Source organism: Rousettus aegyptiacus, unplaced genomic scaffold, assembly GCF_014176215.1.
Source record: "Rousettus aegyptiacus isolate mRouAeg1 unplaced genomic scaffold, mRouAeg1.p scaffold_m13_p_9, whole genome shotgun sequence".
NCBI classification, from domain to species: domain Eukaryota; kingdom Metazoa; phylum Chordata; class Mammalia; order Chiroptera; family Pteropodidae; genus Rousettus; species Rousettus aegyptiacus.
In genome coordinates, this window is record NW_023416312.1 from 10,688,029 (window position 1) to 10,832,207 (window position 144,179).

General features: G+C 36.5%; 3 protein-coding genes and 1 non-coding gene across 9 annotated transcripts in view; 2 read left to right on the forward strand and 2 right to left on the reverse strand.

The window, feature by feature from the left end:
- Nucleotides 1-13,667: 13,667 nt before the first annotated feature.
- Nucleotides 13,668-44,209, reverse strand: KLHL15 (kelch like family member 15). 3 transcript variants are annotated; one of them, XM_016165815.2, is made up of 4 exons: nucleotides 43,776-44,209; nucleotides 43,539-43,595; nucleotides 31,619-32,330; nucleotides 13,668-17,273 (listed from the first exon to the last, which is right to left on the reverse strand). In XM_016165815.2, the coding sequence occupies exons 3-4, from the start codon at nucleotides 32,321-32,323 to the stop codon at nucleotides 16,161-16,163; spliced, it is 1,818 nt and encodes a 605-aa protein (XP_016021301.1). In that variant the 5' UTR covers nucleotides 32,324-32,330; nucleotides 43,539-43,595; nucleotides 43,776-44,209; the 3' UTR covers nucleotides 13,668-16,160. The 3 variants fall into 3 exon arrangements, with proteins under 3 accessions (XP_016021301.1, XP_016021309.1, XP_016021292.1); XM_016165823.2 differs by lacking the exon at nucleotides 43,539-43,595; XM_016165806.2 differs by lacking the exons at nucleotides 43,539-43,595; nucleotides 43,776-44,209 and having other exon boundaries at nucleotides 31,619-38,513.
- Nucleotides 44,210-53,684: 9,475 nt separating this feature from the next.
- EIF2S3 (eukaryotic translation initiation factor 2 subunit gamma) lies at nucleotides 53,685-68,129 on the forward strand. The gene is made up of 12 exons (XM_016165833.2): nucleotides 53,685-53,998; nucleotides 54,537-54,600; nucleotides 55,563-55,690; nucleotides 55,779-55,900; nucleotides 57,769-57,863; nucleotides 59,176-59,334; nucleotides 60,314-60,448; nucleotides 61,881-61,975; nucleotides 62,472-62,616; nucleotides 63,928-64,097; nucleotides 64,515-64,687; nucleotides 67,363-68,129. Exons 1-12 carry the CDS (start codon nucleotides 53,930-53,932, stop codon nucleotides 67,424-67,426), a joined length of 1,419 nt encoding a protein of 472 aa, XP_016021319.1. The 5' UTR covers nucleotides 53,685-53,929; the 3' UTR covers nucleotides 67,427-68,129.
- Nucleotides 68,130-86,201: 18,072 nt separating this feature from the next.
- On the reverse strand, nucleotides 86,202-86,307 carry LOC118608141. Its single transcript, XR_004952937.1, has one exon. It is a non-coding gene; the product is annotated as a U6 spliceosomal RNA (small nuclear RNA).
- A 13,135-nt stretch (nucleotides 86,308-99,442) lies between these two features.
- The window catches only part of ZFX (zinc finger protein X-linked), a 45,893-nt gene continuing 1,156 nt past the window's right edge, over nucleotides 99,443-144,179 (forward strand). The window contains exons 1-9 of one of the 4 annotated variants that reach the window (XM_036226602.1): nucleotides 99,479-99,829; nucleotides 102,475-102,611; nucleotides 117,126-117,214; nucleotides 120,069-120,632; nucleotides 137,319-137,468; nucleotides 137,689-137,832; nucleotides 138,206-138,358; nucleotides 138,891-139,031; nucleotides 139,868-144,179. The exon at nucleotides 139,868-144,179 is cut by the window's right edge and continues 1,156 nt beyond it. In XM_036226602.1, the coding sequence (XP_036082495.1) occupies nucleotides 117,154-117,214; nucleotides 120,069-120,632; nucleotides 137,319-137,468; nucleotides 137,689-137,832; nucleotides 138,206-138,358; nucleotides 138,891-139,031; nucleotides 139,868-141,051 (2,397 nt within the window). In that variant the 5' untranslated portion in view covers nucleotides 99,479-99,829; nucleotides 102,475-102,611; nucleotides 117,126-117,153 and the 3' untranslated portion in view covers nucleotides 141,052-144,179. Of the gene's footprint in view, nucleotides 99,830-100,181; nucleotides 100,203-102,474; nucleotides 102,612-117,125; nucleotides 117,215-118,451; nucleotides 118,507-120,068; nucleotides 120,633-137,318; nucleotides 137,469-137,688; nucleotides 137,833-138,205; nucleotides 138,359-138,890; nucleotides 139,032-139,867 lie in introns of those variants that run through there. The other 3 variants (XM_036226601.1, XM_036226603.1, XM_036226604.1) reach the window with 3 other exon arrangements.

Consider the following 144,179-nt stretch of genomic DNA (forward strand, 5'->3'; position numbering starts at 1 on the left):
ATCTGGCTTCTGTTACTATAAAAGGAAAGGGGAGAGAATTTTAGACATGCAACTAACAGAGCCTACCACAAACAGACCTCTGTAAAATTATTTTGAATAATTGGATATGGATATAACTTACTGAAACAGTCCCCATACTGCTGGACATTTTGTTTGTTTCCAACATTTGGCTAGTATCCATCACACTGCAATCAGCATCCTTGCCTGCCATATCCTCAATTATTTCCTCAAGATGAAATGCAAAGAATGTAATTTCTGGGCTGAGAGGATATATCTTTTTAAGGATTTTGATCCAGATTACCAAGAGGTACCTGAGAAAGATTCTACAAATTTATGTTTCCAGGAACAGTTAATGAAGAGGCCTAGTCCCCCTAGATCCTTACTGACACCGGATATGAACATTCTTATTAATTTTCATCAGACTTATAGTCTAAAAAAAAAAGCATCTTGTTTTAATTTGCATTTTGATTACTTCGTATTTATCATATTTATTTGTTTTTTTTTGAATTGTGGTCCAAAAATAGAGTGTGTTTGGTTTCAGTGTTTTAGAAATTACTGAGATAGGCTTCTTGTTTTGCTATTGTGCTGTAAGCTTAATAATGGCAGGTCTGTGATTAACCTGAGCTGTTTGGTTAAATTAAACTCCTGCCTGACACTGACTCCTGGTCAAAGCATGAAACAGTGATATATAGTGTGTCTGTGTAACCACCAGTCCATAGAGTTTCAGGGGTGTTTGACCCAGTTTGTCAGCATTGTTTATTAATAACAATGAGATTGGAGGGTTGCACCTGGTCTGGGTGTGATGCTCCTCAGCACCCACCCCAGGGTCCTGCTGGGTCTGCAGCGGGGATAAGCTTAGGAGACCAGTAAAATATAAACAACCTCAGCAAAGACTTCATTTCTGTCTCCCTGGTTCCGTAGTATTCTGCGTACACCTCAGGGGTTCCCCCATCCAGGAGACATCTGGCCTGGCCCTGAACAGAAAGAGGACAATAGGAGCCTGCACCTGTCCTCTGCAGACCCCTGCTGTGAGTCATGTGCAGTGATGTATATTCTGACTTTCACGATTTTGCTGTACTGTGTCCTTTCCCCGTAGTAAACTATACATTTGTAAGCTTTGTCATTTTGGATCCCGTGAGTGTTCTTCAGTAATTGAACCCTGTTTAAGTGCCACTGTTCATGCAGCTATACATTCAATTTTTGTTAAGTGTTCTGTAGGCACTAGGAAAAAAGGTATATTGTCTAGTAGACACACTTCTTCCCAGGAAGCAATTAAATAAGGCTCATTAATTGTATTATTAAGTGACTATCCTTATTTCTGTTTTATATATCTCAATGCCATTTCATTCAGCCTTTTGTCTCAAATTCTACTAATTTAAGATTCTTGATCTTTGGTTTGCCTTCATCTGTGTCTGTCTTGTATAGTTTCCCCATTTTCTTACATTGGTCTTCTTGTACCATTGTGCGATTCTTTTAAATATCGTAGAATTGATTTTTTAAAATCCAGTCTGAGAAATTTTATTTTTAAACATAGGATTAGGTTTTGTCTACATTTATCATTATAACTAATACATTTAGTTCATGTTCATTTTTTTAATGCCTCTTTGCCATTCCCTTTGTCTTATGATTTGTTTCTCTCTTTATCAGTATTTTCCTTGGTTTTACCTTCTTCATCACTTTAGAAGGCATATGTACACACCTTTTAGGACTGTAAATATAACCTTTAAGCATTCCGTGGGTCTGGGGAAGGACATACAGAAGGTGTTTGATAGCTTTCAGGTCATGGCCAAAGGACTCAGGAATCAACTTAAAGTTCCCACTACTCACAGTTAGGAACATCTGAGCTTCAGTAAAGATAATTTCATGGATTAAACAAGTCAAATAAGTTTGAATTCGTGAGTTCATATTACCAAAAAAAAACCCCTACTGTTTACCTTTAAAAAACAAACCTTATTTTTCTGTAGGGGAGTTTGTGGTACCAGCTATATTTAGAAAACTGCAAAATAAAATATTCACATAGAACAACAATTTTAAAAGCATTCATTCTGTGGCTTGTATTTCTTATATTATCAGAATTTTTGAAATGAAATGGTAATCATTTAGTTTCTTCTGATTCAGCCAAGTTGAGCTCACTTCTACTTTCCTCCTCTTTGTTAATCTTAGATTTAGATACAGATGAATCATTTAGACTTAAAAACTATCTATAATTTTCACATGATTATCTTATTTTTTGAACTTTTTTTTTTGATCTCTTGTCATTGTGGTGTATATTTTTATTAAATTGTTTTCAAGAAGTTGGCATTGATGATATGCTTTTGAACCCTGGCAGTATGGAAGAGCAATTCATACCATGAGCTCAGACCAGATTACCTCGGCGCCATCCTGTCTCTTAGATAAGTTACCTCTCTGGGCTTCATTTGTCTCAAAATCTGTAAAAGGAGGATAATAAGAATTCCTGAAGTGCATGATTCAATGTATATGAAACACTTAGAACAGTGCCTGTCACACAGTGTGTGTTTAATGTTTGTTAACTGTTATGGAATTTGGCAGAGCTTAAAAATCTTTGGTTATAGTCCTTTTCTCTAAAAAGTCTAGCCATTGCCCCATTTTCTTCTGAAAAGTGATGTTGCAGAGAAGTCTGAAACCAAACTGACTTAGTTGTCTTATTAGCATAGTGGTTGAGAGCTCTGGTCAGACTGCCTGGGTTTGTATTCTGGCTCCTCACCTTATACTGGATGTGTGAGCTTGGGCAAGTTACTTGACCTCTCTTAAAAGATCCTTCTTATGCATCTCTTGGCCAGGAACATCTAGTACCTGTAATCTGGTGTTCATTGTCTGTTCATATCTCTCCTCCCTCTCATCATTTTCTGTCTCTGAATGTTGAGTTCCTGGGGGCGAGGACGTGGGTGATAGTGCTAATACCAACAACTGTTGACTCTCTCCTTGTTCTTCTCCCAACCCTTCTGGGCCAGGGAAGACTCTAAGCCTCTTCCTGCTATAAGTCCAACTCCTTTATGTGGAAGGGTTTCTGAGGGAATGGGATTCTTCCATGTCCCTGCCCCATGTCCCATTTTCTTTCCAGCATGTTGATGCAAACACCAACATTCCACTGGAGCTTGTTGAAAATGCAGACAGACCCTCGGGCCCCATCCTGGCCCCACTGTATCAGAAGGAGTGGTTTCACAACATCCCCAGGGGATTTGTGTGCACAGTAAAGTTTGAGAGGCCCTGCTCCAGAGCTCAGCCTCGCTTTAACCCTTTTTTATTCACAATCCACTTTTTTTTTTTTTTTGGTCTACTCACGAAGCCATTCTTTACAGCAAAAACCTTCCCAAACTCCTCACCAGACCAGACCGTGTAATGCTCTCACACTTTATTACTTGCTCCATTTTCATGTGAATTTTCCTCAATATAATGTTGTTACCACAGATTGGGGGGCTCCATTGCCAGGGCGCCTAGGAGTCATATGCACAATTCGCGTTTTATCGAAACATGTCTACTTGCCCGTCTCACTGTGTCCTCGGTTTGCCTCATCTTTGCAAGAATTCCAAAGTTTGTCATAGTTGTGTCAACAGCTTCTGTTTTGTTCTTCTCTCCATAAAAGCGCAATGATTTGAATACTTTCTCCTGAGTTTAGAAACTTAATTTATTTCCACCCACTAAGCTTGATATATTTTCTTTCTCTAGTATTGGATCAATATTGTCCACCCCAAAATAACAGAATATTAATGGCTAACATTGGTTACCGTGCACAGTTGACATGGTTAATTTCATTTTATTCTCACCAGGACTCCATGAGATCGGTTAGAATATTCCCATTTTTCCGATGAGGAAACTCAGACTAGAGTAATTGGGATCTCTCTCTTTCTCTAGGAGATTTACCGTTCTCATGACAAAATATTATTTGGACTATGACGAGTACATAGATGTTCAGTATGCTATTTCGTCTACTTTTGTGTATCTTTGAATATTTCCATAAAGAAAGGGTGCAGAAGACCCAGATAAATAAGTACTATCTGTAATAGTGGATGACCGTCCAGTTCTGGCCTCTCTTCTGAGCTTCATCCAGGTTTATACACCCAGCGACGTTTTCGACCTCTCCACTCTTGAACACCTCACAAGCTGTTCCCTCGCCCAGTCATTCTTCTACCCATATTTCCAATCATAATTAATGGCATCATCACATGCCCTGTGTTCAAAATGGGCCCAGGAGTTGTTCTGGGCCATCCATTCTCCAGTGCCTTGGCCCCCTCAGTGAGCTCTCCAGTTTCATCCTTACCTCACTTCAGGGACCAGACGATCTCTTGAAGCATAAATCACATCAGCCACCTACTTAGCACCCTTCAATAAGTTCCCATTTCCCTTAGAATAAAATGCAAATTTCTCACACAGCCTTAGGCGGCCTTGTGTGATCTGTCCCTGGTATCTCTCCCGTCACATCTTGCACCACATTCCACATCCTTCTCACCTCAGCCAGATGCCCTGGTCTTCTTTCAGTCTCTGCTGCTCCACATACTTTTCTGCTACAGGGCCACATGCCCCTGCCTATCTTGTATTTTTTAGTTGTCTCTCATCCTTTACATCTCCAGGTACCCGTTCCTTCATTTGAGAGACCTTCCCTAACCACCCAATCAGAACTGGCTTCTACAACACGGACAATCCTTATTAGTGCCAGTTTTTAGTGGCGCGAATCTTCACAATTTGCAGTTATATGTTAATTTGTGTTTCAAGGTTTAATGGCTGCCTCTCATTCTCTGAGGATAGAGAATATGAAAGCCTTTAGAGCCAGCATCTAGCACAGTGACTGGCACATAGTAGGTGTTTGTGAAGCATGTGGTGAGGAACTGAATCTCTGTCATTTTCATCTGCACTCTGGGAAAGCATCTCAAGGGTGTCTTTCACATCAGCAGGTGAATTTTCTACACCGTCTTGTTTATTCTCTGCTGACTGCATACGGATTTTAATTCTGCCGTTGCCATTGGAATGTTCTTACAGTTTTTGAGTCAACTACCTTTTCAGCTTTTGCTCTTCATCTACTTATGACCTTTTGCTTCTTGTACAGTCTTTTGAAGATGCCTAATAGTTTGACTTTTTCTTCTGGCTCCGAAAGCAAATAATTTTCCAGAAATATATTGCCTCTCTCTGAATCTTCCAAGTATTTCTTTTACCCCATAGTATTTGTAGACCCCAATTTGTTTTTTCTCTTAATTTGTACACCAACAAGGGAAGACTCTTCCAGACTCAGTGTGTCAAGGGGGTGGGACCACTACCCACATGGATAGAAGTTAGTCCCAATTCTGGTGGTTATCGTCCTCCTCTCATCATCTCCTTCTCTGGTACTGGAAGCCAATGGCAGTAAGTGAAATTGTCCTATGTCCGTGGTCACCTATAGTGAGTAATGGGGGAGGATATGTTTTATACAGTAGCCAGTCTGCCCTTACTTCCTGCCTAGTTGATTACTGGGGTTGTTCTGTTTCCATGTAAAAATGTAAAAAGACAGTGGGTAGACTGGGCGGTGTGGTGAGGGCTGAGAGGTGAGAGGGAGGTGGGGGATGGGAGCTGAGAGGCTTCCAGGCAAGAAGCAAAACTCAGGAACAAAACTGCCTCCTCACAGTAGAGCTCCTTGGGATCAGGAGAGATGAATACCCAAAACTTTGGCTAGTCAACTGAGTCAGGACACAGTTGGTGGAGCAAAAGCAATACTATACCTTAAAAAAAATCTTTCTCCACTTCCTCTTTCATGAAAGGAAGCCTGAGTATTCCATAAGGTAAAGAAGTGTGGATTTATTTTTTCAAAACTCCATTTCCCTTAAGATTATTTTCAAGGTTGCTTGCAATCGTATATTATGTTGTCTGTCAATCTCTCATTTTAATGCATTTTTATTCTTTTCCTATAAGGTCATGGGATATTTTAGTGAAAAGTTGTGAAGAGTTACATTGGAGGGCTGTAAGATCCAATTTTTCTCTTATCCTCTTTCAACAAAGAAATCTGCAGATCCACAGAATATTCATGAATATAAGTTTTTTTTTTTTTTGCTTAACATCTGCTCCCATAGCTCTGTCAGTGAGGAATTCATCATTCCCAAAGCATTCCATATGCTTTTCCACTCTGCATTTACCCATGCAATTTCCCCTGGCACAAATCCTCTTCATTTTTTGGCCTCTAGCAAGTAAAGAACAGGATGTTTCGATCCTCCTCTTGTTTTGAGCCTGAGGACACTGTGACTCCACGTTTGTGAATAAAAACATTCTAATCAGAATCATGCCAGCATTGATGAAATTTTATGAAGAACATATTTTCCTGAGCAAATTCAAATCAATTTAATTCCTTGATATCAATTTACTATATAATTCAGGTAAAATGTTTCTAGTATTTTTATTTGCTTTTGTTTTACTGAAATTATTTTCATCTGGAAAATGTTTATCCATAAAAATGTCACTAAAAAGATTTGTTTTAAAATTTGTCCAAATAAAAATTTTTTAATTTCAATTTCTTACAAGTGAGTTTACTTTTATGGCAATTATATCTACCAATTTCCTGTGGTGTAAATTTCATGGGACTTAATTTTGTCAAGAAGATGCGATTCTTCCAATAGCTTTGCGTCAATAACAAAGATAGTGGTGGTGGCCTACCCATGTCCCCTTGGCACTCATCCTTCAGTACGCAAGAATGGTGGTTGGCTTCTGAGTACAAACACCTGCAACTCCCCACCTGAGGGCTTTCTCTCAGCCAGATACCAAGGGCCAGAAGTGCTGGGAGTTAATGTGCCAATGACAGATGGCAGATGGCGGATAAATACCCCGGCTTCCTCATCCTCTGGTGAGATGACTCTGAGGTATGTTCTACACCGTTTTTTCCAGTTTCCTGAGGAGTGGGGATTGAACCCATTCACCCCCAGTGGTAAACTGCTCAATGATGTACCCTTTACTGTTCCTGTCTTACTTCCCCCACCCCGCAGGTGCTTTCTGCAATGATCTCTCAAATAAATTACTTACGCTGTCATTGTTGTCTCCAACTAAACTTCCAGGGAGGCCAACCTAAGACTACAAGTTTAATTGCATAAAGTTTTTGCTATTGTCAATTTTACTGTGTTGATTACGTTTACAGAGTCTAAATTTTCCATAGTCAGTGTTTAAATTCTCAGCATTAAAAAAATTTAATGATCCTGGGTGTCAACTCCAGTTGAGGAAGAGGCAGGGGAGGTGGGATTTAATGAGTCAAAATGGGTCTTCAGCCATTTTTTTCATTCCTAACAAATTTTACTAACCGCTATTTTATGTTAGTTATTTCCCCCAGTACTAGAATCCGCGTGAATAGAAGACTGATAGATTGGATCTGGGTGCATGCCTGGATCAGAACCTCCTGCCCCGTGACTTCCTGTGTTTCTCACATCTTTTCCTGAAAAGCTTTTTCTATATTCTCTACCTAGAGAAATCCTACTTAATCTCCATGACCAAGTAGAAATGCCAATTCCTGCATGAACCTTTTTCTGATTCTCATCAACAGTAATTTTAACTCTCTGAGCTCCCACAGCACCCTGCTTCCCCCTCTATCTCTTGCCTTATTTATTCTTAAGTGATTTTTAGCTGCTTGTGTTTCCTCATTAGATTGAGAGCACAGTAGATCTTGTTGTTTTTTTATTCCCATCTAACTTCGTTCCCACTAGTACACATAGCAGATATTCAATAAAAGTTTGAATGCATGTTTTCATTACAGAAGATGGAAGCCTACAAAGAAATTTCTCATACGCCAGATCTCAGGAAACTGCTGTTAACTTTTGAATGGGGCTTCTTTTTGATCTGTAATGTATATGCCATGCCTTTCTTAGTATCTTTATCAGCTTCTCCTATCTCTTAAACATATTTGATTCTTAATCATTTTGCTCTATCAGTATAATATACTCCCATCCCTTTGGTTTTCTCTAAATTGTTTTATTCACTTTCCACATTTAATGAAATTTGATTATACATTTTTTTAATTGCCCTAATGATTAAAGACACCTAATCATCGTTTGGGATACTCAAGTGTGACAAATCATAGTTGATGAGGAATCCTTCCAAATCCATTATGAAACACCAAAATACCATTGAAAATGCATGAATGACATGAACAGGAATTCACAGAACATATGTGGCAAATAGACGTGAAAAATTACCCAACGTTATCATCAAAGAAATGAAAAATTAAAATACAACTTTCACCTATTAGGTTGCTAATGATTTCTTTATTTTAAATATAGGGTGTGATAATAAACTCATTCACTGCTGACATGGTTCTAATATTGCATAATTTTCCTGGAGCTTAATCTAGCAATATGTGTTAAGGACTTTAAATAGCTCATTTATTACTCTATCTTTAGGAAACTACATTCAGGAAATAATCAGAAGTATAGATAATATGATATATATTGATGTGTGTGTGTGTATATCAAAGAACTACTTTAAAAATGTAGTTATGTCACAGTAGGGGCATGGTTAAATAAATTATGGTATAGCCATATTATGGAACACTAAGCAATCACTAAAAATACTATTCTCAAAGAAATTTTAATGACTTCTGAAATCGTTTCTAATAAAATTTTGTGTGAAATACAAGATACAAAACTATATACTGTTCTCCATAACACTGATCCTTTCGAGAGTTTTCTATTGACTAATCTTCCTGGGTATGGGTCACACTTTCCTTTTTTTTTTTTTGTATGTCTCATAATTTTTTGTTGAAAACTTGACATTTTAGATAATATATTGTAGCAACTGTAGATTCTGTATGGTTGCATTTGATGTGTGTGTGTGTGTGTTCTGTGGAATCTGTTCCCCACTCACTTCCTCCCTCCCCCACCCCTGTGTACATTTGGGTTAAAAATTCTTGTTATGTTTAAGCTTGGATTCACAGGGATCACCCAAGTCAGCATAGCTTAGTGGTCAGCTAATGATTGGTCAAAAGTTAAACTTAAACACCTTGAGCCAATAAGGCTTCTACCCTGTCCTGATGAATGTGTGGCCTGAGGAATGCGTTCAAAGTTTGAGCAGTTTCCCAGTCTATTCCAGATTTTATTTTATGTGTTTGCAAGGCACATCGAGCCAGGGGCAAGTTCCTTGCTATGGCCCTCTTAGGTCTCCCCTTAGGCACATATAGGCTTGTCCATGGGCATAGCCCTCTGGACCACCAGGGATGAAGTAGGCTTTCTCATTCCTAAGGTCTCCTGTTAAATTTCTGGCTGGTCTGTTTGCTGGTCCACTGCTACACCCAATCACTATGGCTAGCTGCAGTGTCTGCCACAATGGCATATGGGGTTCTCTACACTGCACTCCAAATATAGGCAGGCCCCTCCAGTGGCCCTTGTAGAACTTCTATGGCACAGAGCTGGGGGGATTTGGGATGGGAGCAATCCCAGGCAAAAATATCATGGTTCTAATTGAGATTCTGTACATTTTCTTGAATAAATGCTTCTCGATTTGTTTGTATGCCTTTGGTCAAGTTCCAGTCTATTTCTTTGACAAATTTGTTCAGTTTTATCATGGCTTTTTAGGGGAGAGGATTTGCTGAGTTCCTTACTTGACCATTCTGGAAGTCCTGCTCCTTAAACTATACAAGATGTACAAATAATTACACAAATTCATTCTACTCCTGGGGAGAGAAGGTGCGACCTTGGGATGTGAAATCCCCAGGGTGATGTCACCTTAGCAAAATGTTAACTTCAGCCTTGAAACTAAGTGGATCTTCAGGACGAAGTCCTGTTTTGTAGAGCAGAGTACCTGGATTAGTGGTGTTCTACACTTGTTTTCTTTCACACATCCCTTAGCCTTTTGCAAGAATACTCAAGGCCGAATGCTTGGCTTACACTGAGCTAAAAATCAGAATGACAACATCACAACTTCTCAGAGCCTTTAATATGCTTTGTTGAGATTCTCTAAGAAAAATAAATTTTATGTTGTGTTTCTCAAGATTGATCACCAAACACTTTTTTTCCACTATAGAGCATTTCATGAGATTAATGATCTGCTGTTAGTCTGTTTCACTTAAAATTTTCAGCCTGGATTAGAAATACGGAGATGTTAAGGGAAGAAGTATCTTTTGACAAGTGTGATTGCTATATGCATCGACCTTCGAGACATGGGGAGCATTGGTAGTGGAAATGGAGAGAAATTCCTCAGGGAGGTCAATTTTGGCAGACAATCAAGCTAGTACAGCTGCCCCTCACCAGGAACATTTCATTGATGACTTTACAAGTTTCTGGGTTCTGTTTTTTAGGACTTATTACATGCCAGATGTTATGTCAGACTTAGAAAATGAAGACACAGTATCTTCCCTAAGAAGTAAAGGGGTGGGATAGAGAAGACAGTTGTGGTCATGTCGGAGGAGAGGGTCTAGGTACCCACAAAGTGCTTTGGTAAGACCAAGGGCACAGTTAGCTTGGCCCAAAGGGTTAGACTTGCAGAGGCCATGATGCCCAGGCTGGTTCTTTAAGGCCAAGAAAGGCTTAGCCAGGAAAGGAAGAAGAGCATGTACCAAGGCTGAGAGGCTGGAGAAAACATGATGTATTCAGGGAACTCAGTAGCTTGCATAGCTAGAATATGGAGTGAGACTGAACAGGTACAAAGGGAGCAAAACAGGAAGGGCCTTGTGTAGATCCTTCTCAAGGTGAAGGGAGATTAGTAAAGGATCAGATTTACCTTTTGAAAGCTCCCTCTGACAGCAGTGTAGAAAATGGATCATGGAGGTAGATCAGAAAGCAAGCTCCAGGAGGCTAGCAAGAATGACAAGGGCTTGAACGAGGACAGTATGGACTGGATGAACCAAGATGCTGGGGTGAGGGGCTGAAAAGCAATGGTAGACAATACCCAGGTTCCTGACTTGAACGAGTCCAGGCAATGGTAAAGCCACATCGTAATACAGGGACTACAGGACAAGGGGCAGGGTTTTTGGAAGGAGATACTATATTCAGGTTTGCACTTGTTCAGTTTGAAATTTCAATAAAACCTGTGTGAGATGTTCAGGAGATGGTTGGAACTCTGGGTTGAGAAATGCAGATTTGACAGGTATCGGAATAAAGGCTGTAGAAGCTATAGGTATGGATGAGATTGCGCAAGGAGTGTGTAGACTGAGAAGAAAGTAGAGAGAAAATGCCTGGGGAAATAATATCTCCCTCTCCTGAATGCCTCTAGCATCTGTCTGAAACTCATGTGGAATTTGTCCTATGCTGCAATAAACATTTAGAGCTCAGTGCCTTTTATGTACAAAATGTATAAGGCTATATATGAGGTTGCAAAGAGGAATGAAAGAAGGTCCTTTCACCCAAAGAGACTATGATCTAGTTGTGGAGAAAGAATTACAACCAACTTTTATACAAAATGAAATAAGAGCTACAAATGTGTTGAGTGTAGAAGAGACAATTCAATGGGAGAGAACAGGTTGCCGGAGGGGAGGATAGCATTTGAGTTGGGCTTTGCAAAATAATTGGATTTTGCAAGCAGAGAAAGGGAAAAGCAAGCAAGTAATTTGAGGCTGGAAATTAACACACGGAGATCACAACAGCATGGAGTGTAGGACGTGATAGCAAGAAAGAGGCTGGAAAGGTGGCTTGAGGCCAGGATCCAGGGAATCCTGCTGAGGTTTCTCAGGAGTCCATTTTAAAGGAGGCACACACGTGCCTCTGTATGTCCAAGTTCTTGCGATGTAGCAGATTCATTCCTGCCTATTCCCTAATTTCAGAATTAGGGAACAATGAATCAAAAAAATGCTAAAGGAAACCTAAAAATCACCAAACTAAGGCCTGAGGCTTATAAATTGCTTTCTCTCAATTCTATATTTCCATTCTGCAAAACTGTTAGTGGAACTTTAATTACTTGGCTTCATTATAAAATTTCCACTGCATGTAAGTGTAAATTCACTCTAATGTACTCATTTGAATCTGTGGCTAAAAGCATCAGTAGAAATTACATTTTTGTGGCACTTCCTTGGCACGCTGAAGGAAAACGAAATGGATACAGCTAATCAAGTCATGAGTGACTTTGAGAGTGGTAGATTATATAAAGATAGTAAATAATAAGAGATAAAGAAGTATATTTTAAAGATTAAAAATATTTTATTTAAACTTTTCTTCATAAACACTTTTAACATTTTTTTCAATTTAAAAACAGAATGGATAGCATAAACATGTTTGAATAGATTATATTCACGGCTTGGGAAAAATTACCTGACAAAAATGTAAAGGCTTTCAAAACAGGTATAAAAGGCAAACCTTAAATTATTCTAAGATTTTTAAATTGGCCCTAGGATTATTTGACTACTGGCCCAAAATGTACCTAAAGATCAAAATATTTTTCTATAGACAAAGTACGCCCAAGAGGTATAGGGCATATACAAGTTAGGTAGAAAATAACCTCTCCAATCACCTCACTGGAACATTCCTTCGGAAAGCAAACTCCTAATCCTTACTGATATACTGATTAATAAGGTTTTTAATGTAGTTGTTCCCAAAGATGTAAAAAGAAAATCCGAGAATATTAAGGGGGAACAAAGATGATGGCATTCTTTCAATGTTACTCATGTAGTATCGAAGTTATACTGGTATACTGAAAGAATAGGACTTCCATGAGTTTACCTATTCCGGTCTATGTCTACTGAATATTTGACTTTATAAACTCTCAATAAATTTTTCAGGACTTTAATTTTTTAAGATAAATCTCTTTTTAGAAGATATTTATTCCCAAACCAACTCTAATCCGATTAAACATATGTATGATCCCTAAAAATGTTCAGAGTACAAAAAAAATCAAAAATGTGTAATAGGCAAACAAGAAAAATGGCACTAGCAGTTTTACTGCCGTATAGCCCTCAATTATATCTAATTTACACTATCATCTATGTTGTGTTTTACTTCAGTCTAAAACCTTAAATTATGTATTCTCAAAAGAGCTAGTCTTTTTTGAGAGATAGCTTATAAACTGAAATAACAATTTATATTATAAACTGAAATGTTATGACCTACAACCACATATACATATATAAAAATAGTCCCACTGAACGTCTGACATGTTTAGATTATGCAGCTCAAATAATTTGTTATAAAATATTTTAAAGCTTAGTTTCATGTAATTAAGACAAAACTCTCAATTTTTACCACTTCTCCCCACACAAATGTATGTGTCCTTTACTATGACTCGAGCAGGCTTCCCAGAATGAGGTGTCCAAAGGTGCTGCTTAGAAAAGATAAGGGCTCAGTCAGTATTTCACAAATTATAGTAACACTCACACAGAGCAGAGTAACGAGGACACAGAGAAAGCTGTCTCAAGAAAAGCTAATAATTCTATTAAGCTTTGCTTTTTAAAACCCAGTAGTATTTCTTCCAATATAAAACCTTCAATGTGAGAACCTTGAATTTTATGAAAAAATTGTAGTGCAAGGATTTTCTTTAAACAGATTAAAATCGAAACTTAGGTCAAAGACATGGGAGAGAACCAATGTTTCTAATTAAGATGCAGTTAGTGAAGATCAGCTACTTTTGTAAAGTGGCATTTAAAATGTAAAGTGAGTACCAACACACGGAAGATCACAACAGTTGGACTGTATAGTTTCAAATTTCTTACTGAACTTTTTGAAAATGACTATTTTGAACACATATAATGTGTATTTAAAAAAATGGTTCCAAATGAAGCACGCAAAAAAACTTGAAAAAATTCTATGAAAAATTTAACAAATTTTTTAGTTTAACAAAAATAAATCTTTCAGCAATTACAGCATAGTTTGAAAAGGGAATGTAAGTTAATCATTAGCGCTACAGAATTTTCTTATACGTTTGTGAAGAACCCAAGCAATAGCAACTATTCTTAAAGCTCAAAAGTGACCACAGCTAACATCAGGTCAGGCATGATTTACATGTGAAGGTGAACCCAGAGTTAGTTCAAGAAATTTTCCAAAACATGAACTTTGACCTTGGCTTGGTGTCTTTAGAATTGAAGACCAAGAATTTCGATTGTTTGCCCAGATCTTACCCTAACAAAGGCTATGAAGTCACATCAAAGCAATTAAAGAGAACCACCACTGGAGTGTAAAAGCCTGATGGGGTACCTGTCTTGGTCTTTGCCAGCAGAAGACAACAATGAGGAAAACGATGAAGACATTATTGTTACTTTCTTTAAAGCAAGACAGCACATATATGAAACACTAAACCAACTAATATATTAGAAAAAAATTAACATAATCCTACTTTCCATATGTAAAATTAGAAATGATTTTTAAAATGTAGAAAAAATTTTTTCACCCATATTACCGAGAAATGGTATCAAATTTCAATTTTAGAAACAAAGTAAATGATAGAATCATTTAATAAAAATTTAAGTCTCATATACAAAAGAACATTATTAACTTGATTTCTAAAACCAATGCCAATGTTTTTCTTTTTCAAAAACTACTCATGTACCTGTTTCCTAAACTCAAACACCTCCAGTTTTGGAGTTTTAAAATCAGGTTTTTTTCTTCTCATAGTTGTCTAATGTAATTGCAAAAAACAAACAAGTCTTCACATTTCCATGACTTCACTTTTCCATTTTATGTTCAGTGGTGCAGCAGCAAAAAAAAAAAAAGTGAAACTAGAAAATTTATACAACAGCCATACAGAAGGCATTGCAATATTGCACCAATATCTTAAGATCTGGCAAGTTCTGCCAGTGTAGGTCTAACATGTATCAGACATAGGCTCTACTTCAGGAAAAAATGGCATCAATTTGAATGAGCCATTCCCTGGTTATTCTTGCTGAATTTTGTCAACTATGCTTGTCCTTCGAGTTCAAAGAGTTGAAAGGTGCGGCTAATCCTAAAACATTTACCAGAAATACTTTTAAACAGTTATTCTCGATCCATTCTGAACTTTGAGATTACTGTCCTTCATGCTAGTAGCTTTCAGTAAATAAAACAAAAGCTGAGGGCTTACATCCCTAGTGCCGCTAAGTATTTTGTACTAAATAAACAAGTAGATATGACCAGTTAAGATAATTCCATTCCTTACCTCTAAGTCAAAACTGAGCTCAAATTTTCCACAAGTCGCTACTTTGCATTCAATAACAGGTGCAGCAGCTTTATTGAATGTAAAGAATGGGAGTTGCACTTACTTTTAAGGGGCCTTTATTTAGGAGTCTGGTATTACCTAAATTCTCTTTAAAAGTGCTTTCACGCTGCAGGGCCAGGGCTTGTCATATACCACTGCAATTCTCACTAAAAACAGGTAACATTAAACAGACTGCAAAGAAAAACATTTTCAACAAGAAGACATACATCAATAAGGAATACTAACGTTTACTTTTGAAAGTAAAATATAAAATGTTAGTTTTCCTAAATCCATACATTTCAGGAATATAAAGAGTTCAAATATTACTGAATCAGTATGGACTGAAGATAGGCTACTCTGATACCAAATGAGGACTCCAGTTATTTTAACTTTCTAAAAATGTTAATACATGAAAAGACATTACATCTAAAATTCAACAAGTATGGCAAACCGTGTGTGCAAGTGCACTAGCTTAAAAATATAGAATCCTAACCACGCATAAAAGGGGATGTGCCTTATATAGTCATAAGATGTATGCAAGTATGGATATGCTTTCACTAACACAATGCAGATAAGAGAAGGCAGCTTAGAAATAGTGTTTTGAATATAAAAAGTTAATTTTGTAGAAAATTTATATTTTTGCATTTCAGCAAAAAGCCATGCAAAAAGGTTGTTTTAAACCTAAACAGTAAAACCAAAAGGTCTAACGGACTGAAATATGCTGAAATAAATGTTCAAAAAGATTTCAGATCGAGATAGAAACTGAAATTACATCAAGTGACACTTATCAGGTCTTCTCTTAGAAGATGCATGACTCCTACACTGACATCTGAAAGAAATATTTAAAGCATAAAGTCAACTTCCCAGATAAGTGGATCGTTCGATTAAACTGCTTCTGGAAGTAGTTTCAAGAGCTAGCACTTTGAATTAACTTATTGCATGAGTTTGAGGCCACTAAAAAGAAAAAAAAGGATGCTAGCACAGGATGAAACTTTTTTATGCTATTAGACCAATGGCTTTGATAGTAAAACTGGTGAGGTTTTGCTTTACGTTTTTTAATTAACTACTTTGTCACAAATTTTATGTTTGGCTTTTCTTGAGGAGGAAGAAAGTCATTGATTGCAACGTCTGACCTCGTCCAGTATATATTCTGGAAAATGTAGGTTGCATACTTGTAAACCATCCAGCTTGCAGGGCATCCGTGGATACTCATCTTCCTTCCACTTGTTTTCGTCAGGATCAAAAGTGAGAATGGAATCGCTGTAATGACCGTTGTAGCAAAGGCCTCCAAGAACCATTATTTGTTTGTCCAGCACAGTCACACCATGGCCACTTCTTCCAATTGGCATGGATGCCAAGATGGTCCACTGATCAGTCTCTGGATTGTACACTTCTGTGGAGGGGCAGCCCTGAGATTCAAAAGAGGCCCTCAAGATCACACAGACACCACCAAAGACATAAAGCTTGCCGTTGTAAGAAATCATCTTGTGAAAGCATCTTGCGTAATTCATTTTGCTCTTATTCTCCCAGCAGTTGGTAACTACTTGAGTTCTCCTGGTCCGTTGTTCTATGGTTCCTTCTTTACTGGGGTCGAACACGCACACTTGTTTGGAGGTGGAAGATGACGTGATTCCACCGGTGATGAACAATTTGTTATTGAGCACTGTCCCTTCATGTCCATATTTGTTAACTGGATAAGGATCCACAAATTCCCATTTATCATTGGTAATATCATATCTCTCTGTTGAATAGAAAGTCTCATCTCTGGTTCTGCCTGCTACAGCGTAAATAAACTTCCCAATAACACCAACTGCAAATTCTGAACGAGGTACAGACATGTCTGCCATCCGTAGCCAAGAGTTTTGTCTTGGGTCATACCTGAACACTTTGGAAGAAGCATGGAATTCGCCATCTGGGCCCAGTTCTTCCCCACCCAACAAGAACACGAAGTTATTGACAATGGCAAGGCAGTCCGGGCGTAGAGGTACTTGGGGCCCCTCCAGCTCCCACCAGACTCTTGGTTTCTTCAGCAGAAGTATTTTACTGTTAACCATGCTATGTCCAATCATGCCTCGGAATACTGTAGTTTGGGGTTTGGCAGAGCGGATGCGGCTTGATTTCATATCTAACAAAGGCTGCTGGTGAACGTTCTGAAAGTAATGCAGTGCTTGGTCAACTTCATAGCGCAGCTGTCGGGAGTATCTATAAAATTCTGATGTCTTAACCTAAGAATATAAGTAAAAGAATTTAATCAAAGAAAGAACATTGACGGCAAACAAAACATCAAAGCCCACTGATTAGTGTAAGATTTTAGGCATACTTTACTAAAACTGCTTTTCCTGTTAAGATCACAAGCTTTATTTTTTAAAAAGCTTTTATCGTATGTTTTTGCAATCTGTATCTTTAATAATCCATGTAGTCTCCAAGCTTTTTAAAGTAAACAAGTTACTTTCCAAGCACAAGCTAAACTCCTCTAACAAAATGTATTAATCACCTATTTTATGTCAGGCCCTGGGCTACAAGTGGTGGCTAAGAGGACAAATAGAGGTTTCACAGTAGAGAAAAGCATGACTATGGTTTTCTTAAAGAACAGCCGTGATTGAATAATTTAGGGAATTAAGTTAGTGAGTTAGTAAAAAAACATACACAAAATTCTCAGGTTTTTGACATAAAGACTTGGTCTGATATCGACTTCTACAGTAACAATTCAATTGACAAGAAAAAGGTCAATTTTTTTTCCTTTTTGTTTTTGGAGCTGGAACTACCTAATCAAGATGATTAGTAAGATCTTATGAAGCACTTTTAAGTGCTGTGCTAATGCTATGGGAGATTTTAAAAAAATAAGTATAAGATGGGGTTTGTTTCCTTAAAGAACTTAGAATATATTTGGGAAAATAAGAATACGCATTTACCAATAAGTAAATGAGTCAGTTGACAGTTAGGTGTGAGGCTCCACAGCGCATCTGTGAGTGCTGTAGAACTTTAGATAAAGAACATATCGAACTGGCCTGAAACACTCAAGGGACACTTTGTGAAAGAGGTAGGAAGTTGAAGACCAAGCAGGACAAGCCTGTATCATAATGAAAAGGATGAGATAAGAGGGTCTTAAAATTGGATGACAGAAATTAGATATTGTAGAGATAAAATCAACAGAAGTACATGACTGATTTGAAGTATGGATAGGGTGAAAAAGTGAGGACTCAAATGTGATTCGAGGATTTAGACTCGAGGTGACAGGGAGGGTGGTGTTAATAACGGAAACAGAAGACGAAATTATTTGGGAGAGGCATTCTAATTCACTAGTGATAAATCTGAATTGCTGGTAAGATGCTGAGGTAGAAAGCCTATTGGAAATCTGAAATGACAGTTTGGGAGGAAGTCAAAACTAGACATATATACTTATGAACTTTTTGTCCTTCCCTTCCTTTTTCTTCCCTCCTTCCTATCCTTCTCATTCACTCCCCATCTTAGCCCCAAAAAAAGTGTTTGAAACAGAAAGCACCACAAATTTTTAAGTATTTTGATAAATGCATTTCAATATAATTGGTTTCCTTTGTAATCCTAAACATTTTATTTTATGCATTTAAAATCATTCTTCTGAGAAGGGATCCTTCCATGGGTTTCACCTGACTAGCAAAGGGGTAAACAGCACAAAAAAGGTTGAGAATTCCTTGCTTAACCAAGTAAAAGAGAGAATACTGACATTACTGCATTGGGTGCTTTAAGTGTAACATCTCATGTTAAATTATTCCTCCCATGAGAGAGCAATAACCATCCCTGTTCTCCTGATGACAAGACCAAGGCTTAGGGTGTTAAGTCAACATGCCCAAACTGTTTGCACGACTAAAACTAGTAGAGCTGCAATCTATTGACCCAGGACAATCCTGCTCCAAAGCTCAATTTCCAACACAGCTTCCATTAACTCTTTTAAATGACATACTCACTTATTAAAACATGATGAATTAACCTAATGACCCCTTTCAAAGAAAAGGTAGCATAATTGTTCTAAATACAAAGAATCTACCATATGGATCATGATGAATGGCCATCCAACCCAATTTTCCCGAGCAAAATAACTGAAAGAAATCCCAGTAAATAATAATGGTAAACAAATAATAAAGACAAATGTAAGATCTAAGGTCTTATTCTTAACTACTTTTACTTCACATATAAAAAGTTAAAGAAAAGGACATCATTGTTTATTAATATAGAATGATGTTCACAATATAATATTTTTGAAAAGCAAAATACTCTGGTATCACAATTAAATAAAATTTTTGGCATGATCGCTTGTGTTAATAGTGATCATTTCTGGAATTTCACAAACATTTTTGCATTTTTTGTTTTTCATATATTGTATTTATAGAGTCTTGCCATTTTAAAAACGGGTCTCCCAAAACCATAAAAAAGATTTGATTAGTAAAAATGACCATGTTTTCATTTTCCATTCATTCTTCTATGAATTGCCTAATGGTGCCCCTCACCCATTTTTCTCATCTTTTTCTTATTGATTTTTAAGAGCTAAAAGGCAATACCCTGGAACAAGAAACAAACCTCAAATATTTAAGTGCCTACTGTGCACAGCCAGTGGCCTGAAAGCTACACAGGTTTTGAAGTAATAGAATCTAGTCCAGCACAGTAATTAAGCACCGTATCAAGCAGCCCAGTATGGTGATTAAGAATCTGTTTTAGGACATATCCGACTTTGTCACTCACAAACTGTGTGCGATCTTGGGCAAGTAACTCAACATTCTTTTAGCCAGTTTCCGCATCTCTATTACTGGGTAACAACAGCACCTATATCTCATAACCCTAAGGTAGGAGACAAGCAAGATAATAATCTACATGAAAAAGACTTAGTATGATGCTATCATGTGGCAGTGTATGAAAAAATAATAGCAATTACTAGTTCTTATTACTGACCAGGGGACATCTGTGGAAGTGTCACTCAGCTTAAGTCAATGCATCTGATGATGTGCTTTCAGTCTCTGTAAAAATTCAGTCTTTCAGAAAGTAGAGGAGAAATTAAATAAATTTATTTTGGACCTAATCCTCACCAGTAAAACATGATTGGCAATAAGCAAGTAAAAGGAAGCTTGAGAGAAAGCTCTGGAGATCAGGAAAGGAAGGAAGGGGAATGCTGCACATATTGGATAGGTAGAATTCAAGTTTTCCAAAAGAAAATTAGAATCAATTCCAAGATCAGAAACTGTAAAGAAGCTCGAGAAGACTTGGAGGCTCTCAAAAGCATAATGCTCACTGCATAACTGCAAACACACTGATAAGGGGACGAAAAGGGGAAAGTATCTAAAAAATCTGATGTGCTGCACAGAGAGCTTTCTGGAATTCAGATGTTAAAAAACCACTTACAACAGATGGTAAAAAGAAAGAAAACAGGCACATAAAACAAGTATTAGTGGAATGGAGCTGTAAGAATATTGTGCATGAGGCTAAAGCCCCAGGATGAACTGTGACTTTACAAAGTGCCAAATATTGAATAGCATTTTAGAGGCTAAAGAGGAAAAACTGAACCACCCCCCCCATACGGTTTAATGTACTATTAACAAAAACAAAGAGAAATAGCCTTACTCCTATTTTATTTCCATTCTCAGCTAAGAATGTTTTATTCTTTCCAATCTGAAGATCAAATACAATGACTAAGAAGAAACTTAAACCCAAGATAGCTAAGAGAAAAAAAAAGAAAAACCAGCTAGATATTCTCACAGAGTTCAAGTCATTTGATCTCACAAATCACATCCTGGGATCCTGAGAGGCTTCACAGATAAGGCTGCGTAATTGCTTCCCGCAATCTGTGTGGAATCATGAAGAATGGGAAAGGACTAGAAGCCAGACAATTTCCCAACTACAAACTGGTTAGCCTGAGGATGAGCCTGGATTGTTAAAAAATAGTTAGCATTTGCCAATAAGAAAGCACTATATACTACGAGGCAGCAGAGATTCACCAAGTAATGCCAAGACTGGCCATTTCTGGTTTGATTTTTGATGATATAATAGCACTGGTAGAGCATGAGAGAGCCTATGACTTCACCAGAGTAATCAACAAAGTCTAATCATAAATGAGAAATGCTGGGGGCCCATGAATCACCTGAAGTTGCAGCAATAATTATGTTAATGCATTTGAGGGGTCACAGTGAGGTGGTGGTAAGTCCACAGCTTTTGCCAGATGCTCCAGGGATCCATGAACTCCAAACGTCAAGCTTTAACTGACTCTATCCTCAATATAAACTAACGATGTGAAATGACAGCCTTAAGAACTAATAAAAATCATGGACTGAATTAAAAGAAGAGACAATCCTATGCTTTCCATTCGGGTGAAACCACAATCAAGACAGCATTCAGTTCTGTCACTACCTTCTAGACATCGACAAAATGGAACATATCTGGAAAAAAGATGGCAACTGTTTTCAGGACCCGTAAGTGGAAGTTGGGAGGAAGATTTTAGGCCAATATAAGGAAAAGCTTTGTAATTAAAGCTGTCAAGATAATGGATGTTCATCGCATTATCTTTAAGAGCACAAAGACTGGGAACTCAAGTATGTATCAATAAGATATCGGTTGAATAAACTCTAGTATATACCGTATGTAGTAGTCGCTAAGAAGAATGAGGTTAATCCATATGCACTAACACAGACATTCAAAATGTCAAATGACAGAAACTGCAGAATAGTATCTCAAAAAATAAAAATGAACTGTTTCAGTTGGCAGTAGATGCAGGCGAAAACGTATACATGGACAACACAGGTTACCAGTGAGCTTCTGGGGGACTTGCCCTTTTTAGGTTCCATAAGGGTCTGTATTTAGCTTTTTTACAGAGACTACAGTATTAAAAAAAGTATAAGTACATATTTTCCCAAGTCAAGGACTGTCTACATCTGGAGTCAGTGAACATTCTATGATGGGAGGTAGTCCAGGTGTGACCATCTATCAGGAGCACTAGAGGGGGATTCCAGCATCATAAGGACTAGGAAAATGACCTGTAATGACCTTCCATCTGCCAACCCCATGCTCTTGCAGATCCCATCCAACAGAGCCAGCTTAACTGCTTATTAAGAGCCATTTTTCTATCTTTCATTTTATACCCAATCTTTGGGTTCCTTTGTCCTCTTCTCCATTCTACTGTGCTCTTTTGAAACCAAGGTTCCAAAGAATTTCCAAAACTCATTTCAATTCTATGTTCAAGTCCAAATCAAAGCTACCTATCTGCATGCAGTCTGTTCAACCTCTAAGCCCCTGACAGTAGAAGCTGTGCCTCTTGAGATCACTAGTTATACCCTAAAAGACCTAACCGAACAAACTGAGCTCCTACTACTCTCTGCCAGGTTCAGAAGTTCAAGATCTACCCTGCCCTTTTCCCAGAGCTATTTACTGCTGCAATTTTCCTTTAAAACCACACAATATCAATAAGCATAACTAGCTTCTTCTTTCATTACAGAAACGGGAAATGAAAACCTCTCTGATAATCCTGGAAAAATTACAGATATACTCTGCTTAAAAACAAAAGGCGGAAGGCTGAAAAACCTATGTAAATGGAATGATTTAAAATGCATTAATGAAAAGAGCTGTCCAAAAATAAATGTGTGGCTCATCTTTTCATAGAGAAGCCATTTCTCTCATCATTCGCTCCTCATGTAACAGTTAAACTATCTATCTGTATATCAGGTGCTCTCAAAAGATAGATATGGGAAGAATGACACTCCTTTCATGTTCTGAACTACTTTCCTTATCTTTTCATACGATTAAAAAAGCTGTCTTGTTTTAAAAACTGTATTACGAAAAGCATTTTGTCTTATTCTGAATATAAAATGAAAGCATGTATTGCCTCTTAAAAAGTCATCTAAAAATTTAAAATTAGCCATTTCCTCCTTTAATCTTTTAATTTAATGTAATTATGTGCATGCACATATGCATGTAAAGAAAATAAGAAAAATTTTGCATGTGGCTCCTGTAAACATATTGAGTCAAAGAAGTAACAGCTAGCCATTACCACTGAGCAAAAGTTCCATGTTTCTCCTTCACTGTCAAAATAGTATATAATCCATTTATTAAATTTTTAACCTTTAATTTGTAAATTTGGAGAATTAAAATGGAACTGGCAATATAATTAAAACAAGCATTTCCACACAGCTCACTACCTTTATTTGATTAAAAATCTGCAATTTTAAATATCTACTAAAATTGGCTACAGTCTAAAATTATTTTAGGCTTTCGGTCAGCCAATTGAAGATATTATCAGCTGTTTCACCTTTCAAAATGATTTGTAAATGCCTAATACACTAAACCAAAAAAAACCAAAATGCCTCTTACTAGTTTATCCATTAGTGGGGGAGGGCTGTACTGGGGGCAGAAATAACCCCAGAACTCAAGATCCCAGATCTTAGGCCATGGACAAGCCTCTAGTTCGGAGATTTCCCTTTATGACAGGAGTCAGTTGCATAAACAAACTTCTCTGGCCCTTCCTACACTCAAAAATGCTAACCTAATTTTTGGAATGATGAGTATAAAGTATCATGAGGAAGAAAAACTGAATCCTGCTGTCAGTTTTATCATCTCTTCTCCATAATCCAATCTTCTCAAAAGAAATATCCAGGAACAAAGCAGTTACTATCATGGGGCTTTAGTGAGAAAACAAATGATATCTTTGGGAACTATAGCTACGTTTGATAAAATTTTGATATTCAGTAAAATGTGGAGCAGTCTTTATATGTTGTATTGCAAAAGCATCTACCCTGGTATGAGAAGTCTATTTATAAAACCATGCTCAGAACTGAAGCTTATATTAATTTATGTGAAACAAAATTATCACAAAAAAAAGCTAGGTGCAAAATGCCTTTAATTAATCCCTTTGTCCTGAAAAACTAAGTTAATGACCAGAGATAAGGCTATTTAAAACATCAGTTCCTGCTAAGCACAAATCCTCTCAGTAATACTCTAATTGCAGTCAAATACCAAACTGGCAAAGACAAATTTTTAATAAGGATTTACCCGTCCTCTCTTCTAGCAGGCCAGAGTTTAAAAACTTCAGAGGTCAAGCAACCAGAGTAAATGGGGGCAAGGGGAAGGCCCCCTTGGGACAATATTCTAATAAGAGTTTTAGCACAATTTGGTTAATCCTCTATCCCTTCAACTTTTCTATAGAGTAAAAAATATTTAATTCAAAAATAAATGTGCTTATTAGAAAATCTAACTTCCTTCTAATTTCGGTGCAACAGTAATAGAGCACCACTGGAAATTAGAGTGCACAAACCTAAAAGGTAAAAAATAATTTTCAAAAAAAACTTAAGAACCATCTCATTATCTGATTATACGAACATTTACACAATACAACTAAATTTTAGAATTCTTTTCTGTTTATGGAAATACTCTCATCTATAAATATGGTAAGGCAGAAAGAAAGCCAAATCAAAGATTTAACCCTAAAACACTTCTGAATGACCAATGCTTACCTATGACACATGTAACATTTTCTGGGTAAATTTTAAATTTGAGAATCAAACTTTAAAGTCTAAAAATCTTAATATTTTCCTTTCTTCCTTTCCTACTTCTACCCTTTTCTCCATTTTCTGACTTCTCTGATCCTTTCCAATTTCCACTTATCATTTGCTTTCTTTACAATTAAAAAGGTTTTCTTCTTTTACAATATAGCTTTCCCCATTCTATATCTTCCTTTCCTTTTACTCCATAGCTAATTTCCAATTCTATGCTTTTGTTTTAATCACCCTTTTATTTAAAAGGAAAAATCAGCAAGTAAGACTAAAATTTCAAACTCCCATTTGCAATAGGTTCCTGCCAGCTTAATATACCCTCTGAGATAATCTTTCTCAGGGATTCTAATAGCAGTCCACACCCTAGATTACCGGCACTCTCCAGGAACCTCTGTGTACCGGGAGCAAACGCAAGTCCAAGGCAAAAAGTAAGAGTACTCTACATCTATACATAAAAGGCAGAAAACTTGAGAGGAGAGAAACACCTTGGGTGATTTTTAAAGAACTGCACATGTGTTAATTATAATCATGCAAGTCCATGGGGCTGGGGAGGCAAAAAAGAGACTGATGCAGAAAAAGACATAAGACATTAACTGAGAAAGGACGCTTACCCCACTGACCTAGTTTCCAACAGAAAACCTGTTAAGCTCTGTGCCTTCATGCCAAGGGGCAAGTGAGCTGATGTTAACTTAAGCAATTTCAAGTTTATAGCTGTACAAGTTCCAGTTAATATATGAAGGAGATTTTAAACCTTTTCAAAAACAACTCAAGCTTATTAGAAATTCTAATCAAATTTCACATTTGAATCCCAAGTTACTGTCCTTATAAAAAATATTTTCATTGTCAAATACAGCACTGCTTATGTTTCTCATGTACTTCTAAAGCTGTGAGAGTTAGGGGGAAATTTCTGATTTTTCTTCTAGATCTGTCTGGTTATAGCTGAAGTTATTAGAAATAAATTTTCCAGTCTGTCACTAAACTGTGGTAACATTTCAGTTAATGGTTAATTCCTAGACAGAAATTTTGGATCAGTCAAGTGCTAAATTAGTTAAAACACATTACAATGCATAAGTGGAGGAATTCTGGAGAGTAAGTGACACCTACATTTTGCACAGAAGCATTGTGGCCAAGGCAACTTCATTAGTGGGTTGTGCCTCAATTAACCAGAATATTACAACACCCAGAATCAATTTCCTTACGGGTCACAGTCATTGTTAATGCTATATAAATCAACAATGCTGAGAAAGTATTTGGAAGACTATCAGTGTTTTGTGAAGACCAGTTCTGAGAGCTACTACGTTCTTAGTAAGATATCCAAGGTATATTTGGATGCTTAATTTGTAATATCTGAATTCTATCAGTTTCAAAGTTAAGTCCAGGACACCTTATCCCCGTTTTAAAAGGTAGCTTTTAAGGCCACAAATTCTGCTCCTTAAGTAAAAGACATTTATTTTTTAAGTGTTAGCTTTTCAGAAGCATTAATTTTTACTCTGATTCTAGGATTTTCACTAGTAATAGTTATCTTTTTTAGACTATCGTTTTTATCTCAAAGTTTTAAAAATACTTTTTTAACCTTAATAAATGCAAAATAAATATTTACTTATTATTAATAAACTTATAAAATGGATATATAATTTATTAAATCCAAGTATGTTATCAGTGAAAGGGAATTAACATTCTTTTCATTTAAACATTAGCTTCGCTCTTTAAAAGTTATATAAATCCAATTTGGGGGGATATGGAGAATTACATTTACCAAATCACACAAGAGAGCTTGAATACCATGAGCTAGCTTATAAAACAAAATATCTGGAATAAAGCAGAAAACATCTGTATAATCTGCTTCCTCACTAAACAGTCAACAAAAATTAACTATAAAATCTTAAATACAAATTGAACAAATGTGTTTTTACCTTTAAAAGATTCAGACTAGATTTTTTTTCCTTTTGAAAAACTGAAAGATGTTATGATTACGAATAATACAATTTCTAAGGGTATAACTGGTACCCTGACTCTTATCTTACGCATATTTATGATACTGAAGATGCCCTGGGTTCAAGTTTTAAAATTCACTGTACTAAAGAATCAACATATGGCTATTTCAATGAATAATTTAACTAAAACTTTTGTGAAAAAGACCTTTTCTGCATAAAAAGTCAAGTATATTATGCATTTTGCCAAATATACATTTACTTCACAAAAAAGTAATTGTTTTTTAAAAACCAAAAGACCAAGAGAGCAAAGTTTAAACTATTTAAATCTTCACATCACTGAAATTCAGAAAGACAAATGTCAGGCCTTATCTCTGTTAACAGAGGCAAAGACCAACAGAGCTAGAAAAAATACATGCCACAGACATTTGCTTAAGTAAAAACTGAAACCAAAGTCTAGTTTTAAAACTGAGAATCCACTATAGATAAAACAAATCCTAAGAACTCTTTAACAACTATGTCAAAAGGGCAAGATCCTTAAATTTTCAGCTTTCTTTGATTATATGGTGAAAATCCTAGAATTGTGCTTTCACATCTTTTTCCCACATCTTACTTTTTTCAGCGCCATTAAATTTCTTAGGCTGTTTAGCTCATGCCAACACCTTAGAATTTTCACAACTCTATAACAACTTCTAAAACAACCCAAGCTGGGCCGCAGGGTTAACTGCATGCTTCCTGCACCTCGGGGTCCTTTCTCTACTCTGGCGGCTATAACAGGAAGCCCTTGGACCGAGAGGCAAACAGACCTGGGTTCCAGTCTGGGCAGTGCCAGTTGTTCTAGGATAAGGTTCCTAACCTCTCTGAGCCTGTTTTCTTATCTATAAAATGGAGGTCGCCTGTAGAGTCTACCTATGTGTAAAGTACTTGGTACATGTCCTGGCATACATAAGGTGTTCAGATAAGTAGAATCACTGCCTCTAAGGAACTCAGTGAGGAAATCTGGAAGTCTCTTTTATGATGGTCCTGCAGAATATTCAGTACAAAAGTTAAGACAGTCTTGTTTTCAGCTGGGGAGAAAATCCAGTAGAGCACTACAGGAAAAGATATTGGGGAAAAAAACTCCAAAGATTTCAGCATGGCTAGAGGCCATAATTCAGGTCCCTGCGATCAGTGGGATCTATTCGTTGGGGAGAGGCAGAATGCCCCCTTCCCGCACTATGAAGTCACTGCTCGCTCAGATCTGACAGTTACTACCAAAGGAAGAATTAAAATCTCCACGGTTCCTTCACCAAGCTTTGTTCATTGGCTTTTCATGAGGCCAGGGAAAGGGTCCTGACAAAGAGATGCTATATATTCAAGTTATCTTCCTCAGCCATTCCACAAGAATAACTAGGTAGGTAAGTTCATTTAACACTAAACTATACAGAACATTTCTAAAGGCTGGGAATCCAGAAGAGGGGTTAAATATGAGAAAGGCTGTTTATTGTATAAATGCTCAGAGTTTCTAAGGAACAACTCACTCCTTGAATTTCTAGAGCAGCGCTGTGCAACAGAAATACAATCTGAGCCACAAATGCGAGCCAAAGATGTCATTTTACACTTTCTAGTAGCCACATTTTAAAAAGTAAAAGAATGAAATTGATTTTAATGTATTTTATTTAACCCGCTATATCCAAAATGTCATTTGAACATGTAATCAATATAAAAATTAGTAATAAGGTAATTTATATCTATTTGGTCCTCATAAGCTTTGAAATCTCAATTCAGACTTGTCACATTTCAAGTATTTGATAACAAGTGGAGACCATATTGAACAGCGCAGTTCTAGAGTCATAGATACACACTAATTTTTGTATAAGAATGAATAATCTTTCTCCTGCCTGAATCAATGCTTCCCTGAATAGCTACTCCTTTTTTGGGTCTCAAATAAATGCTTGTTGCTTCTCAAAAAAAAATGAATAATCTTTTGACACTTTAGTTTTAATCCTAATAAATTGAGTGGAAAGGCCCTAAATATTTTTTTAAAAGGAGGGAAATTTTATAAATATAAAAGAAACAACACAGAATACTATGAATAAAATCATTTTTTGTGAATAAATTCTTGATGATTTTAGTCATAGGACTGGGCTATTTAGCCTTATACAAAAAAACAATGGTAAATTTTAAGTTTGATCAGTTGCTAAATGGTTTTCCAAGACTTTCTCTGGCATTGCAACAATATTTTCCTGTAATTGTTCCTGAAAAAACATGATGCTAAAAAGTGGATGTTAACAGGAAATATAAGGAATAAAGGAACTAAGTTAACACCAACACAAGGAAATAATCTGATAAGTCCAGAATGTGGAATACACTAAAATAATCAGTGATCTGATCTGTCTCAAAAAAAGAAAAAAAGGTGGGGGGCTGTTTTAGATTAAGAAAAATTAGACAGACGTGATTACCAAAAGCAAAGCATAAACCATGACTGGATTCTAGGGCAATTTAGAGACAACTGGAAAAACTTGACTATGAACTAGCTATTAGATGATATTAGGATCTTTTTGTTAATTTTCTTAATGGAATGATATTAGACTTGAGTAGAAAAAAGTCCTTATTCTGAGGAGAAGCATGTCAAGTATTTAGGAATAAGATGTCATCATGTTTCCAACTTATTTTCAAAGGTTCAGGAAAGAAAAAAATCTAAAGCAAATATGATAAAATGCTAACAGTTCTTGAATCAAGGTGACAGCTATATAGGCATTCATTATATTACTCTCAACTTTTTGTATGTTTGAACATCATTATAAACAAGAAATACATAAAGGCATACACACCCCTCTACCTATCCAGCAAGCTAAAGCTAATGTGGCAGAACAATAACAACTATTAACCTACAAGATACGTTTAACGGGTGATCACTTTACCATTCTTTTAGCTTTTTTTTGTATGTTTTGAAAATCTCATAATACAAATCTTTAAAAAAATTAAAGCTAAAAAGTACTTATCAATAGTCCATTTTTCTAAATTTCAGCAAATAGGATAATTATCACAAATCAAAACTACCTACCCTTATGCCCACAGATTCTCATACTAAAAAAGGACCAGCACTGATATAACAGGTCTTAGTTCTGTGCCCTTTCTGGCACCAAGCATATATAATGGATATTAAAATGGCCTTGAGACCTGCAGTGTGCTGAGCACAGGAAAAATAGATGGGCCTCATTTTCAAGGAGCTCAAAATAGTATGGTGTAAAATAGTCCAAATTCTTATTTTTCAAGCAAAATTTCCATTTTAGTTCGGTTTCTGAAGTTTTATTTCTAGAGATCAGGTCTCAAATCTGACTGTTTCTCAACATTTAGAAAGCTGTAGATTCCTTTGATAGACATTAACGTAAAGACAAGAATCACTATTTTCCATTTATCTTATCGGTATTATTAAAATCAAACTGAAAGATTTCTCTGTGGCCAGGGCCTTATCAAGTTTTCCTAAGAAATTAATTCAAGAAGGAAGCCTTAACAACATTTTCATTCTGATGAGATTTACAATACCTGGCCAATGGGTAGTAATCACCTCCTATGCTGTGTATGCAAACAATCCATCAGAAGATACAATCAATGTTTTCGTACCATTTACAAACCTACCCGATGGTATTAACTTTCAGCCCAGCTGCTGTCACTATTGACTACCCTAAACTGATAATTGGAATATAAAAAGGCTCTGCAGATCCGTACTTAAAAGTCACTTACTGCTATCAATTATCCATCTTACTGTCCCACTAGAGGGGAAATTTTATTTTCTATTTTACAAGTACTTCCATCTAGTTGGAGGGTTTTTGTTTGTTTTAGTAATAGAAAAGCATTTACATTCAATGTATAAAGACAAAACAGGATTCCCTGGGGAAATAGAGCAATAAAAACAGTAGAAGGAAAAAAATCAAAACAGACAAATGATTTACATAGTGTGGGGCTGATTATCACTGAACAAAAATAATTAAGAAATGTATTCTTTAGTTTCAATTATTTCTGCCTTATCAGTACATTCTGAGAATAGATAAAAATCCCATAAAATTGAGTTCTCTATTAAATGTATAAGTTAATGGTATTTCACAGTATTTCAGAGGGGAAAAAAACATGTCAGGTTGCTGAGTGTTATTCGAAGGCGCAAATTTGTTTATTTTTCAGATGGTGTAAACACCCCTCCTTTGCAAATATTATATTTTTATCACCAGATCTAGTAACTAAAGGTGAAGAACTATTTAACATGAAGGGTGTCGACCAAAGCTTTAAGTGTGCTTTCTAGAAAGAAAAGATGCAAGAGGTAAACAGAGCCCCAGAGGTAACCATGTGATTAGAAACCAATTAAGTTATGCAATTACTGAAACTGCTTTTTCTCCTTTGGGCAAGAAAGGATCACAAGTGAGACTGATATAAAAATGAAAAATGATTACATGTAAAAAGGCCAAAGCTGTTTTGGAAAAAGACTATTTTAAAGATAGCAGAACTGTCACATGGTAAAATGTTGAGAGATGTTTGATCAACGTAAATAGAGGATTTATAGTCTATTTGTTTAGAAATGCCAAAATGACAGGTTTAGACATAAACAGAGTTTTCATGGTTAAATTTAGTTAGTGTGCTCAAACAGGGGGGGAAACAGAACTAGGTAAGAGCAGGGAAGAAAGTCACCACTTGGGCCTCTTGGTTTTCCAGAGCTATTTTATGTTTCCTTACTACATTTTAGAGGAATATGAAACTATTAATGTTTATCATTCAGAACTATAAAATTACTCAACTCTAATTTCAGAATGTGGTACTTAATTTTTTAAAAAGAGAACCGGCCTGACCCAGTTCAGATTTAATTACTTTGTGAAAAGCTAAACCAAACTTCTAATATTTTAGGCTAAGTAAGTCTGCTTTCACAATTAAAGGTACTTTTAAAATCAAACTATTCCACTACCTACCTGGTTCATCTCTCGCCCAGAAAACGTGTTTTAAAAAAAGCTAAATGAACCTACAACAAATTAGACTTCTTATACATAAACTATTCTTATAAACTATTCATTCTTTTTGGCCCCTTACCCATCCTAACAATCTTATCTACAAAGACATATTGCTTTAAGTCAATGATGAATCCTGTCTATTGCTTTCAAATGCACTAACCTTCTCAAAAACACTGGATGGGGTCATCAAACAAAACCTGATGTTCTGAATGATGGTATCGGTATGTCTCCAGCGTCTTCTATCATGCCGCAGCCAAGACTGCACAGCCTCGTACAGCTCTATCTCTGGGAACCTGTTCAGATGATCATTATCCAAGTAAGACATGAGCTTCTCAAAGCTCAGATAAGACAGGAAGTCGGGCCTGGACATGAGTGGCACAAAATTGTCTAGCAGAAAGGAGTCCAGCTTCTCCCTGACTCCCTCGATGTTTACACCGAAATCATCTAAGAGTCTCATAATTTCTGCACAATTCCCTAAGCAGATTTTCGCTAATAGAAAAGAGCAGCAGAACTTCACCACTTCTATAAGTTGAACATACATGGCAGCCTGAAGAATCTCATGAACAGTATTCATACTCAGTTCTATAGTTCCATAGTACATAAACTGAAGAACGTGGCTGAAACCAGTAGCAGTTAGACCTTTTAAATGAATTTTGTCCTGATCTCGTTCCCTCATGTCTGCAGTAAACATAATTCTGAAGTAATCACTCTGGGTGGCCAAGAGTGCTTTATGGGCCTGGAACTGATGATCTTCAATAACCAGAGTGACATCAAGAAGCAATCCCTCCTCATACAGTGCCCTGAACCCAGCAGAGACACTGGTATCATGAATGGACGAACAGAATCCTTCCATGTCCCCTGCCATGAATCGCCTGGAAAAAAAGTAATCAAAGAAAACTGTGTTAATCATTTCCATGCATTCTGAAGACATTATTAACTTAGAGCTTAAACAATTTTTATAATTATCTCAATTCCACTGCCTAAGTCCTAAATGCACAATCCCCTTGGGAGAAGAGAACCTAAAGATTTGCAAGCTAATGCTTTTGGTTTACCTACCTGGGGGGAAAATCTATTAAATATCTATCAATAAATGGTAAATTGTTAACTTACAAACGTTATGTGCCTATCTCAATGATTTTCCACTGTTCACCAAATATATCTAAACATGTCTCCAAATTATCAACACAAAAAGGATTTTTCAAATACTAAATTATGAAAAACAAAAAAGAAATGAAACCAAAAATACACTGTTGACCTTGAAAATTCCTAGAAATGTACCCAAATGAAAGAATCAGATAAATATGCCAAGTTGTACACACAGGTTTTTCTTTCTAGCCTTATTTATAATAAAAAAAATTAGAAAGTATTCAAAAGCCCAATAATAGATTATTAACTAAATATGGTGCAGTCCTATAATGGATCACTATAACAACTAAAAATGATGGCAGCAATCTACCTATTCTGACAAAGGATACCTATTAGGCATTGTTGTATTTTTTTAAAAAGCAAGCAACTGCACTATATGCAGTTTATTTTCAAAAATTAAATAAACATAAATATGTTTAGATGAGAAAAAGTCTGGAGACATATATACCAAAAAATGATGTCCCTGGGTAGTGGGATTTCAAGAAATTTTGAGGTTTATTGTTCCTATTTTACATAGTAACCTTATTTTAAAAAATGATCATGTACTGCTTACATATTTAAAATATAAGAATGTAATTTTGAAAGAAAATTAAACATTTTTGCATATCTGAGAAATGAAGCCAAGATAGTGATATTATAATTAGATCTCTTAAGTAAAGCACAATAAATTAATTCAGTCCATGAGACTGTTTATGAAGTAATTTTCTCCTTTTCACAAAACTCCATCCTGGGCCATCTATTCTCTCAGTTCTCATCCTCACACAGCTCTAAGCTTCCTCCCCAACAACCCATCCTCCCATCCCTTAATTCTGTCCCAACCCTTTCTACTGTTCCCAGTGGAACCTTGAGCTTCAGTGTAAACAGATTCCCATACAGGCTCATGCTGGTCACAGAAAGTTTTCTCAGCAGTCTGATTTCAATAAGAAAAATATTCTTCTATATTCTTCAGAGAACAAAATACCCTTCTATTGCTTATACACCTACATTCTAAACCTTATCTTTCCATTGTTCTTTTTTTAAAACATGGCCTTTCACACAGATAAAACTCCATCATCTGTTTCTCCTTATTACTTAGGATATACACACATCCTGATCAATCTCCCACATTCCCTGATAACTTCTGGCACCTGGCTAAGTGTCATCTTTTCTACCTCTTCAGTGCTCACCTAAGATCGCTCATCCAAAAAGCAAGAGTCAAAGTTCCCTGACCTCAACCCATATAACCTCCCCCTTTACTCCATTTTCAAACTGTATTTCCAACCCTGTTGGCCTTCGCCACAATCCAGAAGTGGTCTACATTTGAAATCTTAACGGTCACCTTGCCCTCTCTGGCTTAACTTTTTCCTCTTTTCACTTGGTCCATCATTCTCCAAACTTTACCTCTGTCCTTCTCCAGCTTAGACCTTCTGGTATGAGACTCAATTTCCCAAGCTCTTTCCTTTCCTTGACTGGGTGTTTGGATGGACCATGAGCCTTCTGGTAAAGCAACTGGCACCAGTGTCACCTGCCTAACCTCCTTCCTCAAAGAAGCTGTCACTGTCAATCCCACCACTCTATTATCAATGCTTCCTCCTTTAGTGACTAAAAGAAGAGCATCTCTATGTGCCAGGCACTATGTTAGGTATGGAGGTGTGTGCCTTTCAGGAATCTCCTCTGTACCCTGGATTTGGCAGAGCCTTCAGTTGCTGAGAGCGAAAAGGCAGCTTCCACCAACATGCTAAAGGCACCACTTCTCCACTCCTGTGGGTAGGCTATCACTAAATTCTACTACTTTGTTTCATCACTATGCTGTCTATGACATCCTATACTTAATTTCTTGATATATTAATTGATGTAAGTGAGTAGTTATCCCAGTCTGGGGTCATCTTAAAAACAAACAAACAAACAAAAACAATACCTTCATAAATTAAAAAAAAAAAAGGATAATATATCAAAATGTTAAAAACGGTTGCCTTGGGATGGTAGAATATGAGGCAGTATTTTGTTTGTTTGTTTGTATGCTAAACTGTTTTCTCTAATCAATCTAGAATTAAAGTATATTATTTTTTTTAAAGTTTTAAAAAACCTAAAAAAAATTAAAAAAAAAAAACACCCTAACTGCCAAATTCAATGGTTACATCATAGTCCCAATTTCTCAGACCCTTCTTCGTGACATACTCCCTTGGCTCCTCACTCTCTCAGCTTCATGACACTATTTTCCTGATTCTCTTCCTACTCCCGGGCTGCTTATTTCTCATTCTCCTTCCTGGGCTCATTTTTCTCGAGCTACCCTTAAACACTGGTGTTCTCCAGGAATTCTGTTCTTACACCTTTTCTTGTCTCATCTAAATACTGTGTCTCTCTACCTGGTCACTCTCATCTAAATCCATAGTTTTCACTAACACCTACCTTTACCATTACCTTGACAATCTGTCCAGATCGCTGTCCTTACACCAGTACTCTATATAGCGTATTGCCTGTCTGACACTTCTGGGTGCCCCACAGGGATCTCAAAATCATCATCTAAACAGAATTGTAATTTTACCCTCCTCTCCCCCAATCAGTTATTTCTTTTGTGTTTCTCGTCTTATCAAGAGGCATTCTAAGTGCCTCTTTTTCCCAATTTGTCCCTAACTTACCTTTAAGTTTTAATGATTGTACCACATCATATGTTCACTTACCTAAGACAGCAAAGTATGCACTAGATGAAATTAATATCAAATTTTATTAGTACTCCATTAATCCAAAAGCTATATACTTTCATTTTTGGAAAGGCAGAGCACAAGAGAGCTGTCTATAATTTGGAAAACAGATATAACATGTTTTAGACACTGTAATCAATGCTTGGCAGAACTACTTTACTAACACACTCGAGGTTAAAGCAAGTTATCAGGTGTTTTTCTTGCATTATTTTTAAAGGTAAAATTAATGAGCTTAGAGTGATATGAGGCATATGTACACAAACGCATAGTGGGAACAAAAGGAACATCATACAGTGTGGTGTCTGAATAATCAAACATTCTATTTAGTAGAGGGCTATCAACATCACAATAATTATCAATTTCCAAAATAAAAAAAAATGTAACAAATTAAACTGGATGAAAAATCTGATATTTCATTATCTTTCTGAGGATCAATATGGACACCAATTATCCCTCTGACTCGTCAAGATGTACTGGTCACATTTCCTGGAGATTTAATAATAGAAGGCTGCACATATACTTGAGAGTTCATATACTTGAGAGTAGACTGCTTTGTTTCATTAATGTTATTTTAAAGGTGCCTAAAATACTATATATGTCACTTCTTATCAAAGTAACCCTCTCTGTTCAACAATTATCACTATCTGAATAAAGTTTCAAACAGCTAATATTCACTTTTCTTAAAAGATTCCATCTAAAGGAATATTTTTTAAAAAAGAGATACTACGCTTTCTCAAAAAGAAAAAAAAAGCAATCTAGGCTCTAGATACCTACTATGGTGGAAACATCACAGGGCAAAGCGGCAAGAAGAAAAAAGAGGATTAGTAAGCTGTGTCAAAAGACAGCACCACCTCTCCTCTGAGTGCCCACAGCCCACTAAGGGAGATTCCCAGCAAGCAGGCTTCTGCTCTGTAATCCTGTCCCCAGTCACGTATGGTCAGACCCATGTGGGAAACATGAACCAAGATGAACATTCTTTTGTCAAGAATGTAGAGGAGAGAAAGGAAGGGAAAAAGAGAGATATGCACTGACTGTGCATGACTGGACCTGGAACATATCAAAGAGCAACTGTGGGAACCAACTTCTGTCTGCTGAATCAGAGAAAGCCAGTCAACTGAGAAAGAAAAATAAAACCAAGTCAAAAGGACAGGGAGTGCTCCCTAACACCTTCGTTTTTCCAGTTCTTAGGTCCAGCTCTATTTCTGCCCTTGGGTTCTGAGAGAAATCCTTACATTCTTATAATAAAATCTCCTTTTTTTAACTACCTTCAGTGAGTTTTCCCTACATATAACCAAGGTCCCTACCTAACAGTTTTATACCTAGCTATACTTGATTAAATTACCAAAACTTTTTTGGTCTTATCTCTGCATCTGTAAAATGAGAGCATTCAACATGATGATCTCTAAAATTTTTAACTTAATAAAATTCTCATTTATTCTATATTTTACAGATGTGCAATGCACTTGTATAGATATGCAGGGTAAATAAACTATAGCTATTTTTCCAAGTCTTAGCAATGCATTTGCGAAGTTTATCGAGTTTACCTGATGTAAATTGACTTCTAAAACTAATCTGTGCTAGCCAGGACACACACAGTAATAACTTCTACACTAAAGTTTGGTGCAACTGTAAGACTAACAGCTTTAGAGCAACAGCAGTATTTTACACTTTCATGGGAAGAATGTGTAATTAAAAAGTGATAAAATACTCAGTGATTAACTAACCAACATGGTATGTCTGTAAATGGAAATAGTGGGCTAAGAGTACAGGTCTGGAGTTAGGTACCTATATTTGAATCCCAGTTCTATCTCCTATTAGCTCTGTGACCTTGGGGGAAGCTACTTGGCCTATCTGTGTTCTACTGTCCTCATCTGTAAAAAGGGAATAGTAGTATTAATAGAACCGACTTTATAGGTTGCTGTGAGAATTAAATGAGTTAATACATGTAATACAGACTTAGAATAGTATATAGCCCATAAGTACACCATAACATTAGGGCTTATTATTACACCACTTTACTTGGTGCCACTAGAACCAATATAATGAACCTAACCCATTAGCAGTTCAGTTAACTCTGGAGAAACCCTTCTTGCTAGCAATAGCACTTTGAAGCCCAGCCCATCTTCCCAGTAAAGTTTCTAAGGACCCAGGTTGACTATAACTAGATAGATGAAGACACTAAAGTCTACAGGTGAAATTTCTCTTTAAGGTCGTACAACTTTTTAGAAATAAAGACTAGAAACTGACTTGAAAAAAATATATAATAGTATGGTTAGAAAGAGCAAAACCTTTCAAATAAGAGAACTTAACTAGTATTTATCACCTGTGTGACCTGGAGAAATTTAGTTAACTTCCTGACCTGTTTCCATCCACAGGAAAAATAATCATCATCTTATTAAGTTGGGGTGGAAATTAAATGAATTAACGTAAGTTAAATGTCTAGCCCAGAGCAAGGCACCTCACCAGAGGTCGATCAATGCTAGTTTTCCTTGTCCAACTCTTGCTTAATGCTCCTTATAATCCACAAGACCATGGGAACTTGACACCCCTCCAACACCTCTCTATAGGCCCCACACCTGCCTATAGTTTATCATAATGCAAGTCTACAACAGATCAGGAGATGTACTGGTAGTCAAAACATGACCTCATTTTGCAATGACATTGTTTTCCATTTTTTTCTCATCACACAAATATAATTGTCTGGCTTTTCTGGACTCCTTAGGCTTTTCTGCCCTAACCAGAGTAGCTACTCTCCTCTGTATCTGTGCTGTACAATATGGAAGTCACCAGCCTTGGGGCTACTGAGCACTTGAAATGTGGCTAGACCAAATTGAAATGTGCTGTAAGTATAAAATGGACACCAGATTTTGAAGACTTAGAACAATAAAAAAATGTAAAATATCTCATTATTCAAATTTATACTGAATACATCTTGAAACAATATTTTGGATATACTGGGTTATATAAAACATTAAAATTAACCTCACCTGTTTTTTACTTTTTTTAAACTGTGGCTATGATAAAATTTAAAACTACATATGTGGCTTGCATTTTACTCCGTTGAACAGCATGGATCTAGAACATCAATGTTTAAGACATCAAACACCAAACTTATAAAAGAATACATGAAAGAAAAATCAACTTGTTTACTATCCATGCCCTGGAAGCTACAAAGAAAAAAAAAGTGAAGCTTAAAACAACACAACACACACATATAAGCAAATAAAAAACTAGAAAAAGTGTAATACAAAAAAAATATATAAAACCTCATGCATAAAAATTCTCTAAATAATTATAGTAACAAAGAATTAATGATTATAAAAAGTAATCATTGTAAAATGAAAGAAAACCAAAAAAGAACTATAAATCAGTGAGGACTGGGGGGGAAATCCATTAAGGAACTTTGAGAAAAGATATTAAATGACATACAAAATGTTCAAGGTACAGAAATTCTGTATATCTACTTTTCAAAACATCAGATTAAGAAAAATCACGGTTTATAAACTTGTACATGCATACATTCTATATTTGGCCTTCGAAATTTGAAGTGGTAGGTTTTTTCAAAAGGGGAACCAACTCGGACTAAATGACAAGGCATACTTATATTACTAGGAAAGAAATACTGAAGAGTTTGTCTTTTTCATAAACTTGGCACTGACTAAAGAAAAAAAGAGTCTTGCATTTTCTGTGTATAAGAACGATAAATACAGTGATTCTCAAAGTGTGGTCCAGGGACAACTGGGGTTCTCTTCTCCTAAAAGGACTTTGCAAGGTCAAAACTGTTTCCATAGTCATAATTTTACAAGCTATTTATTTATCTTTTTCACTTATTCTCATTTTTTTCCAGAGGCTACATGTGTGATACCTTAACAGACTGAATGCAGAAGCAGATAAGCCCATTGTCTTTCATTAAGCCAGACATTAAAGAGATTTGCAAAAATGTAAAACAATGCCACTCTTCTCACCAAGTTTTTAATTCTTTTGGAAAAGTTATTTTTCAAAAAAAAGATTAACGTGTAATGAGTTTTTTAAAATGAATTACAAATTTTTTTTAATCTCCCAGTTTAAATTTCTATTATGAGAGCTATAAATAGATACAACCTGCATAAACAAAAACTCCTTGGAATATCAATAATTTTTAAGTGTATAACAAGGTCCTGAGACCAAAAGTTTTGAATACCACTGATGGTACAATGATAAGAGATAAATGACAACACACATATACACCGAACTACCTCTGCCCTGGAAGACTATTACTGCTATTTATATCAAGAAATTTCTAACCGTTCAAATTCTTTGGTAACCAGTAAAGAAAGAAATCTGATGGGGGGGGGGGGTAAAATTGGACAGGAAACTAAAGGCAAGGAAATTAAACGCTTCCTTTCAGTTTTAGAAGGCTGCCATTCTGATTTGAAGGCAAAATTCTAGGCAATTAAATAGATGTTTCAAAATTAACTACCCTCTATGTTTATGCCATAAGCAATAATTTAATGCTTTCGCAGTCTCCTACAGCTGCTTGAAAATTCATATAAAACCCTAAATTATTCAGTACAAAATCTAAATTCTCAGAGATTGTTATACTTATCGCCAATGAAAAATTTAAATTATTTCATGATACCTGTATCCTCAAACAGTTAGCCTACTTGAGTTGATGCCTATGCAAAAAATGCCATACTTGCATACTAAAAGAAAATGCAAGGCTTACTATAGATAAAAATAGAATTTTTGAGTCATAAAATTTCTCACAATTTCTATAAGCCATAAAGTAAAGATTTTAAATTCAACAATCTCAAAGCAGCTAATTCCTCAATCTAAAAGGAAAAAAATTTGAAAGCAGACTAACTTTATTAGCTCTATTAGCAGTCATTTTACCCTCAGATACACACACTACTCAACTTCAGAAATAGCTCAGTATGGGAGGAAAGGTTGTGTAAGTTAACTTAAATTTGCTTAATACTGGAAATTCTTCCTTGTCCATCAAAATGTTTTTATAATTCAGTACCAAATTGCAAATGACCATTTAAGCTTTTAGGAAGGCTCTGGGTCCTCCAGCCTCCAGGTTGGCAACTATTACCTAAATTACTTCACTTTTCAGGTATGTTCAGCATTTAGCCGTCCTATAATACACAAATCCTTGTAAGAAAAAAAAAAAGACACTCTTGCTTCAATGCTATTTTTTCATCAGAAAATTTTAATTTAATGCTCCTCTGCTCATTCCTCACTACAAGTAGAAGTAATCCAAGGGTGGTGATGTCATGGAAAACAGCTTCCCTAGCCTTTAGAGATTGGATCCAGTGAGAATTCTAGGAAAAACCTCTATTGGGGAATAAAACCCCAAATCTTCTAAGTTACAACCTAACCTGAAATCATCGAAACTGTAATTTTATCATTTCAGTTCTCCACAAGAATTAAATCTTTTGGAAGGTCTTGATATTATGACATGGATTTCCTGCGAATTTTTAAATGATGCAGAATCATTAACGAAATTCAATAAACCTTATCAGAGACAACGAATAAATTTTCTATCTCTTCTTACTTGCTTCAATGTTTCAGTCAGATGAGCTGTAAAGGTCTTATGTTAAAAAGAAAATCTGAGGAAATAATCTTGCTTTTTCTAGTTTCTTTATTCCAAAATTAAAATTTCTAATTCTGAAAAGGCCTTCCACTTTTGGACCCGCAACTATACAACATATACCCACGGCGAAGATGAACCATGAGGGTCCCTTCGATGATTTCTAAAACATCATTAATAATTATCTCCTCCTTGTTCAACCTGCCCCAGACACACTGGCCTCTTTGCTGTTTCTTGAAAACTAGCCACACGCCCACCTTAAGGCCTCTGCACTTAGTGTTCCCTCTGCCTGGATCGCTCCAACCCCAGAAATATATGGCTTCCTTAAGGTCTTCATTCCAGTGTCATCTCAGTGAAGCCTTCCTCAAACTCCCTCTTTAAAATCGAAAACCCCACACACACCCCATGCACTTTCTTGTTCTGCCTGTATTTTCTCCTTAGTATATTAAATGGAAATATAGGGGTCTTTTCCTTATTTAGTTTATTTTTTTGTTTGGGTTTTTTTGGGAGGGGTGGGGTTCTGTTTCACTGTTGTGAACCTAGAAAAAAATAGCACTTGGCATATAACAAGTGCTTAATAAACACTGTTGGATGACTAGATAAATTTAATCCTCACAACCCTCTTGGTTCTGTAACCATCCCTGATTTAAAGATGAGAAAAATCAAAGCCCAGAGGTTAAGTAAATTGCCCGAGGCTGTGATTCTTAATAAGTGGTAGAGTTAGGGTCTGCCTGACTTCAGAACCTTTGCGTTTAACCAACTATCCTACAATGCTTCACCAAGGCATCTTTCATTTCTCTTCAATAAAAAATCCCACAGGAGGTACAGCATTCCAATTCAGCTGAAATACATGCAAGTAAATTAATCCAACCCCTCATAAGCTAAAGATTCATTCTCCTCCCAGTTAAAAGTTATTCGCTCTCAAAATATTTTCGATGAGAAATGGCAACCTTGATAATAGGCCAGCTATGTAATTTGTGGGGTCCAGAGCAAAATGAAAACGTGGGGCCCCTTGTTCAAAAGCAGGAAAAAAGTGTCATTAAAGGTACTAAAACATAAAGCTTTCTCTTTTCTTCTGAGGTCTCTCTTGACTTGTCATGATGTTTTTTTTATTTACTGTTTAATTGTTCTAAATAAAGAAAAATTTAAATTTAAATTATTAGTATGAATTTTACCACTCACCTTTATGTTATATGATGCCAGTTTTACACGTAGATTATTAAACCAAGTTCAGGGCCCATCTGAACACCTAGGAAGCCCTGGTTCCAAGATATTAGCCCCATATAACCCTAATCGAGGCAGAGAGATCAAACCTTAAAATTCCCAATATAGCAGTGATTTGTTTATTGGGAATTTTACCTTCGGGATAAGCGATAAGTAAAACTTGCCAAAATTTTACCTCAGGACATGTCCAATGTATAAAAGCTAGCATGTTATAGTAGGCTCTTCTTTTGCTAATTTAATCCTGCCCGCCTTATATTATTCTGCCTTTTTACAAAACACAAAAGACTCTGAAAGATAACTGGTATTAGATTATAAATTTAACATCTCAAAAAAAACTCAGAAAACCATTTGTTAGCTAAAAATAATATACTAAAAAAAATGCTTCTCTTTCACTTTTTTGTGGACCATTTTTAAAACCAAACCATATTACATTTTTGATGTGTCGAGTAATGATCCCATACTGATCTGTTACACATATATATAATAAAGTCTACAAGTCCAATTTTCAAACCACAAATATTTACTATCCTATTATCCCTCCAAGTTAATCAGCAATAAAGAGTGCAAACTAACATCCTTTACCACTGAAAAACTGACTCTAAGCAAGTAAATGTGATTTAAAAAAAGAATTACATAAATATTACATTGTCAAAAAGTTGAAATTTTCTATACATTTCTAGATCTATTAAGAATACAGAAATCTGAATGATTTAGAAGCTCTTCAAAAACAATTTCACATTAGTAGAAATACTGAGGCATCCTGTTCCCTAGATATGAAAAACAGGCATTAAAATTAAGGTATCTATCTTAACAGCATTTTCTGAATTACGATTTAATCAGATTAACAAAAGAAAATACAAACTCGGAAAATATAAAAGACTGAACAAATATAAGGTGTTAAATAAATATTGCGAGTAAGAAAAAGGACATACTAGGCCTAGAAAATTGAAAAACAAAGCACTACAGTAACGTTAAATTTGAATTAAACAATACCGTTATTTAAATAAGCAGTTAACATTTTGTAGGAAGAAGGCCAAGCAATGTGACTATTATATAGCTAGTCGATTTTCACAGCACTGCTTCAATATTCCAGACTTATTACTTATACTCGTAATATAGAAATAAAGAGGCAGCAACAGTTAGCCCCTACAACATTAACCACTCTGGCAAAGGTTACTTCAAAAAATTGCCTTGCATTTTTACAACACTTTACAGCTATAGATTATGTTCATATATATGGCTTCATACAATCCTCACTATCCTGTGATGTGGCTATTACTGACTAGATTCCACAGATAAGAAACCAAGGCTCGCTAAGCGATTTTCTCAGTCACCCAGTCGAACCCAGACCTTCTGATTCCACGTTTTATGCCTCGCATTTCGCATAGTTCTATTTCAAGCATAAATAGAAATTTTGAAAGGAAAGGAACGAGTTAGGGAGAAAATAATCATGGTACCTGCGGCTGTGTGCTGCAAAAAATGGCTGAATTATGCTTCTTCCTTTTTTTTTCCTCCTAGAAAAAAATTAAATTTCAAACGATTTAAGTAAACTCAAAGATAAATTAGGTCCCGGCGTCTACTAAATGTTTTTGACTCGGGTCTGTACAGAAAGGGCTACCGAATTGGTGCCGACCGCGGAGCCGCGGCCGAAGCCCGGGCTCCCACAGGCCGGAGGGCCAGGGGCGGCTACGCACCTCGGGGGTCTGTCCAGCCTCTAGTGGACGGCAGTCCGCATCAGGAAGAAGCGGGCCGGCAGCCGGGCGGTGGGCGGTCGGGCGCCGGGACGGCACTCGGCAGGCTTCTCCAACGAGCGTCTAGAAGGGGCCGCTCCCGGGCCGGGCCAGGGCGCTCCGGCGGGGGGCGAGTCTGCGCGCCTGCGATCCCCTCAAAACCAGTCCTGGGAAAGAAGACAGCGCTGAGTCGCGAGTCAAGACAGTCGGGCTCGGCGGGAGGCGGCGCAGCGTCGGGGCCGGACCCGGCCTTGCCAACACCAGGGGCCTCACAGCGCCTGGCGGGGCTTGGCGGGAGGGCCGACTCAAAGCCGCGGGCGGGGAAAGGGGCCGGGGGGCCGCGAGTAGCGGCAGAAAAGCCAGCAGTGGCGACGTCGACGACGGCGTCTCCGGGCTTCTGCCGCGAAGCGCGCCGAGCCTCAGGATCACCCACGCCGGGGGTGGAGGAAGGCGGGAAAGGGGCGGGAGAGGGGCGGGGTCTGCGGGGCCACGAGCCAGGGGCCGCTCCAGGCCGCGCGCCCCCTGTGGGCCGCGGGAGCCGCCCGGGGCCCGCCCAGGGAGGCGGGGCCCGCCGGCAGGAGGCTCTGTGCGCCGTCGTCGCAACGCGGAAGCCTGCCACGCGGGTAGGGAGGTCGAAGGGTGGGTAGCTCTGAGGAGCAGATCAGGCTCTGAGGCGGCCTCAGCCCCCGCCGGCGCCTCAAGGGGGCCCTCGCGCGGGCGGGGGCCCGGAGGGTGTTTACCTTCCCCCTGGTCGAAAGCCAATGCCGCCATCTTTCAACTAGCGCGCGTCACTTCCGGCTCCGCGGGAGCGGGAGCCGGAGCGAGTGTGGGAGTGGAGTGGGGGCAGGGCCGTCCCACGCCCGCGGGGCCCCACGTACCCGCTGGCCATGCCAGCGGGCCCCGCCAAGGGGATTCGGCGGCCCCGCGCTGCTGCGGCGGGCCGGCCCCATGCGGTTTCCCTTGCCGTCGGGGCTGGGAACGCTTGGCCGTGCTAGTCCCCTCGCAAAGATACCTCTTCGTCTGCACGCGCGGTGGGCTTGAGCCACTGCGGTGCGCCCACCCTCGACAAGCTTAGGGTTAGGAAGCCCGGAAAATACCTTTTGGCATCTTGCTCTCGGTGGGGGTGGGGAAATATTGGGGACGGTGCGGAGGGAGCGTTGCTATATCTACCTGTGTTAGAGAAGTGACTACATCTGCGCCAAATGACATCATTTTTGTAAGGCAACTTGCAGGGTGTTTATTGCGTCACAGTGGACTTGGCGTGTTGTACAAGACGTTTCAGAAATATGTTTCCCAGAGGTGGGAAAATTCATAGAAAACGGCATGTCTGCACCACACAGAGAAATGCCAGATCTAAAAACGGTGTTCTCGTTCTATTTGTGTCAAAATAAGATGACAAGAACGAACATTCAGAGGACAGTGATTTGGGGGGGGTTGTTCATTTTTAACAAATCGGCTGTAGAAGTCTAGCTAATGCTTTTTAAATATCGCCTTTTCTCGATTTAGACTATAAAACTACATTATAGGTCTTTTGTAAATTCATTGTTGTGAAATCTCTTTGTGGGAAAAGTGTAGATGACAAATACACAGTTGGAGGCCAGTGGTGCTACAACTAACCTTAAATCATCCATCGCCCATTTCTGAATCTAAACTGAGGAATTTCTTCGACCCCCACCCCCACCCCCACCCCCCGCCGCCATTTTCTCTCTAGACCAATATCCCGATTTACTTTGAGATGCGTGGTTAAAAGCGATCATTATCGCTTTCTAGCAAACTTGAACTTGTCATGTTTCCCAAGAGGCCAAAACAGCACACGGTGTACTATTTTGCTAAAGTAAACTACTTCGTGGGAAAAAATAGAGAAACACCTTAATCTTCTGGAAATAGAGAAATAAGCGTCCCTTTTCCCATTTAAACTATAAAACAAGCTTTAAAAAAGTATCAACCATAAAATAAACTTTAAAATGGCATACATTCAGCTTTGAATATTTGAGTTTTCATACGTTATTCCTGAGCATCTAAAAGCGATGAATTTTGATTTTTGTACATTAACTAACACATTTTGAGCTATACATGACATAGTGTGGCATTAAACTGTAGAGAAACGTCAGTTCTTGATTCGATCAGGAACTGAAATGTGTCTGTCCTGTGTAGCACGAATACATACATACCTACAGTGATGTCATGAGCCACTGTGAACAGTACACCCTTATTGTGACATGGTCTCATATGTGGAATTTCATGATCCAAAATGTACTCTTTTTTGTACTTTACTGATTCTGAAACTGGGCTGTGTCTATATATTTACTATGTAGAGCCCACCCCTGAAAAATAAATTATTTTAAATCACTGATGCCGCTTTCACTCTCATTTAAAAAAAATGTTTTACAGAAGAATCTGGTACAGTAAGAAGCATTCTGCTTCTTCAAAACCAAGCAAAGTAAAACCAGGTCATTTAAATAAATGAACTCTAGGTAATTCCTGTCTTCAATTACTCTTTCCGCCAATTACTGGAATAATGGAAGCTCCTATAACCTTGAGGACATCCTTTCACACTGGTAGAGTCCCTTGGAGCAGATGGAAGCTGTCTTTTCCTAACCCTCTAGCTTAAGTATTTCAGAATACAGTCCTTAAATCCGATATCTAGCAGGCCCAGCTGTCCGGAGGCAAGCTAGAGACTTGGGACTGGGAGTGGTAGTGGAATTGGAAGGAGGTTCCTACCCTGAGTTCTGAGGATTTAGGGTACCGTATACCCTCCCCCCTCCTTTTAAAAAAGAAGTGGAGGCTTTTCAGAAATCCAGAGCCTGTGGTAATTATCCTGATAATCGCTGTTCATGTAATTAGCCCCCACCTCAATCTCTGGGAATTGAAAAGTTATATCATCAGCAAACTCTAATAAAGCTGCATATGCATTCTTTTTTCTCTTGAAAACTATTTTGCCATGCACTCTATAGTTGTTCAGGATTTTTAAGGTATCTTGTGGGGTCCAATCTATCTCTGCCTCAGGGTCCATCGGTATCTCCCAAATGAGTACTAACTTCTGCAGGTACACACCAAGACCTGTACACTGGCACATTCCAAAAAGGATGGTGGCTGTCGTCTTAAGCATTATTTCCTGATCCCTATCCCACATGCAACCTTCAAAATGCAATTTGAGTGTCCCCAAATTTTCCAGGCTTTCAAATTTAACAGGCAAATAGAACAATTGTGAGTGTTGCAAGATTCCTGGCTAATGCTCACACATCTTGGTCATTGCTGGTCACTTGTCACTTGGAATGGCTCCTCTTAGCGTCTCTCCTATTACCGCTGATCTGTCACTGCCTCTCCACTTTTCTCCAGGTCTCTCTCTCTCTCTGCACTTCCCAACTCACAAACTTGACTCTCCCTCCACTTCTGTAGCGAAGCAAAAACCTAAAGCTATCACAAGGAAACATCAAACCCTTTAAACAGATCTTGGCTTCTAGAGATCCCTACACAGGGATGTCCTCTCTGGTCATCTCTAAGGCAGATCTGTAGTCGTTTGGTGAGAACCCTTTCCTAAGCATATCACTCTTTCTCTCATCCCCTCCCTTCCCCAGTCTCATGAGCCCCCAAACCCATTCGCTGGGCCCAGGGGAATACCAAATCCCTAAGCATCATAAAGTGATGCGGGTGCAAAACCAAAAACCCTTCAAAGGGCACTCCCTCCATGAAACAGAGTGTGTCTATTTACATTTGTGTTATTTCACTAATGTGGGAGATACCTCAAGAAAATAAATTGATAACGTAACTTGTATCTATATGGCCAAGAGCAGGGGTTCCCAACCCCCAGGCCACAGACCAATACAGGTCCCTAGCCTGTTAGGAACCAGGCCGCACAGCAGGAGGTGAGCAGCAGGCAAGCAAGCAAAGCTTCATCTGTATTTGCAACCGCTCCCCAGTGCTAGCATCACCACCTCAGCCCCACCTCAGATCATCGGGACTTAGATTCTTATAGGAGCGCTGGCCCCTGGTACCAAAAAGGTTAGGGACTGCTGGCCAAGAGGACTCAACAATGTGATTCTTCCTGGAATCAAACGCTTTTTCCTCATTTCACTTCCACCCTTAAAGCCCTGCTGGCAGTTCTTAGAATAACTGCTTTGTGCCTGGGGCCAGCCAATAAGGGTTCAGAAACATTCAGTTTGGCCTCAGAGTCCCCAACACATTATGACAGTTTTAGACAACATAGGGTGCTATGAGCAAGCACAAAGTGGGGGATGTAATCTGGGCTTGGGAGGGTCAAGCAGGGCTTCTCAGAGGCAGTGATCTCTAAGTTCAGTCCAAAGGGAAGAAGGAAAGAAAAGAGTAAAGGATACCCACAGGGCAGTGTGTTCCAGGCCTGGGGGAGGCAGCAAGGCGCCTTTATTTAGAGAACTGCTGATAATTTAGGAGGGATACAGTATAGGATACAAGAAGGGGAGAGGAAAAAAGCAAAAATCAGGAAGCCTGCCGAGTGTAGTCAGTGGCAGGGCTTTTTCCCTCCTGTGTTGCCTTTCACCCCAAACTTTTTCCACTGTACCATGTTATTATAGTGATTAACATATTAAAGGATCTTCACACTGTCGCATTTTTTTTTACTTCTACTTAATTCCATAAATTGTTCATTTGCAATCTACTATACTAATTTACTTATTCATGTCATAAATATTTATAAGTACCTACTACTATGTACCAAGTCCTGTTCTAAGCAGGAAGGATCTATCAGTGACCAAAACATATAAACATCCTTGCCTTCTTACAGATTACTTAAATTAGGTAATCACATACATAAATAACAAACAAACAAATAAATGCTATGGCCTATTAGAATGTGCAATGGGAAAGAATAGAGCAGGTTAAAGAGATTCGGAGTATGCAGGGGGAAGGGTGTCATTTGAATCTCGACTTGAAGGAGACTAGGAACCAGACCTTGTAAAGCGTTTTAGGCTATTGTAAGATCTCTGGGCTTTGAGGAATTGGGAAGGTTTTGAGAAGAGGAGCAATATGATTAATACTCGAGCTGCTATGTAAATAATTGAATTAGGCATAATGTACAACACAATGACTATAAACACTACTGTAGGGTTTATTTGAAAGTTGCTAAGGAAGTAGATCCTAAAAGCGCTTGTCACAAGGAAAAAAATATTGTTTTATTTTTCTGTATGAGAGATGTTAATAAGACTTATTGTGGTAATCATTTCACTATAAGTCAAATCATTATTCTGCACACTTTAAACTATATAGTACTGTATGTCAATTATATCTCAATAAAACCGAAAGAAAAAAACACTGGAAATATTACACAAAAAAATAAAATGGGCTATTAAAAAAGAACTTAGGCAGACATGGGGACGCAGGGAGCTGGGTAAGACTATTCCACCAATGGGGTGGAATGGGGGCAATGAGAAGTGGCCAGTCTCTGAAAATATTCTGAAGGAAGAGCAAATAGCATTTCCTGGATGTAGGGAGAAAGGAAAGAGGTGTCAAGGATGTCGCCAAGGTTTCTGGCCTGAGCAACTAGAAGGATGGAATTGTCATTTCTTGAGATTTAGAAGACTTCAAACGAAGCAGGTTTGAAGGTGGGAGCAGGGAGGAGAAGATGCAAGGACTAGGCCCCAGGGTGTGCCAAAGGTAGGGAGCCATCCAGGAGAACATAAGGGACTGGTCCAGAAGGCCAGAGTTATGCTGGTATTCTATACACTGGAGAGATATGTCCTATAAGTTGCCAAACATCCACCATCAATAAAAGATGCAGTGAACATTGCCACTTTTAACTGAATATATTTTACCTTGAAATACAGTGCAGATAATGCCCCATTGAAAATTAAAACATTAAAAACGATTTTTGTAAAGTTAATTTTTGTGCTCCTGATAAATCAATGAATAATAATACTGTGCTTCAGAAGCTTCAATATGCAAGCCACATAGTCCTGTGATGAGATTGGCACACCAAAGAGTCAGAAGATAGAGAACAATCAAGGAGACAGAGAGGAGTAACCAGTGAGATAAGAGTAAAACAAAGAGTGTGGTATTTTGCTAAGCTGGATAGAAAAGTACTGTGTGTTAAACATCCCTGTCAAAAAGTGAAATTAATATTACCATTTTAATGGAATATATTTACTTTGAAACACAATGTGGACAATGCCCCCCTTGTAACTGAAAATGTTAAAAAGAACGAATTCCCCCCAAAGTTAATCATTTTTATGTTCTTTATGAACCAATGAAAAGCAACACTATACTTTAGAAGCCTCAAGATACAAGCCACATATTCATAAGTACTGCATTTCAGTAGATGTGCACGCAAACACACACATCCTAAGTGTTAGCGCCAGAGCTGAGGTGAGTGGGAGCAATGAAGAGCTACTATATGGTGTTTGCACGATGAAGGAAGTGAAAAAAAGCCTCCAGTAATTACCGTTGCCAGAAACACAGCTGTAGGGTTTGGGGATTGTGGTTAAGGATAGAGACAGGATTGAATCTAGGCTCCGAAGTTATTTATTAGTTCTAAAACTAAGTTCTTTAAAAAAAAAAAAAAAAACAGTGATCGCATCACTCTCAGGACAAAATGTCTTTGTCCTGATTCAGGGCAGAGAGGGACTTTAGGTAAGTCAGTTTTGGCCGCCTAAGCTCGGGGCTGGGTAGCTGAAGTGGAAGCAGGGGAAGCACACGTGAACAGCAGAGGACCAGGCCTGGCTGCAAGGACCGGTGAGCTTCATGCTGTCCAGAGAACTGGGAAAAGAGCAGCACTGTCTTCTGTGAGTGTTGGAATGCTAAGCATAGGTAAGGCAGAATGGCCCTCTGGGATTGGAAATCTCAACATCAAGTTGGTGATTCTCCTCGAATTGATCTACAGATTCAAAACAACCCCTAGCAAAAACCCAGGAGGCTTTTAGGAAGAAATTGACAAGCTGATCCTAAAATTTGTATGGAAATGAGACTCTAGAAGAGCCGACGCAATTTTGAAAAAGAAAAAATGTAGTTAAAGAATTTACACTTTCCTATTTCAAATATACCATAAAACTACAGAAATCAAGACACTGTGGTACTGACATTAGGATAGAGATATAGATCAATGGAACAGGGTCCCGAAATAAACCCTCTTATGACCAATTTATGGTCAATTTATTTTCAAGAAAGGTGCCAAAGCAATTCAATAGGGAGAGGATTCTTTTCAACAAATACTGGTGAATCAATCAAATGTGCACACGCGAAAGGATGGAGTTAAACTCTTCACACTATACACAAAAATTAACTCAAAATAGATCATAGGCCTAAATGTAAGAGCTAAAACTAGAAACCTCTAAGTAGAAAACAAGAGTAAATCTTTGTGACCTTGGGTTAGACAAAGTGTTCTTAAATATACCAAAACCATGATTCATAAAAGAATAAATAAATTGAACTTCATCAACATTAAATACTTTTGCTTTTCAAAAACACCATCAAGAAAAGGAAAAGACAAGCTACAAACTGGGAGAAAACATTTGCAAATCATGTGTCTGATAGATTTGTGTCCAGAATATTTTAAAACTCTTGCAACTCAATAAAACAACCCAATTTAAATGGGTTTGAATAGATATTTTACCAAAGAAGAAATACGGATGACTAATGCATACATAAAAATATGCTCCATATCATTTGTCATTACAGAAATGCAAATTTAAACCACATCTACTGTAATGTCTATAATTAAAAAAAATCAAGCTGTGATATGGTGATAGTGTGATAGCTAGTTGGTGAAGATGTGGAGAAATGCTGCCAGCCCTTATGCATTGGTGGGAATGTAAAATAGTGCAGCCACTTTGGAAAAGTTTGTTCCTCAAAAGGTTAACATAGGAAGCATTTTCTCAGTCTATTGAGATCTTGCTTCTAGACATATCCTCTGGCTCAAATTTTTATAAAAATTCAATTAAAAAAGCTAAATATAAACATACATTTACCATAGGACTCAGCCACTGCACAACTAGATATTTACCAAAAGAAATGAAAACGTGTGTACAAATGTTCACAGCAGCATTATTCATAAATAACAAAAATGTGTATACAAATGTTTATAGCACTAGTATTCACAATAGCCAAAAAGTGGAAACAATCCAAATATCCATCAACTGGTGAATGGATCAACAAAATGTGGTAAGTCCACACAATGGAATTATATTCAGCAATAGAGGAATGAACAACTACGGATAGAAGCTACAACATGGATAAAACTCAAAACCATTATGCTAAGCAAAAGAAGCCAGAAGCGAAAGACCATGTATGTGAGTCCATTTATATAAAACGTCCAGAAAAGGCAAATCTATAGAGACAGAAAGACCATTAGTGGTTGCCTGGGGACACAGAAAGAAACTGTAAATGGACATCTCGGGATCTCTTTGGGGGAATTTTAGAAATATTCAAAATCTGGATTATAGTGATAATTGCACAACTCTGTAAACTCACTAAAAATCGCTTAATTATACACTTACAATGTGTGAATTTTGTGGCATGCAAATTTTACTTCAATAAAGCCGTTTTTTTTTTTTTTTTTTAAAAAAAAGCATACTCGTTATTGCCCATGAATGAATTCTAGTTGTGCTATTTATTGTGGACATGCTATTCAATTTTTTAGAACTGTTTCCTCACCTGTAAAATGGTAATCATAATATATACCTCATCAGATTGTTGTCAGGATTAAATAGTTAATACTTTTTAAATTGGTGCCAATGTTTATTATTATTATTTCTTGTGATGTTTCTATTGCCAAATGAAGCATATTATGTTCTATTTATTAACAATGACTTTTATATTGAGGTATAATTCACATACCATAAGACCCACACTTTTAAGCTGCACAATTCACGGGTTTTTAGTATATTCACAAAGTTGTGCAACCATCACCACTAATTCCACATTCTTATCACCTCACTGGGTTTTGTGAGTTGACTGGTACAATTATTTACAATGAAAAATAAATTCTAAATTTATAAACTTTAAGTTCCTAAATTTAGAAATGCCTCCACCCAAATATATTGTAGTTTCTACCATCACATAACCAATTAATGCATTTATTGAAACATAACTTCCTATTTTAGGTATACTGTTGTACCTAAAACTTATGATAGAAAACATTAATTTTACTTAAGTATTCAATGAACACAGGTAACCTAAATTCTTATTCGCCTATTCTTAATTTTTTCTGACTAGAAAGGATTACCTGTTCATGACAGAAAATTTGTAAAGCATATAAATGCATGGGGAGAAACAAAACTCCCTCGAATTCTTTTTAACACTCGATGAAAAAGGATAAGAAAGTCTCAACACTTTTAAGTTTTAAAATACCGATTTATTGGTAATGTTTGCATTAAAGAAGCGCGTTTTCTTGGGTCAGCCTTTAAAAAAACCTCTTTGGCCGCTCTTAACGACACCTAGTTTCTATCCTAAGTTAACTCCATTTTGTGTGCACTCTACCGCCACCAAGGATCACCTCCCAGGCTCTAGAAACCTCTCCTCTCCCAGAACAAGTTAGACTTTGCTTTTGCCATTCCTGAACCGCCGAACATCCGCGCGAGGGCGCCCTCCCCGCCGCTCGCCAGGTGGCGCGAGCGTGGCCTGCTCGGGGCGTGGCCCCCTCCCGACCAAGAGCCTCGTCACAGGTGGGCCGGACCCGAGCCGACTTCGGCTTATTAAATTAGAGAACTCGGCAAAGAAGGAGGTTCCCACTGCCGGTTCTCACACTCAGAGTAAAATTCCCAGGTTCCGAAAAACCCTTCCGGCCACCCCCACGAGAAACGGAAATGACCTCTCCTTCGCCAGCGCGCGCGACGTTAGTTTCACCCGCCTAACAAGGGGCCTTTTGCGGGGCTGACCTCAGCGCTGCCTGCGCTAAAATCACCAATATGTCCGCGGCGAACGGATCCCAAAACTTTGCCTCGCGTTTCCCAGTCAGCCTGCTGGCAGGTACTATATGAATCCAAGCGGAAAGAAGTGCAAGCAGCGAGACGCTGTTGCAGCAGTCACCTTACTTTCCCAGGCCTGGGCCCCAGTCGGTCTACCCGCCTTTTCTCCTCCCCGCCTCCCTTGCACTAGAGGGCCTGCGTTCAATCAGGCAGTTGCGGGGGCGACTTCCTTCCTCTCCAGGCAAGATGGCGGGAGGCGAGGCTGGAGTGACTCTGGGGCAACCGCATCTTTCTCGCCAGGATCTTGCCACTTTGGTAAGGTTTCGCTCTGGGAGGATGCGGAGTGAGCTCAGGAGTGGGGATGACAGGGCCTCCCAGGAGGCGTTTAGATGAGACAGTGCCGGGCTGTCGGGAGCATGGTTGGCTCCGGAGCCGGGCGCCCAAAGCCGCGCGGGCGCTGCCGCCGGCACCTCGGCAATGCATGAGCTGGGCAGGGGTGTTTGAGATCGTGAAATCTCGAAATAGTGTTAAATGTCAGTAAGGTTTTCACTTTTCAAGGTCTGGGAAGGGAGTGTTTACACTGTCCCCAGTGCTAATTGCGGTCAAGTTTGGGTGTCCACGGACCTCCACATCTCCAACAGTGAGTGGAGGTGTAGTTTTGTGTAACGATGAAGGACTCTTGGGGCTTGCCTGTCATCAGTATACATACAAGCTTGCTTATACAGGAAAAGCATTTTAGAAGTAGAAGAGAGTTGTTCACATGGTAGCGAGCTGTAGATCAAATGTAAAAGTCCAAGGAAAAGTTGTGATTTGCCTTATGTACAGCGATTTAAAAATAAATGTTTGATTGCAGGATGTTACCAAATTGACCCCACTTTCACACGAAGTTATCAGCAGACAAGCCACAATTAATATAGGTAAGATAAGAGTAACTTCTTGGAGACTTGACTTGCTTGATCTCAAATATTTTTAACATCTTTTGTGTGATTACCTGAATTATATGAGAATGTGAATATTTAAGAAATAGACGTTGAGCCCTTGTGAGCAAAGTACCTGCTGTATTTTGGGAGGGAAGCACGTTGCCCATGTCTACCTTACAGACTAATTGAGAAGAAAAGATAGAGACATGAGGAGGTTAATAGCATAATGTGTAGTCATGTAGCACTTTAAGGAAGAGGTAAAAATGTGGCCGTATTTGCCACACAGAGTTATTGCAAGGGCAGAGTTTTTGAAAGTTTTACTTGCTATAAAAGCTATTATTAAGTAGAAATTTTTTTTTAAATTTAATTGATACCTAGAACCTGAGAGAAGTTATGTTGACTGAATGTCAATTTTGGGTTTTGGAGAGTCTATACAAACAGCACAGTAAAACCTAATTAAAAGCAAAGCTCTACCATCAGGCTATTAAAAAGTTATGATACATGCTACCTTTAAAAGCATTACCGTAATTAAACCTGGATTTTCTCATTTTCATACATTCCTTTTGGTTGTGTCAGGGCTCATCATACCTATTGACTTCACTCTGGAAATGCTGAAAGTTTCTTAATGTACAAGAGATTATGTATTTTTCAGTTGAGCATTTATTTTAAATGAAGGTGGCCTTTTCTGTGATTAAGAACATAAGATGGATAGCGTTTAGTATGCCGAGTATAGTTTTTGAATAAGGTTGTCAGTTACATGGAAAGTTCTCTTCAACCCATCTTAGACTGTTTTAGTAGAAAAGAATATGTAGGAGCAAAAATTGAAGTCACCTTTGGTTTTATGTTGATATTTATAGCAAGTTAGTTTGGGCTTTGAATTTTCTACTCTAACACTACTTGAAAAAATATTTGGTGTAATTGGAATGCACGTGAATTCATTTTTTGTACTTTGTCTGTAGGTACAATTGGTCATGTAGCTCATGGGAAATCCACAGTTGTAAAAGCTATTTCTGGAGTTCACACTGTCAGGTTCAAAAATGAACTAGAGAGAAATATTACAATCAAGCTTGGATATGCTAATGCTAAGGTGAGCTCTGTACTGTAGAACTGGAAACAAAATTTAATTGGAATATGCAGATAACAAGTCCCAATCTTTTTTTCATTGAAATCTTTAGATTTATAAACTTGATGACCCAAGTTGTCCTCGGCCAGAATGTTATAAATCCTGTGGAAGTAGTACACCTGATGAGTTTCCTACAGACATTCCAGGGACCAAAGGGAACTTCAAATTAGTCAGGTGACCTCTTTTGTGCTAAAAAACACTTTATACTTCATATTTTATTGTCTCGTGATTGGTGCTTTTTGAAATACTTAACTGACATATTAAACAATGAACCTAATTGCTGAATGATTTTGTTATTTTTCTATTATTTTATTGTCTATAGTGACAATAATTTGAAAAGTCAAGTATTTAAACTTAAGATACTTACATGCAAGTTCTCTAAAGAGTACCACCACATAAGTAGAATGGAATGGAGGGAAACACAGCTCATTAGATTTAAGGGATCCTTTTTGTCAGGCTTCCTAAATTTCTTTTAAACATTGTTGTTTCTGTTTCTGTCGTTACTCATCTATTTTCTGAATATGATTCATATCTTAGTTCTTCATCAGAGATTACTGACATCCGCCTAGTAATGTTTATGGAGATGCACCACAAGGAAATTTTAAAACAGAAACAGGGCTGGGACTTAAAGAGAGATAAGTGAAGCACTTGCCTTGGGCCAAGAATTTAAGGGAGTGGGGGAGGCTAAAAACAAAAAAAAGAAACCCTCAGTAGTTAAGTAGTATTTTGGGCAGTGTTTTTAGAAATTAATGCAAAAAAGCCATGATAAATAGCATGTCATTGGTTTAAATAAAGATAGGCTCAAAATTATTGATTCCCCCCCCCCCTTCAATATCACTTTTCTTTCTGGCTTGTTTTTGGCTCAGCATGGCATTATTACTGATCCTTCCCCGCCCCCCCCCATTTAAAATTTTGATGTTTATTATGGATTTTTGCGTTAATTTTGGTTTTTTTTTAAATATTAAATTTAGATTTTAGTTATCTTGATTTTTTTTTTTCTTTCATTTTTTGGCACCTCCTTAAATTTCATGCCTGAGGCAAGTGCCTCACTTGTCTCATCCTAGTTTTGGCCCTGATCAGAGATCAGCAAACTTTTTCTATAAAGGGCCAGATAGTAAATATTTATGGCTTTGCAGGCCATGAGTTTTCTATTTTAGCTGCTCAGCTCTGCTCTTGTCTTCTGAAAGCAGGCATAGACTTTGTGCATGGGTGGGTATGGCAGTGGGCCAGATTTGGCCTAAGGGCCATAGTTTGCTGACTCCTATTTTAGATCATGACAGTGTGAGCACACACTTTTTAAAAATAATGATTCTCATTGAATAGCATAGTTTTGTTAAAGCAGTGCTGCCATCTCCACCACAGGTTGGCAATTCAGCTTTTCCTGGTGTTAGAGAAATTTTTGGCACTTTATTTTTTCTTATGGCAATGCCCATTTTGTTAACACTTATTTTAGCTTTGAAATAGATGCCATTCTCAATATACACTCTATACTAGGGGTCCCCAAATCCTGGGCCGTGGACCGGTACCGGTCTGTGGTATGTTAGGAACCGGGCCGCCCAGTAAGAGGTGAGGGGTGGGCGAGCAAGCGAAGCTTCATTTGTATTTGCAGCCACTCCCCAGCGCTAGCATCACCGCCTCAGCTCCATCTCAGGTCATCAGGCATTAGATTCTCATAGGAGCACTGGTCCCTGGTGCCAGAAAGGTAGGGGACTGCTGCTCTATACTGTATTCATTTTCATTGGATTTGAGAGTTTCTGGCTCTTCAGTTATTTGTACACGTAGCTAATTTTATTTGTTTTATAATGTTGTGCAGTGTTCACTCTCAGCCAGTAGGTAATCTTATTTCCAGGGTCTAGAAACACCAAGTCCTGTAACCATTTGGCTATATTGCAATAAGAATTATTTCCATATTTTTATTCCAAAATTTTGTATATATTATATTCACATTCTATATTTAAAGTGATTTGATTTTAGGAAATCTATAAATTACATCTTAAAGTATTGATTGATCTTAGCGCTGATTGTTATTTCTCCATTATTAGACATGTTTCCTTTGTTGACTGTCCTGGCCATGATATTTTGATGGCTACTATGCTGAACGGTGCAGCCGTGATGGATGCAGCTCTCTTGTTGATAGGTAAATACATCAGAATTGGTTTGGACAATGTAGAACAAATCCAAGATGGAATATTTAAAGGGGAACTAAGAGCTATATCCATTAACTAAGTGTGACACAAATGGAAACCCACATGTCATCCAGGATGACATCACTGCCAACCAGCGATCACAAAATATTAAACAAGATAGACCCGAGGCTTATGTTTAGTGAGAATTCTTATGGTAATGTATATTTTAAAAAGTAAATAGTGCGTTTTTCCCACTTAGATCACATGAAATAATTTAATTCTAAATTTACATGTAAAAGTATATGTAGTTTTGTCTCACTTTCGACTGCAACAGTGGTATATGATGTTTTTGCAAATCTCATAATTTAAGTGCTGAAGTCTAGACCTGAATTGGGGTTTTCAAGGCTAGGGTTGTGCTACCTTCCTTATGTGAGCTGTCGAGAGATTTTGTTGGTGTGGGATATAATTTTAAAAAATATGCCAAATAAACATAGTACAGAACATCTGAACATCACTGCTGGGGGAGGATCATCATATCTCTAATACTAGCTAGAACATCTCTAATACTAGATATAGAGCGTTATGCCTGAGCAGAAGCTGAGGGCAGACCCCGAGATGCCAAACTTGCTGATTCCAAGCTTCTTGCTTAGGACCAGTAATGAAAGCCAAATGATTGAGAGGCTTCAGTGAATGCACACACACAGGGGAAGCAGGGGCAAAAGTTGGACACTCGGCAGTAATATCTAAGACTTTTTCCTTGAGTGGGGCTAAGATGTTCAAACAATTCTTTTATTAGATACCAGCTTTTTTTTTTTTTGTAGTAAAATAAACATAATGTGAAATTTAACCATTTTAGCTATTGAAAGTGTAAAATTTCAGTGACATTAAGTACATTGACTGTGTTATACAAGCATCACCACTATCTAGTTCCAGAGTATCTTCATTATCTCAAAAGGAAATGCTATTCTTATTAAGGGGTCTCCAACCCCTGGACCACAGACCAGTAGCGGTCTGTGGCCTGAGGAACTGGGCCACACAGTAGGAGTGAACAGTGGGAGAACGAAGCTTCATCTGTATTTGCAGCTACTCCCCAGCGCTAGTATGACCACCTCAACCCCACCTTAGGTCATCAGGCATTAAATTCTCATAGGAGCACTGGTCCCTGGTGCCAAGAAGATTGGGGACCGCTGTATTAAGCAGTCACTGTTTCACCCTTTCGAAGCCCCTGGCAGCCTTAATCTGCTTTTTGTGTCATGGATTTGCCTTTCCTGGAAAATATTTTTAGCTGATGCTCATACATCTTTTTTATTCTTCCTTATCTAGCTGGTAATGAGTCTTGTCCTCAGCCTCAGACATCTGAACACCTGGCTGCTATAGAAATCATGAAACTGAAGCATATTTTGATTTTACAAAATAAAATTGATTTGGTAAAAGAAAGCCAGGCTAAAGAACAATATGAACAGATCCTTGCATTTGTACAAGGTAAGAAACCATAATATTTAATGTTTCTATGAATCACTTTGAGAGGCAATCCAGATACCAGATGTTAAATTAACTCCTATCTAAATTTATAGGTCTTAAGCCTTATTTTTCTCTACCTTCTACTTGTTAGCTACTTGATGTAATGAGTGAAATCTGTGTTTCTGAATTTGATAAGACTAAAGTATATTTTTGCTGGCTGAAAGGTAGAACTGAAGTTGTATTCTAGAAACATCAGATTAAAAAAAAAAATTCAGTGATAGTAAAATGTTTTTTTAAAAAAACAAGTCTTACACTGTTCTTACTAAATAGCTACTTTGAGAATTGGAACTGACATTCATTCATTTAATCTTTATAGTCCATTTCTGACAGTGTAGTGTTTTTCATTTCAGGCAAGACATGATGAATCTTATTGTTGATGTTCAATTCTCTCTGCCTTGTTTTTCTTGTTAGGTTGACTTCCGATGGACCCAGTTCTATCATAATGAGAAAGAATAAGTCATATTGATTAAAATCTAATTACATTTGTTCCATTTCTTCGGCCAGCCTATTTGATATATAATTAATAAAGAGCAAACATTGTATATGCAGCAATCTTTGATTAGCAAAGAGTCTGTAATTTTATCTTGACATTTATTGGGAGGTTAATTACATGTTATTAGAAATCTTCCAACTAGTAAAGTGCTCTTTCCCAGGAGTATTTGTATTTTATTTCTTAAGCAGTTTTATTATTTTAGTATGTTAAGTATATCTTATTAATGTATTTTAACATTTTTCCCTTAATGGGAATAATATTCATTTTCAGGAGTAAAAACAAACAATACAGCCATGTTTCAAAACAGGATTATCACTTTCTACCTGTTGCTGGCATTTGTGTGGGGATATTTAGGCATATATTTTAGTAATCTTGTTTCGTGTAACATGTATAGAACAAGTTTTATGAAACTGAAGAATTTTGATTATTCTGAATTTTGTCATATAGGTACAGTAGCAGAAGGAGCTCCTATTATTCCAATTTCTGCTCAGCTGAAATACAATATTGAAGTTGTCTGTGAGTACATAGTAAAGAAAATTCCAGTACCCCCAAGAGACTTTACTTCAGAACCCCGACTCATTGGTAAGTGATAGGATTTGTCTTTAACTCTTTTTAAATAATATTATAAAAGCATTTTTTTCATATCTTGATTTCTTGGGGTTTTAACTCTTCATTGGACCTTTTCCACATTGATGGTTCACCTTTAAGGCTATTTATTACTATTTCCTCTTTCTCCAGAGGTGTTAATAAATTACACAATCTCCATAAAATTTTTTTGTAATCGATGAATTCTGAGATTGTGTTGGTAGTACTAGATTTCATTACTGGATGAGAAACAGGGTCCTGAATGCAGAAGTATCTTTTAACCTTACGCTCAGTATATGGTATGTGATTAAGAAGGAGTAATACAGTATTCTCTACGGAATTATAATATTTTGGTAAGGAACAGGATATGAGAACTTCCATTCAATTGATTTCCTTGTACCATGAATGAAGATTTTCATGTTCTTTCACTTTTAAGTTTATAGTGCCAATATTGGTATAATTTGATCATCTGAGCTTGTGATTCCTACACAGAGATGTAGGAGCCTTTTCAAAACAGACTCATTTGAGCCCCTCTGGGCCTTCTCCTGGGGTCCCCCTAATTGTTGTGGAAAATGTTCTCTTAGGTGATTGTGATGGCATACCTCTCGTTAAGGGTCACTGCTCTCAGGACCTAAGTGCAGGTCACGTAGTCCTAGAGTTGTTAAGTAGTTTTAAAACTAAATTTTTATTATAGAAGTCATATAAAGCAGGGGACCCTAACCCCCAGTAGTGGTCCATGGCCTGTTAGGAGCTGGGCCGCACAGCAAGTGAGCGGGAGGCGACCAGTGGGCGAGTAAGCAAGCTTTATTTGTATTTGCAGCCACTCCCCAGTGCTAGCATCACTGCCTCAGCTCTACCTCAGATTATCAGGCATTAGATACTCAATAGGAGCACCGGTCCCTGGTACCAAAAAGTTTGAGGACCCTGATAAAGGCATATAAAGAGGTGCCTCCCACTTCTCTCCCTTAGCCCTCAAGTAACCAAAGTTAACAGTTGTTACTATTCCCTTACCTCTCTTTGTTCATATCATCATGTGTAAACATGTTTTTTGTTTTAGTTTTTTCTGGTGTGGAAGTGGGGTCATACTATGTATGTTATTTTTGTAACTAGTTTTTTATTCTTAATAGTCTATGAGGGTTATCATTCCAAATTATCACAGATAGCTCTAATATTCTTTTTTAGTAGCTGCATGATACTGCAGTAGTCTCGATGTACCATAATGTGCCTCGTATCAATGAACTTTGAAGTTATTTCCACTTTTCCATCATAAGTAAGGCTGCAGTGCAGTAAGTTAGATTTTGTCACAAAGTCATCCCTTTGGTGTAAATCTTATGTGTCTACTATTTGAGGAAAGTTAACTTAGAAAATAATATTTCTTCAAAAGTTAAAATGAACAGGATTGGCTTTAATTTGTTTTGCTTTCTTTTAGTTATTAGGTCCTTTGATGTCAACAAACCTGGCTGTGAAGTTGATGACCTTAAGGGGGGTGTAGCTGGTGGTAGTATTCTCAAAGGAGTGTTAAAGGTAAACTGGATTTTGGTTGTTTTGTTTTTCTTATTTTAATTGAGATAACATTAGTTAATAACATAAATTTCAGGTTTACAACTTCATAATACAACAACAGTATACTCCACTGTATGTTCACCATCCAGTCTAGTGGTGCATTCTTGTTTTCCTCTTGTCTTAATCAGGAAAATAGTATGGATACTCCATATTGAAAAAAAAATTTTTTTATAGTGTCTAGTGCTTGACATAGATGTCTGTGTACTGTTATGTTTTTTAAGTATCTGACATCTATGGGTTCCTCATAAGTATGGAGCACATTTTATATGGGGATAGGTTTGTGTGTTAGGTGATTAGAAACAGTTGGACAGCCAGATGGTTTTGAAGATCTCTTTCACATCTCTCTTTTTTTTTTTTTAAATAGTGGTCTTCGAAATAGAGAAAGGATTGCCTTTTCAATTTTGTGGTCTTCCTGTTGTCCCACAGTAATTCTGATGATTAATTTATATTTTTACAGGTGGGCCAGGAGATAGAAGTCAGACCTGGTATTGTTTCCAAAGATAGTGAAGGAAAACTCATGTGTAAACCAATCTTTTCCAAAATTGTATCATTGTTTGCGGAACATAATGATCTTCAGTATGCTGCTCCAGGAGGTCTTATCGGTAAGGATTTCCCCCTCATCTCTGCACTTTTCATTTGCGGATATTCTTGGAAAATGGATTACCCAAAAAGATAGAGATTTTTAATTGGATATTTTAATAGTTGAATGGGATGGGGGAATATATATATGGTTAAGCTGTTGATTTCAGGTCATGAGTTGGTTTCATGTGTTTGTAAAAATAATTTATAAGCATAAAGAAAAATTTTGATTTAGTATATAAAATAGCTCCTTTTTAGTAATAACAAAATAAGTTTTATGACCCAGTGTTTAAAATACTTAACTGTACCTTTTTGTTGTTGTTCTACACAGTTTTGGGGTTAGAGAGGTTGATTTTTATATATGTTTTACAAATGGAAAGTTACCCACACAAATGTAAGTTGAATCATGTCTTCATATTTATGCTGAGGTGGAAATAAAAGAAGATAACTTCCATTGTGTAGTAGTTAGATAATTTATGGATTTTCTGGGCCCTTACAACTTAGTGTATTGTTGGATATCCATAAAAAGGCAAGATTCAGTGAGATTTAGTCAGAGGTATTAAGCTTTGGATTAAAGAAGAAAATGTTTGATGAAGAAGGATTTTGTCTTTTGATTCTCTAGTTCTTGGCTATAGAATTCATTTTTCTACTTTATCCTATGATCAGGAATTTATTGTATATGATTTTTTTCTTAATAAATAAGGACACTCCAGAAAAGTTTTTAAAAATTTAACTTAATGGAACTTTTCAAACATAAAAGTAGAAAATGGTGTAATGATAACTTTTGTGTAGCCACCACCCAGCTTCAACAATTACCCATACTTTGCCAGTTGTACTTCATCTTTATTTCTTCTTCTTGTTGTCCTTGAAAGACACACTGCTAAAGTATTTTTGAAGTGAATCCCAAGAGTCAGATATGAAATCTTTAAATTGTCTTTTTAATCAGCTTTCTAGAGGAGAAATAGCAAGCAAATATTCTGCAGACTACTCATGAATTTTGTATTTTTTCAACCTTCATTAAGGATATTCAGACGCATTTTTGAGTTAGACTATTATCTCTGTTTGCTCTTTGGTTAGAATTTAAATCAAGAGTCTGTTCTCAATGTCCAACTAACCTGTGAGTTTATAGTTCTGTTTCTTCAGATAAAAACAGGTATTTTTTCACTTCTATGTAGCTGTTACATGACTATGAAAATATGTGTGTATTTAAAATGTGTAGATATATGCTATACTTGTTTGACTAAGTTTTGGGGTAAACAGCTTTATGGGGGAAAAAGCTGAAAAAAAAAAAATATATATATATATATATATAATTATATCTTATTTTATATCAGGAGTTGGAACAAAAATTGACCCCACTTTGTGCCGAGCCGACAGAATGGTGGGGCAGGTACTCGGTGCAGTTGGAGCTTTACCTGAGATCTTCACAGAATTGGAAATCTCCTATTTCTTGCTTAGACGGCTTCTAGGTGTACGCACTGAAGGAGATAAGAAAGCAGCAAAAGTAAGTACTTTCTGTAATTTCTCTTTCAAAAAAAGTGACAGTGATGTTAAGACCAGTTTCGAGGTTCATTTTACAGTTAATATGAGATTAAGAAAAAAAAAGGTGGAAAAGAAAAGAAATACTTTATTGCTGAAAAACGCTAAGAAAAAAAAAAAAGGTGAATAAATTTGACTTCCTGAAAATTGAGAACCAAATGGCAATAAAGTGAAACGAAACAGAAAAGTATGTCAACGTATGATGATGACATGGTATTTTTATTATCCACATGATTTTTTTTAAAAGTCAGTAAGATTGGGTTAACAGAGATGGAAAATTGCTGACTTCTGTTGTTGGCAAGGAGGAAGGAAAATAAGCAGTCATTTTTGGAACACATTTTCTCAATTTGAGGGTTTATTTTTCCCCAATTTATTTCCTTAGGTGCAAAAGTTGTCTAAGAATGAAGTGCTCATGGTGAACATAGGATCCCTGTCGACAGGAGGAAGAGTTAGTGCAGTCAAGGCTGATCTGGGTAAAATCGTTTTGACTAATCCTGTGTGCACAGAAGTAGGAGAAAAAATTGCCCTTAGCCGAAGAGTTGAAAAACACTGGCGGTAAGTTTATTAGCCTTTGTCACTGTCTAATAAGATACAGTCGATTTTCTTAAGTTCTTGGTGGTATACACACACACTTTTCCTTGAATGCAACAGTTATTGTGGCTTTAACTCTCAGCTATTTGGATAACTGAAATCTGTATTTCTAGCCCTGATTTGTAATAGACACAACTTATGCAAAACCTAGTGAATTTGGTTCAGTATTTCTCTTGTCTTTGATTTTTTTAAACTTTTTACTTGGAAATAATTTCAAACTTAACAGGAAAGTTACAAGAATACACACAGAACTCCTATCTTCCCTTTTCCTAGATACACAATTTATTTGTATATGTATATATTTTTATATGTATATGAACTTTTTTGGTATATATTTTTATATGTATATGAACTTTTTTGAACCATTCGAAGAGTAGGTTGTATAAATCATGTTCCTTGATCTCTTAATATTCAGTATATATTTCCTAAAACAAGGATATTCTCTTATAAAACCACTTAAGTTTAACATTGATAATATACTGAAATATACAGTCCACATTCCAGTTTCATTTCTTGTCCCAATGTCCTCTGTTTCCCTCCAGTCTGAGATCATGCATTCCATTTGATTTTCATGTTTCCGATCTCTAATCTGGAACTTCCCTGCCTTTCTTTTGTCTTAACATTGATGACTTTGAAAGATAGAAGCTAGTTACTTTATAGATTGTTTCTCAGTTTGGGTTTTTATCTGATGTTTCCTAAGATTAGATTTAGGTATGTATTCTTGGCTGTGGTACTCATATAGGTGGTGATGTCTCCTCAGGGAATCACAGCCAGAGGCACATGATATCTGACAACGCCTCCTTGTTGAAGTTAGTTTTGATCATGCATTCCAGGTGTTGTCCAGTTTCTCCACTATATAATTAATCTTTTCACCCTTGCAATTCATAAGAATTCTATGGGGAAACTCTGAGACTATGCCAATAGTCTGCTCCTCATTAAATCCCACCCCCCTCGATTTAGCATCCACAGATGATTCTTGTCTGAATTGAGCGTGATTATAGTGATTTTAAAATAGTAATCACCCGCCTCCAACCCCACCACTCCTTTTATCAGTTGACATTTTTCCCCCCATTGTTTATTTATCTAGTTATAATATGGACTCTTGGAGTACTATTTTATTTAGTAGGTTATGATTTGTTACTGTTCATATTATTTTGATGCCCAGATTGTCCAGGATTTGTTCAGTAGAGACCTTTCAAACTGGCTCCTGTGTCCTTTTGACATGTCCCCATCAGTTTTGTTTGTTTGTTTGTTTGTTTGTTTGTTTATTTGTTTTGGAAGAGTTCCTTACTTTCTGACACAAGATGTTCCAGAGTCATCTTGTACCTCCCTCGCTCCATATTATCATCACTTTACCCTTAAAGGTATTGCAAAGGATTCCTAGTTTGCCTCTTTGTTAAGAGCTGAGTCAAACATTTTTATCATGCTGTGCTTGACAATTTTTAGGACTGTCTCACTACTTTCTGATATTTAGGACCTTTCTGAAAACCTGTTTCAATGCATTTTACTTTTCTTCCTGCTTTGACATTTCCTCCTGCTTTGTCTGTATAAACCCTTTAATTGATTGCACCCAGAATTATTCAAATCACCATTGGCTCTTTTTTTCCTCACTACCGATTTCTCTTGTCAAGGCTTCTCTGGTACTGTGCCCCGTGATGGACTTTTATCACTTGAGTAAATAATCCTGCTTTGTGGTGACTTATGCTCACTTGATTTTATTTTTTTTTTTTGTATGATTATACTATTTGTCATTATAGATGTACTGATCTTCAGTATCTTTTAAAATAGGCTTAAGTAATAAACTTTCAGAACTCTCAGCATGGCATGTATTATTCTCACTTAATTAGAATGCTGCATTTCCTAGATAAGAACAGATTTTAAACCAAGATATCTTTTTGTGTCTTTACACTATTATAAGAGGATTCTATCCAAACGAAATTTTAGACTTTGCTTAAAAATTAGCAAGTATGTTAAAATTGTTAAAAGAAACGAGAGCATCAGAATGATCCTTACATCTTTTAGAATTGTGGTTTAATGTATGTTTAGGTGGGTTTTGTTTTAGAAGCTCAGTTGGGGTAGCAATCCAACCTGGTGGTCACTCATAGAGCAGACATCGGAAGTATGAGCAGAGAGGTCTCTTAGCCGTTAGGGGTAATCTGCCTATAGACTATCTAGTCCTTTAGTTCTCTTAATTTCCTTTACCAGCTAAGGTCATGCTAAAGCCATTTTGATATTTTGAGGTGCTCCAAGTGGTAAAAAAAACATTTTTCAAGGAGAAAAGGATAAAGATTTTTTTAAAACCAGACTCTGAGTGGTTTTGTATCGGCATAGTTCTGTAGGTGGATGGGAAGACTCTCCTTTGGTGCTTCTGAAGGGATAGACATATTTTGATAGTATGAAGATGAGCATATTTATATAGCAACTTTTTTTTTTTTTTTTTTTTTTGCTTTTCCTGTTATTCATTCTGGCTAGAGCCCATCTCTGAGTCTAAGAAGATAGTATGAGCTTTTTTTTTTATGGAGGAGCAGGTTTTGGAAGCAAATTCAAATTAAGCAGATAAGCAATATGTCAAATGACTGTGTGGTAATGATAATGAAATGGACATAAAATTCACAGTTTCTTTTATTTTCGTTTTGCAGTTTAATTGGTTGGGGTCAAATAAGAAGAGGCGTGACAATCAAGCCAACAGTAGATGATGACTGAAGAATTCCAGTTAAATAATACATTTGGATGAAATCAGATTTTCTCTTAACAACCTAGGGGTATCTTTTTAAAGCAGAACTGGGGAATGAATATCACAGCCCACTGCCTCAGTGGTAACTGTCATTGTCATTTTTTAGTACTAAAATAGAGTCTACAATAAGTGTATAAACTGGTATAATGTTGGATTTAATCAAAATTTACCAGAAATTAATCATTATCAAATAATGTCTAATTTATATATCAACACAGGTTTGAAATGAAATGATTTGCTACAACCAGCCTTTGCTGTAGCACATGTACCACCGAACCTGTTTGAAATAAAGTTTTTTTTTTCCTCCCCCATGATTCACCTTTAGTAGCTCCAGGCTCGAAGAGATTGTTATACCAGTAAAAACTTGGACACAAATTCCTGAAGACCAGCTTCCCTTTGCCTTATATTTTATGTTGCTTTATCTTTGCAATTATGAGTGAAAAGAAATTATCTTTTAGAGCACGAGTACTTATTCCCATTGACACACCTTTCCTTTCCTTCCCCTCCCCCCTTTTCTGGACTGGAACATAGGAAACTAGAGCTGGAAATTCTCCTTGCCCTCTTACTATCATGCTGTGCACTTGTTTCTGCATTTTCACCTGAAATCCAGCAGCTTTCCCCCTTTGGAAAATAATGTTAAACCAGATGAATAAAGATCTTTCCCAGGCCTTATTTTATGTCTTGGTTGCTTAATTGATAAAGATGTGATGTCAATTCTAATATTAGTAATCTTTGGACCTTTTAAAGGGTAGAAGATGTTAGAAAGCAAAGAGTGAGTCCTTTGATTTCTAACTTGTTCATGTTCCTGCACTTTTACTATGCTTTTTTATTTTTACTTATTTTTTGTTTCATAAGATTGTTAGAGTAGTGATTCTCAACTCTGGCTGACATTAGAATTGCCAGAGAAGCTTTAAAAAAAAAGATAAGATGCCCCACAGAGATTATGATTTAATTGGCTTGGGGTGGAGCCCAGGTATTGATATTTAAAAATTTCCCAGTGTTGAGAAACAAGAATTGAGAAGGAGGTATATGAGAAAACACAATGTTACTGAGTCTTGGTAATCTGTTAATACCCTCTAGTTTGCTTTTCTTAAATTTGCATTTAATGTGGAACTTAATGTCATAGTCCAGTGGTCCTCAACCTATTTGGCATCAGGCACTGGCGCTCCTTTGTGAATCTAATGCCTGATGATCTGAGGTGGAGTTGAGGCAGTGATGCTAGCGCTGGGAAGCAGCTGCAAATATAGATGTATCAGCTCACTTGCCTACTGCTCACTTCCTGCTGTGTGACCCAGCTCCTAACAGGCCACAGACAGGTACTGGTCCATAGCCCAGGGGTTGGGGGCCCCTGCTGTAGTCATATAGTCATAATAGTGTGCTGTTTTGGGCATTGAAGCTGCTGCTTTGTAGAAGTTTAAAAGCTATGGCCGTGAGTTGTTATATAAGTTTATAAGTTTTGAGGAAGCATATTAATGTTACATACTTGATTGACTTTGAAGGGTTGTGTTATAGCATGTGGAGCACGTTCAAATAAAGCAAGGTTCTAATCTAAACAATTTTATATCTGACATGTCCCCATGTGTTTTGTAACCTATCAGAAATTCTGGAATAACTTAAAATCCAGACCTTTGCAATAGATGACTAATTTATTGTAATGTCAGAACTGAAACCAGAAGTCTCATCTATTTCAAACATCCACATGAAATTCAACAATTTTGCAAAGCACCTTGTAAATAGAAATCCACAAAACTGAGGACCTTATTTTCATAGAACAAAATCAGTGCAGTGATTCTCAGCAAAAGATGTACCTGGTTGAGAATCTGCCTGTAATGCAATGTTGCTGATGAAAACATGTTGCATATGTAAATCTTATTGGCACTCTGGTCAAAATGTTCAGAATCCGACCAATTCTCACCACCTCCACTCCTACTATCCTAATTAAAGCCACCAGAGGTAATAACCCTGCCACTCTGCTTCCACCCTATCAGCACTGCAGCTCATTTTCAGCAAAGCCAGAGTTACCCTTTTTGTAAGAATGCTGTGTGTAACTCTTGTTAGTCTCACAGAAATGGGAAGCATTAGAGCAGTTTAGCTGTGACATCCAAATGATGTCCAGGCTGACCTAGAAAAGTCAAATATTTCTTTGTAACATACAAAGATGATGTGTGTCTGGTTTTTGCAGAGGAAAAAGAACTAATTAGAGTGCAAATAGCTGCACTCTGAAAACTGAAATGAGTAAAAATCTCATTTCTAGAAAAACAACATGGTGAAACTCGCAGTGAAATGGATGCTTTTCTGGAAATATATTTTTTAAAAATTTAATTACCAAAAATGAAGATACCCTTAAGAAGATATTGATAAGAAGCAGGTTAAAAAATTACCTCTGCTAGAGTTTTTACAAACTTATGATAAACATTCTGCCAAATTTCAAGGAATAGGTAATTCCGATATTTAAATTGTTCCCAAAAATAGGAAACCAAAGGAGATGAAAAAGACATCCTAACTTGTTCAAAATTATATCCCTGCTGCCCACACTAGAGACCATTCTCATAAAGTGATAAAATTTTTACTAAAATATTAGTAAATTAAATCCAGTAATATATTAGAAGAATGCATTCTTGTGTACACTTGGATGTTTTTCAGATTGAAAAAAAAAAGTGTACCTTGAAGATGTATTTGATAGTGATAATTAAAAACAGAAGGAAACATACTGAACTATGAGAATGTTAGTTTTTAATGATAAAACATTGGAGCACAATAGTATCCATAATGCCACAGGTGGGGTAAAAAGTTTCAGTTGGTTAAAATGGGAGAGGTTAATGACATACCTAGGGTAAATTCAGAGGATGGGAAGTAGTCATCTATTGCATTGCGACAGAATCTTGTTTTTGTTTGGTTTCCATATTTTTATTAAGGTCTGGTATGAGTCAAGAATGTCAGCTATTGCTTCAGTTCTACAACATGGTTCTATGGGGCTTAGCAAGTGGGATATAAATATTGGGAATGGAAGTGACAGAACATTATTTACAATATACAAAATTGTCTACTTAAAAATACAATCCAGAAACTGAAAAACTAACTGCTAGGAGTGTTCCGTGGAGTGACAAGAGTTCATGATAAACATGCAAAAATTACTAGTTTATTAATTTGCTAATCAGTTTACAACCCACAAATACACAAATCAGGAAATACAATAGATATAAACATTAAATTTAACAAGAATATGTGAGGTACATGTGAATAAAACTAACATTTGCTGAAGGGCAAAAAAGGAGATACTGAATAATGAGAAAATAGGCAATATTCTTGGGTGGGAATATTCAATATTATATAGATGACTGCCATTTTTTTCTATAAATTCAGTGCAACGTGAATAAAAACTTCAGTAAGACTTTAAAGAACTTGTCCAGCTGATATTAAAGATTTGGAAAAGTAAATTCACAAGAATAGTAAACTTTTGGAAAAATATTGGGAGAGTTGACATACATTTTAGAACATAAAGCCACGATATAAAGAAGTATAGTATTAATGCAGAAATAGAGCAATCATTGGAACAAACTACAACCAGATATAAAATTTTAATAATACATACTATCTGTAGCACTTTATGTCAGTAAAAAAAAAAAGACTATTTTTTAGACCAAATGGCTAGCCAGTTGGGGATAAAAGGTCTTTTATTTAAAATCTTATTTAAGATTTCATTTCATCGAGACAAAATTATGAACAAAGAAAACATAGGAGATTATTTTAATAATTTAGATGAGGAAGGCAAAACAAATCCAAAAGGCATAAAGGAGAAGTTGACAAATCTGATACATAAAATTTCAACACTTAGAGCGAAAGATAGTATAGATTTAAAAGATGGTAGGTTGCAAGAAAATACTAAAACATGGCATGTGAAAAATTAATATTCCTAGTAAAATTAGTAAGACAAAAAATAGAATAGAAATGGGACAAAATGTATATTGCATCACTTTAGGTGGCTCAAGACTAGCAGGAAGAGCACATCAAATGCTAGTGGTTCGATTTGGGCAAAGATAGAAGTGGCAGTGAAGTGGTATCACAGGCAGGAGCAAGTACGGCATCTCATCTCCATGGAATTTTCTTGTACTTCAGACTCCACAACAGGGAAGGGCTGTGTTGCTGCCAGTGAATTTCTTATAAGGTAGAGTCTTATTGATTGAGAAAATGAGTTTTGTGCTGGGCCATTGTACTTTTATACTCTGGTCATATCACCATTCAGGAAGAACTTAGACAAACACTTCTCTTAATGGTTGCATTTAAGGGAATATTTACAAACATTTGGCATCAGGGTAATCACATTGTATTCTGAAGGATAAGGCACCGTTATTGAACGATATGTCTAATTTAGTTTATTGGCAGCAGAGAAAATCCATCTCACAAATAGCCTATAGGCTATTTATAGAAACACAAATACCACGTACACATTTGTGAAGTGCTCAGCCTATCTAGCAATAGGAAAGGGAAAACTACCAATACGATTAATTTACACTCATTAAAATCAGCAGAAATTAACATGATTTATAGCGGTCGGTGTTGGTGAGGACATATTGTTCGTAAGAAGTATAAACAGATACATTCTTTTATTTTTCAACTAAGTCGGCATTCAATATTATATACAAAATAGTTTCAGGTGTACGACATAGTGATTAGACTTTTATATAACTTACAAACTGATCCCCCCAGTAAGTCTAGTACAACCCCTGACACCATATATAGTTAGTACAATATTATTGACTAAATTCCCTATGCTGTACTTTACATCCCCATGACTGTTTTGTAACTGACAATTTGTACTTCTTAATCTTTTCACCTTTTTCATCCAGCCCTGCAGCCCCCCTCCCATCCGGCAACCATCAGTTTCTTCTCTATATGAATCTGTTTCTGTTTTGTTTGTTCTTTTATTTTGTTTTTTAGATTCCACTTATGAGAGAAATCATATGGTATTTGTCTTTCTCTGTCTGACTTATTTTACTTAATACTCTTTAGGTCCACATGTCGCAAATATTTAAACTGGTACATTCTTTAAAGAGGACTATTTATGTCTATCAAGATTTAAAATATCTCAACCTTTGGCCTAGAAATCCACATCTGGGAATGTATTATGAAGAAATATTTGCTCATGTTCACAAAGACCCACATAGAAAGATGTTTGTTCCAACATTGTTTACTGTAGCAAAAACTGTAAGACACCTAAACGTTATTCAAAAGGGAATGATTAAGTACATTTTGTGGTACAATCTATTATGATATAAAACTATAAGCCACTTTTGAGTCAGCCCAGTTAAATTAAAGGTGAAAATATTGGTCCTGAAAGTATTTTATGAAAATCCCTGAGAGGAAATAATCTCTTTGACTTAAAGTGCTTTGAGAATTCATAATACAGTATTAGTTGTTGCTCACCTCAGCAAAAAGAATAAAAGAATAAAATGAATGTCAAATGAACAAGCTCCGTGTCAGGGGTAGCTTTGAAGCTGTTAGAATCACAAGTTTATTTTCTCAAACAAGTTTATAGGAAGAAAGCCAAGACCAGCAAGTGAATTCATGCCATTTACGTAGTAGTGGAATTATACATTAAAGTTTATCTCTATTGGGCTGTTATATCCATTACGATTGGTATATTCCTGCAATAAATACTTTCAAATATAATTTCCTATTAGAAACATACAGTGAGTGATATATTTCCTATAACAAACATAAAAAGAATTAGCAGGAATCACAATTTTAGGTATTATACTCCAAAGAGTTAACAATAAATCCTTTATAAGTAATATGCATGTCAATAATATTAAAGTAGGAGCTTCAACTAACTAGGAATGCATTCTAGTGATGGCAAGATACAGACCGTGTATTGCGCAAACTTAAACAAGACCTTTACCTCTTGTGAGTTCTCTTAAGTCTTAGGGACCTTACGATTTGTAACTCATCAACTCTTAAATCTTAAGGACCTTATGATTTGTAAATCATCAACCTTCTCCAAAGGATTGTAAAAATACAATAAAACCCACTGGTCTACTGGTTTGCATCCTCAAAAGTAGTAATTTAACAATCTTTTGTTTGTCTCAAAGTTTCACATCAACTACTATTATGACTCATGACCATTTTTTCCAAAATTTTATTAGTCTTTTCAAAAGACCAATTTTAGGCTTTGTTGAGTCTCTATTGTACTTTATTACACAGATTTCTTTTCTTACCTTTATTATTTCCTTCTACTTTTCCTTGGGTTTATTGTGCTAATTTTTACTAAGTACTTAACTCATTAATTTTCTTTTAGCCTTTCTTCTTTCTAATGGAAACATTGAAGGCTAAGCATTTCCCACATAGGACTTTTATAGCAGAATCAAACAAGGTTTTATTTTATTTATTTAGGTATAATCTATATTCAATAAATGAATAAATTACGAGTGTTCGGTTTGACAAGTTTTGATTATTTTATACAACCATTTATCCATCAGCTCAAACAAGATACGGAACGTTTCCATCATCCCAGAAAATTCTCCCATGCTCCTACAATATGTAGTCTTTTGGCATCTGAATTCTTTCACATATGATGTTTTTGAGATTCGTCCATATTGTAACATGTATCAATAGTTTGTTTCTTTGTATTGCTGAATAGTATTCCACTGTAAAGATATACCACATTTTATTAATCTGTTCATCAATTGATGAACATTTGGAGTGTTTGTACTTTTTTGGCTATTAAAAGTACTGCTGCGATGAACATTTGCGTTCAAGTCTGTGTAGACATATGTTTTCATTTCTCTTGAGCGGATTCCTATAAGTGGAATGTTACATTGTATGGTAAGTCTATGTTCTACTCTTTAAGAAACTGCTAACCTGTTTTGGTACCTTTGTCAAAAATCAATTGATATAGATATAAAAGTTGATTTCTTGAATTCTTTTTTATTGATTTATAAGCCACTGTTGTCTTGATTCCTGTGGATTTAAAGTAAGATTTTAAATTGGGTACCATAAATCTTCTAGCTTTGTTATTCTTTTTTTTTTCAAAATTGTTTCAATTATTCTAAGTCCTTCGAATTTCCATATAAATTGTAGGTTTGGCTTGTCTATTTCTCCAAAAAAAAGCCTGCTGGAATCTTAATAGGGATTGCATTAAATTTACAGATTTAGTTTTAGGGGAGTTACTATCTTGAAAATATTGTTTCTTCCAATTCATAAATATGGACTGTCTTTTCATTTAGGTTTTTAAAAATTTCTCAGTAATGTTTTGTTAGTTTTTACTGTCCAGGTCTTCCACTTCTTTTGTTAAATTTATTCCTATTCAGTTATTTTTGGTGCTATTTTGAATAAAATTATTTTCTTAATTTCAGTTTTGGATTGTTTGTTTCTCACGCACAAAAATATAGTTGATTTTCATATATTGATTTTATATCCTGTGGCCTTGATTGACTCATTTATTGGTTCCAGTCTTTTTTTTTGTGCGAATTCCTTGGTGAAGTTCAACTTATTCATTTCTCCCTTTATGGTGCTTTTGGTGTTAAGTCTAAGAACAATTTGCCTGGCCCTAGGTCCTGAAGATTTTCTATGTTTTTTTCCTAAAAGTTTTATAGCTTAATGTTTTAGATTTAAGTCCACGATCCATTTTAAGTTAATTTTTGTATAAGATGTGAGGTTTAGGTTGAGGTTCATTTTTTTTTTTTTTTGTATTATGGATGTTCAATTTATCCAGCACCATTTGTTGAAAATACTCTCTTTTCTCCATTAAATTACTTTTTGCACCTTTGTCATATATGCGTGGATCTATTTCTAGGTTCTCTATTCTGTTCATTGATCTATGTCTATACCTCTGTGAATATCACACAATCTGAATTACTGTAGCTATACAATAAATCATGAAATCAGAGAGACCAATTCTTCCACTTTATTATTCTTTTTTCAAAATTAATTTAGCTATTATAGTTCCTTTTCCTTTCTATGTAAATTTTAGGATACGCTTGTCTATATCTATAAAAATATTGCTGATATTTTTATAAGAATTGCATTAAACCAGTGTAGGAATTTGGGGGAGAACTGACATCTTTTCCATGTTGAGTCTTCCAATCTGTGAACACAGAAAGTCTCTCTGCTAACTTAAATCTTCTTTAATCAGAGTTTTATAGTTTTCAGCATACAAGTCCTATACATGTTTTGCTATATTTATATCTAAGTATTTCATTTTTTATTGACTGATTATAAATGGTACTATATATAAAATTTTGGTGTCCATGTGTTCATTGCTATTATATAGAAATATAGTTGATTTTATATGTTTATCTTATATCCTATGACTTTGCTGAATTTACTTATTAGTTCTAGGAGTTCTTTTATAGATTTTTTACATAAACATTTATATCATCTGCAAATAGGAACAGTCTTATTTCCTTTCAATCAAGAAATCTTTTATTTTGTTATTATTATTTTTTGCCTTGTTGCACGGTCTAGGACTTCCAGTTCTATGTTGAATAAGGTGATGAGAGCAGACATCCCTGTCTTGTTCCTGTTCTTAGAGGGAAAGCAGTCAGCCTTTTACCAATAAGTATATCAGTCATAAGTTTTTCTGTAGATTTTCTTTATCAAGCTGAATAAGTTACTTTCTATCCCTAGCTTTCTGAGAATTTTTATCAGGAATGAGTGTCAAATTTTGTCATAATTTTTCTGCATTGATTGATGTGATTATGTGATTTTTTTCTTTAGCTCATTGATGGGATTTTTGAATATTCAAGTAGATTTGCATCCAAGAATAAACCTCACTTGGCCATGGTGTATGATTCTTTTAAAAAAAAATTTTTGTTGTGATAAAATACACATAACATAAAATTTACCATTTTAGCCATTTAAAAGTGTACAATTAATTGTCACTAAGTACATTCACAATGTTGCGCGACCATCACCACTATCTAATTCCAGAGCATTTTCATCACCCCATAAGGAAACCTCATATTCATTAAGCAATCACTCTCCATTCCCATTCCCCTCAGCCCCTGGCAACCACTAATCTGCTTTTTGTTTCTATGGATTTGCCAACTCTGCATATTTCATGTAAATGGAATTACACAATGTGTGGCCTTTTGTGTCTGGTTTCTTTCACTTAGCATAATGTTTTCAAGGTTCATCCATGTAATAGCATGTGTCAGTACTTCATTCCTTTTATGACTGAATAATATGCCATATTTTGTTTATCCATTCATCTGTTGATGAACATTTGGGTTGTTTCCATCTTTTGACTGCTGTAAATAGTGGTGCTATAAACATTCATGTACAAGTTTTGTTCGAACACCTGTTTTCAATTCTTTTGGGTATATACCTAGAAGGAGAATTACTAGGTCATAAGGTAATTCAGTGTTTTAGCTTTTTGAGCAACAGCCAAACTCTTTTCCAAAGTGACTACACCATTTTACATTCCCGCCAGGAATGTATGAGAGTTCCAGTGTCTTCACATCCTCATCAATACTTTTTATTTTATGTTTTGTTTTTGTTGTTATGGCCATCCTAGTGGGTGTGAAGTGATATCTCATTGTGGTTTTGATTTGCATTTCCCTAATGATTAATGATGTTGAGCATCTTTTGTGTGCTTGTTAGCCATGTGTATATCTTCTTTGGAGAAATGTCTGTTCAAGTCTTTTGCTCATTTTGTATGTGGATTGTTTGTCTTTTTGTTGTTGACTTGTAAGAGTCTTTTAAAGATATATTCTGGATATTAGAACCCATATAATTCTTTTTATATGTTTCTGAATTTTATTTGCTAAATATTATTAATGATTTTACATCTATAGTCGTGAAGGATATTGGTTGCAGTTTTCATTTTTTGTATTTTTCTGGTTTTGGTCAGGGAAATACTAGCTTCATAAAACTAGCTCTTCTATTTTCTGAAAGAGATTGTATATAATTGATGTTAATTCTTCTTTAAAAGTTTGGTATTCTTCTCCGGTGGAAGCCTTTTGGGCCTGGAGATTTCTCTTTTGAGGATTTTTAAGATTAAAAATTCAATTTCCTTAAGAGTTATAGGGCTATCCAAATTATGTATTTAAATCACCCATTTTGTGGTACTTTGTTATGGCAGTCCTAGGACACTAATACAATAATGATTTGGGCTGCAACATAAATGAACCTTGAAAACTATGCTAAATGAAAGAAGCCAAATGTAAAAGGCCATGTGTTGCATGATTCCATATGTATTAATATGTGTTAAATGTCTAGAATAGGAAGATCCAAAGAGGCAGAAAGTAGATCAGTGGTTGCCAGAGGCTGGGATTGAGAATGACTACCTAATGGGTATGGGGCTTCAGATTTGGAAATTAGATAGTGGTGATGGGTGCAGAACTTTGTGACTATACTAAGAATCACTGAATTATGCACTTTAAATGGGTGAGTTTAACAATATGTAAATTATGTCTCAATAAAAAATAAAATAAAATAAACAGCACCCTGAGCCTCAAGGAACAAGATGGGCCCAGCAACTGCCCCTGTGAAAGGAACTTGATTTAAAAAAAAAAAAGTTACAAAGATGAAAATAGAAAAGCTTGAAAACAAATGGCTCGCATATTCTGTTCAGGACCCTAGGGTGAAAAGGTAAACCCCAAAGAAACAGACAGATGGATATAAAAATATAAGAGCAGAAATTAATGATAGAAAACAAAATAGTAATCAGTAAAAGCAAAATCTTGTTCTTTGACAAAACTACTAAAATAGAAAAAACTCCAGAAAGTCTGATCATCAGAAACAGAGGAGAGAGTGAGAAAATAAACAACTTTCAGAAGAGAATAAGAAGTACAATAAACAATAATGGCAGAAGTTTTTAATAACATATGAGAATACAATGAATAAGTTTATTTCGGTACACTTGAAAACTAAGAAGACATAAAAAGATTTCTAGAAAAATATAAATTATCAAAACAGGAACTGATAATTAAATGTTTTCATGATAAATACCAAGCCCACACAGTTTTACTAAAAAGTTTTACCAAATCTTTAAAGGAAAGATAATATTAAACAATATATTTCATAAAATACAAGTAGAAAAGTTACTCAGCCTATTTTATGGGCTAATATAAACTTGATATCAAAAATACAAAACAATAAAAAAAGAACATTTTAGATCAGTCTCACTTAATATGCACACGATTCTTCTAAATAAAATAGTAACAAACCAAATTTAAACAGTGCAATAAAAAAAAGTAATGTGGTACATCCAAGTAGAACTTTTTGAGGAATGCATCAACAAGAGTCAACATAAGAAAATCTAGTAATATAATACTTTATAGATTAAAGAAAAAATTCAATTATCTCATGAGATACAGAAAAGACAATAAACATTGATTTGTTATTTAAAACAAAACAAAAACCCTTAAGAAAATTAGAATTAAAAGGGAACTCTCTTAACTTGGAAAAAGAAATCTATTAAAAACAAAACAAAACTATAGTAGAGGTAAGACTTCCAGGGAAGGTGGAAGGCAAATCCTTTCCTAGAAAAGTAACTATAAAGTTGGGTAAAATTGACAAAAACAACCATTTCAGTGTTCTAGAAATCAACTAAAAAGGCAGGAGGGAGAGGGACAACACAAATTACCAATCTCAGGAATGACACAAGGGATATCACTATAGACCCTGTAGCCATAGAAAGGATAATAAGGGGATACAAAGAACCTTACACATGAAAACCTAACAACTAAGGTGAAATGCACCAGTTCCTTGAAAAACACAAACTACCACAATGCACCCAATATTAAACAGACCTCACTCTGATAGAAAAGAACAATAAAAATGTATTTTTTAAAAAAGTGTTTAGTCAGTTATACGTCACTAAAGCAGAAAAATGTTTAGAACATTAAAATGCTACTAACTCATGGATTTAAGAGCAAATCATAATTTGGTAAAGGATTCTTAGATATGATACCAAAAGCACAAGCAACAAAAGAAAACATAGATAAATTGGACTTCATCAAAATGAAAAACTTCTGTGCTTCAAATGACACCATCAAGAAAATGCACAGAAAAGCCATAGCAAATCATAAATCTCATAAGAGATTTGTATCTAGAGTATATAAAAACTCTTATGACACAATAATAAAAAGATAACCCAATTTTTTAAATGAGCAAAGGATCTGAATAGACATTTTTATAAGGAAGATATATAAATGGCCAATAAGCACACGAAAAGATGTTAAACATCTTTAGCTATCAGGGAATGCAAATCGAAACAGTAATGAGATACTACTTCATACCCACTAGGATGGCTAGAATCAAAAAGTCATAATAAGCAACGGGAATTCTCACTTACTGCAGGTAAGAATGCAAAATATACAGCCACTTTGGAAGACAATTTGGCAGTTTTACACAAAACTAAACATACTCTTACCATATGATCCACCAGTAGCTCTTCTTTGTATTTACCCAAATGAATCGAAAACTTATGTCCACACGAAAATCTGCACATAAATGTTTATAGCAGCTTATTCATAATTGCAAAAATGTGGAAACAATCAAGATGTCCTTCGATAGATGAATGGATAAATAGTGGTATATTCGTACAATGGAATATTATTCAGTGTTAAAAAAGAAATCAACTATATAGTCAGGAAGACGTGGAAAAACCTTAAATGCATATTGCCAAGGGAAAGAAGCTTACCTGAAAAGACCACATACTATGGTCTTGACAAGTATATGACATTCTGGAAAAGGCAAAACTATGGACACAGTAAAAAGGTCAGTGGTTGCTAAGGACTTGTGAGGATGGAGGAAGGAAGGAAGGAGGTATGAGAGGTGAAGAAAGGAGATTTTAGGGCAGTAAAACTATTCTGTATGATGGTGTAATAGTGGATACATGTATTTATACAATTATCAAAACCCATAGAATGAATAACATATAGAGTGAATCCCAATGCAAATCATGGACTTTAGTTTTAAGAAAACCTTCTGTAAACAATGTAAAACAAAAAGAATGTAGCCAAAGGAGAAAAAAGGTATAATAACAAGTGTTGGTGAGATGTGGAAAAATAGGACCTGTCACACATTGCTAGTGGGAATGCAAAATGGTGAAGCCTCTTTGGAACACAGTCTGACAGTTCTTCAAATGACTAAATATAGAATTACCATATGACCAGTGATCCCACTCCTAGGTATATACTGAAGGTAAATGAAAATATAGGCCCACCCAAAAACTTGTATACAAATATTATTACAGCACTATTCATAATAGCCAAAAGGTGGAAACTCAAATGTCTATCAGTGGACAAATGGATCAATAATTGTGGTATATCCATCCATACAATAGAATATTATTCAGCAATAAAGAGGAATGGGGTACTGACACGTGTTATGACATAGGTAAACCTTGAAAACATTAAGCTATGTGAAAGAAGTCAGTCACAAAAGTCCACATATTATATGATTCTAGTCATATGAAAATCCAGAATATGAAAATCTATAGGAATAGAAAGTAGATTAGTGGTTGCTTAGGGATGGGGGTGGTGCTCACAGGGAGAGCAATTATAGCTAGAGGGTACAGGGTTTCTTTTTGAGGTAATGAAAAGCTTCTAAAATATACCGTGGTGATAGTTACACATATCTATGAGTATAATAAAAAAACAGAAAATTGTACACTTTGAACACTGGTCTAGATATTGCTGTGAAGGTATTTTTAGATGTGATTAAAATTTAAATCAATAGACTTTGAGTAAAACAGATTATCCTCTATAATGTGGGTGGGCCTTATCCAGGAAGTTGAAGACGTTAAGAAAAAAAAACTGACCTACTCTGAGGAAGAAAGAATTCTGCCTCCAGACTACCTTTGGACTTAATATTGCAGTTTTTCCCTGGGTGTCTGGTCTCTGAGCCTGCTGTCCTGCCCTGAAGATTCTGGACTTGCCAGCCCCATCACTTACGGGTGTGTGTGTGTGTGTGTGTGTGTGTGTGTGTGTGGGTGTGGGTGTGGGTGTGGGTGTGTGTTTCAAAAAAAAAGTATCCACAAACTTCCAAAATACTCCCTAGAGGGCAGTATTGTCCATACTGAGCCCGATATACTTTTGAGACAATTGCTGTCTCTTTTGACAAGCTGTTTTTTGGCAGAGGCTGGGTAGGTTATGAGAGGTGGGCTGTAGATCTCCGGTTTCTTATGGTCTCAAAATTTCTACTAATTCCCTTTTTATAGACAAAATGACCTGGATTCTAAAATTTTAAAGTAGGAGTTGTACCCATAGTCCACATAATCCTCATTTTTTCTATATAAATAATATAAAAATATCATGTATGCAAATATATAATATATAAATATCATATACATTTATATATCATATATAAATGCCATATATATGATATATAGCATGTTATATATAACACATCTACTTCTACTGACCTCACCTAGTGAATTTTTTATTTTATATATTGTATTTTTATCTTCTAAACTTTCCATTTGCTTATTTTTTATAGTTTATTTTACTCTGCTTAGAACTATCTTTTCATTTATTTAAAGGTTGTGTTTACCTCACAGAGCATAATTATAACAGCTTTAAAGTCTGTCTGTTAATTTTAACATCTGAGTCATCTTGGATTTGGCATCTGTTGAATATCTTTTCCCTTGGGAATTAGTCACATTTTCTTGATTCTTTGTATATCAAGTAATTTTGGATTGTATACTGGCTATTTTGAATGTTATGTTGTAAGAATCTGGGTGCTATTAAAGTCCGCTGGTGGATGATATTTTTTAAAGCAGGCAGTCAACCTGGTTTAGGTTTAGACTACAAATTCTGGCTTATCTTCTGTGCGCAGTGGTCCTAATGTCAGTTCAAAGCCTTTGCTCTGATACTTCGGGCTTATCCTACATATGCTCTACTCAGGGATTAGTTTGAGAGGTGTTTTATATCATAGTTCAGTTCTCAAAATCTTTGCTATGTTGCTTTGGGTCTGTCCCATGCATGCTCAGCTCAGAGGTGAGCCTGGCATTTTGCTGGTTTACACACAGAATTAACTCCTTCTCCAGCTTTCTCTTTGTGATTTCTTTCACACTTCCATCTTTCAGGGGCACATTTTCTCAGTCCTCTGGCCAGAAATATAGGGTTCCTTGGAATTTTTCTCCTGTACTGCTTACGGAAGCTGTGCTAGAGTCTTCTCTTATCAATATATAGAGAGAAAAGTAGCTAAAAAATATGAGTAACTCACTCCTGTATGACTCACTTCTTCAAGTTTTCACTTTCCTTCTCAATCCATCTGCTTCTACTTACTTTTCAGAATTCTCATGTAGTTGCTTTTGTGTTTTTTCCCCCCAGAGATTTTAGTTCTAAGTGGGAGAGATAGGCTGTAGTGGACTTACCCTATCTCAGCTGGCACCGGAAATCAGTACATCCACAGTATTTCTTTCTGTGGGAGTCTGTAAGTGGTAAACTTTTTTGTATGTCTATAAAAGTTTCTATTTTACCTTTATTCTGCTATGGTAATTTACTTAGGTATAAAATCCTGCATTGCTAATAACTTTCTCTTTCAATTTAAAAATAACATTTTTAAACACTGTCTTCTGGTATCAGTATCAGTTATTGGCTGATGCAAAGTCTGCTGGTAATCTAATTTTCATTTCTTAGTGGTAATGCCTTTTTTCTCTTGTGGATTTTAAGCTTCCCTTTATTGGTAATGTTTTTGCAGTTTCACTCCAATGTGTGTCAAAAACAAACAAAAAAAGCATCCACAAACTTCCAGAATGCTCCCTAGAAGGCAGTATTGTCCCTGTTGAGCCCATAGCACTTCAGAGACAGCTGCTGTCTCTTGACTGAGGTTTCTGCTTGGCCAGAGACTGGGTGAGTTGTGAGATCTGAGTTGTAGATCTCCAGTTTCTCATCATCCCAAAGGCTAGACTAATCCCCCTTTTATAGACAAAATGACATGGATTTCAAAATTTTAAAGTGGAGGTTGTACCCAAAATCTACATAATCTTCATTTTTGGGTTTATAGCCTATTAACACCTATTTCTTTCACTGATTCATGGAAATCTACAGCTTTCATAGGTTTGGGCTAACTTCTTTAAGTTCTTCATTTCTTTGTATTTCTTTATTACTTTTAAGATTTTAAATATATTTCAGAGTAATTTAAAGCCACTTAAGGATTCTTTGCCCACCCGCCCTCCTTTCCTCCTTCCCTCCCTCCCTCTCTCCCTTTCTTCTTTCCTACTTTCCTTCCTTCTTTTTTTCAATTATCCATTTATTTATTTGGCATTGAGTTAATATGCCAGGTTCTACACTAGATCTGAAGACAGAGAGAGAAATAAAACCCAGACCCTTTTCTCAAGGTTCCTTCAACCTCTTCAATATATTATTAAGCCAGAGAAAACAGTTTCAAGACATAGAACAGAGTTTTAAGAAACATGTGAAGCTGTGCCAAAAAAAACTTTGACTTAATCTCTTAGTGAGTGTGATATTTTTTGTCAGGAGAACTTAACTATTGTTTTTCAAGCTTATATAAAGCCAGTCCTGCTACTTTCTATAATATATATTACAGTAATATTTATTGACCTATGCACAGGGTTGTTGTGAGATATTTTACAACATTTACTGTCAAGTCTCATTCAATAGAGAAATTGTTACTGGAAATAATACTTTTGGGAAATGTTATTTTGTCAGATTGAATTATTTGTTCTATAACATCTTGTGTTAAACCTGAAAATAATAGACAAGCATTCAAAATGAATCTGAGTATTTTTTCTTTTATCAGCATTAATAACATTATTTTAAGTGAACATTTGAAAACATTTAATTTTTGAGCAGAAATAATACATACATAAGTATAATTGTGTAATTTTAAAAATTAAATAAATATTTGTTAATAAATATTTTTAAAAGAAGTGGTTAGTTTAGATTATGGACGTTTTCATTCATTATAAGTGGTTGGCCAGAGCTTGGACTTTGAATTTCTATTTAATGTATTTATTAAAAATACAAAGAATCAAACTGTGTATTTAACTATTTAAAAAAAAATTTAAAAGTATAGGTGGCCCGTGTTTGGGGAAATAAACATTGTTAGTGAGGAGTAAATAATTTCTATTTGCCTAAATCAAATTTCTGTTAATTGAATTCTATTCCAAAATTTATTAGACAAACTTATGCATGAAAAAATTTTCTTTTAAACCATGAAGTACTGTGTTAATAGGAAATATTACAATTTAAAAAGAATCCTAGGGCTGAAATTATTATGAAATGACTTCATAGACTTAGTTTACTTAAATGAACAAGGCTATAAGAGAAAAAATATGAATATGAATAAATGTTCCCCTACAAAGAGAGGAAGAAAGGAAAAATACAAAAGAAAGGATATCCCTCATTTTCAGTTTTTTTATTCACAATTTATGTGCAGTCCTTCCCAGCATAGGACCAGTAGTTCCATTATTTGTAAAAATATCAGGATAAAATCCACGAAATCAGGGAAAATACTATAATATTAAAATTGAATTGAAAATATTCATGTAAACTCATGATTAAATAGTGCATTAGTTATCTATTACGACAAACTTAGAGGTTAATAGAAGACACATTTATTATCTCTCTCTGTGGATCAGGAGTCTGGGCATGGCTTAGCTAGACGCTCTGCTTCGGGGTCTAACAAAGCTTCGATCAAGATGTTGGTTGGGGCTGTAGTTGCGTCTGCATCCAAAGTCACGTAGTTGTTGGCAGCTTTTAATTCTTTGCAGGCTGCTGGACTGAGGGCCTCAGTTTCTTGTTGGCTGTCAGCCAGAGGCTGCCCTCAGTTCCTTGCCAAGTGGTCCTCTCTATAGGCAGCTCACAGCATGGCAGCTGGCTTCCTTAAAGCCAGCAAGGGAGATAGTCTCCCTTGCAAGACTGGTATTAGTCGTACATACTGTAATTATATATATGTAATTATGTGCATCCTGTCACTACTGACTAGAAGCAAGTCATGATTCCTCCCATTTTCAGGAGGAAGGGAGCACATAGAAGCATAAACACCAGAAGACAGGGGTCATGGGGGCCACCCTAGAGTCCATCTGCTACAATATACATTTTTTTTCCTAGCTCTGTCCATTGAAATGACCTAAAAGCAATGTCACTGTTCATTGTATTGTTCAAATAATTAACACCCCTAGAATTCAGGTTGTGGTCTCTGAAAAACATTCCCCATTAAAGGGAAGTTAGGCCTTTTGGAGAAAGAGCTTATTCCAGGGCTGGGACAGGGAAAGTACAAGGAGAGCCAGGGCTATTTTTCTTAATTTTTATTTATACTAAATAAAAAAATTCAAATTCACAATTATGCATTGCCAGAAATGGCAGCAAGGGTGTTTGGTAACTGGGTTAGAGACTTTAGTATGTTGGATTGAAAAAGGAGCCATAAATTGAGAAGTCTGGTTGCCCCAGACACTAAGCGGATGCAATATCAAACTCCAATTCTGCAAGGGTAAATGTTTCACCTTAGGAGACTGGGTCTCGCTAGGTATAGTACCACCTGAAGGTATGCTTCAAAAACACGTGGGACTATTTCGGTTGTTACAGTGGTTGACAGGAATCCCCTGGCAGGGATTTCTTGGCAGTTAATGGGCAGGAGCCAGGAATGTCATATGTTCTTCAATGCATGTGACATTCTTACAAGGACAAATTTTCCTACCTCTTACATAATCTTCAAATGTCCCCTTAGAGATTCATGTATATGAAAAATCTATTTGTAATTTTCTGAGTCTAAACCTCATTTCGCATGTAAATTCAAAGTACTTTTCTTTTTTTTCTAAAATTGATTTTTAAAAATATGGAATGCTTTCACAAATTTGCATGTCAATCTAGCACAGGGGCCATGCTTATCTTCTCCTTACAATTCCAATTTTAGTATATTACTGCTGAAGTAAGCATAACTCAAAGTATTTTTTGCACAGTTTTGATATCCTGGAATTTTCCAGGAACGGAACTACTGTGTAAATTGAAAATAATATGAGTTGTTTTGTTTGGAACTTTACCAAGAATGGTTTAATGGTTTAGAAAATCACAGCAATGACATCAATGCCATTTATGGGCTGTGTTGAATATCTTCCATTTGCCCTTCCACATTCACTCCACCCTCTCTACCTGCTCTGTGCCGTGGGAAGGAACTTGCCTTCCAGCTTCTGGATGGGTTCACTCCGTAGAAAGCATGGGCAGGAAATCTGGAAAGTAAAAGGAGAGTGGTGTATGTATGACACTTGAAATGACCATAAGGAACTAGGTGTTATCTGCTCCATGGAAACATAAAATCAGATGTGACAACAGTATTCCATTAGAAAATGATCATACTACATACATACGATTGAGTTCAAGCTGGTCAGAAGACGCAAGTAAACTGTATGAAGAGGTATTTTAAACTCCCACGGTACTTGCTCCCTCCTAGTTACTTCTCCCTTAACCTACATTCACGGCTTCCCAGAGAATTCTCTGTGAGTGGTTAACAGAGAAAAACACAGGCCTGGTTTATGCACAGTTTGACAGAACCAGTTAAAAGTGGATGGCTGCCTTCTAGCCCCTGAAAGACAGCCGCGTAGGAAAATATTCCTAGGGGCAAAACTTTGAGCAGTACATACTGTCCACTTCATGTAGAAGGAGAGATGGCCTATTTTCTCTCTGGGCATAATATCATTGAGAGATGCAATCTGTCACAGCCTGGAATGTCCCCGTTCTTGTTTTGTGTGCTAAGAATGCGAGGCCCCTGACCCTCCTTACCTGGACCATCTCTCAAGGCTGTATTCCCAGGGAGCTGCCTTGAGAAATGAGGTGCTCTCTCCTTCTGGGACAGAGAGCAGCCTTACTATAAAAGATGTGAATTCCCCAAGGCTGGTATTCCTCAGCTGTGATGCAATGCTGCGTTGGGTACATAGTGTGTCCACCTGGGCCCCTCTGTATGGCCCTGGTGGGACTTGGGGACATGGGAAACCCATGCAAATATGCTGATGATGCTTATACTGTTTATTGTGCTGCTGACAACCAGGAAGTGAAAACAGCCTAACTTGTTAGCTTGTAAGAGAAGATCCCATACCCTGACAGATATTTCTTATACACTTCACAGTTGTTTTTATAAGCCTTTGGATATTATGTGACTTGTACCTGATTTGGCACTGAGGGGTGCAACTCAGGATTATTCATTTCTCTGTAGTTTTCATCCCTTAAGGGAAATTTTTGCCACTTTTATGTTTGAATGACTAATTATTTTTTGTTGTTGTTCAGGCAAAACTCCACTGGCAGAGGTGTTACTGCACATCTGTTGGAAAAAAAGAGATAAGTTTTAATGACTTTATGAAACTATTTAACAAGTTTCATAGCAAACAGTACTAAGGACTAGGGGTGAATGGATTGCCAATATAATAAATCAGAAGTTCAACTATTCATTGTCAGTTTTTTTTCTATTTTCACTATAGACAAATAACATTATATGCTCGTATTCCAATAGTTTATAACCTTATTTTGCCCCTTTCTTTTCCATAGTAAGTTTTAGTTTTCTTAGATCTGTCTTTATTTCTCAGTTCTAAATAATGGAATTTCAGCATTTGGTCTGGAAAACCACAAGCCCTTCGAACTGTTGGTATAAGAAATCCTGGCAACATAAGAAGATGATTTTCTGGTTTCTTAAAATGTTCTCGAAAATGTTATTTCTAACAAAGAGGTCTTGTAAGACATCCAGAACTCAGAACTTATGGCTTGTTCTATGAATGTAATCTTGACCTTAAAAAGCCTGTGATTCTTTTTCTTTGTATTACTTAATAATGTGTTCGTTCTCCTGATAAACATATTTAAATTGACATCTCCATGTCCTAAAAGATATGAATACCTATGAGTTTTAATAGCCAAGTGAGTTAAAAATTTATGTGCACACAAAAACGTGTATGTAAATGCTTATAGCAGCTTCATTAATCAAAAACTGGAAACAACCAAATGCCTTTCAGGAGGTGAATGGATAAACAGACTGGTAAACACATACAACAGAATACTAGTTGGTGATAAGAAGGAAAGATCTATTGATTCACTCAATAATATGAATGAATCTTTTTTAGTGGTAAAATATACATAACATAAACATAATGAATTTTAAATTCATTTTGCCAAATGAAAGAAGCCAGAATCCAAAGACCCAAAAAATATCGTAGGATTCTATTTACGACATTTTGAAAAAGGCAAAACCATAGGGATGTGTATTAGTTTCCTACCGTTGCTGTAAAAAATTACCACAAACTTGGTAGCTTACAACAATGCAAATTTATTCTCTTACGGTTCTGGAGGCCAGAAGTCCAAAATCATTTCACTAGGCTAAAGTCAAGGTGTTGTAGGGCTGGTTCCTTCTGGAGACTCTAGGAGAAAATTCATTTCCATGATTTTTCTAGCTTCTGAAAGCCGCTTGTATTCTTTACCTTGTGACTCTGTCCTCACATCACTCCAGGCTCTTGCTTCCATCTTCATGTTTCCTCTGACTCCTTTGACTTTCTTGCTGTCCTCTTTTAAGGACCCTTGTGATTACATTTAAGGACCGCTTGGATAATCCAGGATCCTCTCCCCATCACGAGATCCTTAGCCACATCTGCAAAGTCCCTTTTGCCATATAATGAAACATGTGCTAGTTACAGGGATTAGGATGTGGATAACTTTTAGGTCATTATTCAGTCTACCACAGGATGGAAAGCAGATAAGTGGTTATAGGGATTGGGGGGAGAGAAAGGTTGAGGGGATAATGGGCTGCACAAGAGTGGTGGACTCTCTAATTGTCAAACCCCGTGGAATGGTATGCCACCAAGAATGAACTTTACTGTATGCAAATTTTAAAACATCAACCCGGTTGTCAGTGAGCCCGGGATGGAATGCAGAGTCTGACAAATGAATATAATTGTGTTAAAAATGTATGACATGACTTCACCGATGAGGGCAGGGAAACTTTGAAAACCAGTGTTTTACAACTCCTATATACAGAGAACAGATAGGTGGTTGCCAGAGGCACAGGTGTGAGGAGGTGATATGGGTGAAAGGAATCAAAGGTACGAACTTCCAGTTAAAAAATAAGTAAGTCATGGGGATGCGATGTACAGAATGATGACTATAGTTAATAGTATGGCATTGCATATTCGAAAGTTGCTGAGAGAGTAGGTCTTGAAAGTCCTCATTACAGGAAAAAAAAAAATCTGTAACTACATATGGTGATGGATGTTAACTAGACTTATTGTGGTGATCATTTCAAAATATATACAACTATCAAATCATTATGTTGTACATCTGAAACTAATATAATGTTGTATGTCAATTATACGTAAATAAAAAAAAGAAAAATGGCATTTTGACTAAATAATATAAGGCTAATGACAAAAAAATCTGTACATAAATACTGTACTCTAGTTGATAGATACAGAAATAGAGATATGTATTTACATGGGGTAATATACTTACATATATTTAGATATATTTCCTGGCCGTGACTGCTATCATGGTCTAGAGGCAGTGACACCTCAGCAGCAATGAGCACACCTAGTGTCAGATCTTTGTTTCCAAATACCATCCTCCAATAAATGGAACCAGGGCTCCTTGAAGAAACGGCTGGTTCTAGGGCTGGGGGAAGGAAGAGACAAAGAGCCTGCACGTGGCTTCTCCAGACCTTTTCTGTGAGTCATATGCTGTGACATTTATTCTGACTTTCATGCTCTTCTTATAGTGTGTCCCTTCCCTGTAATGAACTGAACATTGTAAGCTTTGTTGTTTTGGATCTTGTGAGTCTTCTTTAGCAATTGAACCCTGTTTAAGTGCCCCCAATAGTGCAGCTATATCTTATTCAATACTTGTAAATGTTGCATGGGCACTAAAAAAAAAGGTACAATGTCCAATATGCATGTTTCTTTCCAGAAACATATTACGTTATACTTATTGGTCATATTATTAAATGATTCTCTACCCTTCCTATTTTGGCTTTATAAATTAGCGTCAAATTCTACTAATAAAAGTATTTTAATCTTTGATTTCTCTCGATTTGCATTTGCTTGATATAGTTCCCCTTCTTTTACCTTAATCTTTTTGTGCTTCATTTAAATAACAAAATTAAAATTTTTAAAATTTATTTTTTTAAATATATTTTAAATTATAGCTGACATACCATATCACATTAGTTTCAGGTGTACAACACAATGATTCAACATTTATATACCTTACGAAGTGATCACCTCGATAAATCTAGTAACTATCTGTCCTTGTACATAGTTATTACAATATTATTGACTCTATTCCATATGCTGTACATTACATCCCTGTGACTTTTTTTTATAACTGGAAGTCTGTACTTCTTAATCCCCTTCCTCTTTCCTGTACGAACCCTTATCCTTCTCCCCTCTGGCAACCATCAGTTTGTTCTCTGTGTCTATGAATTTGTTTCTGTTTCTGTTTTGTTCGTTCGTTTTTTAGATTCTACATATAAGTGGAATCATATGGTATTTGTCTTTCTCTGTCTGACTTGTTTCACTTAACATAATACTCTCTAGCTCCATCCATGTTGTCCCAAATAGTAAGATTGGATTCTTAATCCAATTTGCAAATCTCGATTTTTAATAGGGAAGTGGATTCCATTTATATTTATCATGATCGCTAATATGTTTATTTTATTATTCATATCATATTTTTGTATGCTATTTTTAATATTTCCTTATCCTTTTTTATTTGTTTTATGATTTTAAATTTGCTTTCCCCTTTTGTCTATTTGCTTTTATCTCCTTCATTTCTTTGGAAGGTATATATACTCCTTTGATATTGTTAAGTACGACCTTTAAGTTTTTCAAAAGCATTCTGTGTGTCTGGGGGAAATAATGTACACAGTATTTCAATAACAAGAAAGCTGTCAATGACTATTAGGGTCATGTTAAAAAGACTCAAGAGCCAACTTAAAGAAGTTCCCATTAGCTACAGCTGGGATAATTTGAGCACCAATCAAAATAATTGCATTGGATTGAAACACATGGAATATGTTTGAATCATAAGTTGAAAATACTACCAAACGAACTTATTTTTCACCTTGAAAAAAAAAAAAAAAACCTGATTGAGGTAGCCAACTTCCACAATGGTGGGGTAAGAAGATTGAGAGACACTCTTCCCAGTAAAATAACCATTTAACTGATGAAGATTATTTTAAAAAAGTAAACATTTAGTCTCTGTAATTTGTTCTAAGGACATACAGCAAATAGAGAAACATTTATTCAAGATCTTCTGCTAAACCTTAGTAAGAACAATGGGAGTCTGTGGCATCCTAGCCATGAACTGCTTCCCACCCGCCCCCCCCCCCCAGCTCAGTGTGATGGAAGCTCTATTCTTGGAAGAGGAAGCCAGGAAGACGGGGCTCCCTTTCCTCCCAGCTCCCAGCCTTGGACTATTGTTTCACTCCAGGAAGGGCAGACCAGCAGCATCTCTCATCAGTACCAGCTCTATGTTGCAGAAGCTGCATCCAAGCAGGTGCAGGGCAGAAGACGGACGCTCCCTCCACCTGCCCAGCCTCCATAGTAGGACATAAGTTCTACTACACGTGTGGCAGGCTGTAGTACTGGGCCCCAATCACCCCTTCTCTAGCTTGATCACAGGGCAGAGGTTCCATTTTGAGAGAAGCTAGACAAAAAGACCAGGGACTACTATACCGTCCCTGCTCAGTTCTCCTCTTGTAGAGGAGATGTGTCACTCTGGGAGAAGCGGGCTACCATCCCCCCACCTCCCGCCCCACCTCAGGTATAGTAGTGCAGAAGTCCTCTTAGAACTTAGAACAGTGCCTGTCACACAGTGTGTGTTTAATATTTGTTAGCTATTATTGTGAAAGACAATTTGGCAGAGAGTACAAATCTTTGGTTATAGTCCTTTTCTCTAAAAAGTCTAGCTATTGCCCCATTTTCTTTTGAAAGTTGAGCTTGCAGAGGAGTCTGAAAACGGACTGACTTAGTTGTCTTATAGCATAGTGGTTGAGAGCTCTGGTCAGACTGCCTGGGTTTGTATTCTGGCTCCTCACCTTATACTGGATGTGTGACCTTGGGCAAGTTACTTGGCCTCTCTAATCGTTACTGTCATCATCTGTAAGGTGGGGCAACTCATAGACTTCCCTGTCATGGATCCTTTGCATTTGTTGGCCAAATTATCCTTCTTCTCTTTTGTTCATTTATTTTTTCTCACTCCAACCTTTTAATTCTCCTGGGACTTCTAATCATAGTGCCCTCCGTCCCTGACCAGCTATCTTATTCCATTCTCTTGGCCACTGTGATGGATCCAAGGGCTAGCACATGGCATAAAGACAACTGGAGACCTTCTATGGTGAAACTAGGTGAGAGACCCTGTATCTTTCTTCTAGGGTCACTGAGCTAACAATGTGAGCGCAGAGCTGCCTGTGCCACATCTGGAGGAAGAAACCTGTCTGCCACTGGGAGGGATGAAAGAGAGCAGAAACAGCTGCAGAGCAAATGGATCCTGACAACGGGGTTTGAGTTCCTGAATCCAGTCAACTTAAAGGCCAGCCACCTCCCTTTATTGGAATGCTGTGAGGTTTAAATGAGAGAATTCATGTGAAGCACCAAGTGTGTACAACAGGGGAAGCCCTCAATAAATGATTTGCTCTCTCCTGTTTTGATAATTGAAGGATTTTTTCTTTTGTAGTTAAATATTGTTGCTAAATGTATCTGTGTGCAGATGGTTAATTTTCCCTGAAATGAGGTAAGTTCTTTCAGTCTGCAGATAGAGATCTTCCTTGAACTTAGAAAAACCTTTTTCTGAAAGATCTTTCATTTTGTATCTCTTGGCCAGGAACATCTAGTACCTGTAATCTGGTGTTCATTGTCTGTTCATATCTCTCCTCCCTCTCATCATTTTCTGTCTCTGAACGTTGAGTTCCTGGGGGCGAGGACGTGGGTGACAGTGCTAATGCTGACAACTGTTGACTCTCTCCTTGTTCTTCTCCCAACCCTTCTGGGCCATATAATGTCCCCAGGGAGGACTCTAAGCCTCTTCCTGCTACAAGTCCAACTCCTTTACGTGAGAGGGTTGGTTTCTGAGGGAACGGGATTCTGCTATGTCCCTGTCCCAGGCCCCATTTTCTTTCCAGCGGCCCTGCCGGCAGGGGCAGGTATTTGCGCTACAGAACTTCCCAGGGACAGACTTCAGGCAAAGTCCAAGCGAGGGAGGAGCAACAGCTCTGCGGATTTCAGAAGGCCGTGCCGCGTCAGCATTGCGCTGGAGCTTGTTGAAAATGCAGACAGACCCTCGGGCCCCATCCTGGACCCGCTGTATCAGAAGGAGTGGTTTCACAACATCCCCAGGGGATTTGTGTGCACAGTAAAGTTTGAGAGGCCCTGCTCCAGAGCTCAGCCTCGGTTTAACCCTTTTTATTCACGATCCACTTTTTTTTTTTTTTTTTTTTTGGTTTACTCACGAAGCCATTCTTTACAGCAAAAACCTTCCCAAACTCCTCACCATACCAGACCATGTAATGCTCTCACCCTTTATTACTTGCTCCATTTTCATGTGAATTTTCCTCAATATAATGTTGTTACCACAGATTGGGGGGCTCCATTGCCAGGGCGCCTAGGAGTCATATGCACAATTCGCATTTTATTGAAAACTTAATTTTATTCAGTCAGATTCCTGCTGTGTCCTTGGCTTGCCTCACCTTTTCGAGAATTACGAAACTTTCCACATTTCTGCCAGCTGCTTCTTCCTGTTTTGTTCTCAACTTGGATTGTTTCTATTTGCTTGATGTCTGTATGCAAAAACAAGTAAAAAACATTTGTGGTTCATGTAAACACGAAACACAATTCAAATTCGTTCCATATGAGATTTTCTGACGAGTTACTCTTATGTCCTGTAATTGGTTAGAACATTCTTGATTTAATCTGTAATGTTGAATTATCACTTCTTTGAGCACATTTATTTAACTATTTTGGGGTGAGAAGTCATTATAATTATGATAATGAAAATAAATACAATAATGAAAAGTCATTAGAAAGGAGTCTTTGTTCAAAATATGGTAGATTTTTCAAGAGCTGCTTTAACAAATGTTGCTAACTAAAAGTTCATTCTGTAAGGTAGTTATGTTCTTGGCAATAATGAAAAAGTATGAACACATCAAGAATTGGCCAAGAATGGGGAGCTGGGAATTCTCTTCTGCTGGAGGGAATGTATATTAGTATAGTCATTTTGGAGAGTAATGTTGAAAATGTGCCATATCCAGCAATTTTACTTCTTTATACTCCAAGAGATACTTTTATAAATATGGACAAAGAGGCATTTAGTAGGATGTACTAATGTTTCTTATAGTAGCATTGGCATGTGCCTCCTTGTCTATGTATCACCTGAGCTCCTGGTTAAATTGCAGAGTCCTCGGACCTATCTCAGATCTACTAAAAATCAAAATTGCTGGGAATTGAGGCCCAGGAATCCATATCTTTAGCAAGATGTTGTTCCCTTGCAAATCTGAAAACCATTGCAGTTTTCTTCATCATATCTAGTTTTGATTTCATTGCTTAATTATGCTGTTTTAAAAATAAGTGTTGTTATATGGTCCACAAAAAAGTGAGAAAGGAAGCAACTAATATCTGCGATGCTTGTTCCACTCCGAAGACTCTTTGAAATGTGAAGGTATTTTTGTCTGTTTATTGTTTGTTTGTTTTTTTAATGGAAAATTTCAAATATACGCATCAAGAGAATAATATATCACTGCCACCATTTGCCCGTATCCAGCTTCAACGATTGTCTGCTCATGGCCAGTCTTGTTTCATTTATATCTTCCACTGCACCTTTCCAATATTATTTCGAAGGTCATCTCTGATAGTATATCATTTTATCTGTAAATAGTTTAATAATGTATCTCTACAAGATAAAAGATAAGGACTCTAAGATATAATCACACCATCATTACACCTAAACCTGATTAATAATAATTTATTTATATCAATCAGCATATATCTTGTCAGTATTGACAACAATCCAGTCAGAGTTGACATTTTTCAATTTTATCGTTTTTTATACTTGAGTCAAGATTGAAATAAAGTTCATATACTGCAATTGATTAAAATGCCTTTTAACTCTTTTCTCATCTATTGATTTCCCCTCCAATTTCTTTTCTCATAATTTATGTGTTGAAGGAAGCAGGTCCCATAGATTGCATCCCTGCGGTTTCACTGATATACTTCTCTGTCCCTGTGTTTCCTGTAAATTGGCAGAGCGAGAGGGTTGATCATGTTCAGGTTTGATTTTTTTTTGGCTAGTGGCGTTGTGTACTTCCGTAACGAGGCTTAGCAGCCATTGATGATCATTGCCGAGATCCATTGATTCAGTAGGGGTTACAAAATGGTGATATTCTAATTCTATCAAGCCTTCTTCATGTATTAGTTGAAATATCTTTACTAAAAGAAAACTCCCTTAATCAGCTATTTGTTTAGCCTAAGGAACATTTCATATAGGATAAGTGCCTGATCTTTTCCTTTAATAGTTTTCAAAATAATGAATTGGTTCTCTAGTATTCTCTAAAGGTTATCATTTTAAAAAAATTAAGATATAATTCAATATAATAAAACCTACCATTTGAAAGTGCATAATTCGCTAGTTTCTAGTCTATTCACTAAGTTGTGCAACCGTCACCACTAGTTGATCCTTCAGGAAAATCCCATTATAAACTCGCCAACCCATTTGATGCGTTTCAATCCATAGCAATTATTCTTTTGACATTCAAATTTTTTCATCTTCAGCCAACTGGAACCTATTTAAACTGGCTCTTGAGAACTTTTGACACACCCCTCTTAAGCTTTGATGTTTTTTCTTTCTTTTTGTTATGAGAAGATATTCCTGGTTCATCTTGTACTTTTCTGCTCCAGCCCAGGAATCAGTCATTTCTCCCAGACCCTTGGCTCCTCTAGCGGAGAACTGTACATGGAGGACCTGGTCTGGGCACCCAGGGTGCTCATTATTACTGGTCATTGTTTCTAGGCCATGTTGATTTTCACCTCTTTAGTGTAGCTAGTTTGTTTGCTGTGTCCTGTGATTTATAATCCATGAGGTAGAATTTGGCTGTTGGTGATTTTCAGGAATTAAATAATGTCTTGTTCAACCAATGACTCGTGTGAAAAATAGTTTGAAAATCACCTAATTGTCAGTCATTGTTTATTTTAAAATTATTTCTCTTGGGGAGGGTGTGTGGCTTAAAAACTCAGATGAAAAATTCGTACTTGGCATTAATTATAGTCAGCTGAATTCCAACATGATGCTCATCTTAAGATAAGTATGTGTAAGATAATTTAAGTATCAAATATCAGATAAACGGTTAATTTTTACGGGGTGTGCTTAGTTCAATAAAACCAGGGTCTTTCTAGGAGAAAGTAAATATTTTTTAACCTTTGGGATATAAAAGAATCAATTACCACAACTCTATTCGAGAAGATCTATATTTTCTCATGAGCCAATAATTTATTGTCTTTTATTTGGATTTCTATCAGTCAATGATGTGGAGTGAAAATCAACAGTGTTTTCTCTTGTTTTTTTAACAGTTTCTTTTCTGACTCTCTCTGGAAAAATGATTGAAAGGCTTTGTATTATTTCTGGCTCAAGGACCTATAAACATGTCAGGGATTTTTAGTTAAGTTATTAAAACACTGTCAAAACCTTGAGTAGATGCTTTATCTATCTGATATACATTAACAGTTCCTAAGGAACAAACAAATTTTAGCACATAACCAAAATTCCTTTGAGTGCTTTGAAACTATCTATTTTTTATTCACAGCATATGCCTTTGAAATGTTCTGCTCTCAATCTCCCTAAATCAAATTTCCCTTTATTGTGTTTATTTAAGTGAGAAAATGAAAGCACTTAAGAACGTTTTTATTCTACTGCAGGCAACCTCCTTATTCAGAGTTCCCCAAGGGCAAACACCACATCTTTTTATTCCCCATGCCCAGTATTCTATAGGTCCCTAATACTAAAACAATGAACAAAAGTATCAATGCAAGATAGGGTATAGTAGGTCCTTTAAGTTCAAGATGTCAGGTTAATCACCTAGTGCTTGATTAGCAAATGCTTTCAGTGATTTCAGGTGTCCCCAAGGTCCTGTTGTGAATATTTTCATAACCTATATTTAGTATTTTATGATACTGATTTCCAATCTCTGCTGTTCACACTTCTTTAGTGCCTTCACTTTATCATGAGTATTTTATATTAAGGGCACTTCTAGTAAAATAACTTATCATACACCGTTCTTTACAGCTTTCCATAGATGAATTTGAAATAGAAGTTACTTTCCCTTTTTTGAAAACTCAAAAAAAAGTATAGTTGACCTCATCTCTACAATCATCTATAATCTTCATTGGACTTCGATAAAGGTTTATCTACTGTAATTAATAGTAGACCATCTTTTCTTGTTTCCCATCAAAGTTAACAGTCTATGTGTGAAAAGTAATGGCAAAGGGCTCTTTAAAAATATTAATACCTAAACTACTTCTGGTCTTTTAAATTGAGGAAATCTTTTTCATATATGCTCCTTGGCACTTTTTTCTAAAGTACTTTATATTGGTGGGCTTAGAAGTATTTGATGGTAATTTTGGAAGAACTAATAAGAATGCTGGCATTAGGTTTTTGTGTTCATGCTGCTTACAGTTGCATGGATGACGAGACCCCATTCTTGACATACCATAGCATTAAATGGAGGCCCTTGGAAAGTACTCAGAGGCTAAATTTTTGAAATTATATTAGTGTGAGCCTACAAGGTTTTTTCCCTTACTTGAAAAAAATGTTTTATTTACCTTTCTGTGAATACAGTCTATATTATAGACCAGTGGGGTTTTCTATAAATGAAGACATATTGTCATATATCATTTTTGAAAGGAAATTCAATTGCTTGAAAAAAATCAAAGCTGAATCCTTTAGAGGAAAATTACCATCCGATACATTCTCAGAGATTTCTTCTTACTGTACCTTTGGTTTGTAAGATGTCTGAGGGAAAGAACAATTTGCATTCTGGGAGTTTTAAAAAAGTTATGACAGGAAACTAAAATATATGGCTTCAGTACTTAGAGATTTCACACCAGTATGCTTTTGGCTGTATAACTTTGTGTTCTGTACTGTTAAAAATATCTTTATCTAACATTTAGTGAACTGAATAAATAAAGCACGTCAGATTCCTGATTAATTTAAAGACCACACTTTTTAATATTCATAGTAACTTTTAAACAGTTTGGGTCCCAAGCTCAGTATGGAAAGAGCATAAAAATTTAAACTAATGAAAACGGAAAATACACATTTTTGGAATTGATAAATGCTTTAACCAAATACATATTTTCCCTCCGCTCCTAAGTCTTTTTATACTTTGAGTCTTAAGTACTTTGGGAAAAAAAAAATGCATACCTAATTCTACCTTGCTGTATTTGAGAATGTGAAAAATGGATTATTTTTGTAACAATTCCCCAAGATTTCCGTTTCGCAGGCTCTCAAACACTGAAACCAACTCTGAAACACATATATAGAAAATGTACAGTAGAAATTCCTGTTCATTGCAGTGTGCGAAACCGATTTCAAAATGTAACCCTTTTCCTCACTTTTCCCTCTGCAAACTAATAAAATCAGTTACTCTTTGACTGAATGCTTATTAAAAATATAAATAAACGGTTTGGTAGTTGCTCTAGGATCACCCTTCTCCCCCTCCTCTTGCCCACATACCCATTTAGACTGGGAAACCTATTTTCATTTTATTTCAAAGATTTTTTTCCTAAGCGAAAGCAGGGGACGGCGGGGGTTGCTAAATTTATCTTTTTCTCCAGCCACGGGGATGAAGAAAACACATTTACTGCGGGCGGGGGTCTGAGGGCCTGCAAACAACTCGAGCAGGCGCCTCGGCCAAGACAGGCGCGGAGACACGGTACGTCTCCGGGGAGGGCCCGGGGGCGGCCGCGGCCCACGGGAGATCGTGGGGGGCGGCCGGGCCGGGTCGGGCCCCGCGCGGGCTTTACGGCCGAGGCGGCGGCAGTGGCGCGTGTGTAACGGCGGCGACGGCGGGCGGGAGCGCGGAGGAGGTGGAAAGAAGGGGGGCGCTGTCACGGAGACTCCGGCCGCCGGAGACCCCGCCACAGTGAGGCCACTAGGCTCCCCGGTCGCGGGGCGTGAGTGACGCCGACCCGGGACTCCAGGGGGATCCACCGGGCGGAGGAGGGAGCCTATCTATCCTTCCGCATTTTCCTGGGTCTCTCTCCCGGGCGGTGACGTGACGTGCTGACGGCGGGCCCGTGCCGGGGAGCTGGGCCGCTTTTTGTCAGCTCCGAGCTCGGCCCCTCCTCCCTCCCTCCGCCCGCCCCACCAGCCGGAGCCCGGCCCAGTGCTCCAGAGAAAGGCCGGCCTGCAGCACCCGCCACCGTCGCCGCCCGCCCGCCTGCCCGTCCGGTGAGTTCCGGGCGTCGCCGCGCCCGCGGGGCCTAGGGCGCGGGTAGCGGCCTGGTCCCGGCCTGGTCGGCGGCCCGCGAGGCGCCCTTCCGCGCTAGGCCAGGCGGCGTGGCGCGCGGCGCCGAGCAGGCCCCGAGGAGGCCGCAGTTAGGCCCGAGGAGGAGCCCGGCTGCCCCGAGCGGCGGCGGAGGCGCGCTCCGTAAACGGGCGGGGGTTGAGGGAGGTTCGCCCGGTGGCCCGGGAGGCCGCTGAGGAAACCCGGGTCGGCGCCGCGGCCAGCCCGGGGGACCGGGCAGGGGCAAGGCCTGGCAAGGAGGCGAAGGCTGCAGGCGTGAGGTGAAGGCCGCAGGCCGGCCGGGCCGATTTTCGCTATGTAAATATCGGCGAGGGGGGAGGGACGGGGGACAAGATGGCGGCGGCTCGGCGCCTGCTGCAGGGGACGACTGAGGGGTTGTCGGGAGGGGGAGCCGCCATCTTGAAGGCGGTGTCGGAAGAGAAAATTCCGCTACTGCCCGTGAGGGGGGGTCGGAGAGCGGGCGGCGGCGGCTCCGGTGACGGGCCCCGGAGGCCCGGCACGTTAGCGTGTGCGAGCGGAGGGGGCGTGCTCGCTCCCCACGGCGGCCATTGCCCTCGCCGCCGTAATGGGCTCCAGGCGCTTGGCGGCAGCGCCACCTTTCTGCCCTTTCCCGCAGCCCCGTGACTGGATGCTGCTTCCGCTGCATTTTAACTGAGCTGCGGCAGGCGGCCATCACCGCTGCCTGGGCGTCGGATTCGTGTTGTCCTTCCGCGCCCATTTCCCCGCGTCTTTCCCTCGCGCTTGTAGCCATCTGAGGGCAGTTGGGGCGGATGGGAGCCCGGGTGTTTGGGGTCACCACAGCAAATGGGACCCCCAAATATTTTCTCTCTCAAGCAAAGTCATACGTGGCCATTAGGGTGTCCGCGATGCGATGCTTTCCAGCAATCATTACCTTCTCGGGTATTTGAAGAAAGCAAAAAAATAAAATTTGGTAGGAAAGAAGTTTTCATCACTCTTTTATCCAATAGGGGAAAAAGTTCAAATTACACAGCGTGAAAACGTAGGAATAACATTTTGGAGTCTTTTTAAACGCATTTATTTGGAAACAACTTTAAGCTATTAGTGATCTATTGGTACTGTTTACTTTTTTCGATGAATAAGGAAAGGGCAGAAAGTTAATTTTTTTTTTTTTTTTACTGAAAGACATATAGGTTTTTTTTTTTGTTCATGTACGTGTCATGGTATTTAGAATTCTTTTTGATTTGAAAAATTCATACTTTTGATTGTATACTACACAACTCTCCCGTAAACTCGGAGCTCAGTGTTAGAGATGCATTGTGCTGTTGCTAAGAACGATTAGAACGTTTAGAGTGTGGCTGCAAGAAGTTCTGAGGTGGATGAGGCGAGCTGAGATGCACTTAAAGTGCTGCGGTAAAGGTACTGAGGTTTCAGAGGAAGGCTGGGTTTCCTTTTGGATCATTAGGAAGGTGCGCCTCAACTAGGTGACATTTCGAGGTTACTGAAGGATGGGTAGGACATCGTTAGGCAGAGGTGGGGGGTGGGGGAAAGGGTATTTCAAGGGTGAAGCTTCTTCAGAAAACAGCAGGTATTTACAGTTTGGCTGGAGTAGACGGTGTAGGTAGGGGAGTGGTGGGAATTCTAGCTAGAAAACGTAGATTGTGGAAGAACTTGCTCGTCAAGTAGAAAGACTTGTACTGGATGGGAGAGGCCCAGGAATGCCCTAAGGTAGCAGTGTGATGACATACCTGAGCTGGGCTTTATATTCACTTAGACTAGGAAAAGTTTCAAAACTGAGAAATAACGAGAGTAACAAGTTGGTAAGTGTTTTCACTACTGGAATAATTAGCGAGCATATTTAGAAGTTAAGCCAGTTTTGCTTCTTTCTGAATGATGAATCTACTAGAGAGCTGCTGCTTTTTTCTATCCTAACTTCTCACTTCAAATAACCTTTTGTTCAGTTATAATTTCTCTTGTAAACAGATAGGGAAGGGTTTCTAACTTTTTATTTACCATGATGAAAAATACAGGACTAAAAATTTAAGTCATTTCTTCAATTAAATAAATAAGAAAAGAAAAAAAAATACAGGACTAGTGCTATGGGTTACTTTACTAAAATGATGAATCAATCTGTAAATATTCCCATGGTAATTTTTTAAGAAGTCTGTTTTTAAAAGTAGGTTAGAAGAACCCTTTACTAAAGAGGTGGTGGCCTTCAGATAGTCTTTTGCAATCCCTCTTCTTCCCCCCTGGTGAAGAGTAACCAACTTTTTGTTTGAGAGAGTAACTAATGCTGTTTGCTAAGCCAAGCCTTCTTACATTTTGATTAATCTTTGACTTTCTTAGATGCACTCGCGGGGAATATGTGTCCTAGAATTTTATAATAAAACTCTAGGTAGCTTAAGTATTCACTAGAAACTTGTTTCAGTTTTTACGTTCTTAGGACAAGAGAGAACTGGCGGTTCTCATGGTTATAAAGGGCCATGCTTTAGAGAACTTTGAAAAACTGCATTGTAGGAGGCCCACTGGAAGCAAGTTGCTAAGGCAGGCTGGGTTGTGGCGATGGTAAGAGTAAACATTTAGAAGAACCAGTTGCTTTCTATCTTGACAGCTGGGAAAGACTTAAGAAGAGCTCAAAGAAAGAATTGTATTGCTGCACACACAGCAGCAGTAGATGTTCTAGCATGGCGAGAGTGGGACGTTCGCAGTAAAGATTGTTAAACTCAAGTTGTATAATTACGAAGATAGGTAAGTGCATAGTTTGGAAAGATTTCTTTTCCAGTTATACATAAAATGCTTTTTACCTGAAAGGGTATAGACCTTGATGATCTGGAAAACTGACTGATGGGGGACACCTTATTACTCTACTATCTTAGATAAATGAGGTGTTAATTTTTAAGTTATATAGCTGTTTCAGGTAGATACAAGTTTCCTTTTTTAAAAAACATGCTCGCAATGCATTAAAAAATTTTTTCTCCTGCTTTGCTTTTCGTAAATGTTTCCTCTCTAACCCTATCTGGACTTATATTGTCACTGATGACCTTGTTTGTGTTATCTTTGTGTGCTTTGGCGATTCCAGGCTTTTTTTTATTCTTAAACTCCTCAACCCGACCTTGAAACCCCTCAGCCTCAGCAGAGATTACCTAATCTTTTTACTTATGTCAGAAGGATAGATGATCATCTGATCTAAGCATTTGAGTTTCCTTCCTTCCACTTCATGCTCTGTCTTTACCTAGGCTTTCCTCCCTCCTGGTTTTTTTTTTTTTTTTTTCGCTGCAGGAAGAATTGGCCTCCTTTGGGCCCAGCTGCTCTGCCTGTGCGCTCTGCCTGTGCGTTCCGCCCGTCCTTTGGGACGGATCTCTGTCAGTGGTTCGCCGCTTGCATCATTGCCCTCTAACTCTGCTGGTACCTTTCCCTCCCCTTATAAAAATTCCTAGGTTTGCTCATCTTATGAAAACCTCACCTGTCGTCTTTTTCCTTTCACAGGTACTTTTATTTCTTTTCATCCCACTTATTCCTAAATTGGGTAACTGTTCCACAGCACGTCACTAGGTGTGTCATATAAAAGTGTTCTGTGTTTCAGAAACTCTGTCTTCTCTGTCTTCTGTCATGGGAATTCCCTCAAGGTCAATCCTGTGTCCTTTTTTTTTTTTCAAATCTTCTCCCCTGATTTCAGTGTTTTATACCAAGCTCCCACCCTTTTAGTTTATCAGCTAGCATTTTCAGTTGCCTGCTGACCATCTCCACCCAGGTGTCTGTGTCAGCATGGCTGAAACCAAATTTATCTGGCACATAGTCAAAACTCAATACTATTTATTGGAAATCTTTTTTCTTTCTTTCTTTTTTTTTTTAAACTCAGGGCCCCTAAAACAACAACTGCTTCAAGCTTTCTGTTAAATGGCACCATCATTTTCCCAGGCTCGTTCTTTCTTTTCTATCTTATATAGCAATGTGTACATCTTTAATTTAACATTTAACCTATTATATTTTAACTGTTTATATTTTTGTAGAGACTGTTTCTCATTTATCCTTGTCCCTGAGCGGTACCTGGCATATGGTCATTATCTCAGTTATTGGGTACAGAGAATTTTATCTAGTTGAATAGTTTTCAACTATTTAAGCATCTAGGTAATGTGTCCTTTGACCAAGGGATATACATATTAAGGCATACCACATGAGCTGAGTAACCCCCACCCCACTGCTTAACTATTGAGGTTAATATGACCAATATTCTACATGTCAAATTATTTTTCCAAACAATGTTTTATAAAATATAAGTATCTTATACCTATATTTTGCTCAAAGGGAGGTCCACTTTAAGGAAACTATGTGGTACATATGGTCATTAGGATTAAAAAAATATTTAAAATTTTAAAGTTATGAAATATTTCAGAATTACAGAAGTATCAAATTACAGATGTTTCAGAAAAGCAAGTATCACCCAGATTTAACAGATCTTAATAGTATATATTTGCTTCACAACATTTTTCATTTGTTTAAAGAAAGATCTCACAGATCCAGTTAAAGAATTCCCCTTATCTCATTCCTGTCTTTTCTTTGCCAGAAGTAACCTCTGTCCTAATGTGTATGTACCAAAAACAAGTATGTATTGCTTTGTGTGTTAACTTTACATAAATGTTATTGTACTGTTTGTCATTATATATATATTTTTTCACTTCACGTGTTTTTGAGATTTATCCATGTTGTACATGGATCTAGTTCAGCAGTTCGCAAAGTGTGCTGCGGGAATTCCCAGAGATCTCTAATATTCTTCCAGCCACATTCTTCTGTATGCTATATGGGTACTGTACAGAGGCTATATGACACGTGATGTCATTATAGATTGAACACAGAGGCAGTTATGAGAATCCAGCTGGCCTCTATTAAACTTGTCTTTAAAGAGGTTTGCAAAAATGTAAAACAGTGCTACTCTTTTCATAATTTTTTTTGAAAAATAATTATTTTAAAATAAGTTATGTTTACATACAGTGGGTTTATGGTCTCTTGTGAATTTATAAATATATTTGTAAATATTTCAGATTTAATTTCTAATATAAATAACTGTAGATAGAACCCACATAAACAAAAACTTTGAGGTCCTCATTGTTTTAAGACTGTAAAGAAGTTCTGAGACTAAGAAGTTTGAAAACAAGCATTTTACTTGTATTTCAATGTATAAATATATTGTGGTTTATTATGCAGGGGCCATTAGGTTGTTGGCAGTTTTCTGCATTTTTAAACAATGCTACTGTGAACATCTTGATACTGTACAGGGGTCTTCTCTCTTGGGATTAATTTAGAATTCCTACATTCAAGAGCCTGCATTTGTCAAGTTTACTAAGAATTGCCAAATTATCAAATTATGTTTCATTTGACACTCCCACCAGCTATGTATGAGCCTCTGTTTCTGCAGATCACTGCCAAAAGATTAGCCTTTGCAATTTTTTCCAATCTATTGGATATAAATGGTATCTAATTGCTGATTGCATTGTGCATTTTTTAGAATACTGGTGAGGTTGAGCTTTCCCCCCTACGTATTTATGGGCCATTTGGGTTTCTGTGAGTTGCTTGTGCCTGTCCTTGGTCCATTTTTCTATTGGGTTGTTGCCTTTTTCCCACTGGCTTGTGAATATTCTTTTTATATTCTAATACTAATAATACTAATGATTTGTAATCATGCACACTGCAAATACCATTTCCTAGTCTGTGGCTTATCTTTTAGCTTTGTTTATGAAGTATTTTTTTGTGTAGGACTTCATAATAGGAAGGTAGTCAGTTTTCTCAGTTTTTTGTTTGTTTGTTTGTTTATGACTTATGTTTTCTTGTATCTGCAAGAAATCCTTCCTTTACCCTAAGGTCATAACAATACTGTGCTTTTTCATATTTAGGTCATTAATTCATCTGGAACTTTTTTTCTCTATTGTATGATGTAGGGATCTAATTTTATCTTTTTAATATGAATTTTCCCAGTAGTTCAGCCTTTCTCCCCACTGATTTATAATGCCAACTCCTGAGGTTTATTATATTCTCACATATACATGTCAGTTTTTAGTTTCTCTCTTCTGGTTTCATTGGTCTGACTATACTTAGAGTACTTTGATTTAACGATAGTTCTATAATTAAATATTAATATCTTCAGGATTTTTGAAACTTTTCCTCCCTTTATTTTTGGGTTAATTTGTCAGTTTCTATGAAAAAAACTTGTACTTGCATCAAATTTATAAAATATATGGATACATATAGATATACGCTAAGTAGTGGAGCTGGGATTTGATTCTGGGCATTCAAAAGCCCTACTGCTTTTCATAAAGCTCTTGCATAACTTTTGTTAGATTTTTTGCTAGATACTGTGTAATTTTTATTGTGAATAGGATTTTCCTTTAGTTATTTTCATTATTGCTGATGTATAGGGAAGGATTTACATGTATTGACATGTAACCTTACTGAACTCTCATATTACCATATTTCTCGAGATGCAATTCCCGCCACCTTACATTTTAACATCTCCAAAATCAAAATAGATCTTGAATTGATGGCGTCCTATAATCACTGTTGTCCAGGCAGCAGTCATGATGTGGTTATTGCCTGCACATGCACAAACTTGGTCAAGGCTCTTCATTTTATCATCACTTAAATGAGTATGTGCATTGTCATGTTGTTAGTTCATGCCAAACGGTATAGCTGAAGGTAGAGGAAATGGTGGAATGGGTGTCTGATTGGAAAGAAAATCCCATAAATAATAATGGAGCATTTTAAGAAATGCTGCATCACCAACACTGTTGTTGGCAAAGGACAGTATTGTTAGGAAAGATTGAATACTTTGAGTAGAAAAGCAATCCATAGTAGGACTCCAAATGTGAAGTTTTAGGAGTACCATACCAATTTCTTTTGCTTCTGTTTTTCTTTCTATATATATGTGCACAAAGTATGATAAAAATATGCCCGAGTCTAAAAGAATTACCTTGATAAGTCTTAAATGAAAATTCTAGGTAATATAATATGGCATCAGTTTAATTGGCAGTGGTTTTGTTTTTTTTTTTTTTAGTTGTGTATAAAATAAGGATGCATCTTTACAATTGGTGGTATCTTTAGAGTCAATGAAATATGAGAGTAATAACAGTTTATAATTCTGTGTTTTCTAAATAGTGTATGAATAATAAAATTTTGTTTTCCTATTTTCTTTTAACTACACTAATGTCTCTAGCATAGTTTTGAATTAAAAGCATTGATAACAGGTATCCTTGTCTAGGTACTGGAGTGCTTATAATATTTTGTCATTAAGTATGATATTGTGGGTTTTTTTGGAGGGGTAGATGTTGTTTATTAGTTTGTGTTTTCTTCTGCTTATCATTTTAGACTTCATCATGAACAGCAGCAGATTTTTCTGATGTTCTTGCTGCATCTATTGGTGTGATGAATTGCATTAATATTTTAAACTATTTTAGATAATCGTATTATCTATTTTAAACTGTCTTTGGATTCTCTAGATATTTTCATCCCTTTATTATTGCCATGCACTTTTCTTTTTCATGTAGGCTTTGTATTGTTTTGATAACAAACAAGATTATGCTGACTTCATAAGATGAATTGGGGAGTACTTCTTCTTTTTGAAACAAGCTGTATTTCATAGAGATACTCTGTTTCTTGAAAGTTAGATAGAATTCATATATGAAGCTGCCTGGTGTCTCTTTTGTCAGTTGGTTTTTGGCTTACTCATAGTTTCTTTCATGGTGGTAAGTCTTTTTTTGACTTCTTTTGTTATGAATACAAAATGAATAATATTCTAGAAAATATAAATTTTCAAATATATTAGTATAAGATATAGGTCTCTCTAATGACTTTAAAATATCTAATTTAGTTAATTCGTTACTTTTTTTCTAATCAGTACTGCCAGTAACTTGCCTGTGTTATTAAGACTTTTCAAATTGTTCTTATTGACCTTTTCTGTTTCTGCTCATTTGATAATATTTCTTTCCTTCTACTTTATTTGCATTTATTCTGACATTTAAAAATTTAAGTTGGAGGTTTAGCTCATTAGTATTTAATTTCTACTCTTATAATATGTGCCTTTAAAACTATAAATTTTCCTCTGAACTATATATAACTGGATGCTGTGATTTTGACATTAATTGATTTTTATTATTTAGTTCTAAATATATGGTGATTTTCATAATTTTCGTATCACCCATTTAATTATTTAGAACTTTGTCTTCAAATTTCTGGATTTTTTTCTGTTATCTTTATGATATTTCTAATTTTATTGCATTATAGTTGGGGAACATTGACTGATATATAAAAAATCAGTTGTATTTCTCTATACTAACAACAATTTAACAGTCAGATTTAAAAGCCAGTACAATTTATAAGGTCAGAGAACATCCAGTACCTTGATGTAAATTTAACAAAACATACTGAGACCTTTAGTAACAGCATTACTAAGAGAAATGAAAGAAAAACTGGATTAATGGGGAGAAATATAATGTTCATGGATTGGAAGTACCAATATTACAAAGATATCAGTTTTAATATTATAGAAATTTTATGCAATCCTAAACGAAATCCCAAAAGGACTTCATTTTTGTTTTGATAGACCAGCTCTCAAATTTATATGGAAATGCAAAGAGCCAGTAATAGCATGGGCAATCTTGGAAAAAAAGTTGGAAGACCTACACTGCCATATATCAAAGCTTATTTTAAGATTATAGTGATTAAAACAATGACCGCAAAGCCAGGTTGATCAGTGGAATAGAATGAAGTATGAAAGCAGACCTTCCTGTATAAGGTTGATTGATTTACAACAAAAATATGTTGGGATTTTGATTGAATGTATAGATTAAGAGAGAACTGATGTTACTGATTCAACATATTCAAGAGCAAGATCGATTTCTCTATATATGTATTTGTTTTTTTTAAAACCTCAGTAGTTTTCAGTTATTCTTATCAATGGGATTTTCCATTCTTCAGTGTTACATAAGAAAGCTTTTGTCTTCAAGTATATGAATTTTGTATCAACTCATATTCATACTGATAGTAATTTTTCAATTGATTCTTTTGGGTTTCTTAGATTATATATAAATAACTATAATTTTTTTCAAATAATAATTATAGCTTGCATTTTATTATTTTACCTAATTGGGTTGACTGTCAGTTTCCATAGTCTTAAATAACAATAGTGTTAATGGGCATACTTGTTTTAATTTTGACTTTAAAAGGAATGCTTTGTGTTTTATCTTAGTTTTTTAACACACGTCTTTTTGTAGATACTAATATCATTCTCTTATCCAAAAACACATGTTATAACATAAACTAGTTTAAGCTTTGCATATACTTGTGTATTTTTTAACAGCTTGAGATAAAGCTGTTATAAAATACACCCTTTAAAATGTACAGTTCAAAAAAATGTACAGTTCAGTGGTTTTTGTAGATTCAGCATTGTGCAGCCATCACCACTAATTTTAGAACATTTTAGCACCCCCAAAAGAAACCCTGTACCCAGTAGCAATTCTCACTATCATATTACCCCTACCCCTCACCCCCTACTCCCCCCCCACAACCACTAATCTACTTTTTGCCTGTATGGATTTGCCTGTTCTTGACATTTTATATAATTGGAATCCTGTAATTTGCAGTCTTTTTGGCCTGGCTTCTTTCATTTAGCATGATGTTTTCAAGAGTCATCCATTTTGTAGCATGTATTAGCATTTCATTCCTGTGTATGTTTTTGACTTAAAAAAAAAATTTCTGTTCCAATTTGAATAGTTTGTTTAAATAAAAAATAGATGTTGAATTTCAGCTTTTCAGCAGTTACTGAGAAAAGATTTTACTTTTTTGACCTGTTAATTTGGCTCCATCCTTGAATTCTAGAATAACCATACTTTGTCAAGGTCTGTGTGTATTTGTACATGTGTGTGTATGTATATATTTTACACGATGGATCACATTTGCAAATACTTGACTTGGGATTCATAATTAACCAAGTTTGTAGTTTGATCACATTATTTTTGTTGGGTTTTTAAAAAATGATAAGTTAGTTTTATAAAAGTACTTGAGAAAGTTTTCCTCCTCTGTGCCCTGGCATAGTTCAGATAGCTTTGGTAAAAGCTCAGAGCTTTTTGAGTGGGTAACAGATATCTTTCTCCTTTTCCTTTCAATTTTATGGTGATTAGATTTTCTATCTCTTATTAAGTTAGTGCTGTTAACTTACATTTTCCCTCAATTCGCTAGCATAGAATTATAGACTATTTTCTTACAAGTTTTTTTTTTCTGTATCTTTTGTTGTTGTTGTTGTTCTTGTTTCAAATTATGTGTTTATATTCCCCACCTCCTTTTATATTATTATTTAGTAGTAGTTTACTATCTCCCCAAAGCCTGAAAAAAAAAAGCCAGGTTTGGAGTTTTTTTTGCCATAAATTAGCTGGCTCCCTATCTTTGCTCCAGAGAATGGCCATGGAGTTAATGTTGCTCAGTGGAGCTGATATTCAATGGAGTGTGCCCATTGTTGGTCATGTAAGAAGCAGGTGTATTGCAAACCAGCCCTTGCATTGGCCAGCCTATTTTTTTTTTTTAATGGTTAAAGGATTTGTTAAATTATAGGTGCAAAACATACTGCTAATTGCAGTGGCAAAAGATCAATGTAAAAACATGCCATAATTCTGCAATTGTCAATTTAAAGATTTTGTTATAATTGTTGAAAGGCTTGAGATTATATTCTTGCCAATGTTTAAGATGTACAGAGAACATTATTAGTGTCAGCACTGAGTTTACAGAACTTTACAGAGTAATTACCCAAAGTAATGTATTTAGGAAAAGCAATAATTGGAAGCATGTGTTCATATAGGTGAGGGAAACAGTAGGGTCAGATTAGTCAAGTTACCATGTTCATGATGTGAAAAAACAGTAATTTAAAGAAGTTTCATAGTTTAAGAATATTTAAAATAGTTCAAAAACCATAAACACTGCAATGTGTGACTTTTACAACTAGTTGCTAAAAACTAAGGAAAGCACTTACCAGCTTGAATAGGTAACATGAAAGCGGGAATGCTTTAATTCACCGCCCCCTCAATAATTTTATTATGTTATTAGAAAGATTTTGTAATACAAGGAGACATTGCTCATTAAGCAGTTCAGTAAGATAATACTGACCTTTCTTCATCATGTACTGAATTTTCCAGAAATTACCCTTTAAAAAAGTTTTCCCCTGGAGTTTTATTTTGTTTATTTCGTATACAGTGTAGTCTTTAAATTAATCTCCACTTCATATTATTATCAAAACACTGTCTTCATTCTTTGATCACATCAAGGGTTTCAGACACTCCATTCCAGTACACTTTCAACTAAAGGCAGATATTTCATTAGAGGAAAAATGAATAGGATTTCTCTTCAAAATCTCAACAAAAGCTACTAAACTATTTTTTATATTTCACTACAAAATCAAAGAGCGCTCCAAGGAGATGAATTGTTATACATTACAATATACAGGAGAATGTTATGTAATGAACATAGATTGATAAATTATTGAGTGCATTAAATAGTAATATTTCATTAAGGAGGCTGTACAGCTTAATTGGAAACTAGTTAGAAAGTATATGCATTTCCTAATGTCAGCCTACAGTCTTAAAGACAGAGACCTTTTTTTTTTCTTTCAACGAAGGCCTTTAAAAAGTATAGTGCTTAGTGTTCGTAGTGTATCAATGCAACTAAGTGCAAAAGGTGTTTTGGCAACTCTTAATCTGAGCATGAACAGGGGCTTTGGAAAAATAAGGCTTTAAGAAGGCTTATTTTAAGACCAAATTTTAATAGATTTTGAAAGTTTGAACTTTTAGACTTTAAACAAACAAAACCTCGAAATTATCGATTGGCTCAAAATGGTTTTATGGAAAAAACTAATCTATAACAAAAAGCTGGCCTTGTATTTTTGAGCCAAGTGTACAGAAGTTCTAAGTAAGACAAGGCAAGGAAAGACAGGGCTCTGACATTTACTCTTCCTCTTGACACTCTTGACACAGAGGGTGGGCAAAGTCTTTTGAAAATAAAATATTCTATTCTAAGGGAACAGGATTTGAATTAAAACTATTAAATTAATATATCCATCTCTTTCCTTATTTTTAGTATCTGTCAAGTGTTGATAAGAGTTCTAACCTTTCACAACTATTGATTGATTTCCGTCTCATAGACTTTTTAAAAACATATTTCCATGCTATGACTTCAAATTCAAGATACACTAAAGAACACACATTAACTTTTCTTTCCTTTTGAAATAATATTGAGGAGGAAATATAAAAATAACTCCAGAGAAACAAAACTTAAGAGGTATGCTACTTGCAGACTAGAATATGATGAATTTCTGGTTGAATAAAGCAATTGGGAATCAGTCAATGGCAAAACCCTAGAGAGGTTAGTGAACCTATTCAGACAGTGGCCCTATTCAGACAGTTGTAAGGACCATCCAAAAATTGTCATTTTCCATTATCTCTAATGCCAAAAATAAGGATGTCCTAGGAGAAAGAGCATGCCATGGGCACAGCCAGGTAATTAAAGTTATGGCAAACTAAGCTGTTTACCTATCAGTGTAGTTGTCCATAGTGGTTTTCCTTATGAGATAATGTCAGAAATTCAGCTCTCTGAATTGCAACTTCATAGAAAATTCGAAAGTGGATTCTGTGGCAAGAAAGTAGGGGCAGTGCTTTAGGTAGCTCATAGCTCGCTATCCTGAAGGGTATTAGACCTCTGGTACCTGGAGGATAAGATACTCATCCATCATTAAAGGAAAGCCTGGCTGGTTACATGGTTCCTATCTCTCCCACAGACTAATTCTAGACAGGAGTCCTGTGGTCAGAACTTAGGTTCATTGCTAGCCAAATGGATTCTCACAGGGCTGAGGAAATACAACCTAGCTATCAGAATGTAACTCTAAACCATCATCTACAAATATGAATGGACAACCTAAAAGAACTATGCTTTTGAGGAAAAACAGCAGTCTGCAAGAGGCACCAAATTCAGTCAACTGAATAATGAAACAGTAGAGGAGAGAGTTTAATATAGGGCACAGAATAAATTTTAAATCCTCAGCTATTTGGGAAGATATATCCACCAAAAATAAAAAAATTACTGTGAAAAACTAAATTTACTTTGGAATTAAAACATGATCTTTTAAATAAAAAGTAATGGAGTGTAAAAATTAAATTAGCTAGCTTAGAAGAAAGTTTAGGGATTCTGAGAATGTAGAAAGACAAAGAAAAAAATATGGTAGAAAAGTGAAGGCAATATGGGAGGCTAGATTTAGGAGGTCTCACATCCTGTAATAGAAATTGTAATAAGAATGATGAGAGAAAATGGAAGAAAGTTAGAAACAACAGAAGAAAATTCCTTGAGTTCAAGAAGGGCTCGACTCTTGATTGGAAGGGCCCACTGGGTTCTGGATGTTAGACGACTAGAACTTGTTAGAGTGTAGTAGTGAAACTGGGATGAATTTAAGAGTGGCTGGCTTTGACATAGATTTAAGGGGTGAATTGGTAAAAGAAGTGAAATATATTTTGAGATTTAAAACTTATATATCTGACGAAATGATGGCTAACATTGAATGATGTGGAAAAAAATTGAGAAAGAAATGTAGCTTAAGAGGGAAGATATGCTTTTGTTTGCCTTTCCTATAGCTTGAGCAGTTACATCTACCATGTATAATATAATTTTGTTCTCTGAGAGTGACTTAGAGGAATGAGTTGAGTCATAAAATTAAAAGATTGAATTTTTGGGAGACTGAAAGCAGAAAAGTGATTCTTGTATGCGTATTAGCTGCAAAAAGTAAAGTGAATGTATAAGCATTCTGTTAACTTGCCCAAGAGGGAGATCATAAAAGTATCTAGGCATCAAGAGATATGAAACAGAAATAAATTATATTCATTATCCCTAATATGAACAAAAATACCATTTCTATACCTGTTAACTTGGTATGGTATTTTTAGTGCTTTAATGAGTGGGAGAAAGTTTTTGTGAATTTCCTGAGTTTCTCTCCACCCCTTATTTTCTCCTTAAACTGTATATTTTTAAAAATTGTGACTTCTTCCACAGCATTTTCAGGATCATGACTCCTGTAACCTGGAAGGGAATATTTTACTGAACTCGAGGTGAAAGTGGGGTCATAGAAGTATTTTGAGGGCGTTCGATAATCAGACTAAACATGAATATGTATTTCCCCAAATTGTTAGGTTCTTTCTGCTTGTGTTCAGATTCAACTGATCTATGAGCTTGGTTCCTGCAGGAAAGGCAGGGCACCCTTACTTTATCACAATGCTGAGAACTCTTCTGAGCAGGTTCCATTCTAAGAACATTGGTTTCATTCTGATTGTCAGAGGAATTACTTCTAACCCCACAGGGGTTTCAAAATTGAAGTGTAGTCTTCTCTGCTTGGAAGTACGAAGCATGTTTTTACCCAACTTGAGTTTTTATAATGACAAAATGGAAGGGAAAACAACGAGTCAAAACTGTTTATTGAACAATTACTGATCACCCAAGTCAAAATAAAGTGAGGAGACACCCGCCATTGGGCCATAATATGTTAGGAAATGGATATGAAGTAAAATGATGAGAATAATAGCAAATATCTCTTAACAGTAGCTTGGGTAAATTTTTTAGAATTCACTGAATATTTGGGAACTGCAGAAGCTTTCTGAGCAGTGGAGTGCTATGGTCAAAGCAGTGCTTTGGAGGATTGATTAGTCTGCCTCACTACTTGGCAACAGCCCTTACTTTAATAGGTTCCTAGTCATTTGTCGTGGGAGTGACAGAAAGGAGCAAAAAGCCAGTTGAGAGGCTATTTTTGTTCCCCAAGGATCAGGAAATATGAAGTTGAGAGTGAATGGTGACAGAATAACAAGAAAGGGCCAGATTCCTGAGAAGTCATGGACAAGGAATGGACAAGATTGACAACTGACTGATTGAATATAAATAGGGAAAGAGGAAAAGGCCGCAGTGGTCATTCGGGAGAAGCAGAGTTTTATTCCAATGAAAATATTCAGCGGACAGTCTGGTGGAAGTGTTAGATGCTAGCCTGAGTAAGTGGATTTGGGGAATCATCTTTGTGTAACTGGTAGATGAAATTGTGGGATAAAGAGAAAGCAGAAGAGAAAAGGGCTGAGTGTACCACCTTGGGCAAGGCTGCAATAATAGGTCAAGGGAGGCAGAGTAAATAGCAGTTGGGAAAGTGGGAAGAGAAGTAGAACTCAGTTTAAAGGAACTGAGGAAGAAGAGAATTTCAAAATTGAGAGTATTGATTACCTGTCAAACTCCAATAGAAAAGCCCAAGAGAATGAACACCAAGAAAGAAGTTATGGTGCAGTTTGAGAATTCTTAGAGCTCGTAGGATTGGATTTATGTAGGGAAATTGGGGAGAGAGGCCTTAAATACCTTAACGAATTGCATTTATTGCTTTCTTAATTGGCTTAATTTCATGTAGTAGTATGTCATTATGCTTACAAGCTTAATTCACCTTTATCATTTTGTAATCACATTTTCAAAAGGAGGAGACAATTATGGCCAGGGGTGATTTTGGTGGGGAGAGAGCAGTGACACCTTATTCAGATGTGTACCCTTTCCATTTTTCATAGTTGAATTTTTTTTTGGTTTGTTGGTCCTTTTAATTGGAAGCAGTTTGAGTAACATTGAACATTGTCTTTCTTGAAAAGTCGACATGCTGAAAATCCACTTATTAATGTTGAGTTTCTCATGGACACACACACACACACACACACACACACATACACACATATACATAAACACATCTCTATATATTTAGCATCTGAAAATAGAGAATTTGGTAGGGAAGGGGATTTGGGGGAAAGGTCCAAGCAGAGATGTTAGGGGAAAAGTGTTCCAGATAGAAGAAACCTTGAGTCCAATATAGAGTTGGGGTCTTACAGAGACAGATTATGGATAGTTTGGGGCCAGAACTTAGAAGGTGCCAGGAATATGAACTTTATTTGGAGGCATCAGGGAGCTATTAAACATTTTTGAATAGAGGAATGACATCATCTAGCTGATGCTTTAGAAAAATAACTTGTGTTTCTATTATTTGAAATTTTAATAAACATGCAACACTTATGTATACAGCAAAAAATGGTAAAGGTAAAAGAAAGATATATCTAATAGTATCATTTAGGTTAAATTAGAAAATGAAAAAGTAGAGAGAAGGAAACCAGTGAGGGAGGAAGTTTATGTAATTATTTACAATATGAGTAAACCACACTGATGTCTGCTCTTTTGAAACAGTCATTAATATTAAGTAGTATATTATTTTATGGGTTAAGTTCTTTTTGTTGTAAGTTTTGGCTTAAATAGAAAAGGGAGCATTAAGATCATTGGGATGTCTTGCAAAAACTCAAGGCCGTCAAGGTTCTGTAGCTGGACTTGGGAAAGATCTAGAACCAGGAGCTAAAAAGCTATTGGTAAGCCTCCCTTCCATGCTCAACTCCTATATTCCAGCCAGCAGGACAGACAGACACAGACTGATCCTTTCTCATGCATCCAGGTCTGAGGGGTAGGACTTTGATTTTATTGTACTCAAAGATGAACTTATATTTACTGTTTTACAGCTAGTGCCAACCAACTTTATGATCAGAAGAGTATAAACACACTGTGGGAATTTCCTTCTTTAGATTGGAGAGTTAGTCAAGAGAGGTCATTATGAGTTAGGAGAAGCCCCAAAGGGTGTTTATTATAATTATGCACTTTGAGTTTTTACTGATGTTTAACATATTGGTTGAAAGATAGCAGACTACATTGAATTTAGAGAAGTAATATGAAAATTGTGCAGAAATTTCCCCCCAGTAAGGTACAGAGTTTAAGTTGAAACTTAATAAAACTGGTTACCCTTGAGGGATTGTGAGACATATTGACTGAGAGGAGATGAGTGCCAGGGTACTGGAAATGTTCAATATCTTGATCTGGGTAGTGTAGTGATTATATAGGCTTATGTATGTGTCAAAATTCATCAAGATGTGTGCACTTGTTGTATGTAAACAGTATCTCTCAAGTCTAGGCAAAGTTGACATGTTTGATTTATGTCAGACATGCCTTGCCTTGTCATGTAGATAGATGGCCATATAGCATTAGAAATCAATTAAGTTCTCCTTTATTTTAGGTAGATATGTTTTTGATAGATGTTCATCTGTCACATAATTCTGAGTGTTTCAGAACGGTAAATATGGTGACATTTTAAATACATGCTATAAAAAAGTAATACTTGGTTTACTTTTTCCCTTCATTTAGGAGCTGTGACTGATGAGAATTAAAGGCCATGGATGAAGATGGACTTGAATTACAACCACAAGAGCCACATCCATTTTTTGATCCAACAGGTATAACTACTAGAGTTGTTATATTTTCCAACTACCAAACTTGGAATTGGTTATCAAGCAGATGAATTGCTAGACCCTGACATTGATATTCACACTTAGGTATCTCGTTATTTTGTCACTGCCCTCCTTAAAAATTTGGCTCCCTCACAACTAACTCTCATATTCTTTTCAGCAACAGCAGCAGTGTCAAAACCTTAGTGTCATCTTCAGTTATTCTCATCTTGCCCAGTTATAGCACTAAGTCTTGCTCTCTTTTTGACATGTTCCTTGCTTACATCTATCTCTTCATTCTACATCCTACCATACAGACAGGTTCTGTCATCTCATTCTTAGTCTGCAATAACTTTTATGTTATTTTCCTCACACTTAGTCTCTTTTATATAGCCCACCACTCAGAGCACTCATTGTAAAATAACACGTGGATCAAGTCATTTCTCAGTTTTCCATTACCCAGCAGGTAAAGTATAAACCTAAGGCCCTCTACATTTTGACTCCATCCTACTTTTACAACCCTGTCTCACAGGTTGACAAAAGAAGCCTTTTGCTTCAGGAAGACAGATTCTTAACTCACTCCCCAAACTGTACAAGGAAAGTTATATTCATGAAGTTCTAAAAGTACAAAAAAATTATTTGTAATTTTAGATTATCCATGGTTCCAATTGTATAACGTCATAAAGTGATTATGGTAGGTTTTATGATGTAAGATGGTTTTATATCACATTAGCTAGCTGTCCTTATAAATAAAATATTAATGAGTTTTCCATTGGACTCGAAATGATCATATTGCAATATGTTAAGGAAATAGCAATTAACAATATCAGAAAATTAAACATTGGTGATTTTTAATTTTAACTTTTTTTAATCTCTAAATCCACTTGGGGGGTGCTCGGTGTATTTTTCCTAGTAATTTAAGATAGTCTTTTGACTCAAGTTTGGTAATTTAAGTTTGATATTGATAAATGCAAAGTCATAATTCTTTCTTCATTAGAACATGAAGTATAATTAATGTGCTTGAAAGAGAGACTAAGCTCTTCGAGGAGAAACACACATTTATTTGCTAGTTCAATCTTGCCACAAGCGAGCCTGGGTCATGGGCTCAGTGGTAGATGGAAGGGCTATTGCATTTTAGCCCTGAATGTTAACACTTATAGTGTTTGTTTATCTTTGAGCAAGTCACTTAATCTGCCAGGGCCTCCGTTTTCACATGTCCTAATAATAATGAAACCTCTCATTACAGTTTTTCAGAACACTTCCCATACATTCCCATTTGATCATCACAACAGTCTTGTGAGGTATGCATGGCAGATACTACTGTCCTCATTTTACTGATGAGGAAACTGGAACTCAGAGGTTAAATGACTTGCCCAAGGTCACAAAACTAATAAGTGTCCAAACCCTGCTCTCTGGTTTAGATTTTTTAACCATTGCTCTTGCCACTAAATGCTTTCATCTTCATGTCTGCAAAATGGAGGTTAGAGTGATCTATTGCTTGATGTTAATATTGACAATATTGAAAACAAATGAGTATAAAGCATTTTGTAGAAGTTCTATAGAAATTAAAGCAAACATACTGTTGGATATTAACTGGCTTTAAGATTTCTTACATTTTTAAAGGTTCTTTGGCTCTTGTTGATCATTTGTGTTTGTTAAACAAAACCATGTATGTCTCTGAGGGCCTGGCCAGTGATATAGTCATTGAGTTAGGCAGCTGCTTCAACTCAGCCTGGTCTGAGTCACATCCAGAAACACGAATAGAATGAATAGTTTTTTAGGTAAGACTTATATAAAACTTTGTTTGCATATCTCTAGACCAGGGGCCAAGGTACCAGATTTGTTTTCTTTTATCTTATGTTATGTTTTTGGCAAGGATAGCTGATTTAGAGTTCCATTTGTGGTATTCAAACAAAGTAATATTTACTGAGCACTGTAACCTCTGCAAATTGTGTGATCTTGGTGAAGTCATTTAATCTCGCTGGGCTTTAATTGATTCAACCCTCTACCTTCATTCTTAACTGCAGAGTGGACTAGAGTAGGGTTTCTTATGTTCTGAGGAACTGCCTGTGGGATTGGAGTATGGGGGGTTGGGAGGAGGCTGGATGGAGGCAGAGTGCCCTGGTGAAGTTGGGGCAGGCCCGACTCCAGCTAACCTCACCCTCCACTCTCCAGAGCAGCTGCACTTTTCTTCATCTCATCTGTCCACAGAGGCTCCTTAACCAGTTGCCTTTCCTCTTCAACTGTGGCCTTCCAGCCCTCTTTTCATTTATGTCCCAATCCTTTTATACCCTAGATTCACAATATAATTTCTAAATTTCCATAGTCATAAATGGAGGATTTTGGTGGGATACCGTATCAGAATAAAGGGGGAGAAAGGAGAAAAATAAAATGGAAGTAAACATGGGAGAAATAGAAAGAAGAAAATGTATGAGTTGGGGAGAGAGATGGAGCAAGAAGAAAAGAAATGAAAAACACATGTAATGAAGGAAAATGGTATATTTTCTACCTGAAGTTGCTTTATTTATTAATTTTTGTAATCTTTCCTTAAGTACCTATGCAGATGGGTTTAATTGTAGTGAGCTTAGACTTTTATTTTCATGAATATTCTTCTTTGTGACTCCCTCAGTTGTTCATTTATATATTATTTCCTTATCCATTGATTTGGAAAGAGTAAACATTCTTGTATTAAAATTTTTCATTTCTGATATGAATCAAAAATAGATTTTCTCTGTTTCTTTAATATTTTAACATTTGAGAAAAGTGAGGCGCTAGTCTGGTTTCCTGGTAAAAATTAAATAATGTTTACATAAGTTAGGTAATCATGCCTACCTGAAATTTGTGATTTTAATTTTTTTTTAAGGTGCTACACACATGGATGGTGATCAGATTGTTGTGGAAGTACAAGAAACTGTTTTTGTTTCAGATGTTGTGGATTCAGACATAACTGTGCATAACTTTGTTCCTGATGACCCAGACTCAGTTGTAATCCAAGATGTTATTGAGGATGTTGTTATAGAAGATGTTCAGTGCTCAGATATCATGGCTGAAGCAGATGTATCTGGAACAGTCATCATTCCAGAGCAAGTGCTGGACTCAGATGTAACTGAAGAAGTTTCTTTAGCACACTGCACAGTTCCAGATGAGGTTTTAGCCTCTGATATTACTTCAGCATCAATGTCTATACCAGAACACGTCTTGACAAGTGAATCTATACACGTGTCTGACGTTGGACACGTTGAACATGTCGTTCATGATAGTGTCGTAGAGGCAGAAATCGTCACTGATCCTCTGACAACTGACGTAGTTTCGGAAGAAGTATTGGTAGCAGATTGTGCCTCCGAAGCAGTCATAGATGCCAATGGGATCCCTGTGGACCAGCAAGATGATGACAAAAGCAACTGTGAGGACTACCTTATGATTTCCTGTAAGTCTTGGGGTATAGTGATTGTCAAAGGTATTTTTGAAGGCTGTTTTTCCTAACTTACATCAGGGGTGAAATTATCTTGACTTCTATAAAATTAAATTTCATAGACCTTCATTGTTTCAGTTTGGAGCCTGTAAGTTAACTCAAAATTAAGAAAAATGAAATGGTACAGAGTAAAGAGTCATTTCTCTTTAAGCACACAGTAGAAAGATGAGATTTCTTCACTCTAGAAAAACAAAAATGGAAAGAAATAGAAGTGAACTCAGTGAAATCATGAAGGGTGTAATTAGGCTGTTACCAGCCTTTATTAGAATTCAGAACCCTCTTGAAACTTAAAAAGAATTCAACTTGGAAAAAAAAACGTATAACCAAACTGCTTATATTCTTGTATATGAATATACAGTACTAATGTAATACTTATATATGCTTATGTAAAGTATCATTTATATAACAGATAGCATGGAAAAGAGCTCTGACATAGCATTGAAACAAATGATTCCAAAACATGATTTCGAATATGATGGACTCCTATTAGGTTATTGAAGAAAAGTAAGGTGTTTTAAAACACATCTCTAAATGTTTGACTTACATCTGGGAGGATACCTGTGTCTTTGTAAAGTGTATTTCTTGGTACCACTTTCAGAGATAAAATCCTCAGTAGGATAGACCACGTTTCTGACCCATATTGAAATTCGTATGCTTTAGGAATTAAACGTCAAAGACTCACAGATTATTTGATATAAATTCATGAGACAATTTCTTTGTTTGCATATCTATTATAATACAGGAATTTAATATAACATATTGGAGTCTAGCATTTTAGGAAATATCTTTTAAAATTCTTGAGATTTTGGAAATCAGAGAATCCTTTGGGTAAAGAGGAAGAAAATGCCTTTATTCAACATATTTATTGGGCCCCTACTATGTGTCACATATTATAAGTAGTGCAGATATGGATGTGTACTATGTAAAAAAAAAATACATAAAACCATTGCCCTTGGAGAGCTATAATCTATAGTGGGAGAGAAAGGTAGATTGCACTGTGATGCAGAGATGTGACTAAATTGCTGTGGGGACAGGATGGAGTTGCTGACCTTTGAATTCAAGGATGAGTTCTAGTTTTACAAGATGAACAAGGTTATGGGTGGGAGGAAGACATTCTTTGGCAAATGGTAAAAAGTCTTGGCCTTTGCTGGGAATGATGGGAAGTTTAGGATGTGCTTGTATATCTTTGTGCACTTTCTGTTTAATTCTTTAGAATAAATTTCTAGAAATAGAATTGCTGGATCGAAGGGTATACTACAAATATTGTATTGCCTTGGCATTTTGAATAATAAGAATGTCCATTTCCCTACACTCTGCCCAACACAATATTATTTTCCTTTTCAGTTTTTGCCAATCTGACAGAGATTGAATTTATTTTAGGAAGAGGATCCTGGTAGTAATATGGAATAAGAATAGGTGAGGGAGAGATTAGTGGCAGAGAATAGTTGAAGTGGTTCATGTGTAAGATGAAGATCCTGCAAAGCTTCATAGTAATGAAGGTAGAGAAAGGGAGCTGGATTCAAGAGGGGAAGTAAAATGGATGAAATTCGGTGATAGAATAGGGGTGGGAATTTGAGGGAGAAAGAGAATTCAAGGAGAACCCTAAGGTTTCTACCTTGGGAGATGGGGTGCCTGGTCATGCCATTAACTGAGAGGAGGAAATTGGAGAGCCAGGGACATAAAGTAAAAAAGAATGTTTGAATGTTGGGAGCTACTTGCTCGGTGCAGCAAATTTATCTGCTGATACAGAAGGACCTGCAGAGGTTGGGTACAAAGCTGGAGGATAGTGGCAAAAGGTCGAAAAGCCTTTGTCTTATGGGGTAGGCCAAGACAGGAAGCTAAAAACTTATAAGATAGGTTGCCGAATTACATTGAGGGGCCAGCTGGGATGGGAGTCTTTTAAGTTTGTCCGGAGGACACACTATTTACTATATAAATGTTGTTTTTAAGTACCACTGCCAGATTCTCTTCTGTAAGACCAGGCAACCCCAGGGCAAGGCTGGAGAAAGTAGGGAATTGGATTTATGTGCTTTATGAAAGGAAGAGGATCTAGTGAAGTACTTAAGAGAAAGTACTCTTAAGTTCTTCATGGCATCTCTTTCCATTTTCTGCCCTTTCTGTCTTCTTAAAGGAGTCTGCTAAGGAGTAACATGCATGGCTTTAGTTTGACCTTTAGCTGCACACTATCTCTTGCCTTTAATACTCTTTCAGGAAGTTCAGCCCTCCAAGAAAGTCATCAAAAAATCAGAGTTGCTTTAGTAATAGTCGACATAGTGTACTAGATTCTTGTATTGTAGAGTCCACGCTTGTGAGATTTTCTTTAAATTTATTTGTAGTCACCATTCTTTTAGTGTATTTTGGTACATTTTGTATATATATTAAAAATATATTTTAATAATACAGTGATGATTTATTCCTTTTAAAGTAAACGGTCACATCTGAGCCCAAAGAATACAAAACACAAGTTACATTATTTCCCTACTTTACTGTAATGAAATGGTTGGATTGGTTTTAAATTTGGTTTAAGGATGGTGACTTTTGGTAGTATTTTTTGTCTTCTCTGTTATATAAGTACTCCTTCACTTTTTTCTTTCCCTCCACACCATTGTCCTTTTTCCCTTCAAAGTAATGATCACGTTAAAAAATTTAATTTACTATTGGCCTTTGAATCAAACCAATTGCATGCCATGGGATCTTGGGATTAATACTTAGCATTTTCTTTTATTTCTTCTTCCTAGTAAAGATACTTCTTTTATGCTACATTTTAACCTAAAACCTATTTGATTTCAGAAGTTTAGGATTGGGAAGGGCTTTGTGGTAAGCATATAGAGGAACTATGGCCCGATTTTATCTGTGATAGGACGTATTGGGATGCCATGTTAAACAGTCAACTTTAATGCTTTCATAATATAAGAGATGGCAGTATCTCTGAATTCCTATGATATTTATCACTTCATAGGGCAAAGAACATGAACAGATGTCCAAATACTTTTCTCTTTAAAAATTTCAGTAAGGCATTGAATCTAAGAAGCCTAATAAAGAGCTTTCAGTTAAGTTTTTAGAGTCCATCTTGGCAGATTTCTTCCCTCATTTAAAATGATGAAGTAGCAATCCTCATTCTTTATATGTCATAGAAGTATATATTAACACATGCTTTTTGTCACAGTATAGCTGCCTTCGAGCTCAGGATGACCTCTTCATTTAGTCTTTTGTAGTCGAGATGTTGTGATTGTTCTAAGTTGATTGTGTATATCTTGAGGACAGGGGCTGTCAACTGCATTTTAGCCACTCATGTATCACATGTGAGCAAACCCTATGCATATTAGGTGTGAAATATTTATCGGATAAATGAGTATATGAATTCTGTAGCTGAAAGTATGTGGTCATCATGCCCTATCCAAAGTATTAACAGTACGTTCTTCCTTCCCAGTAGCTATTGGCTCTTATTTGGTTCTGGTTGGGTTAGATATGGTAGTACTGCTTTATGGTGCTTAGGAGTTTTCCGGCTCTCTGAGAGGTGGCCTGTTGGAGTCATCTACTTGCTATTCAAGTTGTTTCCTAGTTCTCCTTTAATCTGAGACAGCTGTCAGATAGCCCTAATTTCTTTGCAGTGGTCTTCAGCCTCCGCAAAATTTTCTTTGCAGCTGCATAGTCAAGATGCTATTTTGTGAAACATCAGTTTATACAATAGGGAAAGTAGGAGAGGCTCAGGTGATGATTAGTCAGGCACTGCCTTACAATAGCTGCAGGAAACAACATTCTTTGAGTGCCTCTGATATTAACATGTTCAATGAGATGTCACTCTAGATCTTGTTGACATATCCCATGTCTTCTAATTAGAACAGGTAGAAGATGAGCTGTAGTTAGGTGTTCCTTTCTAATCCTAGATTTAACTTAAATGTTGAAATAATTTTTTCAGTAATAGCTTTATACACATACCATATAATTCACCTATTTAGAATGTGCAATTCAGTGGTTTTTATATATTCACAAACTTGTGCAACAATCATCACAATCAATTTTAGAAAATTCTCATTACCCCAAGGAGAAACTCCATACCCTTTATTATTACTCTTATCAACCCTCTCCATTCCCTATAACTCTAAGCAACCCCCAGTCTACTTTCTGTCTCTATGGATTTGCCTATTCTGGACATGTCATATAAATGCAATCTGATAATATGTGGTCTTTGTGACTGGCTCCTTTCACTTAGCATAATGTTTTCAATGATGCATGTTGTAGCATGTGTCGGTGCATCGTTCCTTTTTTTTCCCCCTCTATTACTGACACCACATTTCCTTTCTTGAAGAATCAAAGTTTTATTTGATTCCCATTTATCATTCTCCATATTCAATCAGTAGCCATGACCTATTAGTTTCATTCTTTGCAGTATTTCTTGGTTCCACATCTTTTCTTTCTTCCTTAAAATTTTTTTTTTATTATTCATTTCTTTTTATTACTGAATAATCTGCTGTATGGGTATATCTTTTAGTCCATTCATAAGTGGATTGACAATTGGATGACTTCTACTTTTTTGACTGTTATGACGATATCAACAACATTTGTGTACAATGAATTTCTCGTGTGTCTGTGTGTCTTTCTCTGTCTCTGTCTGTCTGTATATCTGTATCTACCTTTGAGTGGAATTGCAAGGTCATATGGTAATTCTATGGTTTAACCTTTTGAGGAACTGCCTGGCAAATTTTTTTTAAAGTGGCTGCCCATTTTACATTCCTACCAGCAGTGTATGAGGTTCCAATTTCTCCACACCCTCTGCAGCACTTGTTAGTACTGTCTTTTTGTTCAGAGCCATCCCAGTGGATGTGAAGTAGTATCCTGTTGTGCTTTTCATTCACATTTCCTTGATGGCTAATGGCTAATGATGTTGAGCATCTTTTCATGTGCTTATTGGCTATTTGTATATATTCTTTGGAGAAACGTCTACCCAGATTCTTTGCCCATTTTTAAATTGAGTTATTTGTCTTTTAATTATTGAGTTGAAAGAATTCTTTATATATTCTAGATACACGTCCCTTTTAAGATACACAATTTGCAGATATTTTCTATTGTGTCGGTTGTCTTTACTTTCTTGGTAGTGTCCTTTGATGCTCAAAATTTTTAAATTTTGATGAAGTTCAATTTATATTTTTTTGTTGCTTGTGCTTTTGGTGTCATGCTTAAGAAATTATTTCCTAATCCAAGGTCATGTGGATTTATACCTGTGTTTTCTTCTAGGAATTTTATAGTTTTAGCTCTTATATTTAGGCCTTTGGTCCATTTTGAGTTTATTTTTGTATACGGTATGTGGTGAGGAGTTAACTTCACTTTGTGGCATCTGAAAATTCCGTTGTTCTAGCACCATTTGTTGAAAAGACTATTCTTTTCCCATTGAATGTTCTGGCATCCTTGTTGAAAATAATTGACTATAAATGTGAGGGATTACTTTCTGGACTCTTAATTTTATTCCATTGATCTATATGTCTATTCTTATAGTAGTTTCGTGCTGTCAGGAGTAGGTAGTGAATTTGTAAAATTTATTACCCTAAATATTAAAGTCTAAAATTTAAAGTCCAGGCAAAAATGCATAATTCATTTTTAAAAGGATTAGTAAAATTAATAAGTGGTGGCAACATAATACATTTTATAGAAGACAAGGTTCACATAAAAGAAACAACTAATATGCCTCTGGAGCATGGGCCTCTTGGCCAGAGAGCCTCTATTCTAATGTAAACCTATATGATGCTCCATTTCTAATTCACATTTGAATAAAATATTCCTTCTAGTTATTTTAAAAGAGACAAATTAACAGAAATTAAAACAAATAATTTATGCTTAGAATCCTTTAAACTAGTTTGGTTATGTGAAAGAATGTCACCGTTTTTAACACGTTGATTTTAAAATTGGAAATTGTACTTTGTAGAGACTATAACTTTAATAAAACTTCTCTAAAAAAGATTTTTATTAAAATATAGCTAACATACGATGTTGTGTTAGTTTCAGGTGGACACCATAGTTATCCAACTTTTATATACCTAAAGTGATCACCATACCATACAATGCTATCACAAAATTATTGACTGTGCTATACACCACATCCCCATGACTTATTTGTTTTATACCTAGAAGTTCGAACCTCTTATTCCCCTTCATCTTTTCCCCCCCTTTTTTGACTTCAATTACAGTTGACATTCAATATTTTATATTAGTTTCAGGTATACAGCATAGTAGTTAGACATTTATATAATTTATAAGCGATTCCCCTGACTAGTACCCACCTGGCACTATATACATAGATATGATAATATTGTTGACTCTGTTTCAGATGCTCTACTTTACACTCCCATGACTATTTTGTAACTACCAATTTGTGCTTCTTAATCCCTTTGTCTTTTTTACCCAGTCCCCCAACCTCCCTACCATCTGGCAACCATCAGCTTGTTCCTTGCATCTTTGAGTCTGTTTCTGTTTTGTTTGTTTATTTTGTTCTTTAGATTTCACATATAAGTGAAATCATGGTATTTGTCTTTCTCTGCCTGACTCATATCACTTAGCATAATACTTTATACATCCACCAATGTTGTCACAGATAAAACTTTAATGACAGTGAGTGTGGAGTAATGATATAGCTGTGTTCTCTCAATTTAGTTGTTTTTATATTCTAAGGTCAGCAACTTTTTCATTAAGATAAAATTATATTCAAAACACTATTTTCTACAATATACAACTGCTTTTATAAAAGCTGGATGTTAAAAAATCATTAGATTGGTTAGTTCTTAACTAATGCTTATTAAACTCTCGGTTGAGTGGCATATATATAATTTAAGTCCATTCGAATTAATATTTCAAAGGAAGAGCTCAGGTGTTAATGTGTACACAATGTTTTCAGACTCAAGACCCATCGTCTAATGACCTTTGAGTCAGTTGGCATTTCTATCAGTAAGTTTCTTTGGTGAGGTTTGTTGTTAATAAAGCTCTCTTTTCAGGGGAAAAATGTTTAGGATTGTATTTGTGATTTGATTGTTATCAAGTCAATATGGACAATTTTAAATTGTTTTAAAACGTAAGCCTTTTTATCCTGAGTTGGTTATAATAAAAATAGGTAATAGTAAACCTTTAATCAGTAGTATTTCTGTGCCAGAACTCTATATTATTTTCCTTACAACAGCCCTATAATGCTGGCGTTATCACTATTTTACAAATTGGGTAACTAGTTTAAGTAACTTGTCCAAGGTTACACATCTGGCTAGCTTTAGGGTGGAGATTTGAAATCAAATATGTTTTATTCCACTCTCATATTGCCTTTCTTCGTGTGTGTGTGTGTGTGTGTGTGTGTGTGTGTGTGTGTGTGTGTAAAGTTAATACTACAAAGCAAGAGTTTAGAATAAATAGTGATTATTGATGGATATAAGAGGCAAATGGAATTCCAGTGATTACCAAAATTTACAATATTATTGAATACCCAATTTTAACAATGTTAGGGAAATAATTCGTGGGGAAGGAGGCCTTAAATATTTTCTTAGTAGTAGCCACCCAGACAACCTCAACACCCTATTCCATTGTTTTTCTACTTAAAAAATGTTATATTTTTCAAATTTATGTTTATATGAGAAAAAGGAATCATATATAACCTATTATTTTTATTCCTCCCATGTTTACTTTTCTTACATCTTCATTCATTCAAAAACATTTATTCATCAGCTATGATAAGTTAGGAACCTTGCTAGCTGTTAGAGAGATAAACAGTAAAAGTCTGGCTTTTTAAGAGTTCACAGTCTTGGAGAGAAGACAAACAGAAACAAGTGATTACAGTTATGTGTGAAAAAATCTATAATTGGATATACAGAGTATTTTGGAAGCACTAAGGAAATGGAAATTTTTGGTACATTTGGGTGAGCTAAATGCTATGAAAGTGTTATAAACCACAGTTCTCTGGAAGCTTGATTGAAGACATAATTGAATTTATTTAATCTCTTTTATTCATTTTTCCCTCTTATTTTAAAGCAAATTCCACATATGATTTCATTCATAAGTATTTCAGTATATATTTCTCAAAGACAGATTTAAAACAAAATAATTCCGTTATTACATCCTCAAATAATTTGGGGTGAATTCAATTTGAAGGATGAATAAAATGTTCAGTGAGTGGCTGAGGAGGGAGGAATGGCAGAGAGGAAAGATGTTTAAAGGCAGTGAGGTGTGTAAGGTCTTTGAGTGTTCAGAGACTTTCTTTGCCTTGCAAATGTCTTTGGTGAGGAGAATAGAGGAAATGAAAAGTAAGTGGCAAAATGGGCACAAGTCCCAAAGTTCCTTGAATATACTAAGAAGCCTGCTTTACCTTTCTGATGTGGGGAACTGTTAAAGTGTTATAAGCAGATTAGTAACATACTTATATTTGTAGTTTAGAAAGGTGCTCAGTGCCAATATTGAGAGTGGACAAGGTAGTAAAATCAGAAACAAAAAGTACACCGTAGGAGGTTGTTGTAGTAGACCAGGTTAAGATACAGATGATGATAGTTTAAAATTAGATTCTTATCAGTATAATTTGGCAGAAAGTGCTTCATGACATATTTTGGAAGTAGAATTTGGAATAAATTTCGGGTTGAGGAAGAGGGAGAGTTTGAAGCACCCTCCCTGGTTTCTGGTTTGTGCAGCTGGGCAGATGGCAAACCCATTACTAGAGGAGGAGCACATTTAAACATGCTGGAGATCTGTCTGCATGGTTGCTGCATGCAGCTGTCAACTGTCCAGCTGCAGTGTGAATGGTACCCCTGCAGATGTGGAGCATGGTCACCCTGGCCTTCTAGTTCAGGTGTTTTAAGCAGTTGGTCAAATGATGAAATAAATTAAGCACAACTTTGGTCATAGGAGACATCCAATAAAAAGTGGTTCAGGAAATGAATGAATAAATAAATCCAAACCCCTGCATAAACTCTGAGGATCAATGCAATCCAATGGTTTAGAATCTAATGATTCTAGGGGCTATTAGCACAGGAGACATGGTAAATATTTGTTTATTCCTTTATTCTACAAGCTGATTGTTGTTCATGTCTAACCATTATTTTTATACATGTGCTCTATCAATTTTGTATCTTAAACCATTTGGTAAAACAATAAAATTTTAGAGTTTAAAAAATACATATCTACATGGGAATATTTCTGAGATGTGAGAAAAGTCTTATTTACTAAACTAAGAATATTTTAGAAAAGATATGTTAAATAAGCTTTAAGCTTGTTATGATAAAATACTAAAGTTTTCTGTTAGTCCATCTAAAAGTATCGTCTTTACTGTTGACATTCAGATTTATTTAAAAATCACTAAAATTAATGAATAAAGAGTTTTCAGTTTAATGTTCAATCTGGATGTCAGTTAAATTATACCAAGAATATAAAGTGCTCAAATAAGGCAAAGATGTTATAGTCCTCCTCTCTCCTCACCACAACAAAGATTGGGTACAAAGTCTGTCCACATCTCGAAAGCCTGATGCTTTAGATTGGCCTTGTGACTCATATTTACTGTTTATCTACTGGAGACCTAGACAAAATCATCTGACAGCTTGCCCTTTTAATAGATCTGTAATTACTTTGTGGGATAATGGGTGTTGGGCAGGCAAAAGAGGAGAGGAGGGAAAGAGAGAGAACATTCCTCTCTCTCTTCAGGATCTTAAGCAACAAGGTGTATGGAAATAGTGCCTGCAGCTTAGAGTCAGCTGGCCTTCCATTTGGATGCGATTCTGCTGCTCACCAGCTGTATGAATTTGAGCAAGTTACTGACTTCTCTTTGGTCTTAGTTTCCTTATTTGTGAAATGGCAATAATACTACCTGACCTGCGGAGTGGTTGTGAGAGGTCTTGTGTGCCAGGCATCTAGCACAGAGCATGCCTGTCAGTAACTGTTAGGTGTTATCATCTACACAGTCTCTGTTGGTGGCATCCATTGGGCTGGCAAAACTAACTGCACTAGCTTTTAAGACCTTGCGGTTGCCCCTTCAGGAAATTCTTGGATAAAGACAAGCACAGGGTGAGATTGTAGTAGTCATTCCTTTCTTTTCCCCCTGAGTTTATAGTATTTAGAAATCAGTTCTTGGTTAACTAGGTTTAGTTAACAATGTTTTTGACCAGTTTAGTGCAGCTTGGCAGATGTTTTTCATTAATTGTATCTCTGACATCATGCTAGAGATCATTGTAACTTAGGACAGGCATTTGAATGGCTCTGATCCTTTAATTCCCTATCTACAGAATGAGGCTAACTTCATTAAACCTTTGAAGCTCTCTGCAGGAAAGTTTCAAGAATTAAAGATCATATTATAACCAAGTCTTTGAAATCTTTTATAAGCTATATAATAAAAATAAGATGGAATTATAACTTTAGAAAGAAGGTTCCTGAAGAGGAAGGTAAGGGAAAGAGGTCTAAAAGTGAACTTTTAAGTGTATTTATCTACTAGGCCATTTACTGCCTTGGCAGAATGCTTCCTGCAAGTTACCTAGGTCTTTTGGGTGCTCCAGTTTCACATCTGTAAAGGGGATAAAACACCTAAGTCATGGGGTTATTGTCATTGATTTCATGATAAAATATGCGGAAACCACTTACCACAGTGTCAGGGACATAACAGTTGCTCATGAGTTCAGGTCTCCTTTCAGGAAGAACTGCCTATCCGTGGTATCTTCACTACTAAATAGCCACTCGCCCACACAGAACCCCTGAGATGTTGAATAATGTCAAGTTTTTACTCTATAGTTTTCCTTTTGATTGGATTTTGGGTTTAGAGGTGTAAAAAAACTGGAATGATTACTAAGACTGTTGGTCTTGCCAGAGTAAGTTAGAGCAGGCTCCTGGTTCAGAGAACTGAAGTCTCTCTTTGACAGTAATACTGAGGCGTACTGTGTTATGAAAAGGTTGGTTTCCCTCTTTGACATCAATCCTAACATTCATACCTGGGAATCTTGTTAAGTTTTTAGAAAGGATTTGCATATTCAGACTGTCCTTTGAAGTAGCTTATTTAGGAAGTAAAATCATGGGTTATGACCTTTAGCTCTCTGAAATATTCTTTTATTTAATATAAGAATTTCTAGGAGAAACAGAGTAAGAGTTTATCCCAATAGTTGTCTAAACCTGTATGTTCCAGTATGGTAGTTATTAGCCACATATGACTCATTAAAGTTCAAATGAATTAAAATTAAAATTATGCATACAGTTCCTTAGTCACACCAAGCATATTTCAGGTGCTCAGTAGTCACATATGGCTACCACAGATATAGATATAGGACATTTCCATCATTATAGAAAGTTCTATTAATTAGTACTGGTCTGTAGATTCAGTGAAATTGTAAACAATATAAACAACCCAAAGAAGAGATAACAGAGGTTCAAAGAATATATTACAAGAGAAAATGATAGAAAGTAATCTGGCAGAATTCAGGAAGAAACTGAAGATAAAAATAAAAATAAGATAAAAACTACCATAGAAGCAGTTGTAACTATACGAAGAAATATGCCTCAGTAGATAACTAGGGGCAGAAGGACTGGGCTTTTATGAAATCACAAAAATGAAATGGTTAAAAAAAGAAGATACAAAAATGATTATGGAGAAAATAGATAGATATGGGAGACAGGTAATGGAAACAAACACATGTAAGTGAAATTCCAGAAGAAGAGAACAACCAATGAACTAGAAAAATATTTGTAATAGAAGAAATTTTTCTGAAATAAAGATGGAATCTTTCTTGTTTCAGGAAATTTACAGAATGATAAAACCAAGTCATACTCATAATGATGTTTAGTGAACTTTAAAACATAGGGACATCTACACAAATACTCAGTGTTAGAAGACAGTGAAACAATGTCTACAAAGTTCTGAGAAATGTAACCTAAGAATTTTATACCTAGTCAAAATGTCATGGATTGACATTTTTAAATATTTGGAAACTCAGAGACTGTAGCACCCATTAGCCCTTTTTGACAGTCCTATTTGATAATGAATCTAATAAACCAAAGAATCAATAAAAAGGTCTCTAGAATGGAGAAATTGTGATGAAAGGATTTGTAGTGAGTATTGAATTTACTTGATATAAAACTATAAAATATTTGAGAAGAGGCATGTAAATGTGTTAATTTCCACATCTTTCATAGCAGGGTGATAGTAGATACTAGTTTTAAAATTGATTTATGTATTATGAGCAAAACATGACTTAATGTTTTTATAATTTTTAACTTGAGAGGGTTAAGAACGAATAATGATTAAACATTTACTTTAAGATTCATGTATTTAACACATGAATGTTGTGTGCTTACTATATGTCAGGCAGTATTGTAGGCATTTGGGATATATCAGTGAACACAATAGATGACAGTATCTTTCGCTCATGGAGATTATACTCTAGCCAGAGGTACACAGACATAAATAAGCGATATAGTATAAATGACTCCTGCTTGGGGAGAATAAAAAGAGTGTAAGAAGGATTTGGGGTTACAAATGTGATTAGGGTTTGCTGAGATGACTTTTGATCAGAAATTTAATTGTGTGATGTCTGATAGACATCAAAGACATGCAAATCTGAATTTGGGAAACAGTACTACAGTAGAGGTGCAAAATTGTTGGCATATAGATGAAATTTAAGCTCTGGGATCACCATAGGAGTGATTGCAGATAAACCAAGACCAAGGACTAAACCCTGAGCTGATAATAGAGATTTGAGGAGAGAAGAGAATTTAGAAAATAGGAGAGGGGGAAAGTAGCAGAAAAGGTCCAACTACAGGTTCAGGGTCTTGAATTCAAAGTGAAACCATCAGAGTGTGTGTGTGCGCGTGCTCATGTGCGCACACACAAGATTTAGCTGCACAGGTGCTAGTGCTGAGGCAAAGAGGAAAATTCCATTTAGCTGAGTTTGTGGTTCAGTCAAGTCAGTATGATGAAATGAAGAGGAGTGGGGCAAGGGATTGGAGAGCCAGGAAATAGGATTGACCACAGAACCAAAGTTTGAGTAAATTCTAATAATTTTTGTTTAAAATAGCATACTATAATATTCAGTTTTCATTAAAATTGTTCATTCCTTTTATTTATAAATATGCATAGCAATATCTGGATAATAATCTATAAATTCTATTGATAGTTCCAAGTGGTAGGATTTCGAGCATATTTAAATTTCTTTTTATACTTTTAAATTATTTTTCTTAATCTGTATAATTTCTACCATAAGCAATATATTTAAAAGCAAAGTTGCAGAGGCATCAAGGAATGGAAATAACATTAAGTTCAGAGTGCATGGGGTAATCTGGGGGCTGTTGGGGGAAGACAAGACTGAAGGCATTTTGGTCAGAAGTCAGTTACTAAGTCAAGTTTTTCTTCAGTTTTGAAGTATAAAATGCTGGATGAGATGTAAAGGTTATTAATATGTAAGGCTTGAGGAAACTGATACCAAGTTTATTTTTTTAAAGTAGAAAAAACTGGGAAGGAAATTTAATAACAGTGATGGAATCGCTGGTTGGTGGGACTCTTCGTAATTTTTTTTTAAGCACTAAATTTTATACAGTGAACATATAATATTTCTTAAAAAGAATCAGAAGAGGAAAATAAAGAGCTGGATTCTAATGACAGTCACCTCCTCACTCAGTCTCCCATCCCTCACTTAACTAGCTCACTGACTTTGGGCAAGGTCACATACCATCTTAGATCCTTTATTTCTTCATCTGGAAAAGGTGAGAATCAAATAGAATAGAAGTACAAAGAAATGATAAGGGAATTGTGACATACCATGCAAATGGCAGTTATTATTAGAAGTAGTCTTAATTTTCCAGAAATTATGCTCTTATATTTTGGAGAGGCCTTATTCTAAGCTCTAGTTCTTCATTCATTAGAAGGCACTTAAGCAGAAATCATGTGTATGATGACTCAGTTTTATCGAAGCCTTCTTTGTTTTTAGAAATTCATTTTTAATGGTAGCTTTAAAATCACAGTGAAATTTTGAATACTTAACAGAACCATCAAAATATTTTTTTTTTAGAACAAATCACTTCTATAATATTTCATATTCAGAATAATCTCATAGGTTGAGTTAGTGGGGCAAATTCTCAAGGTGAAAATCTGAAGGTGAATTCTACTTTTGTCAAATGATAGAGTAGTTGTGCTCAGCTTAGGTAATATTTGAAATGTGTTTCCCACACATAAAAGCAAACAGAAAGGTCTTTTACTCCAAGTTACAGGTAAATATATAACATTTTGCAAGCTCCAGAGTGATTAGATTTTCCGGTCATCAAAGGTTTTATCTTAAGAGTGCTGACAAACTAAAGTTCGCAAAAACAGCTAGCCTGACCTTGTTCTTTGTAAACACAAGGACATTTGATCTTTTGGTACTTGTTAGAATCAGTTTTGACAAACATTGCCAAAAGAGGCCAAGCTTCATCAACAATATCAACTGTCAGAGATGAGTTCTCTGAAGAGATAACAGATTTACTCAATACTCTCCTCCTAGTTTGGCGAGATCTTCATCTTTCTAATGCTGTTTTCAGTTTAAAATTCCAAAGCCCCCCTTGAAGAAAATAACATTGGCTTAGTCAGCCAATGTCATAGAAATATTTAGCTATGGAAAAGAGTTAATATACATCAGGCCAGAAATAACTTGAATTTAAATAGTTAAGTGCAGAGTTCAGAGAACCTCTCTTTGTTTTTGAAACTGCAAAGGGTTTAACCAGCTGGTCTCTTGGACCCTTCATATCATCAAGCTTGTCCTATATGAGCTCATTTTCTCTAGCTTCTCAAGCTCTTAACCCAGTCTGCTATTCTCTCACTGATATGGTAACCAGAGTCCTTGCCTCCTATTTCATATCTCAGTTGAAGCCACCATCCATGAACTCATCCAACTTTCTGCATTATAATCTTTCTCCTTTCTCTAAACAACATAGCGATAGTCTCATCATGTTTACCTCCTCAAGTCTCAGAAGGATAGCATATTTCTCCTCTTATTTAAGGAATATTCCTTTATCTTTGCACCTAGTTTCATATTCTTTTCCCTCTAAGATCTTGATCCAGAAATTTTACCATGTCTGGCTTCAGCCTCTCACTTTCTAGTGTATTTTCTCCTACAGATTGAGCATACATCATTTTTTATCAGTTTAAACAGACAAACGTACTTGACTCTGCAACCCACTCTAGTTACTGCCCTTTTGTTCTCCATTTAAATTCACACCTTTCATTGAGTCCTCAACTTAATTTTAACCTGACCCCATAAGCCTTCACTGCACTGCTTTTCACCGGGAACATCATTGACTTCACGTTACTCCAGTTAGTGCAGACATTCCTTTCTGATTTGTGTGTGTGCTGCTTTATTGCCATGGGACTTGCTAGATTCTTGAAACTTTTAACGCTCTAGCTTCCTTCTTGACTTTCTACCAACCTCTCCAGCTTTTCTTTCTCGTGTTCCTTTGTGAACTCTTTTTTTTTTTGCCCCTCTCTTAAACTGACATTCTCAGGATTTCCTCAGCCCACTCTTTTTTCACACCGTAGGTTCTCACTCTGACCTCAAGGCTTAGTTAACACGGAGCTCATGGCTCCCAATTCTGTGTCAGCCTTTAGCTTTCAGACTTGAATATCCAGCACCCAATTTCACGTCTCAGTCATTCGTTGAATCATTGATTCATCTGTATTCTGAGCATCTGCTATCTCTAGACTCTGTCTTAAAAGACCGAATAATGAAAATGCGGGTTCTGCTCTATCAGTGGGAAAGATGGGGGGGGGGGGAAATCCAGATAGTGACAATACAGTGAGTCATGTACTCAAAAACAATCAAAGGGTGCTGTGAGCACAGAGGGATAGGGACAGGCACTGGTTCTGAGAACATTGAGGAATGTTACCCCTCAGACCTTAATTAAACTTGCAGGAAGAGAGATCCTTTTCCTCATTTCTCTTAACATTTCTTCCCTTCAGCAACTCGGTCACCTAAATCAGAAATTCCATAGTATCTTTGGCTCCTTTTTCATGTTCAGTTTTCAGTCAGGCACTGTCTTCCTGTTTCAGTCCTAGGATAGACTTCAATCCAGCCCTCTTCCCCATCCGTACTACCTCTGTCCTGATTTCAAGGCCTTGGCATCCATCACCTGCATTATTTCAGCAGACTCACAAGTAGTTTCCCTGCTTTATGTCTTGATCTCTTTGGATCCACCTTTCTCAAGGCCAACATGGTGTAGCAAAAATGGCTATCTCACCATGTCACTGCTTGGCTTAAAAGTTTCTCATCACCTACAGCAGAGGTTCTTAAATCTCTGATCAGAATCCTTGGGGCTGAGTACTTCCAAATCTATCTATATATCAAGCCCTACCTCTGTAGATTCTGATTCTATTGAACTGCTAGGTGCTGGCCTGTGTTTTTAGGTTCCCTAAGAGATTTTGACACCTGACCAGATTAAAAAACCTCCAGCCTACCAGGATCAAGTCTGAGCTTCTCTTCCTGGTTGCACAAGGCCCTCCATGTCCAGGCTTTGGCTTAGCCATTGGCCACATGTTCCATCATGCCCTGCATGTCTACTTGTCTAGGTAAAATGATTCAATTTTATGTGAATCAAGTTAAAGATTATATTTGTAAAAAAGACTTGAAAACGGTAACATTTAAGTATCTACTATTATTATTCGTAATGTGTTTTCTGCCTTTTTAGTGGATGATGCTGGGAAAATGGAACATGACGGTTCCTCTGGAATGACCTTGGATGCAGAGTCGGAAATTGATCCTTGTAAAGTTGATGGCACTTGCCCCGAAGTCATCAAGGTGTACATTTTTAAAGCTGACCCTGGAGAGGATGACTTAGGTAAGAGGAAAGCTTCAGGTTATTATATATTCCGATCCAAACACTTCAACCTGATAACTTTTGGGTAGTTTAGATAGAGAACATTTGAAATCTTTCATGAAGATAACTTTTAAGGAAGGATTCCAATTTAGCAATAGAAAAGCTTGTAAGATGTAATAAGTACAACAGGGGGAAGTGAAGTTTTCACATAAATTCTTGGAACTGTTATCTTCTCTGATAGGTGGCACCGTTGACATTGTCGAGAGTGAGCCTGAGAATGATCATGGAGTTGAACTACTTGATCAGACTAGCAGTATTCGTGTACCAAGGGACAAGATGGTTTATATGACTGTCAATGACTCTCAGCAAGAAGACGAAGATTTAAGTAAGTAGGTGGCCTTTTTGTGGGAGAAAATTTTATGTTCCTGTAGCGCTTTTTTTTTTTTTAATGTGGCCAGTATTTGAAGGAAACAGGTAGCATTATTATAGAAATTATTATGCTGCCATATTCCAAGGGAAAAATCAGTGACTACGTATGCTTAGACCGTTGCTTTAAAAACAAATTATGGTGAAAAACACCATATGGTGAAATAAATGATCCTTTCAAATGTTTGAGTGCCTACTATGTGAAAGTTCTGTTGTAGGTATACTACAGTTGAACCTTCTTTCTACTTGTCTATTAATTGAATTCAAATGAGACTATCTTTCTTGTGATCTCTGTAAACCGGCTACAAAAGTTTATATAATTTTCTACTTAGATGTTGCTGAAATCGCTGATGAAGTTTATATGGAAGTGATTGTGGGAGAAGAAGATGCTGCCGCTGCAGCAGCAGCAGCCGCCGCACATGAACAACAAATCGATGACAATGAAATCAAAACCTTCATGCCAATAGCATGGGCAGCAGCTTATGGTAAGTCGCATAGCAGCTCTTAGGATGGAGTTGGTTTTTGAACGTGAATTCATGATTGAAAAATGGTTTCTCTGGTCTTAGGTTTCAGAAATCTGAAATACCAGCCCTGTAAGGGTTTTTTGCTTTGAACAAGAATAGAAGATTATAAAGTCTACTTTTCGTCTTTATTTTTAATCGGATTTTCCTTCATGTGTATATTACATAGAAGGAAGTACTGCAGAGAAGTACACAGACTTTCAAGCTGAAACTTTTCCTCTTGATTATATCTGGCACATGCCTTTACAGTTTTGGGAGACAGCAAAGGAGTCCACGGGGCAAAAAGCTGACATGTGTTTTTTAGATTTGGAAGCTAGGCCATTTCCTATGGTCTTGCTATAATAAATGTGGGCATGAAACCCATTACCTAGAGTGGGGAATTTCTGTCATTCATGAGTATCATGGTTTACTTTTTGTTGTCGTAGTTAATAAAGAATCCCTAATTCTTTATAATTTATAATACAGTATAATTTTGTTTTTTAATGCGCATTGTTAGGTAATAATTCTGATGGAATTGAAAACCGGAATGGCACTGCAAGTGCCCTCTTGCACATAGATGAGTCTGCTGGGCTCGGCAGACTGGCTAAACAAAAACCAAAGAAAAGGAGAAGACCTGATTCCAGGCAGTACCAAACAGGTGAGGGGCACGAGTTCCACAGCGCAGCGTGCTTTGCGAGCTCTCAGATGAAACTCAAGTATTTCTACAGAGGTGTTGTGATGGCATTTTAGCTGCTAGACCACATGTAGCTTTTGTGTATTGAATTTGAAAATATAATTTTAAGAATTCAGTGATATTCATGAATGATTTCCTTGGATAAAAAGAAACAGGGAATAGATCAAACATGGATGAAAAAATTCAAAACTTGGGTGATTTTAATCGGAAATGAAAAGAAATCCCTCAAATATGTTACAAGCATTAACTTTTTTCACATATTTAAAGAATCTGATTATGTCAGCATAAAGCAGGCATAATTTACAGAGCAGCAGGACAGGTACTTTAGTTTATGTGACATATTCCTGTCTATTCTTGTATGCTGATTTGCATTTTAAAAAATTTACAGGTATATTTAAGCTTTACTATAAATTGACAAATTGTTTTTTGGAATAACTAAAGCAGAGATTGTGATTACAAAACTTTATTCTTATGAATAATAATTTCCCACTGATTTCTAAATTGATACAGACAGCTTCAATCACTAGTTGATAGAAATTATATGTTTATTCATTTATTTTTATTAACTGGAGGGAGTGAGGTTGGTACAGTCATATCGAATGAAATTTTCAGACCACGTTCATAAAGATAATGAGGTTGCCATATCTCTTATGTTGAAAAATGATGAAAGGAATGTGAAACAAATAGTCTAACTTAGCAGCACTTTTCTGGTAGTGTTCAGAACACACACTTTAAGTTCTTGAAGAAACCAAAACAGAACTTGGTTTGACCACTCATGTACCTTTCTTTTCCTTTCTTAGCAATAATTATTGGCCCTGATGGACATCCCTTGACTGTCTATCCTTGCATGATTTGTGGGAAAAAGTTTAAGTCAAGAGGCTTTTTGAAAAGGCACATGAAAAACCATCCTGAACACCTTACCAAGAAAAAGTACCGCTGTACTGACTGTGATTACACTACCAACAAGAAGATAAGTTTACACAATCACCTGGAGAGCCACAAGCTGACCAGCAAGGCAGAGAAGGCCATTGAATGCGATGAGTGTGGGAAGCATTTCTCTCATGCTGGGGCTTTGTTTACTCACAAAATGGTGCATAAGGAAAAAGGAGCCAACAAAATGCACAAGTGTAAATTTTGTGAATACGAGACAGCTGAACAAGGGTTACTGAATCGCCACCTTTTGGCAGTCCACAGCAAGAACTTTCCTCATATTTGCGTAGAGTGCGGTAAAGGTTTTCGCCACCCATCAGAGCTCAAAAAGCACATGCGGATCCATACCGGGGAGAAGCCGTACCAATGCCAGTACTGCGAATATAGATCTGCAGACTCTTCTAACTTGAAAACGCATGTAAAAACGAAGCATAGTAAAGAGATGCCGTTCAAGTGTGACATTTGTCTTCTGACGTTCTCAGATACCAAAGAGGTGCAGCAACATGCTCTTATTCACCAAGAAAGCAAAACACACCAGTGTTTGCATTGTGACCACAAGAGTTCGAACTCAAGTGATTTGAAACGACACATAATTTCAGTTCACACGAAGGACTACCCCCATAAGTGTGACATGTGTGAGAAAGGCTTTCACAGGCCTTCAGAACTCAAGAAACACGTGGCTGCCCACAAGGGTAAAAAAATGCACCAGTGTAGACATTGTGACTTTAAGATCGCAGACCCATTTGTTCTAAGTCGCCATATTCTTTCGGTTCACACGAAAGATCTTCCATTTAGGTGTAAGAGATGTAGAAAGGGATTTAGGCAACAGAATGAGCTTAAAAAGCACATGAAGACACACAGTGGCAGGAAAGTGTATCAGTGTGAGTACTGTGAGTATAGCACTACAGACGCCTCAGGCTTCAAGCGGCATGTTATTTCCATTCATACGAAAGACTATCCTCACCGATGTGAGTACTGCAAGAAAGGGTTCCGAAGACCTTCAGAAAAGAACCAGCACATAATGCGGCATCATAAAGAAGTCCCCCTGCCCTAACAGTACTACAGACGTTTATAGAGACGTTGGCCTTGAAGCAGAAAATTCATTTTAAAGCCAGTCTCGTTCACATATAATACTGTATATTGATTTATGCTGTGTACAAACGGAATTGTTGCTTCTAGTTGACTTTTTTTTTTTTTTATATTTTGTTCAGTAGCGTGTTCTGATTTCTATTCAGTTTGTTTAATCAATAGGGAAAAGCAGCAACAAGCAAGTTGCTTTTAACAAAGTAATCCCTGATTCTATACTGAAGTTTTCTATCGTAGAAGTTTTATATTTATTTAAATATTTACCTTGCTTACCTTGATGGTACTCTTCTAAGACCATTTAACTTAAAGTTAAGGTAACTTTAGATTGGTTACTCTGAAAGTAATCACATTGACTCATTTCCTCCCCCCCTCATAAATTTCTCACAATAAAATTGTCAGAGACATCTACTAACATAAATGGGAGATCTTATAGTCAAGTCTAACTATGCTAACATGAAAGTCACTTACTTGTCTTGCTTAATCTTTTCAGACCACATGACAATGAAAGTTTCCATTTGAGCTTTTGCATCCCTGGCATTGCTGAGTAAAGAACAGTGGCTGGGTTTGTGTTTACTTTTCATTTTGTTCAGCAGACGAAATATACTTTTGGGGGGCTTTCTTTGGAGTATTTACATCTTTGTCGGCATAGCAATCTTTTAGTGAACTTCATTGAGAAATTTTGCTTGATCCTGTTGTATTTTGATTATTCTGTCTGTGCTGCTTTGTCTTGGAATGGTTGTGTGCTACCAATGAGACTTATTGAGGACTGCATTTTGGAATCTCCTAGAGGTAATTCATGGCTTATAGGATCTTTTGCAACTTTATATATGTAAATGTACTCTGAATTATATATATGCATATATATATATATATATAACACGTATCTGTGTGTATTGCTTATTTTACATATTTATACACACAACCCCAAGTAGTAGTTGTTTAAAATCTATAATGAGAAAAGTATTAAATTTACAATAACATGAAAGATGCAGGGATGTATGAGAGCATTTTGTAAATCATGCTCTTCAGAGAGACTACTCAGGTGAAGAATTAGAAGGAAAATAAGGACACTAGTATTTTTAAAGAGTAAAGGTATTTTCTTTTAAATATCTTTGGTAATTGAAAAGTAGAAGTTAAGATGTTTCTAGATAGAATGTTTTCATACAACTTCAGCTCCATGCCTTTATATTTTTCTGAGAAGCTAATGAGTATCCAGACATACCTCCCTCAGTTCTCTCCAAGAAGCCCATGAGGGAACTCTGTGTCACCAAGTGAGGGGGGACTATGGAAGCTACTACTATGGCTCCATCTACCAGAGATTGGGTGCTAATTACGATTTACACTCGGCAAGTTCAGCCTGCGTTGTTATTTCTTAGTTACAGTTAGCAAACTTTAAAATACGTAACGCTCAAGTTGGCTTTGATTAGAAGATAAAGGTATGCTTTAAGTGCATGAGGAAAATCTGAGGCCTTATTGGGAACATCACTAAGTCTTTCAGTTTTGTTTTCCTTATAGAGTTGATATTTTTTGACAAATGGTTCTGAATCAGTCACAAATTCATAAAATGAGCTCAGAATTTGGTTATGTTAAGATGAATTTTGGAGAACAAGCCAGTTTTTGGGGTCCTTAAGTTGGCTGTTGGCACATGAGTATCTGGCACATTGTGGGAGATTTAGGACTTTTCTTCCCACTTGATAGCTGCCTTGCCACTTCATTATGGTGCTCCATCCCTTTTGTGCTTTTAGGTTTTTACCTTTCATCTTTCTTTTTGCCGTCGATATTTGTATTCAAGAGTTTATAGGGTTAGAAATCTAAATATTTGGTGTTTGGCAAGCCTCTGAAGTGCTAGATTGATTTAGTTCCGTTCTAAATCAAGTACTTTAGGCTAATATGAATTTGAACCTGAATACCAGTCAAAACCAAGGCATGGGCCTATCCCTGTGGGAACTCCTGTGCCCTCTTGGCCTCCATAACGTGCTTTTTTTAAAAAAGTAACTTAACGTTGTGTGATTCATTGCCCCGCAGTACTATTCTTGAAAGCTCTGTCTGTTTTTTTTGTGAGAACCTTTAAAATCTCTCTCATTTTTTATTTTTCCCAGAGATAATGTAAAACATTTAAATGAAAGTGGGAATTTATTAATTTTAAAACATCCTGTAAAATTTGAAACTATAAATAATTGGTCATTTAACTATATTTTTTTAAATAAACTGAAAGATAAAGAACACAACATTTTACACACTTTATATTTCTCTTACGTAGTCTGGAATCATACACAGTTCTTTTCTTTTTAAAGCACAATATTGAAACCTTTAAAAGGTATTTAAGGGTTTGGTCAAGTGAATACGATAAAATGTATTTGTCTGTATAAAGAGAAAATCAAATTGTAGTCACTGTTATGTACTGACATTAGTTACAACCTAGTTTTAATTCTTAAAACAATTTTGATTAGCAAAGCTAAAAAAATGGATGTTTCAGTTAAATGTTTTAAAGAGGTACAGATTTTTACAAGGACATAATATAAGTTATTGTTCTGTAGAAATATCCTATTAAATATTGTATGTCCCTCCTTCTGTACACTTTGTAAAAAAAGTAAAATACATAAAAAGAAAATCATATAGGGATGTGTGACATTATTGTAATTGTGTACTTGAGAATAACGTGCAAAAATAAAAATCAGAATATTTTCCTGTTAATGAATGTTTAGTCTATTTGATACCAGTACTAAGTTAATGCTTTTTCTTAAGAAAAATGTACAGTTTTTGTAAACCTAATAAACATCAAAAGCAGCTGATTATTTTCATTTCCCCATTTCTTAATTCCTTTTATGCAACAGTGGAATGCAGAATGCTTGATTGCTTTGAATTTTGTGATCTGGATGCAAATACTGATAATATTGCAGCCCTGTGAATTTGCAAGTAATATTTCAGAGAAGTTAATAGGTGATTGGTGAATCCTTTAATGAGCAGGTCCTTGAAATTCATTTTTCTCTTTTATCTTCATAAAGGATTTGTTTTATTAACATCTCCAATTCTGAGATAAATTTCCCTTGCATAAAGTGGTTTTTGAGAGCACTTAAAGTTCATTTCAGTATCAAT

Bases quoted from the DNA above. Each gene is read 5' to 3' on its own strand.
- KLHL15 (XM_016165806.2), bottom strand. From the start codon at position 32,389: ATGTCTTCAGAATGCATGGAAATGATTAACACAGTTTTCTTTGATTAC. The intron at 17,274-31,618 runs GTTAGTGCATTT...TTATATTCTTAG, and splicing joins CATCCAGTGTTTTTGAGAAG to GTTAAGACATCAGAATTTTA.
- EIF2S3 (XM_016165833.2), top strand. From the start codon at position 53,930: ATGGCGGGAGGCGAGGCTGGAGTGACTCTGGGGCAACCGCATCTTTCT. The intron at 55,691-55,778 runs GTGAGCTCTGTA...TGAAATCTTTAG, and splicing joins TTGGATATGCTAATGCTAAG to ATTTATAAACTTGATGACCC. The intron at 62,617-63,927 runs GTAAGGATTTCC...ATTTTATATCAG, and splicing joins TGCTCCAGGAGGTCTTATCG to GAGTTGGAACAAAAATTGAC.